Below are 144,179 nucleotides of genomic sequence, written 5' to 3'. Positions count from 1 at the left end.
GAATGGAGCTGGGGTTGTGTTTGGATTGTGAAAGGCAGCCAGGTTCACATGGCTGATAGCCAATTAGGAATTCTGTCCATTCACTTTCTGGTTAAGAATTTCTGGAATGTTTTGTTCCTCATGATACTGTACATGATACATGGTTCTATCCTCATGGTGCATGGGTATGCAAATATGGGAAATTATCGTGTCATTTGTCCTGGTGGTTGTCAGCACGTCGATGCAATTACCAAACGCACTCTAACAATGAGGGTGAAAAGGGAAAGTATCATAAAAATGTCACCAAATGACAATCTCCATTATAAACAGGATAGCAACAACTGCAACTGGAGTAAGATACAAGAAACAAACAATCTTCTGTGTCTAAGCCTTTGGAGTTTTAGCAACATCTAATCGGCTCACTGAGGAAAGATTTATAATTCTTGATAATGTTTAACAATACGACTACATGTTAACGTTCCTCAATAGGAGATTGAGTCAAAAAGCAGATAGTTTAAAAGGTTTGAGAGATCGTTAAATAAAGTTACAGCAAGTTTACAGGGCACTCCAACTTACTGACATTGAAAACAACGCGAAAATATTCCACATCACACAAATTCAGGTAGAAATCAGAGATTACATGCAGTAATAATTAAAACAATTCGATATTGAATCACACTGCATTGAAACATCAGGTTGAGGAAAACTGAGAATTAAAAAGGCAAAGAAAAAGATTTGTAGGATGCGCACTGGAATCAATTATACTCAGTAGATGACTCATTTTCTTGAGTAGATTTGTAACTCGGGTTGTGGATGCTGTGGTTGGTTCGCTCGCCAGGCTAGTTCATTCGTTTGCAGACGTTTCATTACCCTGCTGTGGAGCATCAGTGCAATGTCTGATGAAGCGCAGTTTCGATTTTCCGCCTGGTATATGAAATCTAGGCTCTGTTCGAATTACTTACCTAATTTCCATTTTTTTTCTGAATAGCGGTGTAAATAAAGGTCTAATCATACATGTTTTTTGATGGCCTTCTTGGTGGAGAATGAAGACTCTAGATATTCCCGTATTTCTCGCTGTTTGGTCTGCACGATGATCTGAAATATACCACAATTGAACTGGAGGTTCTCCTTTTACGCATGAATGGAGACGAGTGAGTGCTGGTCATGTCGTTTGTTGTGAGTTGGTTTTCATTTATTCTTGTGGACAGTTACTTTTCTGTCTGTACAGTGCAGTGTTTGTCGCAGTCTTCGCTTGGGATCTTGTATATCATGTTGATTCTGTTCATCGTGCATGCTGGGTCTTTGCTTCCACGTAGAAGTTATTGCAGGGTTGAAATAAATTTGTGTTTCAATCTGATGCCCAATGAACATTTGAGTCTTGTGGACAATTCAGATATGCTCTTGATATGATGAGTGTGTCAGAACTGTGTTATAACTTCCTGTTATTGTTTGTGTTGTCTGCATCTTTGGACCCAGCTTTTCAGGTATCTGTTGTCCTTAAATACTTGGGAGAGATATTCATCTTCACTATGGCGTACTTCCGGGCTGCTGCAGTGTGCTATCACCCATTTAAATAGTGGTTTTACAAAACTCTGTGGGTGTTGGGATGGTTGCTTTCAGGACTTGATCCGTGTGTGCAGCCTTTCTATGTATCTTTGTCAGGAATTCCCCGCTGGCCCTGCGTTCTGCAATGACGATCCAGAATGGGAACTGTTTGTTCTTTTCTTCTTCCTTGATGCCGATGAGAATGTTGTTTATACGTTGGTGTGTCTCCTCCGGTTTAACATAAATGATGACGATGAAAGATCGATAGTTAGGTTGTCTCTGCAGAAGGGCTGTACTTTCAAGTCTCTGTTTCACCACTACCGCTATTATGTGGACATTGGTGACTCCATAGGTGTCTTGTTGAATTGGTCATGGATTCGGCCATTAAAGGTAAAATAGGTCGTGAGACATAGGATCAGTAACTTCAGCATGTTGGCTGTGGAAATGTTGTCACTCGGGTCTGATCCTTTCAGTAGTTTTGTAATGGTTTCTCTTGCCAGTGGTATGCTCATCGATGTGAATAGCGTGGTAACATCCAAGGACACGATGGTTTCGATGTCGTCTATTCTTAAGTCTTTGAGCAAACTGGGGACCTCCTGGACTGAGTGGATTGCATGTGATGGCTTGCTGACGAGGTGCTTTAGATGTATTTCTTTCTCCTTGGCTAACCTGTCTGTTGGTGTGCCTGGGAGGTTGATTATCAGACTGTGATGTACTTTAGGTTTGTGTACTTTTGGGAGGCCTTCGAATCGGGTGTATTTGTGCCATAAGGTTTCACTTTTAGCTGGTTGGCTTTGTTGATTTGTCCGGTCTGTTTGAAACTCGTTAGTGTGTTGATTATTTTATTCCCAGCTATAGTTTCGGATCTATTTGTACCTGCCAGTATGTATTCGTGTCTGCAAGTAGTTTCTGTGGTTTAATGAGGTAGCTTCCTTTGTTTCGTATTACTGCTATGCACCTCGTCCACTGGTCCGATTATGACATTTTTGACTTCATTTCAGTCTAATCGGGCTTTCTTTCTGGATGTATTCAGAGAGTTAAGTTCATTCCCTTTGGTCAGTGCCAGGAACATTGTCCGTCTTATGGCTGGTTGTGTTTCAAAACTGATGCTGGTGGGCTTCAGTGAGGGTAATCTTGTGGCTCGGAGGTCTTGCCCTGTTATCACCTCAGTGATTATAGTGGAGCAAGTATTAGAACAGTTTTCTCAGTGTCTGTGAGAGCCCTGTCTGAGAGGGTTCTTACCCAAGTGACTGGCATCCACTAAGTGCAGAACCAACATGATATAAAGGTTCCCAAGCAAAGACTGCAACAAACATGACAGCGCATTGACAGGAAGAAAACTGGCCACAAGCATATATGAAGACCAATTCGTAACCAAAGGATATGATCAGTACTCACTCCTTTCCATTCACAGGTATGAGGAGATCTGTCAGTTGGAATAGGACAACATTTGGATACGACGACAGGCCAAATAGAGACTAGCACGGGGATTTCTAGATGCTTGTTTATCAACTGAGGTGGCCATCAATAAACACATATGGTTCGACCCAATATATCCACCTCTGTGAAGAAAAAAATGGTAATGTGTTAACCAATTCCAGTGGACTCCAGATTTTAAATTCCAAGCTGGAAAACACAACAGTGCAGAATGGGAGGTCGCACTGATGATGTTACCCAGAAGGGTAATGAAACATTTGCGAACTAATGAACCAGGTCGACCAGGGAACGAGCGACAGCATTCAGTAAATGAGTTTTTAATATATTGAGATGTCACTCAATCTGTTACTTAGTCGTTGTATTTTTTAACGAGGGTTATTTTTTTTTCCTTTAAACTTCAATCTCAAAGCCGGGTGTGGAAGATCGGTGCCATTTTGCAATGTCTAATCCAACACTTATTTTTTGCACTGTGATTGGGAAATGAGCTGAGTGCGGTTATAAATATTGATCCCATTCAAAACTCACACTAAATACAATCTGCACGAGCTGTCTTTTCTGCTCTCTTCTTGTGTGATCTTCTGGTCACAGATTGCTGCCAGTTTTTTTTTAAACCAGGCACAGGGTATAAAATGTATTCTCAGTGTCCATTGGCATCAACGATGCAGATAAAGCAACATTCTGGGAGACTTACTGCAGTGTTAGTCTCCCTGCTCACGACTCCATTAAGAATGAGAGGAGATTCATTTCCAAAAGCTGTTGAGTTGTCCACATGGATAGCATTTCTGGAGCCTAGCTGACTTGCCCTACAGAGGAAAGTCTACGTTGAAGAGAGGAGGTCAGCTTGTAGACACATTGACTGCCACAGACAGCACAAATTAATTCCATTGATATTGAAGAAAATCTGATCCACCAGTGGCCACTTAACCCCTCGGAGGCTGAGGGAGCCTTGTGGGTCAAGATTTTTTTATTCAACCTTTCTGTATCAATTCCCATCGTTTCACTTCTGTCATGTCTTTTTCACTTCACTCTGTCTGCACGAGATGAGCAAAAATGGATGATGATATTCGACAGCTGCACGACATTTAATGTGACCTGTAAACGGTCCTAGAAACGCAGAAGCTCGTGAAATAAGTGAGTTTGTTTGCTGTACTTGTTGTTTGTTACACTGTATAAGAGAGAGAGTTTTGTTCCAATATCTTGGACTTCACCTCAGATGGGGATTGCAAGTGGCACCAGGAATACACCTAAGCCTCCAGATCAGACATCAATCGACAGGACACAGAAGGGTAGATGGGCATTGGACTTATTGCCTTTTTCCACTTTTTATTCTACTTAGTAAACATTCAAAAAAATGCTTTTGTCACGTCTTCACTTAACAACATTTTATCGAAGTCAAAAGAATCACTTGGCTTCCGTCTGTGATGCAAGCCACAGTCTCAGTTGTGTTGTCTCTCTTATTACCTCTCTGCATCTTGTGATATGGTACAATTAACTCAATAGCTCTCCAGCAGTCTATATAGATTGATGCCAGATTTCCCAATGTCCTTCGCCTTCATCCCTTTTACTTTCACTCACTGATTTTGCTCTGTCATTTCCAGAAGTTTAGTTTTTTTCTTTTGGATAAACACTAAAACCAGCGTGTTGATAGGTGATCCTGGTAGTGGGTGCTCACAATATTGAAGTTGGCAAGCGTGGCTCCCGTTTTAGTTGAAGAACGCTCAGAGCTCTGGCTTGACTCCATGGTGTTGAAGGAGAAATGTAATTAGGACTCCTGGAAGGGGGACTAGAGATCTTGTGAAAGGAAGCAGAGCTTCTGAATAATGCATTTATAAGAATGACAGGATCAACTGGATCTGGCCAGGAACTCAGCAGGGATGTTGCTGAGTGTAGGCAGGAAAAAATAGAAGATATCAGAGCCTTTGACAAATATAAAGATTCCGTTTTCACAGAGACCAACTTCAGAACTGTACAAGATCAAGATCGCAAATTGATTGCTTTTCTCAATAAAATATAAAATGTTGTATTGAAAGTTATTTTGCAGCCTGTGTTATTGATGTAAATAATCCCTGACTGTCCTGAACTGTTCACTGATGAAATGAGGTGCAGGTGAATCGCTTGGAAATGTGCCCATGGTCTCAGTTCCTAAGGAAGGAGGTGAGAAATCGGCAAATGTTGAAGCTTTTCTGATTGCATAAGAAGCTGCCATACAGGTGTGAGTGAGTGGAGTGGAACCATTGTAGGCCACGGTGTCACAGAGCAGGTCATCCCTGTGCAAAGCTAACAATGGAAGAATGGAAGGGAATATTGCATCCCATTGGAGGCACTGCAAGTGTTAGCCAGTGGTCATTTGGAAATAAGACCTGAGGAAAGTTAGGTATAAGACACATAGAATTTACATTTTGTTTCTTTTCAATGTAGCCCTGGGATGGATTTTCTATGTTGATGCATAAATGTCCACATAGGACACTGACATTCGGCAACTTTTTGTGCATTAGAATATGGGAGAATTGCGCACATGAACTCAGTTGAACGTGTTCGATCGTTCAATTATGATGGTCTTGATATGTAATGGAAGAACACATTCCTGCCGTTCACCCTATTACCGCAATGCATTTGGCAAGGAGCAATCGATCATTCTCACATTTGAAGTTAAGAATTGATCCAAAATCGTCATCTAGCATTAAATTTGGAGCAAGATTTCGACCTTCATCAGGTTTTTCGGAATATCATTTTTCACTAACTTCACTCTTGAAATGCCTGCCGAGAATTTACAGAATTACAAAATGGTTACATAGTGGGAGCTTTGCCTCAGTTACCCATAGTATTCCAAATCATTTGAGCTTGTGGTTTTAGCACCACAAGCTCAAATGATTTGGAATACTGTGGGTAACTGAGGCAAAGCTCCCACTATGTAGTTATTTTGTAATTCTGTAAATTCTCGGCAGGCATTTCAAGAGTGAAGTTAGTGAAAAAATGATATTCCGAAAAACCTGATGAAGGTCGAAATCTTGCTCCAAATTTAATCCCGAGGTGCCATTGCTTTCTTATCAATTTCTCTTTTTTCAATAACTGCCTGAAGCTCGATCCTTCCAGGATTGGATTTTGCTGCTGCCTCAACGATCACATAGACCTATCAAAGTGGAATGTTAATTGATGTCGCCAAGATGAGCTTTTCCTCATGCCTCAAATTTCGCATTGTCATATCAAGTTGGAATATTGAGCAACTTTTTCCAGACAATAGAACACAGTTGCTGTTGCCTTAGTGCATGCTCAATAAATTTCAAGATATTTTAGTTGGTGGAAAATAACATTACCTATCTCTGGAGATCCATGTTTAATTTCCTCAGTGACATATGCTCAGAGCAGATTTCTTCAACTGTTCATCACTTAATCCACTGCGTTCAAATCCAGAAAGTTCAACTGAATCTGTGCTGGACAACACTCACACTGTTCTTCTTATGTATCCATGACAGTTCTGTGCCTGAGATTTCTGATGAATGAAAAAATTCTTGAGTGTGGAGCTCTTTATAACAGATTAAAAATCACTGAACTGCAAATCCTGCCTTCAGATGTTGACTTTGTTGTCCTTTTTTGGGTTATAGACAGACAACTGTGCAATTGATGATTTCATTGATACTTGGGATTTGTTGCAAATAGTAACGGGATTTGAGATTAGAAATGAGTGCAGCCAAAATTTCACGAACCAGTTTTCCTGCGTTCCACTCATATTTGGGAAATAGCAACAAGAAAGTCATTAGAATTAAAGAAGAATGTTAATTGCAATGCACATTGAACAATCGTGCATGGCACATCGGCCCAAGGAGAGGTTTCCACTGTCTGAATCACCCAAATGTTGCTTCGCATCAGCACTCTCTCTACCAAATGAATCATTTTCCCTCCAATGAGAATAAATTCGACTGCTTCAACTACCCTCCCGAAGCGCTGCCAATTGCTGATGTGTGCCCTACAGAACAGCTCAGCCTCCTTGTTCGCCTTTCCCTGTCACAATCAGCTTAAGGTTCCTAACAGGCAGTGGCAACAAAAGCAAATAATTCAGAAAAAAGCTTAGCCAAAACGATGACATCCCAAAGCTTGACAACACGGATAGTGCACAAATTATTGAGTGCTATACAAAACTCTCCATTGATTTGAATGAGCCCAGGTCCCATAGCAGACAATAAGATCGACACTATCTGCATGACGGGGACTCTGTTGACCACGTTCAACATTCAAATAATTATTCACAAATTCAAAATTAATGTAATGCATGTTTTCTTCAATATGCACAGCAGCAATTTTCCAAAACAGCCCCTTTAAAATCAAGAATTTACCCCCTCAGAAAGATTATAATCTTGAAGCCAATGTTTGGCACAGAACTACAGATCTTCAGAATTTAGAGTTAAAATCGTGTTCCCTTAACTCTTGTTGTGATATAATATTGGAAATACTTTCTTTCCTTACCTGAGGAAAGTTATTTCCCCATTGGGGACAGTTCAAAGAAAGTTCATGGTGATGATTTCTGAAAGGAAACGCTGTCTTCTGAGCAAATGCTAAAGTGTTTGTGACTGTACTCATCGGAGAATAGAAAAATGAGTGATGACCTGATTGAAGTATACAGAGTTATTAAGGAGCTTCACAGGCGCAATAGTAAGATGATGCCACAAAATATTTGCGTTGGCTACAATGTATATAAGCATTTATTATGTGTTGCCAGGATTCAGTTGAGTCTGCCAGTCCTTACACACAGGCAAATTTGATCATGTATAATGCCTCAGGGGAACACAACAATTCATCGTTATTTCAGTCGTCAGTTCTTTGCTAATCTCAGTAAAGCTCATTCTGGAATGTCTTCTTACCAATATGCCACTTTATGTGTTATCTCGATTTCGATAATATTCCTGACAAAACAACTTGTTAATCATGTGAGTCTTCAAGGGATCATGTCATGGGCTCAATATTCCACAAGAATTGCATGTTTCCTAAGATTCCTGTAACTTTTTGGTCCTGTATTACATTTAAGTTGTACTTTCGAACAATCATGCACATAATCTGAGACTTATTTTCACATTGCTTTCCAATGTTTCTTTTTTGAGTAAAGACGCTATTACTGTGTGTCTTTCATCGTGAAATTGATTTTAAAAGGCGTCCTTCTAACTAGGTTGCAGTATATAGTTTGATAATTCATTAATTTTTGAATGTGTTGTTTTAAATATATCGCTTATTGCACTTCAAAGACAATATTTAATTCTGCTTTCCCATCAGTCCAATGAGTCATATTAATTATGCCTTTGTTTTAATTTCTATTTCAATGTTGTCATCATAAACATGTATTTGATGAAACTGGCTTCAACTCGTAATTCACAAATTAAGCTGAATGCTTTGAACTTGTGTGATCATATGAAACAATAATTCTACAATGCCTGCAAGTGTGAATATTTTTTGTTCTCTGATATGTCTACGCACCGACTTTGAAGAAGAAAATTGTGAGCCCATTGGAAATTTGATATCAGCGTGTAGAGTGCTTCCAAAATATTCACTCTCACACAGATCCTGCAGTGCATATCACGTGATTATTTCTATTAATGCGTATTTATATTGTTTTCTGCACCTATGTTGTCTGCACTTATAACTGCAGCTATCATGATCCGAGTGAAGGGAAGGTGTGATTTATCAGAATGCATAAATTACTACCTGGTGGTCAGAGCAACACTGAATGTGGTGGTTGTCATCATTACTGTCATTCTCAATCGAATCATTAATATTTTCTTCCGAGAACATTATTTGCTGTTTACTCCAGCATGCTGCAGAAAAGCTACCTTCTCTGGCGCAACTCTAAGTTATCTGTGTGGTTAACAATCGCATTCACCTTTGACCACATTTTCACCATTTGTTGCCCAAAGCTAAAGACCAAATGTTGCACAAAGGAAATGGCAACAGCAATAATTTGCATGGTCCTTGCTTACAGCTGCCTGAAAACCGACTGCTGGGATTTTGTCTATGAACCCATGTATATAAGGAAGGGATTTACCTGGTGATGTTGGATTTTAAACGGCTTTGGCTGAATGAAACAATCCATTACATATTCTATTGCATCTCAAATACCCCGATTCATGCAGTAGTTACGATGATCCTGTTTATTTATTTCAAGAAGCAGTTTATATATTACATAAAGAATTTCGTTTATGTAGGAAACTAGACTACATTCAGGGAAATGCTTTTAAAAAATCAGTCAATGAAAACTCCAATCAACAGAATTCTTTTTGTCTTTATTGTCAAGTAAAATCTGTAAAACTTTATGGAAAACGACAATACTTTTATTGCGTAAGGAGCAACGGCAGATGCCAACCATGCAAGCAATTCAACGAGCTTTGGCATGCAATACGTTATTGATTTAATAACACTTTTCTTCTTATTTTGTTTCATAATTAATACATTTTCTGTGCATTAGTATCTGTCACATCTCTGGTATAGGATTGTATTTCATTGAGACTTTGACAGACAGCATTACCTGAGAACCCTAGAATATTTCCAGTAAATGTCATGCAGTTGAATACTTACATACAGTATTAGATGATGTTTTGTGACTTTTAGAAATGCAGAAACGTTGTATATAGTTAACACTTTTTATTAAAGCAACATGTGTTATTTTATCCGTTACATTGGTAATTGGGACATATCATTTCTATATCCAGGGTCAGTGTCCCAGTCAAATTCATCTGTCTAGTCCCTTGTTTCAGATATTCAGAATGCCCTATAGCTTAGAAGCAATATATTTCTCATGGCACACACTTTTATGTTGCTACTGCATTTTACCTGCAGGATTACTTGTGGAGGAGTGGCATGCATTCTTGATGCAGCATAAAAGCCATTGCCCCTATTTATTGTGATTTTGAAACTGCACTCAATTCAACTGTGCTACAAGCATGCTTTAAATCACTTAAAATGTGGTGCAGTTGTAGCTCAGCAGTGTGGGTTTCTCACTGATTTAGGCAATGATATTTATGAGAGTTCATTTTGTTATCTCTATTGACATACTGGGAGCAAGGGGGGAGGATTAAATACACATAAAATTGCAGGAACTCTTTTGGGTAGCATGGTGGCTCAGTGGTTCGCACTGCAGCCTCACAGCACCAGGGTCGCAGGTCCGATTCCAGACTTGGGCGACTGTCTGTGCAGAGTTTGCACTTTCTCCCCGTGTCTACGTGGGTGTGCTCCGGGTTCCTCCCACAGTCCAAAGGTGTGCAGGCTAGTTGGATCAGCTATGCTAAATTGCCGACAGTGTTCAAGGGTGTGTGGGTTATAGCGGGGTGGGTTTGGGTGGGATGCTCCAAGGGGTGGTGTGGATTTGTTGGGACGAAGCGCCTGTTTCCACACTGTAGGGAATCTAATATAAACAGGAATGGGAAGTCAACCTTTCAAGCCTGTTCCACCTTTCAATGAAATCATGGTTGATCAGTGACCTAACTTCATATATCTGCCTACGGCTGAAATACTTTAATGTTGATGCACCAGAAAAATTAAATACAACCTCAGACATAATATTAGCAACTGACCCAGCAATCCAGTGTCATTTCTGAAAGAAATGACAATGTGGGTAGATGTGCAATGCAGCACCATTCCTAAATCGTTGAGTTCTCAGGTGATGCCTCTTATTTCTACAATCTCCAACAACAGAAAATGGTTTATCTTCAACCAGACTATCTAATGGCATCCATCAACTCATCCCTGAAGCATCGACATTCTCAAGAAAACAGGCCAAGTTTACTTCAGTCTCTCCCCATAATTTCAAACTAAAGCCCAAGTATCATTCAAATCCTTTCAAGTCCAATAAATTGTCCCTAAGACGAAGTGTTCAGATCCGTTCACATTATTCCTCATGGTGTCCAAACAGGGTTTGGTATGATTGCAGCAGAACTTCCGCATGCTTTTACTTAAGCCCATCTGTAGGAAAGGCCAGAATTCAATTCGCTTTCTTGAATATTTTCTGCACCTGTTTGTTACGTTTTTAACGCCAATGGTCCTGGGCCCCGATTTGGATGTCAATTGGATTTAACTTCATACCATTCATAAATTACCCTGACGTATATTTTTGGCCCAAAATGGCCAATCCCACACTTCCATGCAGTGAACTCTATCAGACACACAGTTTTTTTTTCTTTTTACCTCTAATACATTCATATGCCTGAGCAGTTTTATGCTGACATCTACTTTACCTTCAATGCAATACATTTGGATATGTGACAACCTATGTAAAAATTCAAGACATGAACAGAAAATGAGAATGTTTGAGACGCTAATACAGATCCGTGGGATACCATTGGTCGAATGCTGTTAATGAGCGAACCTACCAATTGTCATTACTTTCTGTTGGCTGCTACTCAACACATTTCCCAGCCGTGTCAGCAATTTGCCCTCAATTGCATCGGTATCTACCTTGGTTAACACTATCTTTTGTGAGACGTTTCATCAAATGCCTTCTTAAAGTCCAGACGAATAACAGCATAGATTTCCCCAGTCCACTAACTCCGTCACCTGGGCAAAACAAAAAAATACATTCCTGAACACAATCGCATAGAAACTGCCAGGTCGTGGCAATTTGCCATCTTAAATTCAATTAATTTCCTCATTACTAAAGGTTAACTTGCATCAATTTTATTCAGTCCCTGCTTCCGAACCACAGTTAATTTTCTCAGGAAATCAGATCAACTATCCCTCCATCACTATGTACATAATGGAGCAAAGCAATCTTTCAACATGTTTGCCATTTCCCCAATGTCATTGATTCAATTCCTATTTTCAACTTATAAGGTGCTGACACTGATCCTGACTATCAACTCCCTTTTCATGTTATGATAAAAGTTATTCTTACTAATTTTAATGTACATAGCAAGAATTCTTTGTAATCACTTTTACAATCATTTACAAGCTAATTTGTATACTCTTCGGATGTCATTGTATCTTTCCCATTTAGTAAAATCTATTATTTGTATCTGCATTTTTTAAGCCCTTACATTTACTTTTATGCTGGTCTTTAACTGTTGAGGTGTCTACTGCTTCTTCCCCCCTTTTGTTTACTGTGGCGTTTTCTATCTCAAGGTTGTTCATTCTGTTCAATGTTTCCTGAATCATTTTCTACTTTTCTTCAGTCTTACTTGAAGCCATCAGCAGGGTTTCCAAGTTCATGTTCGGCAGTGTCTGTTCCATCTGGTAAAAGTCAGTCTAACCTAATTATAAAGCACTCGTCTTTGATTCAAATGCTACACTGAATTTGATCATGTTCCGATCAATTATTTTATCACTTTTGCTTTTACCACGAATGCTACTTCACCTCCTTTGCTATTTTTCAACTTTCCACTAAACTTTATAACTTTTGGTTCCTGTTTCCGAACATCTGTATTATCTATTCTTTCATAATCTCCAATTTGAATATGTGCTTGTAGCTTGTTTAATTTTCTGTCAGCATTCTGTGCACTACAATATGTAAATGGAACTCTTATTCCTGCCTTATGCACTAAGCTGTCCCTTAACACTGATGCTTTATTTACTTCTTAATTCTTTCTCTCACAGCCCAAACAAACACTTCTTGTCATTTTGCCCTTGCCTGCCTTGCCTGAGATCGGATTCATGCTTGTTTCTTATTGGACGATTTTTATTTCATATTGAAACTCCACTGACTTCCCAAGCTCTCCCTCCCACTTACTTGGAACGTAGAACTGTCCAGCACAGAAACATTTCGTTCCATCGACGATGTGGAGCTGAACGTGATGCCGAACGAAACTGATTCCTTTAGACTGCCAGTGGTACATATCTGACCATTACTTGGATATTCATGTGCATCTCCGAAAATATCTGAAATGCCCCAATTGAGTCCTCTTCCAACACCAGCCCGGCACCTCATTCCATAGCCTACCACATATCGTAGAAACAACTTGCACTTCATTCTTCTTTCAACTTTACCATTGGACCAGAAATGCATGTCCCCTAAAATTAAAAGTTTCAACTTTGTGAAAGAGTTCTGTTTGACAACACAGTCTAATATCTCATGATTGTATAGATTTCCACCAAGGCTCCCCTCAGCCTGCCCTGCTCAAGAGAAAAAAAAACCCAAGTGTTTGCATCTTTTCCTTATAGGTCATAATCTGAGCAGCATGCTGGCGAACATCTTCCGCACTCTCTCCAAACTCATCACATTCTGCCTGTAATGTAGCAACCAGAACTGAAAGCAATACTCTAAATGTGGCCAAAGAAATATCATAATGTTGCGGTATGACATACTGAATATTGTACTCAGTTCACCGACAAATAAGGATGAACAGGTCATACATCTTCTCTTCCACATGGTCTACTTGTGTGAGTACTTTCAGGGAGCTATAGTCTCGAAGCCCAAGATCATTCTGAATCTTAATATTGTTCAGAGTCCTGCCATCAACCAAATGCTTTTCCATAACATTTGTTTTCCCAAAGTGGAGCACTTCACACTTACTCGGAATTAAATCTATCTGTCATGTACATGTCCATATCTTCGACTGATCTATATCCCACTGAATGCTTTGACAACTTTCTGCACGATCCACAACTCCAACAATCATTGTGTCGTTTGAAAACTTAGTAGCCCACCTATCTGCATTGTCGTCCAAGTCATTTATTACATGTACACAGTTCCCTGTTGAAAACCAATAGTCATGAGCATAAGCCTGAGAAACGCCTCCCACAAATACCCTTTGTCTTCAATTGGCACACAAATTCTGATTCCACGAAGCGAAGTCCTGTTGGATCCCATTCATCTTAATGTTCTCGCATGATGGACGTTCCTGAACGCCTGACTAAAATCCCTGAAAAAACTTGCACGAGCCTATCTTCATCAATCACCTTTGCCAGCCCCTCGAACAATTCAACCAAATTAGTAATTCATGATCTTCCCTTCACAAAGACATACTGATTGTCTCTGATTAGGCAGTGCCTTCGCAAATATGCATAAATCCTATTCCTAAAAATTCACACTGATAGCTTCCCAACCAAGGATGTGAGGCTCACTGGTCCATATTTTTGTTTTGGAATTATCCTTATTTCCCTTCTTGAACAGAGGAACAACAGTTGATACTCATCAGTCTCCAGGATGTCTGCAGGAGCTCATGAGGACACAAAGATATTGGCCAAGACCCCACAATCTCTTCACTTGCCTCTTTCAACAACTTGGGGAAATTAGCATCAGTTACTGGGTACTGATCCAAATGAGTGGTCTTCAATAGATCCAACACCATTTATTTCTTGTTCTGAAATTGCCCTCGCATATGGACATGCAAATATTATGATCCTCCATATCCTTCCTTTCCTTGCTGAATACTGACGCAAACTACACTTTTACAAACGCCACCACATTTTCGGCCAATGAGCAAACGTTTGTACCTGACAGTGATCCTATTTTCTCCTGAGTGATTATTTTGTTCGGACTTTCTCCAAGCCGTCACACCGATCTCACTTCAAGGCGCCTTTTTGCTCCTGTAATTCCTTCTTCTCCCCAGGGGCCGTGTCAAATTTTGTCTTGTTAAACCTTACACATACTTTTTGTTTTTCTTTTGACGAAGAACATAACCTCTGCCATTATCCAAGGTTCCCTCACCTTGCCATCCTTATCCTTCCTCCTTACTGTAACATTTCGTTCAAGAAATCTCCCCAGCAGATTTATTTTTAAGTAGTCCCCACATGTCAAACATAGAGCTGCCTGATGACAGCTCCTGCCAATTAACACTCCAAATCATTTTTTTTTCTAATACAAATGTAACTTGCCCGAGCCCAGTTAAGAAACTTCCCAAAAGGTCCGAACTAATCCTTGTTCAGTGATGTCCTAAAATTAAACTCACTGTGAGCACTGTTAAAAATTCTTTCCCACTGGAAAGTGAGAAACTGGACCAGGCTCATTAGCCTAAAGAAGATCAAGTATGTTTCCTCCTCCCTTTGTACTATATGCATCATTTTTAGAGAAACCCTCTTGGATGCACATAACAAATCCTGACTCCCATAAGCCTCTTGCTCTTGAGATGTTAATGGGATAACATCCCATTGATTTCTATATTCTCTGTAAATTAATGTTTTTTAACAGTTTACACAGTGGTATGCAGACGCTGCCTTATAAATTCCTGCCTGTTTAGAATTAATTCAAAAACTTTGTAAATCCTTATCTTCCTCCACCTCGGTCGAAAGACACTGCCTTAAGCTTCCTGGCTGATTAGAATTAGGTGTAAAACTTTCTATTTCTTTACCTTCCTGCATAGGGCTCGATGGAAACTGACTCAAATAAGATTAGGTGGGCAGCGTTTGGAAAGGTGTGAGACTTCAGAGATCCTGTAAGGAATGTTACTTCTGTTTCAGCTAAAAGGACCCAGGGCACTGTCTTTTGTTCAAGCCAGACACTTCGGCAGCTTGAAATTACATTCTGTCACTTTGGAAACGTGAAATTGCCTCCTGCCATTAACAGTCACTTCGCAAACAATCGATACTGTATCCTGCTCACTTGATGTTTTCGATGCAGTAATTATTTGTGTTTCATGCCATTGTCCGATGTAGTGAGTGTTACATGTAACAAGCCATTGTTGGACGTAAACTTGTTTTATCCCTTTTGCATTCGATAAGGCAGAAAAAGCAGGGACTGTCCGCTGCTCAGAGAGAATCGCTGACAAGGCTCTGCACTCTGTGTCGGGTTCAGTATAATGATCCTCGACAGCTTCTCAATGCTTTGTAATAAAGGATCTCTGTTGCTCTAAACCAGTCAGCGTCTTCTCATTGCATCAAGTCCGTGAGGATCTTCAAAAACGAACCTAATAGCTCTAAGGGATGTCCAATTAATACCAGCGAAGTTACATTCACCCACATTGACCAAGTTTATATTTTACCTATCCATCATCGGCCACCAAGAGATTGTTCCTAAATATCTCAGAAGTCATTCGGTAGCCTATGGTATAGTAAAATCAGAGTTATTACTCCAATGTTATTTTTAAGTTCTCCCCATATTGCCTCAGTGGACAAGACCTCCAGCAAGTCTGAGTGCAGACATAATATTCTTCACAATTACTAATGAAATTCGTCCACCTCTGACCTTACTCTCTATCTTATCTGAAACAACAAAATCCTGGAAATTTCAGCTAAGTTTCTGTAATTGCGACAAAATCATAGTCCCATGTACCAATCAGGCTTGAAGCACATCTGCCTTATCTCTGATATTTGCTACATTTAAACAACCACAATTCAGCCCATTTGGACGATCATTTTCATTGTTGTGTCTCTACCTGCCGTCTCTTTCTAATTTACTTGTCCCATCCATCTTTCTTCCCCTCAATCCCTCCACTAGCCGACTGGTGCTCTGGTTCCCAGATCCCTGCCACTCCAGTTTAAGTCATCCTGAGTGACACTAACGAACCTCTCTGAGAGGATGGTGCTTCCCCTCCAATTTAGATGCAGCCCGTCCCTCTTGTACAAAGCACCTCTGCTCCAGGCGTGGTCTCAATTATGCAAGATTCTGAAACAGTGCTCCCTGCACCAGATCGTTAGCCACGCTTTCATCTGGCTAATCGTTCTATTACTTTCATCACTGACATGTGGCATGGGTACAATCCTACAGATTGCTACCCTTAAAGTTCTGATTTCAGCATCTTTATTACCTGTAATCACTCTGCAGGACCTCATCCCTCTACCTGTGCCATTGGTACCAATGTGCATCACGACCATTGGCTTCTCACTTTCCCCCTGAAGAATTTTGTCAAAATGCTCAGAGATATCCTTGTCTCAGGTGTGGGCAATCGGTGCGGGGCTTGAGCAATGCAGCATTCAAGCATCACAGACATGGCCACAGACCTGACCGTGCCCAGCAACCAAGACTTTGAAAACTATAGCTCGTCAGGATCTGGTCCGACAATGCTCCAAAACAGAGCCACTTGTTGTGACACAGACCTGTCTGATGCTTTTACATTCTCAAGAGAGGCTATTCCTCGAAAGGTATCCAAAAAGCTAAACCTGTTCGAGAGGGGATTAGTCTTATGAAAGTCCTGCACGACTTGCCTACCATTCCTGGTGGCCACCCATCCACGTGATTGAAACTTGGTTGTGACTGCCTCTGTATAATTATTGTCTGTCACACTCTCGGCCCCCATGACGAAATACAGCACCAACCAAACAATGTGGCTGATGAAGGGCCGCGGCCATTCACACTTACTTTCCTGAATTTGTCAAGGACACTCGACTACCCCCTCATCTTCCATGTATGGAAGGAGGTGTGCGCCACTTCCCTAGCTGCCATCTCTGCCCGTCTACAATAAGAAAGATGAAAGAATTTTACTTTTCCTGCCTTACTCAATGAAGCTCAGTATTCAACTGAGCCCACATTTATACTGACTAGCTGCAGTAATAGTTTCCTGAAAACAAAATGAAATCTTTACAAGTGGACAAAGTACCCGACTGGCTGCAACAAACTTCTTATTCATCTTTCTTAATGTTCTCCTCTTTTGTTTGGTTTGGAGAAAGATTTACGGTTGCATGGAAACACTGTTGTAATCGAATGTTTAGGGTTTACTGTTCCTTGATAACGAGTTCCTCCTCATTCCGCTGATGGTGCCAACTGCTGACTTCTCCGAGAATGTTCAGTGAACTCTCCACTATTGGATGCTGTTCCTGCTACGTATCACGGGTGTCCGGGTGGGGACGTAATCTAATGGACTTATTTAAGTCCTATGCACAGTCTATAAAACGCTTCAGATGCAAAATCGATCTCAGATTGGATCAGGTACGGCCTGTCCCAGAGAGATCATTCTTTCCTGTCCTCATACTAATGCCAGTCTGCCCAAAATGGAATTCTTGTTTTCCATAACACTCCTATAGCGGTGTGTTTACTTCCCAAAGGGTATTATCTCTGTCGGTTTGAATGTGGGTTGGGCAATAATCCACAGATTGAATCCCTCGAGGATATCTTATTCAAATTTGCTCCAACATCCTGATATTCGTCATTCAGGAACATTAAACGACAACCTGTTACACAATGACTGAATCCTCCCTCTTCTGCTCCAATATCTGTTTTATCCAGATCAGGATGTTTCGACCTTGACACTTGGCAGGTAAAACTTCATGTGGAACCCTCGATTCTCCTTACAACTGATGCTATCTAGATTCCTAATTTCAGAATCCACCACAACTTTTCATTTTGTTGACTCTGCTTGAAGAGCCTCCTCTCCCATGGTAGAGTGATTGGTTTGCCCGTATTCCCTATTGTCTTGTCCTCACCTAGATTAGAAGCAAGTGTCTCATAGCTGTTGGACAACGTCAAGAGTTGAAGTTCTTCCAGAGCTAAATTCAGCATTCGACTCATTGCCTCACCTACAGTCTCACCCCACTGTCACTGACCACTGGATACATTTACTTAACATGCAGGGTGTGAATATCACCTGAAATGAAGCATCAAGGTAAATTTGTCTCTCCCTGGTAGGGCATAATGTTCGGACTTCAGATCTCAGTTCATTAATTCGGATCCAGATATCGTTGAACAATCAATATGTTTTATAGATTCTGTCACTCTGAAACATCATGAGATGCAATATTTGCCAAATCATGTAAGTACAACACAAAGACTACATCGACAAATTATTTAACAAGTCAGTCATGTTTATTTTAAAATTTCTTGCTGCCCTTTAGGTTTTTATCTCTAAATTAGTTTAACAACTTGCATTTTTAATGCAGCTTATGATAGATGTTTAACTTAGCAATTACTTATCAAGCAATGAACTTATGTCATTTCTGGCGACGTCAGTCTGTTTTCCGATGAATCATTTCTGATCCCAAAATCTTCCTTCGTGACTGGCTGCTCTCTCTCTTAGTTTCCAGATAAATGTGTGTGCCTTGAACGTCGGCCTCGATCCTTATTTCCTGCCCTGTCTCAGTTTCTTTGTCTGTCGGCTCCTCTTCCACTTGACGCCTGAAATCCCCTCAGGCTTTACTTTGAAAAGAATGAACAAAAGTTCTTGTTAATGACAGTTACGGAGTGGCTGATCAATCCCAATTTCGTTCACGTGCCTTAATGGTTCACTAAACTATGAATAGTTCAATTTAATATCTTACGTTTACTATCTCATGTCCATTCAAAGCCTTACCATCATTGATGTTTCAGTAGGACTACCATAATGTGAGACGGCATACTGACAAGAATATACAGATATGAACAATAGAAAATATGGTTTGTTGGGTATTTGTGTTTGCACAGCACGTTTAGTCGGTTCACTTCGTACATTCGCTGCAATATTCGGAATTTCAAATTGCCAGAAATGATGAACATTTTTGTAAAAACCATTTAATTGTTCAACTGGTAAAGACATCAGTAAAAGTCGTTTTAGATGGTGGCTTTTCATATGATGGGTATTTTGGAACGAATAAAATTCAGTAAGTGCTCTTGTGTTGAGATGTGGACTTGCGTTCCCTTTGAGGTTTTTTTTTTACCTATTGGATTAATGTGAACACAAGACAGGCGTGACCAACTGTGGACAAAATCGACGAAAGTATTTTGAGTCACCAAGGATGGGAGGCAAGTCTCCAATTATTATGTCAGTCATGATATACATTAATTGGATCATAATAATTTTACTGCTGACCCATTAGTTCCTGATTATGGTAAAACATCCAAATTAGTTGCGTGGCCCTTTGATATTTTACTTGTCAACTCTCTGTGCTTCTTTCTCACTTTGCCTGATGAAGGGGTTGCACCGTGACAGCCTGTGTTTTCAAATAAGCCTTCGTGACTGGGTGTCATGCGATTTCTGACCTTGTCCACACCAGCCAAACACCAACAGCTCCAAGACATCACCTGCTTGAGGGGTATAGATAGGGTGGATAGCAAAAAGCTTTTTTTTCCCAGAGTGGGGGACTCAATTACTAGGCGTCATGAGTTCAAAGTGAGAGGAGGAAAGTTTAAGGGAGATATGTGTGGAAAGTTCTTTACACAGAGGTTGGTGGGTGCCTGGAACGCGTTGCCAGCGGAGCTGGTAGACACAGACACGTTAGCGTCTTTTAAGATACCTTTGGACAGGTACATGGATGGCCAGCGAGCAAATGGACGCAGTCCATTAGAAAATAGATGACAGGTTAGACAGAGGATCTTGTTCGTCACGGGCTTGGAGGGCCGAAGGACCTGTTCCTGTGCTGTAGGTTTCTTTGTTTCTTTGTTTGTTTGCTTACAGTATGGAAACTGGTGTCCTCAATGACAATAAAGTAACGCCTCACGTTGCGCAGTGACACTATGCGGCATAGCAGCATTCTTCCACTGGCTCTCACACAGTGATTCAGCAGAGGATCATTACATTAAAGCAACTACAAACACTGAATGATTAACATCATCTGTTAAACAGAATATACGCACTAAACTAAAACAAAAATGCATTTGTTGTATCTTTAAATCGTCCTTGCTGAAATGAATGTTGAAATGACTTCAATACATTTTGCTTCAAGGTGCTAACTTCACTTGCATAGATTCGCAAGTACCATAAACGACCAGTGTGGCTTGACTACAATGAATTCCTTTCCCTGTTGATGTGACAGGAATTCTTTAATCACTGATCATTATCTCAATCATTTGCAAGCCATTCATTAAAGACTGTCTTCTGTAAGTAAAACAGAGTACTCAAAAAAGAAGTTAGATTGAACAGAGGAAATGAGTTGCATTGCATAAAAGACTTCACTTTTTATTATTTTTCCCGCGATGGTCATAACCACCTCAATGCATAATTGACAAAAAATGTGTTAATTACAGATTAATTTGACATTCTATCGTGATCCTGAATACGTCAACAGTTCTGCACATGTGGCTTTGTTAGTTACAGGATAATCATGCTTGGTATAACTTGATTTTGTCTACAATTTGTCTACAAGTATGCGAGCATTATTTGAGTTTGCTCACAGCATCTATCTGCATTTGTATTCCCGTACTTTTATGCCAAAGTAATGGTTACTTGTAGAGGATGCACAATCTCACAATGCCGACAGGCGAGGTGCTATGGGAAAAGTGCAGGAAAGTGGATGTGAAAAATGTGTGATCACCAGAAAGCATATTGAAAGAAGGGCATGGGGCTCATTTCCTATGAAACTACATTTAAAATTATGACTTTTCGCTCAGGGCCCTCAAATGTTTATTGGTTTTGCTCAATACATTAGGTCTGAAATATTTGATCAACGGAGAAAACTTTTTGATAAATAAAGATCATGGACAGTTCATGACACAATGACACAACAGATATATTCTGATTAATTCAGTACATGAGTTAGGGAAGGGATAGGTCAGTACAGGGAGGGCGGACAGGCCAAGAGGGCGTGATGAGGCTGGGAGGTAGGTGATGTGGATGGGTGGTGGAAGGAGGAGATAGCTGGGAGGAAAAAACAGGTTAGGGAGGCCATAAGCTTAGGGTTAACTTGGCCTTCCTCCCACATGTAAAGTCCCTGACTGACAATATTCCATTGTGAACTGTGAAAGGCAAGCATGGAAAGGCGAGTCTAACAGCTGTGCAGAGTGAATGTTTCTTTTGGTGCTGACTACAGAACCTGAAGCTTCTATTTTTTGTGAATCCCCAGTGGCCTCTGATCCTCGGCTGGGATTTGGCCACAGAGACAGTCTGCGATTGTTGACTCCATTCGTGACCCCAGAGGCGGCTGTGAGTGCTCCCCATGGCCCTGGTCCTGCCAGTAAAAATTCTTTGCATTGTTCTTTTCTCTTTGTCAGTGTTCCATCTGTGCAACGTTGGTCACAATCATGCTGATGTGACGTAAGTGCAAGAGCCCCGTTCATTTTGTTTTCACTTGTTTTGTTTTTCTCAAGAATGGTAAAATGATGAAGCAATTCTTCAGAATGGAGAGGTAGCTGCTAGCGTCACTGCAGCTGAGTCTGTGCTTTTTCAAAAAATAAACTGACAATCAATCGAGTGAGATCTTCAAACTTAGTGCTGAATGGCTAAATGTTTCTACAGTGCAGACATTTGTAACAAGCTTGGCTGCTGTTCTGCGAGGCGTGTTTATGCTGTCAAAAAACATGCATCACCAAACCAAGATAAAAGTTTCGTTTTGGAGAGGAAATGAAAAAAAACAATAATGTGGATGATCCATTGATTGTAATTGCAGAGTAACTGCCATTACTGTCTGTTGACAACGTTGTGCTAACATTAATATTGAGAAGAAGAACGTTTAACCAACAGATTCATTAGCCTCCACTTCCACTCGAAACGCTAGAACACTGTGAAATTCTTTACCACAACGGGCTTTGGCGTTTGACTCATTCAGTGTGTTCACCACTGAGACTGACAGATTTTTAATCAGGAGCCAGGCTAGGTTAGAGTAGCAGGAAAGTTGTGTTAATGCAGAGGGGAACTTATTGGAGGTGACAACATAAGTGAGACAAATAAAGCAATAAAAGGGATGAGAGACGAGCAGTTGGCCTGAAAATGATTTTGGCAAATTTCCACACTTACATAAATAGTACAGTGACATCATCATTATCGGGGACAGAGAGGTCAAATGCGTAATTGGGACAATTCAGGGCCAAAATGTGTACTGATTGATTTTGGGAAACAACATATCTGAGGGATGAAGCAAATGTCTTTACTCGAGCAGAATTCTAACCCAGATATGGAAATTCATTTCAATGTGCGAGGCCAAGCTGCATCAGAGGAGGGAAACATACGATAAGCCTAGGCAGCTATAAAATGGTGATGGATGAAGAAATTAACAAGTAACTTAAATGCACAACTTGGAAGGGAAAAGGGGTCATTAAATGTCGTCAGTAACAGAGTCAATGAAGCTCCGAAGGCATTTTACGCGCATTAGGAGAAAGAGGGTAACAAGGGAAAGACTAGGCCCACTCAAGGACAAAGGAGGGAGGTTGTATGCTGAGCCACAGGAAGTGGGGGAGATCCTGTATGAGTGTTTTTTATGGTTTTTCAAAAAGGAGAAGGAAATTCATCAATGGTGAGGTTAGGATGAGTGTGTGAATATTCTCGAGATGTCAACATAGTGAAAGAGGATGTTTACGGAATTTTAAATTGCAATAAGATACACAAGTCCTGAGGATCTTATCAGATCGAGCTATTTTGCTCAGAGAAACATGAGAGGAATTAGTCAAGGCATTGGGAGACGTCTTCAGATCCTTGTTGACCACAGGTGAAGTTCCAGACGAACGGAGATATGTGAATGTTGTTCCACGGTTTAAGAAAGAATGTAGGTACAATCTCGGAAACCATAGACTGGTGATTTTGACTTTTGTGGTGGGGAAGCTCTTGGAAAAGATACTGAGGGGCAACATGTATGCACATTTGGAGGAAAATGGACAAGTTCATGACAGGTAGCATAGTTTTGTTTGGGGAACATCATAACTTAGGAACCTGACTGAAGTTTTTCAAGAGGTAATGAGGAAAATTGATGAGGGAAGGGCATCAGATGCAGTATATTTCCACTTTCATAAGGCATTTAATAAAGTCCCACACGGTAGTTTGGTGAAGCAATAACATTGAAATCATTCGCAATTCTAGCGATGGATAGAAAACTGACTTTGTCATAGAAGACAAAGGGTACCAGCAGAAGGAGATATTTCAGAATGGGATCCAGTATCTAATGGTGTTCCACAGGGGTCAATCTTGGGCCCTTTGTTGTTTGTAGTCTATATACAGGATCTGGAGGCAAATACGGGTGGTCAGATAAGCAAGTTTGCTGATGGCATGAAGATTGCAAAACTTGCTAATAGTGCCAACGATTATGAAAGTATACAACAGGATAGAGATAGATTGGTGACATAGACTCAAAAATGGCAGATGAATTTGGAGACAGACAAATGCAAGGTGATACATTTTCGGGGATCAAACTTAGGTGTAAATTACATTGTAATTGGCAGAACTCTGAGGAACACAATCATTCAAAGGGATCTGGGCGTACAGTTCCACAGACCCCTGAAAGTGGCAACACTGGTAACCATGGTGATTTAGAAAGCATGTGCATACTGGCTTCATTGTATTGGACGTGGAGTGCAAGAGTAAAACATACAGCAGCTACATAAAACTCTTCTTAGGCCGCTTTCACAGTATTGTGTGCAGATTTAGTCAGCACACGACCAGGAGGATGTGGAAGCTTTTCAGGGAGTACACAAAAGGATGTTGCCTGGTCTCCAAGGAGTTGACTTTGAGGTAAGGTTGAAAAGGCTAGAATTCTTTTCATTGGAAAGATGCTGGCTGACAGAAGACCTGACAGATGACCACAGATTTTTGAGAGGCATATATAGGATGGAGAGTAAGAGGCTTATTCCCAGGGTTGAAGTTTCAATTATAAGGGCCCAGGTTCAAGGCCAGAGGGGAAAAGTAGAGAAAAGTTATGGAAGGGAAGTTATTCATGCAGAGAGTGGTAGCAGCCTGAAATGGCCGGCAAGAAGAGGTCATGGAAGTGGGCACATTGAAGAAATTTAAAAGGCACCTGGATTAATACGTAAATGGGGACTGAATAGAGGGATCTGGATCAAAACATGTAGATTTGTTTTGAGGTTAATGACGGTGTGAAGGGTCGAAGAGTCTGTTTGTGTGCTGTATTTTCTCAGTTGTTCGTTTCTTCCACCTTATGAAAATGGCACTTCAGTCCCTAAACATCACAACTGTTCTGTTTTTGTCATTTTATTTTTAAATTTCGTGGCACCTCTGTAATCCTCCCCAATAGCTGCAGTCAACAGCTGCAAGACCATCCACAATTATGCTATGAACAGCTAATACTTGGGATTTTTGAGCTCAGATATTTAAAAAGATGCAGAAGTGGATTTTTATTCGGTGGGTTGAAACATAAAACATCATTTTCTGCAATGGACTTGATTGAACACCGTAACGAATTCAGTATACTTAGAATGCAAACTTGAGTAAAATAGTGATTCACGTCGTCCTGCTTGATGTACTTTCCAATTGCATGGTATTAACATCAGAGCAGTTGAGGAGTCTGGAAACATTCCACACACCAAATAATTGCGCAATATTTCATGAGTGCGTGTATAACTACAAATCTTCCAGCCTGTGACAGTGCTTTGGTAGATTTATGAAATTCATCACACATGTGTGTTTATTCCCATGGAAAACTCCTGTTACTCCTTCAAGTATACTTTGAATTCAGTTTTGAAAATGGAATAACAAAATCTGTGATCCCAAACCCTTCTGGCAATCATTCCAACTCACAAATACTGACGGAATGGAAAGAAACTCTCTGAATGCATTTAAGAAACGATGTCACATCAATACCGCCAACAAAAACATTCGTAATTTGCATTATACAATGTTGTTATACCGTCAACATTCCTTTGTTCTGTTCATTCCTTCAGAATTTCATGATCCGGCAGACATGGCTTCATCTATTTGGATATGTCATGTGCAATTCAGAACTAGGCAATGATGCAGAACTGGAATATTAGTTCCTCCAATCACTTTAAAATTATCATATTTTACATTATTTTACATCTCTCTTTCTGACACATCGATTATTTATTTGAGAGATGCCATTCATCATGTCTCCTCATTTTTTTTTTCTATACTACGTCTATGCCCTGATCAAACCTTGTGAGAGCCATGTAATTATTCTGCAAATTCACAACGTGAGGAGAATGAATCTCTACACTCCCGTTTCATTCTCAGGTGGTCTTTTAATTGAAAACTATTTGCCAGACAGGAACTTCCCCATTTTTCTATGCTTTCCTCATGCATTCTAAACTATCACCTCCAGGGCCAGCCCTCGTTTCTCTCAGGTTGATCTCGAAAAAAATTCACTTTGCCAGAAACACGGTCTTGATAGTATCAGAGATCCTGTTCTTTTGGGGAAATATATTGAGAGCAAATGAGGTTTAGTGACAGTCCTGTAAACAATGGCTTGGTTTTAATACTATCCAACAATATTTCCAGCTCCTTCCAGATCACAGACCCAATACATAAAAATCAAAGCAATGTTTTCAGGACTGTCACTGAAAATGTTTCCCCAAAAGAATTGGATTTCCTAATGGCCCAAGTGGTACACTTATCTCTATAATACTACAAGTATTCAGAAACGTGACTGCCCTGTTCGTGTTATCGATTCAAACTGCTATTATCCCACTGGTATAGATCAGATTTGTGGTGTTTCTGCACTCGTTGTGCTTTTCCCCACCTACAGAGGTATCACTGAAAATCCATCCATCACTTTAATTGAATAGTAACGAAGTAAACCCAACTCACACAAAACTGCAGCAATCAGAATCTTTGATATCACTAAGGACAGCAAAGCGTCTGAAACTCAGTGATGGATGGTTTCTGATCATAAAAGTCAGTTGATGCCTGTGAATACAATGTGAACATTTAAATACTGACAAGAAGCTCGAGATAGTTGAGAAAATGTCGGTGCAGCAACCCTGTTGAGGAACTGCAACCAAGGATTCGGGTCAAAATAAGTGAACATTGGTCGAGATTCTCCGAGCAAGGGAAACACGAATGATCAGCGCCTTAAATGTAAATAAAGTGAAATTCTTCCTCGTTTTATTAGATTTAGTTCCTTGGGAGAAACAAACTGAAACGTTATCCTTCAAACTCATAAACACTCGACATGCTGTTTTTTCGCAACAATTTGAAGAGTGATATATCTACTCATCTCCTTTCAGCATCTTACTTCATAATCTGATTTGAGTATTGCAAAATGCACACAGATATTGTGAGTTTCTTGCTCAGTCAAATTGCAGTCGCTTCTCTTCTGTTATTGCTTGGGCCAATCTTGCAAATTTGTGTCACCATGCACAAAAGACATGCTGTTGATATGGAAAATTGTGCCAGAGAAACAACAGAAACTAGACACAGAAAAGACTGTTTGTGCCACAAAACCCATATCCTTAATTTAATCCTTAAACAGGAGTATCAGGGCAGCCGCATTGTTTCAGACTGTTACTGCCGCAGAGTACTCATCTCTTCCTGCCTTGATTCAGTCTTCTCTCCCATGCCAGCCCCTGCCCACATACATTCATGAAGGTTCACCAAAACCGAAACGTTATCTCTGGTATTTTTTTTTTCACAAATGCTGCCAGATCTGCTGAAATTTTCAGCAACTTCTGTTTTTATTCTGTCATCAAAACCTGTTTCAGATATGAGTTTATTTTTTTAAAAAAGAAAGTATGCAATGCATGACCACTCAAGATTTCTTATTTCCAAGTAAAATTGGATCTGGATGTAAAACATATGCACATGGTGAGAATTTCTCTCTGTAAAAATTGTGTTAGCATTATGGCACCGAATAGCCATTCGAATCACCAAGCCCCAAGCCAAGTTTCGAATGACATTCAATAGAACGTGGAGGAACGCCGTTGTGCATTAACAATTGCAAATGGCCGCACCACATAAGATATTTGTGCTTTATCACTGAAATGAAGGAATTGCTGGCTTTGCTAATACATAAAAATTTCTACTGATGGATGCTAAATTTCTTGTATGTGAACTAAACAAAGTGAGTAGAATTTATGGACTGCCTGGTTAATTATACTTCCATGTGCACATATAGAAAAGCAGGCAGAACATGGGTGGGTAATCAGAGTGGAGATATAAGAAGCGATAAATGAAAAACAGCCTTCTCCAAAGTATTGTAGTATCTGTGTATGCTTCACAGTCAGGTTTAGAGGTCTGCAGACAAGAGAAACCTTTACTTCAATGGGAATGCTTCTCTCCTCATTCAGTCCGACAAGTAAAACTACCATTCTCGATTCTCACGTTGCACATTTCTGCCAATACTTTGTACATGTTTGTCCATCTTGGCATTCTGACAACATTTCCTAGTTACTGCAGATCTACCAAACTAATTTGTTGCCTCTCAAACAAACAAAATAATTATGCATCTGCTGTAAATTCTTCCACCTCCAAAAATATCATCATCCCACAACCTCTCTCAATGATCAATGAAGCTAAAGACCTTGCTTCACACTGACCCTTCCATCATTCATTCGTATTATCCTTTACTGACACAACCAGCTTTTCAGGCAATGAATTCCAATCTCACATCATCATCTGAGTGAAACAAAATTGGACAATGCAGCAGCTCAGTCGTTACCATTGCAGCATCATGGCGCCTGGGGCCTGTGTGTGAATCCAGCCTTGAACGACTGCCTGTGCAGATTTTGCATCTTCCCATAGTTATGTGCTTGGATTTCGTCTAGTTGGTCTGATTACCTCCCATGGTCCAAAGGTCTGCAGTTTAGATGGATGAACTATTGATAATGTGTAATTACGGATAGAGGGTAGGGAGTGACTCTGGGTGGGATAGTCTTGAAATGGAAAGTGTAGACTAATTGGACCGAATGTCTTAATGCCACACTGTAATGATTCTATGAATCTGTTCCGAGAAAATGCATCAATGTTCCTCTTATCCTCAAACTTTGGCTGAAATCTCTGGCCTCTACTGATTAACACCACGAAATCATGGAAAACTGCATTCCCATCAATCTCATCTGTGCCGCTGAAAATGCAATATTTCTCTATGAGGCCTACTTTCAGCATATATTTCCCAAAGCAAAGAAAACTCACCAGGTCCAACTTTTTTCACATAACTAACACTCTGCAAGGGAGGCAATGTACAGATTAATCTTGTCTTCCAGCTTTCCAGCACAACAACATCGTTCATATCATGCAATGAAATGGAATTTGCTCAGCACTACAGTCCAGAAGAAATCAGTATTTCGTACATTATAAGATAACTTGCTGCTTTCGACTATGATTCAGTGCCGAAGAAAGTTAATTATCTTCTCTACGTTCGGAACAATATTATCTTCCTGTCATGCTTCCCAAAGCAATCTCTGGAAATGTACATTTGACCTGCTGTTTTGCATGTCTGCTGAGAGGGTGAGGGACATCTCTGATTGACTAAAAAGAATGTTGTAGCGTGAAGTAAAGTATCCAGTTGTTGCAATCCATGTTGAAACAAACATGGACAATGCAAGGAAGAAACATCTGTTTGGGGTTATAAAGCACAAGGAACAAAATTAAGAGTTAATGGTTATAATCTCCAAATTTCTATCCGAGTCATGTGTAAATTGGCATAGTGGTAGAAAAATTATATAAGTATACATGTGGATATAGGAGTGATGTGGGAAAGAGGGATTCCATTCATGAGGCATTCATATTAGTTTTGGAACAGGAGGAATTTGTACCTTTGGGGCTCTCTCCAACTGAACTGATTTGGTACCAGTCTTACAGTGAAAAGCTGAAATATGTTGGTCACTGGGACTACAAAATAGTGAATTGGGGGAAGGAATGGGCAAAACAACAGGAAGTATAATTGTAAATAACAATGAGAAACAGCAGGTTAACATTTGTGCACTGGGTTCAGCTAAACAGAAGACTCAGAAAGCAGCCAATGGAAACTGTGGAAATATTATTAATGGAGATGTTATCATTCCAAACGATGCTCCAAAAAACAGCATGAAGGCACTTGATCTGAATGCTTGAAGCAAATGAAACAATGTATATGAGCTAACGTGAATTGGTGAGATATCGTCAGCATTATGGTGACGTGGTTGCAGAATGGTCACAACTGGGAATTAAATATCCATACGTATTGGCCTATTCAGCAGGAAAGATAGGAAGTTAAGGGAGGTAATGTAGTGCTGATGTTCAAGGAAGACATCTGGTTGGTAATGAGGGATAGTATGGATTCCATGGAAAAAGGGTGAACCCAGTTGGGTGGAAATTAAAAATTCTCTTTAGAAAGAATCACAGACTCATGTAGTCTGTAGGCCACTGACTAATAACATCATACTGGTCAGGGCAATAAACAAAGTAATAACTAATGTCAGTGAAAATGGCACAGCAATTTACGTGGGGAAATTTTATCTCCATTTTTCTTGGTTGAACTCAGTCAGACAAGGCAGCCATGAGGAGGAGGTCATCATGTATATGTGTGACAGTTTTCTTGAATAATATGTCATGTAACGAATGACGGAGAAAGCGGGTCCTCGATCTGCTTCGTGTACTGAAATGAGAACAATCAAAAATCTCATTGTTAGAGATATTCATAATAGGATTGATCAGAGTAGCTTCTGAATTTTGAATACAGGTGGAAAGATGAGAAGATAAAATTCAATTCCAGCGTCAGATAATTAAACAAACGAGCCCATGATAAGATCAGCGAGGAGATGACTGAAAGAGGCTCAAGGAAAAGGCTTTGAGATGGAACAGTACAGGAAGAGTGGATTTTTTTCAAAGATATCTTCATACCATGTGGCTAAAACCAGTGGGAAACGAGAAGACCGAGAAATCATTAAATGTCAACAAGAAGTCAGAATAAACAAAGTATAATAAAAAGTAAGATATGTGACGAGATTATATTGTTCAGAATATGAAGACTGATCGCAAAATTCTCTACAAATGTGGAAAAATAAAAAAAAGTGGCTAAGATTATCAATGGTCCTTGAGAGAATGAAAAGAGGGATTTCATAATGGGAAATGAGGAAATACATGAGCTAATGAACACGTATTTTGTTGTAGTCTTCACATTGGAGTACACCAATAATATGCCAGGAATTGATGACAAGGAGACTCGGGCAGGTTAGAATATAAGTGTGATCATCATAGTGAAGGAGGTCGTGTTGGACAAGTTAATAGAGTGAATGACAGGCAAGTTTCCTCGTCCTGACGGAATGCATCCCAGTGTACTAAAAGAGATGATGGGAGGAATAGAAAATGCACTCATGGTAATTTTCCAAAAGTTTCTGGATGGTAGGTCAGTTCCTGCAGATGGGAAAACAGACAATGTGACACCCCTATTTAAAACAGAAAGTATACAAAAGATGGGGAATTGCGGACTTGTTTTCTTAACTTCTGAGGTGGGGAAAATGCATGAATCTATCATCAAGGAACAAATCGCAGGACTTCTCGTTGGAAATTGCCCCTTTGAGCAGATGCAGCATTGGTTCATTAAAGGTAGGTCTGAACATGACAAGAATTAAGTCTCCTGCTGAGAGTGTGGGTAGGTGGATTTGAGGCCAAGCAATTATCATCCATTTTCTTATTCAATGGTGAGCAGGCTCAAACAGCCAGATGGCATGCTCCTACTTCTGGCTCCTCAGTTTGTTCAGTGCCTTTCCATGGCCGTATCATTATTATTACTATGTAATCACTTGCAATATTTAGCATTCACACATGTGCACCACCTCACGGTGTTATGTTTTCATTTACAATTAAGATCATTTATCTGGCCCATCCAACATCTCTGTTGATAACCTGTTGCAATTTAGAGCTGTCTTCCTCGCCATGTACCATTCTATATATTTTCCTTATCAGTACCAACCTTCCTGATTATTCCCCTTACATTTCAGCCCTTTACATGGAGAGTGGGATGCATACACAGGATGTTGCCAATAATTGAACTTATTTTAATTTCCTTATGGCGATTAGACGTTCTGTTTGCACCTGCATGCTCCATGTTGCCAGGTTGGCAACATAATCTATTTAGTGGCACATGTTGCCAGGTTGGCAACATGTGCCACTAAATAGATTATCAACATTGACAACAATTTCATCGACGCACTGCATTGACACCAATTCTTTCTCATGATCGAACATGAGAAGATCGCGCCAGTAAAATCTTGCACTCAACCTCTAAGGCTGGAGACTCATTCACTGCTCAATATGGGCCACAGGGTAACAGCTCTAAGATGCACTTAAGAAAGTGAAATGGAAATGTGTAATGCGTGATTTTTTTAAAAAAAAATCAAAACTCCCTTACACAGAGTGTTCTGAAACATTTATCCCTGAGTATAAGCTGAGAAAGACAAATGATTGGCCTCTTTGGCCAAGGGTGCTGTGTGCAGAAAACAGTGTGATGTGCAAAACCAATGCTTATTTCCAATGTTTTAATTTTCCTCATATATCCATTGGATTCCATCTCTTTAAAACACCTTTTTTTGCTTCTACATATCTTTTGTGCTTTTTTTTTCATTGGATGTGGGTGTGCTTGACTTGACCATAACTTACCGCCTGTGTGCATTGGTCCATAGGGTAATTGAGAGTCACACACAAAGCTGTGGGTCTGGTGTCACATGTCGGGACGGACCTAGCAATGAAACTCCATCACTCCGTAAAAGACACCAGTAAGTAAGAGAGATTTTTCTTTTTAACTTTCCTGACAACACTCAAATAATCGATTCACTTCTTAATTTCATTTTTTGTTATTATTATTGAATTCAAATTCCAACATATGCCCCGGTGACAACATTACCCAGATCCCTGGATTAATCGTTCAGCAATAATTTTGGCCATCGGATTCTCAGTTCATTGGCAATTAAGCCTCGACAACAAATGCTATTCAGTGACGCCCACATCCTCACGCTAAATTTTAAAAATGATGTCCAGAATTTTAAATTCAATGTTCCCCTCGTTGCGTTCTGCTTCTTCATGGAAGAAGAAACGAAATAAATTAAGAATAAAGGTGTATGCTGGTTTTAATTTATATGTTAAGGTTCATCCAATTAGCCATTTTGTCTCTTCCTCGATGAGGTTCACACATTTTCAATTTTCAGCAGACTGTTTGTGAAATGTCTGTTCATCACTTTCTTTTACTGAACAGTGGGTAACGTTTGCAACTTTTCGTGGATCTGCATGACAAAAAAATCAAAAGAGGACAGAAAGATGTTGGTTGGGGCCATTGTCATTTCAGCTAGTTCTTTGATTTGCCACACACGCAAACTCCAGTGTGTGTGTGTGTGTGTGTGTCTGTGCACCAAGGTGTATGTGTTTAAATGGTGTTATCTGCAGTTATTTATTTCGTAACTGTAATTGATGGTAATATCCCTCGAGGTTATTTGTGTCTCTGGAGGTTTTGTTGTCTCTTTTTTTAAATGCATCCCTTCAACATATAAAACACAGTCATTGGAAATTTCGCCTCCATACCGAAGAGGAATCAATGGCATTGAGAGAGAAGGAATGTTGATTTCAATGTCGCAGCAATAGTGCAGACTCTGAGGATAGACTGGGACGTTATAACAATGGTTCAGCCACTGAAAGCAATAGATTGGACTGTCACGGAATTTAATGAGAATCCCAAAGAAACAGGTTGGCATGTTGCCACAATGAACAGAAGTCTCAGCGCAGCATTTTACCATCTTTCTACACGCTACGATGAATTGCCCTTAAAATTTCGAATCAAATACGTGCTTCGGGTTATTCAAGCAATTTACTACCCCATACTCGCGATCGTTGGTCTCACTGGTGAGTGCCTGTGTACACCTCTGTAGATTCTAAGCCATTCTTACCCATGTTATAATACTATTCATGTAACAGTTAAAATTCCCAACATTTGTCTTTAGTTCTTCGCAAAAATTCTTTCCCTTCTCTCCATAAAAACTTTAAACATGAAAGAAACCTATCAAAACTTTCGAGGAACTTTTGCATGGAAATGCTTTCCCAAATTCTTTTGCTGACCAATTCGGCCCAATGCGATCATCATTTTAGTTTTCTTTTCCAGCTCAGACCCAACACATCTGCTGCATAAATAAAAGTTATTTCACAGTCAGAATCTCTTTTTCATCGACTTGAAATGTTAAATATGAGGAAATGTATTTGAGACGAGGGGAGGAATTTGAAAGGAATTATGTCTTTTATAATATGCAGACTGGTAGGAGTCGAAAATGCAATGCCAGGAGTGTAGAGGCTGTCAAGGGTCATTTACATGAGCATAAAAGTGTACAAGTGTGGGGAATATGGACGAAGGGCATTAGTTTAGTTTCGTGACATGGGCGACACAACTTCTTTCGTCAAAGGGCCAGATCTTGTGTTGTATAGTTTTGTGTTCTCTGTCCTCCATTGGTTGCATCCTGACTACTTGGTTGCAAATCTGTCTTGGGAACCCTTACAGTTCGAATTCGCCACATACTTCCGCTCATCAAAACATTTGATTCCCACACCCAGTTTACCAATTTAGCATTCTTTGAACCATCAAACTTTGTTTCACAAAATTACTTTCACACTTTTCTGACAACAGCACAATGATATAATGCAATATTATGTGATTCATATCTATGCCCACACTTCCTGAGCCTCTGGTCTCAAAAGGTCACTGTTTCTCTCTCTACAGACGTTGCCAGACTGGTTTTGCTTCTTCAGAGGCTTTTTTTTCTCGGATCTCCAGTGTTCGCACTTTTTTTGTTTTACTGACATGTCAGCTCATTAGATGAAGCTGAGCAGTGAACAAATGAATAGACACTAAAGTGAGTCAAATAGGTTAGAACGGCAAGCTGTCTCTCAACTGTTCCCCTGGCTTTCCAATATGATGCCCCAGCTTTGACTTCAGCCAGAAGCAGGCTGGGGGTTTGAATCCCATTCAGAAGAGAGATTTTCACTGGTTTGTTTCATCACATTGAACGCAAGGTGACACTTTGGCACTGGTTGTGGGCTGTAATGTAATTGACTGCTGACGTTAAAATTTATTTTAAACGAAACACGACAGAAACTGTTCCCCCAGGCAAGAGCTGCCCATCACTTCCTGCAATATTATCCTTCGATATTTGCAATGGCGATGAATGCCAGCAATACCAAGTGGGAGAAACATACTGAGCTCTTCCTCAGCGGGGCAGAGAAGGATGAGAGGCCATGTAACTTTGGAACTCCTTTCCACAGAGAGTCATAGATGAGGTGCAGGGTCGAGAGACTTTCTGTGCATTTTTTTTCGGCTGAGAGAAAAAAGATTGTCATAAGTAGGGGCGTTTATGAATTTGACAAAAGGCTGCAAATTGGAACATGAGGAGTCTGACATCAACTACCATCTTGCCAATTGTTGGAGCAGGATCCAAGGACCCAACAAACTAGTTCAGTTCCGAGACCTAATTGCCATATGGTCTCAAGCGACTTTTGCCAATATTGCAGGAATCCTGTTTAAGTGAGTTTGGCAATATGAATCGATTAATTAGCATTAACTGGGAGCACAAACGTCTCAAATGGTCATATGAATTGAACATGCAGTCTCCCTGATGAGAAGATATAGATTAAGTTGGGATGCTTAAATCGAACTAAATTATAAACAATCACATAAATTCTAATTGTCAATCGCAGTACAACCTTTTTGTGAGTCTGAATAACGTGAGAAATTTGTGGCTAATTTCAGTTCATTCAAATTAAATACCAGAATTTGCTGATTTACTGAACATTTCTCATTTGCTGACGTTGCAGTAGATGATAGCAGGTTACATGCAGGTATTGTTTTCCTATAAAGTGTTATTCTTTTCGTATTCAACCTCTAAAACTTCGATCAGAATGTCAGCTTTTCTGATAACGGATTCACTAACCCATGCGTTCGTTGTAACTCTCTTTCTCTCTCCACAGATGCTGCCAGACACGTTTTGTTTCTACAGAAATGATTTTTATTTTTGTCTTGGCTATCTTGCATTCACAGACGTTTTTCTTAATATAATGATTTGTTTCCTGAAACATTAGCACAATAGCTTAATGCACAAGTTAGTGAACGTCTGCGCAGAGGCTGTCGTCGGGAAAACATGGAGGTCCCACATACTGAGTCTCAACTGCTCACTTCGCTTTCCAACAACATTCCCACACTTTTACGTAACACTGGACCAAATAGGACGTGACTCCCATTCAGGCAGGTTATTTTTCTTGGATTACTTCATCACTGCCAATGTAAGGTGACACCTCGCCGATGCTTCATGATTGCCATGTAATTGGCTGCTGAAGTGATTTTTTTTAATTTATAGGCGTCAGATTATAATTTATTTCCAAGGCAGAATTTCCAAAACTTTCTAGTCTCGTGTACTTTGAAGTATCTGATGGTTATGGAGATGAAATGGGGAAGACAATCTGAGCCCTTCCTCAACAGGGAAAAGAACAATGAGAAAGACTTTGATTTTGGAACTTGCTGGCACGTCAAGCTCTGGACTGATGCATTTGTAGAGAATTCATGTGTATATTTGAGACTGGAGTAAATCAACAGGGGAATGTAGGGTTCCACGAAATTGTAAATGAGTCGGCAATCAGCTAATCATCTGACTGACATTTGGGGAAAGTTAGAGGGGTTCAATAAATGAACCCTGTTCCGTTTTCTTATTGGCTGATGATCTCATGTGAGTTTCCTGGGTATTCTGGGAATCCCAATTTCAAGGCAGCAGTAGTATTAGCATGTTAAATTCTCTTCAGGGGGAGCACAATAGCCCTAATTGTTCGTATTGCGTGAGTGCACAGTCTCCCTGATAAGAAAACAATGGAATTTTTTTTAAAAAAGAGCAGTGTTAAAACGGGTGAAATTGTGGACAACACGCCAGATAGAAATCATTGGCAACAGTGGAACATTTCTGTGTGTATGAATATGATGACAGTATCGTTTACCACTACCGTTGGCATACAACTGCTAAAACTCTGATAACTATATGAGATTTTCAAATAATGGATTCACCCTTATCGTTGTTCTTCAGTTTTGTGATCCTGCTACGTTTTCCAAACAATACAACTGCCAGTTATTGTTTGCGATTTTCCGTTAGGCACTGGTTTCATCTTTCCACAATGTGGGAGTACACCTCAATATTGCTGCCAGCACTACTGTAATACTTACATCGATGCTTTGTTTCTCCTCACTCAAACCCAAACTTTGCATTCTTCAATCAATCTCAGATATCAAATCGTGATGCGGAGTTGTCGGTATTGGAATGTGGTGAACAAAATCAGAAGTCACACAACACCAGGCTATCGTCCATTAGGTTTATTTAAAATCACAAGTTTTTGGGGAGGTGTTCCTTCATTGGTTGAAGCCCATGTACTTCAGCATTCGGGGTGCACTCTTGTTATACAGTGACGTCTGGTGATGGTTCAGCCTGAGTGTCACCATGTCTCAGATTAGGTAAGAGTCGAGAAGGAGAATGCTTCACAGTAACCTCATACAAGTTACTCAGACTATTGGCAGTAAATTGGCATGACAGACCAGCTACCCAAGCAACTCGACTCTCCAAATGCAATATAAGATGCAATTTACTGTTAATTACTCAAGCAATTTCAACCAATTTCTTCATAAAGTGACTGTTTTTCACTTGAAAATAGAAATGGAAATGATGGAAAACATCATCATATCCCATAATGGAGCAATCAACTTCTTACCGTGGGAAGCTGTTATTGCAAACACACGTCATTTTTGATTTTTTTTGTATATGGCGATAAGAATTGTTACTTTTCTAAACCGCAACAGTAGAGCTGCAGCAGTTGAGACAACATTGCTAACATTCAAGTTGTACTCCTGCTGTTGACGCTGCTATTTTAATTGAGACTTGTTGTTATCCCTCTTGTTTAAAACCAGTTTCAATTACGGGATGAGGTCATCGCTGGCTAAGCCAGCATTTCTTGTCTGTCCCTGATTGTGCAGAAATAAGTTTGACACTACCCAAGCGAAACATAGTTAGAATGAGATGAAGAGAACAGCTGAATATTCAAAGTTGAGTTTAAAATAAAATATGCTTCAAGTTGGAAAAAGGCAAATGGCTGACTAAGTTCAGTTTGTTCTATGTATTTGCACTGGCCAGTGTATTACTTTTATTGAAGAGTGCTATTTGCATTATTTGTTAGGTTTTATTTTGCAATGTCATTTTGAACGATGAAATAGCAGGTAACAGCATTGATTCAGCCTCCAGAACGCACATGTAGGTTCAAAGGAAAAGTCATGCTGTTTCAGTTCTCCTGGACAACTCTTCGTGCTGGACATATGATGGCAGCAATGAAGGTCCAGGTGTCGGTCCTTGAATGGATGCTTCAATTGTCTGTCATATCTTTGTTATAAAACCCATGTAGATAGTGAATTTATAGTGATAGTCATTGCCATCGTAATAGTCACGCTGCAGCCTGATATTCTATTGGAATTGCGTGAACACCATGAAAGCAAAATGGAATTGATGGGAAGAACAGGACTCAACGGAGTGCATCCCACTCTCCAAACATTGTCAGGTTCTGAATATGGATATTGGCAGCTAAATCGGGACGTTCAGACAGTAGTAGGTCTCTTGTTTAACAATGTGTTAATATATTAATATATATTTCATTGATTATTTAATGTCTATTTTGATGTAGTTCATTTCCATACTTACCGAAAAGAAAATGAGAGAACCTCAGGTTCGTTCTCACACATAACAGTTGACAAAATATCAATATCTGGATTTACTCATAATCTGATCAAAAAAATCATTGCATTTTCTGGATATCATGCAGTTTCTGTGCAAAGTCAAACCATTTCAATCTTTCATGAAGTTCATCCCTCGTGAAAATTGCAAGTAATATTTTTCCATCTGTTTCTAAAGGCATAGAGTAAAATGATGGGTCGGTGGAACATGCTGAAAAGTCTGCTCAAGCATTTTGTGTTCTCCTCTTTGTCATTAAATTTCATTTGATTTCTCACATATCACAATCAATCGTATGTTTTGTTTCAAGAAAATAAATTCACTCTATCACTCCATGAATTCATAATCTCAGTCCTTTGGTCTGGAGGTGTGTTGTGGAGCAAAGAGAGTTTTGAGTGCCGCTTCTCAATGCTTGAAAGTGGAGTCGCTGGCAGACAGGATATCAAAGATGTTTGGTATGCTTGCACCTATTGGCAGTGAATACAGGATAGTAGTTCTGATGCGATGTTGCTACTGTACTGAACATTGTTTCAGCCACTTTTGGAATATTGCATTCATATCTCGTCTCCCTGCTACAGGAAGCATGTTGTGAACTCTGAAATAGCTCAGAAAGGTTTTACAATTATGTTGCAAAGGTTGAAGTGATTGAGTTATAGGGACGTGACCATTCCACTGAACCACTTTTCCCTGGAGTGTCAAAGGCTGAAGAGTGACCTGACAGAAGTTTATAAAATACTGAGAGGCATGAATAGGGTAAATAGCACACTTGTTTTTATCGCAGGGTGGGTAAGTCCAAAGCTGGGGGCCTTTTTTTTTTATGTGGTGAGAGTGGAAATTTGTCAAAAGGAACTCAGTGGTAACTTTTTATCATGCAGAAGTTATTTCGTGTATGAAAGGAGTTGCAGAAGCAGTGGTGGAGGTTGGTACAATCATTACATTGAAAGGACATGTGAGTCAGTATGTGAATAGGAAAAGTTTAGAAGGTTAAGGGAAAAATGCTGAAAATCAGCAAGATTTATACAGGACATCTGGTTGGCATGTGCAAGTTGCACCAAAGTGTCTGTATCCACGCTAGACATCTCTCAGACACTGTGAGGCATTCCTCAGTCAAAGGGGAAACCTTACTCGCAGGCTGCTGTCTAATTTCGCTGTGTTTTTTCTCTTCTTTACAGCTAACATTGCAACGATTATCATCCTGTCTCAAAGAAAATGTGGTCTCTCCCGATGGATTACACGTTACCTGGTGGCCATGTCAGTGGCAGATTTACTCGTTGTAATCCTAGATCTGATGTTGAGACATATTCCAATTGTTTTTAAGAAGCATTTTATTTTCCTAAAGTCTGTCCCTTTGTGTAATATGCATGCTGTCTTGTTATATACAGCTATTGATTGTTCCGTATGGTTCACTGTTGCTTTCACTTTTGATCGTTTTGTAGTTGTTTGTTGCCACAAGCTGAAAAGCAAATACTGGACTGAGAGAACAGTGGTTGCAATTCTTGTATCACTGACTGTTTTCAGTGGCTTGAAGAATATTTTCTGGTATTTCATGTTTACAGGTTTGTATCGGCTTCATAAAGAACCCTGGTTTTGTGATGTATCAAAAGGTGTTCGGTTCTCATTGTTCTGGGGTTGCATTGAGATTGTCCATTATATATTCACCCCAATTGTCCCATTTTTCATAATTCTGCTATTAAACGCATTCACAGGAAAATATGTTTTAATGAACACCAATGTCCGCAAGAGACTCTGGTCGCAGTGCAAGGTCAGGAAAGTAAAAGATACGGAGTTGGAAAATAGAAGAAGATCCATAATTTTACTCTTCCTCATCTCTGCTAATTTGATCCTATTGTGGTCACCGTTGTTGATTTCTACATTTTGGACACGGATGAATTTATTGGGGTATGCTGTATGGCTTAATCAATTTTGGCGAGATATTGGTTTCATGTTGCAACTTCTGAGCTGTTGCACAAATACTTGTATTTATGTTGTGACACAGAAAATGTTTCGAAAGCAGTTGAAGAATGTTCTATTGTACTTATTTACTGCAAAACTCCAAGTCATCCAATGAAGTAATTCTTCAACCATTTAGCGCATTGAGCAATTTTTGATTTTTCTTCACATTTGGCTGACAGTCAGCTCGAAATTTGTATTCGGTGAAAAGTCAGTTCTGTTCCTTATTGTGGTAGAAGAAATAAAGGAATAACCGTTCGTCATGGTAACAGGAGAGAGGATCTATGACACATGATCATTTCGGTGTAAAACTGTGAACACTATGCAAAATCAGTTTGGATATGATACTGGTACTGGCCCTCTTATTGTGGTCTCTGGAGAAAATTGTTCTCCAAGGGATTTGCTGGGTGCAAATCCCTAGCCAGGATGCTAAAAAGACAATGCTGTTGTGGCTTTTGACCATCACAAAGGTAAGGTAGTGATAGCCTCTTTCCTAAAGTGATTAAAAGTCGTAGGAGAGCTTCTGGCACTCATTCAATACGAGTGACCATTGGGAATAGGATACGTAACTCCAGCACTTGGAGAATTGTGAGATGATCTGATCAAATTTCATTCAGGAATGGAGCTGGGGTTGTGTTTGCTTTTGAAAGGCAATCAGGTACACATGGCTGATAGCTGATCAGGAATTGGGTCCATCGTCTTCCTGGTTAAAAATTTCTGGGATGATTCCTACCTCATGATATTGTAGTTGATACATGGTTCAATCGCATGGTGCATGTGTATGAAATATGGGAAATTATCGTGCCATTGGTCCTGGCCATTGTCAGTCAGTCGATGCCATGACCAAATGTTCTCAACCAATGAGGGTGGAAAGTGAAAATATCATTAAAAACCTAGCCAGCTGACAATCTCCATCATAAACAGGATAACAGCAACTGCAACTGGAATAAGATACAACAAACAAACAACCTTCTGTGTCTGAGCCTTTGGAGATTCAACAACATCCAATGTGCACAGCATGGAAATATTTATAATCCTTGATAATGTTTAACAATCCTACGTATGTGTTTACATTCCTCAACAGGAGATAGAATAAAAAAGCAGACACTTTAAAATGTTCAAGAGATCGTCCAATGAAGGTACAGCAAGATTACAGGGCACTCCAACTTACTTACATTTAAAACAATATCGGTCTAATTCTATATGTTTGTTGATGGCCTTCTTGGTGGAGAATGAAGCCTCTAGATATTCCCGTATTTGTCGCTGTTTGGCGTGACCGATGATCCTGATTATGCCACAAATGAACTGGAGATTCTCCTTTTATGCATGAATGGAGATGACTGAGTGCTTGTCATGTCCTTTTGTTGCTAATTGCTTTTCATTTATCCGAGTGGACAGCTATCTCTCTGTCTGCCCAGTGTGGTGTTTGTTGCAGTCGTCGAATGTGATCTTGAATATCACGTTGATTCTGTTCATCACACATCTTGCATCTTTGCTTCCAATTAGAAGTTGTCATAGGGTTGCCGTAAATTTGTGTTTCAATATGATGCCCAGTGGTCATTGGAGTCTTGTGGGAAATTCAGATTTGCTCTTCATGTGGTGAGCATGTCGGAACTGTGTGTTTTCACTTCCTGTTGTTGTTTGTGTGGTCGGCATCGATGGACCCAGCTTTTCAGGTATCTGTTGTACTTAAATACTTGGGAGAGGTATTCATCTTCATTATGGCGTAGTCCTGGGCTGCTGCAGTGTGTTATCACTCATTTAAATAGTGGTTTTACAAAATTCCGTTTGTCATTGTTGGGATGGTTGCTTTCAGGACTTGATCCAGGCGTGTGGCCTTTCTGTGTACGTTTGTCAGGAATTCCCCGCAGGCCCTGCGTTCTACAATGACGTCCCAGAATGACAGCTGTTTGTTCTTTTCTTCTTCCTTGATGGCAGTGAGAATGTTGTTTGTAAGTTGATGTATCTCCTCTGGTTTAACCTAAATGAGGACGATGAAATGTCAATAGTTAGGTTGTCTCTGCAGAAGGGCTGTGCTTTCAAGTCTCTTTTTCACCACTTCTGCTATTGTGTGGACTTTGGTGACCCCAGAGGTATCTTGTTGCTTTTGTCATGGATTTGGCCATTACAGGTAAACTGGGTTGTGAGACACAGGATCAGTAACTTCAGCATGTTACCTGAGGAGATGGCGTCACTCAAGCCTCATTCTTTCAGACGTTTTGCAATTGATTCTCTTGCCAGTGGTATGTCAATCGATGTGAATAGGCTGGTAACACGAAAGGAAACCCTGGTTTCAAGCTCGTCTATTTTTAAGTCTTTGAGCAAATTGGGGACCGACTGAACTAAGTGAATTGCGTGTGACAACTTGCTGATGAGGTGCTTTAGACTTCTTTTTATCTCCTTGTGTTAAACTGTCTGTTGGTGTGCCTGGGAGGGAGATTATCGGTCTGTGATATACTTTAGGTTTGTGTGCTTTTGGGAGGCCGTAGGATCAGGGGATAGTTGTCCTACAAGGTTTCACTTTTAGGTAGTTGGCTTTGATGATTGGTCCAGTCTGTCTGTGTCTCATTCGTGTGTTGATTTTTTTTCCAGCTGTGGTGTTACATCCATGTGTACCTTCCAGTATGTATTTGTGTCTGCAAGTAGCTTCTGTGGTTTCAATGAGGTAGTCCCGTTTGATCCACATTACTGCCATGCACCCGATCCACTGGTACAATTATGACATTTTTTATCTAATCTGGCTTTCCTTCCTGATGTGTTAAGACTGATAAGTTGGTTTCCTCTTGCCAGTGTCGGGAACACTGTCTGTTTTATGGTTGGTTGTGTTTCATCACTGATGCTGCTGGTCTTCAGTGTGGATTATCGTGAGGCAAGGAGCTGTTGTCCTGGTCTCACCTCTCTGGTTGTAGTGGAGTACACGTACTAGGAGAGTTTTCTCTGTGACTGTTAGAGCCCTGTCTGAGAGGCTTCTTACCCAAGTGACGGACATCCACGACGGGCAGAACCAACATGATATAAAGGATCTCATGCAATGACTGCAGCAAACATGACAGTGCACTGACAGGAAGAAAACTGGCCACGAGCAAACACGAAGGCCAATTCGTAACCGAAGGATATGATCAGTACTCACTCCTTTCCATTCACGTATGAGGAGATCTAACAGTTGGAAGAGGACAACATTAGGATACGACTACAGGTCAAATGGAGAATAGCACGGGGATTTCCAGAGGTCTGTTTTTCGATGAAGGTGGCCATCAATAAACACAGAGAGTTAGACACAATATAGCCACCACTGTGAAGAAGAAAATGGTAATGTGGTAACCAAGTCCAAAAGACCCCAGATTTTAAATAACAAGCAGGAAAACACAACAGTGCTTCTTTGGAGGCCGCACTGATGATATTACCCAGAAATGTAATGAAACATTAGCGAACTAATGAACCAGGACGACCAGGGGACAAGTGACAGCATTCAACAAATGAGTTTTTTTAAAATATTCAGATGTCACTCAATCTGTTACTTGTTTTTTTTTCAATTGTAACTCTCCCTCAAGACAGCAAAGACAGATTAGAATTAACGAGGGTTATAATTTATGTTTTGTTTAAACTTCAATCCCAAAGCCTGGTGGAAGATCACTGCCATTTTCTAACGTCTTATATAACAGTACTTTTTTTGCACTGCGAAAGGGAAATCAGCTGAGTACAGTTGTAAATATTGATTCCATTCCAAACTCACACCAAATACAATCTGCACGAGCTGTCCTTTCTTCTCTGTTCAGTCTGATCCTCTGGTCACAGATTTCTGACAGTTTTGTTTTAGTTTCAAACCAGGCACAGGGTATAATAAATAAGCACAGTGTCCGTTGGCAACAACGATGCAGGTGAAGCAACATTCTGGGGCGACTTATTGCAGTGCTGGTCTCCCTGCTCACGACTCCATTAAGAATGAGAGGAGATTTATTTGCAAAAGCTGTTGGATTGTCCACATGGATAGCATCTCTGGAGCCTAGTTTGCTTGCCCGACAGAGGAAAGTATAGAGTGAAGAGGGTATGTCATCTTGTAGACACATTGACTGCCACGGATAGCACAAATTAATTCCATTGATGTTGTGGAAAAACTAATCCACCAGTATCAGTCTTTGGCCACATAACCCCTCAGAGGCTGAGGGAGCCTTGAGGGTCAAGATTTTTTTTCAACCTTTCTGTGTCAATTCCGGTCATTTCACTTCTGCTCTGTCTTTTTCATTTCACTCTGTCTGCACGAGATGAGCTAAAATTGATGATGATATTCAAGAGCTGCATGACATTAAATGTGACCTGTAAACAGTCCTATAAATGCAGAAACTAGCAAAACAAGTTCATTTATTTTCTGTATTGCTGTTTGCTACACTGTATAAGAGAGAGAGTTTCCATCCAACATCTTGGACTTCACCTCAGGCGGGGATTGCAAGTGGTACCAGGAATACACCTAAGCCTCCAGATCAAACGCCAATCGAGAGGACACAGGAAGGTAGGTGGGTGTTAGACAGTTTGTTTTTTTTTCACTTTTTTTATTACTTTGTAAACATTCAAAGTAAATAATTGCTTTTATCAAGTCTTCACTTCACAATATTTTATATAATCCAAAAGAATCACTCGGCTTCAGTCTGTGATGCAAGACACTGTCTTGGTTGTATTTTCTCTCTTACTGCTTCTCAGCATCTTGTGATATGGTACAATTATCTCTATCGTAATCCAGCAGTCTCTACAGATTGATGACAGATTTCCCAATGTCTTTCCTCTTCCTCCTTTTCACTTTCACTCACTGTTTATTTTATCTGTGTTTTCCAGAAGCTTGATTTTTCTTTTGGATAAACGCTCAGACCAGCGTGTTGATAGGTGATCCTGATGGTGGGTGCTCTCACTTTTGACGTTGGAGAGAGTGTCGCCAGGTTCAGTTGAAGGACACACAGAGCCTTGGCTTGACTCCGTGGTGTTGAAGGATCTGTGTAATTAGGACTCTTGGAAGAGAGACTACATATCTTGTGAAAGGATTCAGAGTTTCAAATTAAAGCGTTTGATGGATGACAAGGATAACAGGATCATGTGGATCTGGCCAGGAACTCAGGAGGGGTGTTGCTGACTGGAGACAGGAATAAGTGGAAGATATCAGAGCCTTTGACAAATTTAACGATTCCATTTTAACAGAGATAATTTTCAAAACTATACAAGATCAAGATCGCAATTGATTGCAGAATTTGAAACTTCTCCGATTGTATAGGAAGCTGCCATACCGTTGTGAGTGAGTGTTTGGAGTGGAACCAATGTTGGCAAGTTGTCACAGAGCAGGTCATCCCCGTGCAAACTAACAATGGAAGAATGGAAGGGATTATGGCATCCCTTTGTCAGCACTGCAAGTGTTGGCCAGTGGTCATTTGGACAGAAGACCTGAGAAAAGGTAGGTTTCAGACAGATAGAACTTGAACTCTGAGATAATGGGAACTGCAGATGCTGGAAAATCCACGATAACAAACTGTGGAGTCAGATGAACACTGCAGGCCAAGCAGCCTCTTGGGAGCACAAAAGCTGACGTTTTGGGCCTAGACCCTTCATCAGATTTTTTTTTTCTGAGAGAAAAAACAGCATCCTGGGAACCCTCTTCTTTACTCTCTCCAAACTCACCTGGGAAACCTCTTTTGCACTCTCTCCAAACTCACCACATTCTTAATGTTATGTCACAACCAGAACTGAATGCAATACTCTAAATGTGGCCAAAGAAATATCAAAATATTGCCGTGTGACATCATGAATCTTATACTCAGTTCCCCAATAAATAAAGGCAAACATGTCAGCGATAATGAGAACTGCAGATGCTGGAGAATCCCAGACAGCAAAGTGTGAAGCAGGATCAACACGGCAGGCCAGTCAGCATCTCAGGAGCATGAGATGCTGCTTGGCCTGCTGTGTTCATCCAGCTTCACACGTTGTTATCAAGGCAAAAATGTCATATGTCTTCTCTTCCAACTGGTCTACATGTGTGGCTATTTTCAGGGAGCTATAGACTTGAAGTTCAAGATCATTCTGAATGTTAATATTGTTCAGAGTCCTGCCATCAACCAAACGCTTTTCCTTCACATTTGTTTTCCCAAAATGCAGCACTTCACACTTACTCGGAATTAAATCTATCTGTCATTTAGCTGCCCATATCTATGACTGATCTATATCCCACTGAATGCTTTGACAACTTTCTGCATGATCCACAACTCCACCAATCATTGTGTCGTTTGAAAACTTAGTAGCCCACCTATCTGCATTTTTGTCTCAGTCATTTATTATATGTATACAGTTCCCTGTTGAAAACCAATAGTCATGGGCATAAGCCTGAGAAACGCCTTCCACAAATACCCTTTGTCTTCAATTGGCATACCAATTCTGATTCCAGGAAGCAAAGTCCTGGTGGATCCCATGCATCTTAATCTTCTCGCATGATGGGCTTTCCCAAAAGCTTGACTAAAATCCATGACAAAAACTTCCACTAGTTTATCATCATCAATCACCTTTGCCACCTCCTCAAATAATTCAACCCAAGTAATCCGTGATCTTCCCTTCACAAAGCCATACTGATTATCTATGATCAGGCAGTGTTTTTACAAATGTACATTTATCCTATCCCTAAAAATTCACACTGATAGCTTCCCAGCCAACAATGCTAGGCTCACTGTCCATTTTTTTGTTTTTGAATTGTCCTTATTTCCCTTCTTGAACAAAGGAACAGCAGTTGATACTAGCCAGTCTCCAGGATGTCTTCAGTAGCTCATGCTGAGACGAAGAATTGGTCAAGACACCACAATCTCTTCACTTGCCTCTTTCAACAACTTGGGGAAAATAGCATCAGTTACTGGGTAGTGATCCAAATGAGTGCTCTTCAATAGATCCAACACCATTTATTTCCTGATATGAAATTGCCCTCACATATTAACACGCAAATATCACGATCCTCCATATCCTTCCTTTCCTTGCTGAATACTGATGCAAAGTAAACTTTTACAAACACCCCAACATTTTCCGCAAATGAGCAAAAGTTTGTACCTGAGAGTGATCCTATTTTCTCCTGACTGATTATTTTATTCGGACTTTCTCCAAGCCTACATACCAGTCTCACTTCAAAACTGCTTCTTACTCCTGTAACTCCTTATTTTCCCCAGGACCCGTGTCAAATTTTGTCTTGTTAAACCTTTCACATGCTTTTTGTTTTCCTTTTAACTCAGAATATAATCTTCATCATTATCCAAGGTTCCCTTACCTTGTCATCCTTATCCTCCCTCCTTACTGCAACATTTCGTTCTAGAAATCTCCCCAGCAGACTTTTTTTTAAGTAGCCCCCACATGTCAAATGTGGACCAGCCTGATGACAGCTCCTGCCAATTAACACTCCAAATCTTCTTTCTAATACGAATGTAACTTGCCTTACCCCAGTTAAGAAACTTCTCAAAAGGTCCTTGTTCACAGCTGCCATACAATTAAACTCACTGTGAGCACTGTTAAAAATTCTTTCTCACAGTTCTTTGAGGATGTGACTGGAAAAGTTGATGAGGGGCGAGCTGTGGATGTGGTGTATATGGACTTCAGCAAGGCATTTGATAAGGTTCCCCATGGTAGGCTCTTTCAGAAGGTCAGGGGAAGGGGATGCAGGGGTCTCCGCTGTCTGGATACAGAATTGGCTGGCCAACAGAAGAAAGAGAGTGATAGTAGAAGGAAAATATTCTGCCTGGAAGTCAGTGGTGAGTGGTGTTCCACGGGTCTCTGTCTTTGGGCATAGATAAAGTTGATAGCCAGAGACTATTTCCCAGGGCAGAAATGGCTAACACGAGGGGTCATAGTTTTAAGCTGGTTGGCGGAAAGTATAGAGGGGATGTCAGAGGCGGGTTCTTTACACAGAGAGTTGTGAGAGCATGGAATGCGTTGCCGGCAGCAGTTATGGAAGCAAGGTCATTGGGGACATTTAAGAGGTCAGTGTCTTGTCTTTGCATCACGTCCGTGAGGGTCTTCAAAAACGAACCTAACAGATCTTTGGGATGTCCAATTAAAACCAGGGAAGTTAAAGTCACTCATGTTGACAATGTTTTTATTTTACTTATCCATCATTGGCCGCCAATAGATTGTTCCTAAATATTTCAGAAGCCAGTCAGTCGCCTAAAGTATAATGAAACCAGAGCGATAACTCCAATGTTATTTTTAGGTTCTGCCCACATTGCCTCAGTGGAAGAGACCTCCAGCAAGTCCACTCTGAGCGCAGACATAACATTCTTCCCAATTACTAATGACATTCCTCCACCTCTGATGTTACTCCATATCTTATCTGAAACAACAATATCCCGGAAATTTCAGCAGCCAATCCTGTCACTTTCTCAGCTAAGTGTCTGTAGTTGCGACAAAATCATAGTCCCGTGTACCAATCAGGCTTGAAGCTCATCTGCCTTACCTCTGATATTTGCTACATTGAAACAACCACACTTCAGTCCATTAGTACTATCATGTTCATTGGCGCGTCTCTACCTGCCCTTTCATTCTAATTTACTGGCCCCATCCATCTTTTTTTCACCTCAATCCCTACACTAGCCGACTTGTGCTCTGGTTCCCAGATCACTGCCACTCCAGTTTAAGTCATCCTGAGTAACACTAACGAACCTCGCTGAGAGGATAATGGTTCCCTTCCAATTTGGATGCAGCACATCCCTCTTGTACAGAGCACCTCTGCTCCAGGTGTAGTCCCAATGATGCAAGATTCTGAAACAGTGCCCCCTGCACCAGATCCTCAGTCACACTTTCATCTGACTAATCGTTCTATTCCTTCCCTCACTGACATGTGGCATGGGTACATTCCTACAGATTACTGCCCTTAAAGTTCTGATTTCAGCATCTTTAAACTCTGTAATCACTCTGCAGGACCTCATCCCTCTACCTGTGTTGTTGGTAGCAATGTGCATCACGACCATTGGCTGCTCACTCTCCCCCGAATAAGAATTTTGTCAAAATGCTCAGAGATATCCTTGTCTCAGATGTGGGGAATCGGTGTGGGGTTTGGGCAGAGCACCATCCAGGCATCGCGGATGTGGCCACAGACTTGACCGTGCCAACGAGCAAGACTGTGAAAACTGTAGCTCGTTGGGATCTTGTCCAACAATGCTCCAAAACAGAGCCAGTTCTCGTGAAACAACCTGTCTGCTGCTTTTACATTCTCAAGGGAGGCTATTCCTCGAAAAGTATCCAAAACGTTAAACCTGTTAGAGAAGGGATTAGCCACATGAAAGTCCTGCACGACCTGCCTGCCATTCCTGGTGGCAACCCGTCCACGTGATTGAAACTTAGCTGTGACTGCCTCTGTATAATTATTATCTGTCACACTCTCGGCCCCGTGTGACGAAGTACAGCACCAACCACACAACGGTGGCTTATGAAGGGCTGTGGCCATCCACACTTCTTTTCATAAATTTGTCCAGGACACTCGACTACTCCCTGATCACCCAAATGTGAAAGGAGGTGTGTGCCACTTCCCGCACTGTCATCTCTGCCCGTCTACAATAAGAAAGATGAAAGAATTTTACTTTCCCTGCCTTAATGAAGCTCAGTATTCAACTGAGCCCACATTTATACTGACTAGCTGCAGTAATAGCTTCCTTCAAACAAAATGCAATCTTTACAAGTGGGCAAAGTACCCGACTGACTGAAACAAACTTCCTATTCATCTTTCTTAATGTTTGACTCTTTTGTTTGGTTTGGAGAAAGATTTATGGTTGTGTGGAAACACTGTAGTAATCGAATGTTTAGGATTGACTGTTCCTTGACACTGCATTCTTCCTCGTTCCACTGATGGTGCCGACTGCTGACTTCTCCGAGAATGCTCAGTGAACGCTCCACTATTTGGATGTTCTTCCTGCTACGTATCACGGGGATTGAATGGGGGGACTGCTAATTGAATGGATTTATTTAAGTCTAATACACAGCCTGTATAACGCTTCAGATGCGAAATCGATCTCAGATTGGATCAGTGCAACCAGTCCCAGAGATAGCGTTCCTTCCTGTCCTCATACTGATGCTAGTCCCCCCAAAATGGAATTCAACTTTTCCATACCACTTCGAAACACGTGTGTTTCCTTGCCTAAGGGTATTATCTCTGTCAGTTTGAATGTGGGTTGGGCAATAATCCAGAGATTGTAACCCTGGAGGTTCTCTTATTCAGTTTGCTCCTACATTCTGCTGTTCCTCATTCAGGAACACTAATCGTCTACTTGTTACACAATGACTGGATCCTCCCTCTTCCACTCCAATATCTATTCAGTCCAGATCAGGATGTTTCGACCTTGACTCTTGGCAGGTAAAACTTGATGTGGAACACTCGATTCTCCTTACAACTGATGCTATCTAGATTCCTAATTTTAGAATCCACCACTACTTTTCATTTTGTTTACTCTGCTTGAAGTGCCTCCTGTCCCACAGTAGAGTGGTCAGTTTGCCTGTCTTCCCTATTGTCTTGTCCTCGCCTAGACAAGAAGCAAGTGCCTCATAGCTGTTGAACAACTTCAAGAGTTGAGGTTCATCCAGTGCTAAATTCAGGATTCATCACATTGCCTCACCTGTCGTCTCACCCCACTATCACTGACCACTGGATAAATTTACTTATCACGCAGGATGTGAATATCATCTGAAATGCAGTATCAAGGTAAATTTCTCTCTCCGTGGTAGGTCGCAATGTTCGAACTTCAGATCTCAGTTCATTAATTCGGATCCAGATACCCTTGAGCAATCAATATCTTTTATATATTCGGTCACTGTGGAACATCATGAAATGCATCATTTGCCAAATCATGTAAGTACAGCACAAAAACTACATCCACAAATTATTTAACAAGTCAGTCATTTTTATTTTAAAATTTCTTGATGCCCTTCAGGTTTTAATCTGGAAAATAGTTTACTAATTTGCCTTTTTAAAAGCAGCTTAAGATAGGTATTTAACTTGGCAATTACTTATAGAGCAATGAACTTATGTCATTTCTTGCGATGTCAGTCTGTTTTCCGGTATATTGTTTCTGATCCCAAGATCTTCCTTCATGACTGGCTGCTCTCTCTCTTAGTTTCCAGATAAATGTGTTTGCCTTGAACGTCGGCCTCGATTCTTATTGCCTGCCCTGTCTCAGTTTCTTCGTCTGTCGGCTCCTCTTCCACTTGATGCCTGAAATCCCCTTAGACTTTACCTTGAAAGGAATGAAAAAAAGTTCTCGTCAATGATAGTTATGGAGGGACTGATCAACCCCACTCTCTTTCACGTGACTTGATGGTTCACTGAACTACGAATCGTCCAATTTAATATCTTATGTTTAGTATCTCATGTCCATTCAAAGCCTTACCAGCAATGATGTTACAGTACGACTAGCATATTGTGAGAGGGCATGCTGACAAGAATACACAGATATGAACGATTGAAAATATGATTTGTTGGGTATTCGTGTTTGCACAGCATGTTCAGTCGTTTCACTTCGTACATTGACCGCAACATTCGGAATTTCAACCTTTCATAAATTACGAACATTTTTTGTAACAAACAATTAATTGTTCACCTTGGTACAGATGTCATTAAATATCGTTTTGGATCGTGGATTTTCACATAAAGGGTGTTCTGGAACTAATAAAATTCAGTAAGTGTGCATGTGGACTTGGATTCCCTTTGATTTGTTTATTTTTTTTCCTGTTGGTTTAATGTGAACACAAGACAAGTTTGACCTGCAGTGGACAAAATCGGTGTAAGTATTTTGAGTAGCCAAGGATGGGATGCATGTCTCCAGTTGTTATCTTACCCATGATAGAGATTAATTGGATGGTAATAACGTTACAACCGACCCATTCGAGGAAATGTATTGCATTGAATAAATGACCACTTTTTTATATTTTTTTCGATGGTCATAACTACCTCAATGCATAATTGAAAAAAGAAATGGGGTAATTGCAGGTTAATTTGACATGTTATTGTGTTGCTGAATGATTTCACAGTTCTGCACATATGGCTTTGTTATTTACAAGATAATCACATTTGGTATCACTTGATAATAATTTGTCTACAAGTATGTGAGTATTATTTGAGTTTGCTCGCAGCATCTATCCGCTTTTGTCTTCCTGTTCTTTTCTGCCAAAGTGATGGTTACTTGCAGTGGATGCACAATCTTACAATGCCGACAGACGAGGTGTTATGGGAAAAGTGCAGGAAAGTGGATGTGAAAAATGTGTGATGAACAATAATCATATTGAATGAAGGGCATGGGGCCTCATTTCTGATGATCCTATATTTAAAATTGTGGCTTTTAGCTCAAGGCCCTCAAATGTTTCTTGGTTTTGCACAATACATTATATCTGAAACATTTGTTCAACGGTGAAATCATTTCGATAAATAAAGATCAATGGACACGTCTTGACCCAATGAGACAATAGACAATATTCTGACGTATTCAGTGCATGGGTTAGGGAAGGGATAGGTCAGTCCAGGGTGGAGGGCCAGCTCAAGGGCGCGGGATGAGGCTGATAGGTGGGAGATGTGGGTGGGAGGTGGAAGGAGGGGGTAGATGAGAGGAAAGACAGGTTAGGGACGTCATACGTTTAGGGTTAACTTGACCTTCCTCCCACCTATCCCATCCGCCCACCTCAAGCCCCACTCTCATCTCCTGCCTACTAGCCTCATCTAGACCCCTTGAATTGTCTGTCCTCCCTGGACTGACCTATCCCTTCCCTAACTCCCCACTTACACTCACTTTTACTGGCTCCATCCTGCCTCTTTGGCCTGCCTGTCTCCTCTTCACCTATCTTCTCCTCTCTACATCTTCTATCCGCCTCCCCCTCTCTCCCTGTGCATTTCAAGACCGCCTTCCCCTCCCTGATTTCTGACTAAGGGTCTAGACTCGAAACGTCAGCTTTCCTGCTTCCCTGATGTGGCTTGGCCTGCTGTGTTCATTCAGCTCTACACCTTGTTATCTCAGATTCTCTAGCGTTTTCAGTTCTTACCATCCCGAATGGATATCATGCCGGCTGCGATAGAATTTCCATGGTAACAAAGTGGGAAGCTGCATGAACACAGCAGGCCAAACAGCATCTTAGGAGCACAAAAGTTGATGTTCCAGGCTTAGACCCTTCTTCAAAGAGGCAGCCTGCAGGTCCCTCCGCTCCAAGCACAACCTTACCATCAAACCTGCAGTCAAGGGAGGCGCAGTTGTAGCATGGCGCACTGACCTCTACATCGCCGAGGCCAACGCCAACTCTGTGATACCTCCTCCTGCCACCTCCTGGATCACGACCCCACCCCTGAGCACCAAACCATAACAAAGCTCTCTGATGAAGAGTCCTTTTCTGCTCCTAAGATGCTGCTTCGCCTGCTGTGTTCATCCAGCTTCACACTTTGTTATCTTGGGTTCTCGAGCATCTGCAGTTCCCATCATCTCTGCGATAAAATTTCCTATTTAATGTAATATTGTGTCCCTTGCTCAATTCATGATGCTGATGTTTGCAATCGGCAAGCGAAAACCAGAAAATGTTCATGCTCAAGCCTGTGATTCGAGATCAGAGACGAAGTTTCAGCTCTCGATATTAAACACAGAAACGTGGGATGATTTGGGAATGGATATAATGGAATTCTCGAAGCTATTGTAAGTCAGAATGCTGGAATTGCTGGAGTCTTTATACCACTTCTGGAATGAAATCCATTGGTTTCTGAAGAGTTTCATATCTACCAGTTCTGCGACAAAGGATTGTTTCCTTCTACAGCTGTTCCCAGGATTCAACTAACGCACACTTCAATCACTTTGAACATAAACAATCACATTCTAAGGTGCTTCAAAACATCAACAATCTGATGACAGCTGCAACGCTCATTTCACATCATCAAGCAGGGATCAGATCGTCAGCAATTTTGGAGCACTTCAGGATATTTCATTGAAATAATCGTGCACACAAATCTAAAATTGGAATTCTCCTGTATTAAGTAATTACGTTTCAATTCAAAATTATGAAAAGCCCCTGATTGACAATATTCCATTGAGGACTGTGCAAGACAAGCATGGGAAGAAGAATCTAACAGCTGTGCAGAGTAAATGTTTCTGTTGGAGCTGAATACAGAACCTGAAACTTATAGTTTTTTGGAATCCCAAGCGGCCTCTTATTCTCGGCAGGGATACGGCCGCAGAGACAGTCTGCAATTGTTGACTCCATTCTTGGCCCCAGAGGCCAGTGTGACTGCTCCCCACGGCCCTGGACCTGCCAGATAAAACTCTTTGCCTTCTTGTTTATCTCTTTCAGGAGGCTGCCAAAAAATATGCCTCACCAAACCAAGATAAAAGTTTCTTTTTGGAGAGGAAATGAAAAAAAACAATAATTTTGATCATCTATTGATTGTAATTGTGGAGTAACAGCAATTACTGTCTGTTGAGAACGTTGTGCTAACATTAATATTGAGAAGGAGAATGTTTAACCAATGGATTCATTAGCCTCCATTTCCACTCGAAACGCTAGAACACTGTGAACTTCTTAAGCACAATGGGCTTTGGCGTTTGACTCATTAAGTGTGTTCAGCACCGAGACTGACATATTTCTAATCAGGAACCAGGCTAGTTTAGAGCAGCAGGAAAGATTTGTTAATGCAGAGGGGTACTTATTGGAGGTGGCAATATAAGTGAGACAAACAAAGCAATGAAAGGGATGAGAGACGAGCAGCTGACCTGAAAGTGATTTTGACAATCTTCCAGAGTTACGTAAATAGCACAGTGACATCATCATTATCGGAGGCAGGGAGGTCAAATGTGGAAATGGGACAATTATGGGCCAAAATGTGTACTTATTGATTTTGGTAAACAACATATCTGAAGCATGAAGCAAATGTCTTTTCTGGAGCAGAATTCTAACCCAGATATGGAAATTCATTTCGATGCGCTGTTTAGATATGACAGGGATGCAACTTTGAGTAGGCTGTCTTCGGCTAAAGTGGGCAAAGCTGCTCGACTCAGATCAGCTACACCCAGAATACTGAGAGAAGTGATAAAATAAATTGCAAACGCACAATGATGTTTTTTTTCTGACGAAGGGTCTCAGCCCGAAACGTCAGATTTTGTGCTCAGCTGGCTTGGCCTACTGTGTTCATTCAGCTCCACACTTGCGATCTCGGATTCTCCAGCATCTGAGAATGATGAAGAAATTAACAAGTAACTTAAATGTGAAATTAAGAAGGGAAAAGGGGCCATTAAATGTCTTCATCAGCAGAGTCAAGGAAACTGTTTAGGCTTTATTATGCACGTTAGGAGAAAGAGGGTAACAAGGGAAAGAGTAGGCCCACTCAAGGACAAAGGAGGGAAGTTGTATGTGGATCACAGGAAGTGGGGTAGATCCCGTATGAGTGCTTTGTTTATGGTTTTCAATAAGGAGAAAGGAATTATTCAATGTTGAGGTCAGGATCAGTGTGTGAATACTCTTGAGATGTCCACATAGTGAAAGAGGATGTTTTGGGAACTCTAAATTGCAGTAAGATACACAAGTCCCCATGACCAGATAGGATCGACCCATTTTGCTCAGAGAAACATGAGAATAATTAACTATGGCATTGGCAGATATCTTCAGATCCTTGTTGAACACAAGTGAAGTTCCAGACAAATGGAGATAAGCGAATGTTGTTTCATGGTTTGAGAAAGCATGCAGGTAGAACCCAGGAATATCTAAACTGGTGATTTTGACATTTGTGGTGGGGAAGCTCTTGGAAAAGATACTGAGGGACAAAATGTATGTACATTTTGCAGGAAAAATGAACTGGTTCATGACAGACAGCATAGTTCTGTATGGGGAATTTCATAACTTATGAACCTGATTGAGGCTTTACAAGAGGTAACACGGAAAATTGATGAGGGAAGGGCATTGGCTGTAGTATATTTACACTTTCAATAGGCATTTGATAAAGTCCCACATGGCAGTTTGGTAAAACAATATTAAAATTATTCGGGATTCCAGTGATCGATAGAAAACTTACTTAGTCAAGGAAGACAAAGAGTATTAATGGAAGGAGGTATTTCAGAGTGGAAGCCAGTACCTAATGGTGTTCCACAGGGGTCAATCTTGGGCCATTTGTTGTTTGTAGTCTATATACATGATCTGGAGGAAATCATGTGTGACCAGAAAATAAAACTTGCTGATGACATGAAGGTTGCTTAAGTCACTGACAGTGCCAAGGATTGTGAAAGTATACCGCAGGATACAGATAGATTGGCGACTTGGACTCAAAAATGGCAGATGAAGTTGGAGACAGACAAATGCAAGGTAATACATTTTGGAGGATCAAACTTAGGTGTAAATTATATTGCAACTGGCAGAACTCTCAGGAACACAATCATTCAAAAGGATCTGGGTGTGCAGGTCCACAGATCCCTGAAAGTGGCAACACAGGTAGCCAGGGTGATTTGGAAGGCAGATGCATACTGGCTTCATTGCATTAGATATGGTGTCAAATAGTAAAACATAGAGCAAATGTATAAAACTCTTGTTAGACTACATTCATAGCATTGTGTGCAGATTTAGTCAGCACACGACCAGAAGGATGTGGAAGCTTTTCAGGGAGTACACAGAAAGTTGACAAGGATGGTGCCTGGTCTCCAGGGTGTTGGCTATGAGGAAAGGTTAAAAAGACGAGGATTGTTTTCATTGGAAAGACGCCGGCTGACAGAAGACCTGATAGTTGTCTGCAAATTTTTGAGAGGCATATATAGGATGGATAGTCAGAGGTTTATTCCAGGGTTGAAGTTTTAATTACAAAGGGGCACAGGTTTAAGGTCGGGGGGAAAAGTAGAAAAAAATTGTGTAAGGGAAGTTATTCACGCAGAGAGCAGGAGCAGCCTGGAATGGACGACCAGAAGAGGTCGTGGAAGTGGGCACATTGAATAAATTTAAGAGGCACCGAGATTAATATGTGAATGGGGACTAAATAGACGGATATGGATAAAAAAAATGCAGAATTGCTTCAAAGTTAATGAGGGTATGAAGGACCGAAGAATCTGTTTGTGAGCTGTACTTTCTCATTTGTTCATTTCTTCCACCTTATAAAAATGGAACTTCAGTCCCTAAACATAACAACTGATCTGTTTTTGTTTTTTTTTATTTCACAGCACAGCTGTAATCCTCCCCAATAAAAATGGTGAGCTCTAATAGCTGCAGACAACGGCTGCAGGACGAAACACAATTACATTCATTACGCTATAAACAGCTCATATTTGGGATGTGTGATTCGAGACATTTCAAAAGGTGCAAAAGTGAAGTGTTATTTGGTGGATTAAAACATAAAAAATCATTTTCTGCCATGGGCTTGTTTGAACACCATAATGAATTCAGTATACTTAGATCGCAAACTTGAGTAAAGTAGTGATTCACGTCATCATGCTTAATTTGCTTTCCAATTGCATGGTATTAACATACCAGCAGTTGAGGAGTCTGAAAAAAATTTCACACACCAAATAAATACGCAATATTTCATGAGTACAGGTTTAACTACAAACATTCCAGCCAGTGTTTTGGTAGATTTATGGAATTCATCACACATGTGTGTTTATTCCCATGGAAAACTCCTGTTACTCCTTCAAGTATACTTTGAATTCAGTTTTGAAAATGGAATAACGATGTCTGCTATCCCAAACCCTTCGGTCAATTCATTACAATTCACAAATATTAACGTAATGAAAAGAAATTTGTCTTATGACAAGTCCAAACTCTCTGAATGCATTTAAGAAACGATGTCACATAAATACTGCCAATAGAAACAGACGTAATTTGCTTTATACAATGTTGTTATACTGTCAACATTCCTTTGTTCTGTCCATTCCTTCAGAATTTCAAAATCCTGCAGACATGGCTTCATCCATTTGGATACATCATGTGTAATTCAGAACTGGGTAATGATGCAGATATGGAATATCAGTTCCTCCAATCACTTTAAAATTATCATATTTTACATTGTTTTACATTTCTCTTTCTGACATATCGATTATTTATTTGAGAGATGCCTTTCATCATGTCTACTCATTTTTTTTTCTACAGTACGTCAATGCCCTGATCAAACCTTGTGAGAGCCAAGCAATTACTCTGCAAATTCACAACTTGAGGAGAATGAATCTCTTCACTCCCGTTTCATTCTCAGGTGGTCGTTTAACTGAAAACTATTTGCCAGACAGGAACTGCCCCATTTTTCTATGTTTTCCGCATTCATTCTAAACTATAACCTTCAGGGCCAGCCCTCATTTCTCTCAGGTTGAACTCGAAGAAAATTCACTTTTCCAGAAACACGGCCTTGATAGTATCAGAGATTCGGTTCTTTTGAGGAAATATAACACGAACAGGGCAGTCACGTTTCTGAATACTTGGAATATTATAGAGATGGGTGTACCACTTGGGCCATTAGGAAATCCAATTCTGTTGAGGAAGCATTTTCAGTGACAGTGCTGTAAATAATGGTTTGGTTTTAATACTATCCAACAATATTTCCAGCGCCTTCTGGATCACAGACCCAATACATAAAAATCAAACCAATGTTTTCAGGACTGCCACTGAAAATTCTTCCCCAACAGAATTGGATGTCCTAATGGCCCAAGTGGTAAACCCATCTCTATAATAATCCAAGTATTCAGAAACGTGACTGCCCTGTTCGTGTAATTGATTCAAACTGTTATTATCCCACTGGTATAGATCGGATTTGTGCTGTTTCTGCACTCGTTGTGCTTTTCCCCACCTGCAGAGGTATCAATTAAAATCTATCCATCACTATAATTGAATGGTAATGAAGTAAACCCGACTCACACAAAACTGCAGCAATCAGAATATTTGATACCACTAAGGACAGCGAAGCATCTGAAACTCTGTGATGGATGGTTTCTGATCATAAAAGTCAGTTGATGCCTGTGAATACAATGTGAACATCTAAATGCTGACAAGAAGCTCTAGATAGTTGACAACTTCACCATAAATTGACGGTGGAGCAACCCTGTTGAGAAACTGCAACCAAGGATTCGAGTCAAAATAAATGAACATTGACCCAGATTCTCCGAGCAAGGGAAACACGAGTTATCAGTGCCTTAAATGTAAATAAAGTGAAATGCTTCCTCATTTTATTAGATTTAGTTACTTGGGAGAAACAAACTGAAAAGTTATCCTTCAAACTCATTAACACTCAACATGTCTGCTTTTTCGCACCAATTTGAAGATTTCTATATCCACTCATCTCTTTTCAGCATCCTACTTCATAATCTGGTTTGAGTATTGCAAAATGCACACAGATATAGTGAGTCTCTTGCTCAGTCAAATTGCAGTCGCTTCTCTTCCGTTATTGTTTGGGCCATTCTTGCAAATTTGTGTCACCATGCACGAAAGACATGCTGTTGATATGGAAAATTGTGCCAGAGAAACAACTGAAGCTAGACTCAGAAAAGACTATTTGAGCCACAAAACCCATATCCTTAATTTAATCCTTAAACAGGAGTATCAGGGCAGCGCCATTGTTTCAGACTGTTACTGCCACACTGGACTCATCTCTTCCTGCCTTGACTCAGTCTTCTCTCCCATGCCAGCCCCTGCCCACATACACTCATGAAGGTTCACCAAAACCGAAACGTTATCTCTGATATTTTTTCTTCACAAATGCTGCCAGATCTGCTGAGATTTCAGCAACTTTTGTTGTTATTCTATAATCGAGACCGGTTTCAGATATGAATTTATATATTTTTTTAAAAGTATGTAATGCACGACCACTCAAGATTTCTTATTTCCAAGTAAAATTGGATCAGGATGTAAAACATATGCACATGGTGAGAATTTCTCTCTGTAAAAATTCCGTTAGCATTATGGCACTGAATAGCCATTCGAATCACCAAGCCACAAGCAAAGTTTCGAATGATATCCAATAGAACGTGGAGGAACACCGTTGTGCATTAACAATTGCAAATAGCCTCACCATACAAGATATTTGTGCTTTATCACTGAAAAGAAGGATTTGCTAGCTTTACTAATACATAAAAATTTCTACTGATGGATGCTAAATTTCTTGTATGTGAAGTAAACAAAATGAGTAGAATTTATGGACTGGCCAGTAAGTTATACATCTATCTGCACATATCGAAAAGCAGGCAGAATTTGGGTGGGTAATCAGAGTGGAGATATAAGAAGTGATAAATTAAAAACAGCCTTCTCTAAAGTATTGTAGTCTCTGTGTATGCTTCAGAGTCAAGTTTGGAGGCCTGTAAACAAGAGAAACATTAACTTCATTGGGAATGCTTCTCTCCTTATGCAGTCCGAAAAGTAAAACTATCATTCTCGATTCTTGCATCGCACATTTCTGCCAGTATTTTGTACATGTTTGTCCATCTTGGCATTCTGACAACATTTCCTAGTTACTGCAGATCTACCAAACTATTCTGATGCCTCTCAAACAAACAAAATAATTACCCCTATGCTACGAATTCTTCCACCTCCAAAAATATCATCATCCCACAACCTCTCTCAATGATCAATGAAGCTCAAGACCTTGCTTCACACTGACTCTTCCATCATTCATTCATATTATACGTTACTAACACAACCAGCTTTTCAGGCAATGAATTCCAATCTCACATCATCATCTGAGTGAAACAAAATTGGACAATACAGTGGCTCAGTGGTTACCATTGCAGCATCATTGCGCCTGGGGACTGTGTGTGAATCCAGCATTGAACGACTGCCTGTGCAGAGTTTGCATATTCTCACAGTGTGTGCATGGATTTTGTCTCGGTGCTCTGATTACCTCCCATGGTCCAAACGTGTGCAGGTTAGATAGATGAACCATTGATAATGTGTAATTACAGATAGAGGGTAGGGAGTGAGTCTAGGTGGGATACTCTTCAAATGGTTAGTGTAGACTCATTGGACCAAAAGTCCTAATGCCACACTGTAATGATTCTATGATTCTGTTCTCAGAAAATATATCAACTTTCCTCCTACACTCAAACCTTTGGTTTAAATCCCTGGCCTCCACTGACTAACACCTCTAAATCATGGAAAACTGCATTCCCATCCATCTTATCTATTCCGCCAAAAATGCAAAACTTCTCTATGTGTCCAACTTTCAGCATATATTTCTCCAAGCAAAGAAAACTCACCTTGTCCAACCTTTAGATATAACTAACACCTTGCATGGGAAGCACTACCCAAATGAATATTGTCTTCCAGCTTTCCAGCACACCAGCATCGTTCCTATCATGCAATGAAATGGAACTTGCTCAGTACCACAGTCCAGAAGTAACCAGTATTTCAACATGACTTCCTGCTTTTGTCTATGATTCAGTGCCAAAGAAAGTTAATTATCTTCTCTACGTTCGGAACAATATTATCTTCCTGTCTAACACCCCAATCTTTGGAAATGTACATTTGACCTGCTGTTTTGCTTGTCTGCTGAGAGGGTGAGGGACATCTCTGATTGACTAAAAAGGATATTGTAGCGTGAGGTAAAGTATCCAGTTGTTGCGATCCATGTTGAAACAAACATGGGCAATGCGAGGAAGAAACATCTGTTTGGGGATTATAAAGCACAAGGAACAAAATTAAGAGACAGGTCCACAATTGTTATAATCTCCAAATTTCTATCCAAGTCATGTGTAAATTGGCATAGTGGTAGAAAAATTATATAAGTTCACATGCGGATAAAGGAGTGATGTGGGAAAGAGGGGTTCCATTCATGAGGCATTCATATTAGTTTTGGAACAGGAGGAATTTGTACCTTTGGGGCTCTCTCCAACTGAACTGATTTGGTACCAGTCTTACAGTGAAAAGCCGAAATAGGTTGGTCACTGGGGCTACAAAATAGTGAATTGGGGGAAGGAATGGGCAAAACAACAGGAAGTATAATGGTAAATAGCAATGAGGAACAGCAGGTTAACATTTGTGCACTGGTTTGGCTAAACAGAAGACTCAGAAAGCAGACAATGGAAACTGTGGAAATATTATTAATGGAGATGCTATCATTCCAAACGATGCCCTAAAAACCAGCATAAAGGCACTTGATCTGAATGCTTGAAGCAAATGAAACAATGTTTATGAGCTAACGTGAATTGGTGAGACGTAGTCGGCATTATGGTGACGTGGTTGCAGGATGGTCACAACTGGGAATTAAATATCCATATGTATTGGCCTATTCAGCAGGAAAGATAGGAAGTTAAGGGAGGTAATGTAGTGCTGATATTCAAGGATGACATCTGGTTGGCAATGAGGGATAGTATGGATTCCATGGAAAAAGGGTGAACCCAGTTGGGTGGAAATTAGAAATTCTCAGAAGAAAGAATCACAGACTCATGTAGTCTGTAGGCCACTGACTAATGACATCATACTGGCCAGGGCAATAAACAAAGTAATAACTAATCTCTGTGAGAATGGCACAGCACTTAACGTGGGGAAATGTTATCTCCATTTTTATTGGTTGAACTCAGTCAGCCAAGGCAGCCTTGACGAGGAGTTCATCATTTCTATCTGTGACAGTTTACTTGAATAATATGTCATGGAACTAATGACGGAGAAAGCGGGTCCTCGATCTGCTTTGTGTACTGAAATGAGAACAATCAAAAATCTCATTGTTAGAGATATTCATGATAGGATTGATTGGAGTACGGTTGAATTTTGAATACAGGTGGAAAGATGAGAAGATAAAATTCAATTCCAGGGTCATAAAATTAAACAAACGAGCCCATGATAAGATCAGGGAGGAGTTTTCTGAAGGAGAGATGATGGGAGGAATAGAAAATGCACTCATGGTAATGTTCCAAAAGTTGCTGGACAGTAGGTCAGTTCCAGCAGATGGGAAAACAGGCAATGTGACACCCCTATTTAAAACAAAAAGTATACAAAAGATGGGGAATTACGGACCTGTTTTCTTAACTTCCGAGGTGGGGAAATTGCATGAATCTATCATCAAGGAAGAAATCGCAGGACTTCTCATTAGAAATTTCCCCTTTAAGCAGATGCAGCATTGGTTCACTTAAGGCAGGTCTGAACATGACAAGAATTAAGTGTTCTGCTGAGAGTGTGGGTAGGTGGATTTGAGGCCAAGCAATGATCAGGCACTATCTTATTCAATGGTGAGCAGGCTCGAAGAGTCAGATGGCATGCTCCTACTTCTGGCTCCCAAGTTTGTTCAGTGCCTTTCCAAGGCCCTATCATTATTATTATTATGTAATTGCTTGCAATATTTAGCATTCACATGTGCACCACCTCACGATGTTATATTTTCATTTCCAATTAAAATCATTTATCTGGCCCATCCAACATCTCTTGTTGATAACCTGCTGCATTGTAGAGCTCTCTTCCTCGATAGGTACCATTCTATATATTTTCCTTATCAATACCAACTTTCTTGGTTATTCCCTTTACCTTTCAGCCCTTTATATGGAGAGTGGGATGCATACACAGGATTTTGACAATAATTTATCTTATTTTAATATCCATACAGTGTTAACGCTTTCTGTTTACGCCTGCATGCTCCACGTTGCCAGGTTGACAACATATGCCACGAAATAGATTATCAACATTGACAACACTTTCATCAATGCACTGTATTGACACCAATTCTTTCTCATGATCGACCATGAGAAGGTCGAGCCAGTAAAATCTTGCACTCAAACTCTGAGGCTGGAGATTCATTCACTGCTCAAAATAGGCCAGAGGGTCACAGCTCCAAGATGCACCTAAGAAAGTGAAATGGAAATGTGAAATGCGTGATTTTTTAAAAAATCAAAAATCCCTTACATTTATCCCTGGGTATAGGCTGAGAAAGACAAATGATTGGCCTCTTTGGAAATCAGAATGCTGTGTGCAGAAACAGTGCGATGTTCCAAACCAATGCCTGTTTCCAATGTTTTAATTTTCCTCATATATCCATTGGATTCCATCTCTTTAAATCACCTTTTTTTGCTTCTACATATCTTTTGTGTTTTTTTTTCATTGCATGTGGTTGTGCTTGACGACCATGATTTACTGCCTATGTGCATTGGTCCATAGGGTAATTGAGAGTCATACACAAAGCTGGAGCCACATGTCAGTAAGGACCTAGCAATGATGACTGCATCACTCCATAAAAGATACCAGTAAGTTAATTTTTTTTCTTTTTTTTTATTTTGTTGACAATACTCAACAGATCGATTCATTTCTTAATTTCATTTTTTTATCATTGAATTCAAATTCCAACATATGCCCTAGTGACAACATTACCCAGATCCCTGGATTAATCGTTCAGCAATAATTTTGGCCATCGGATTCTCAGTCCATTGACAATTAAGTCTCGACAACAAATGCTATTCAGTGACGCCCACATCCTCACGCTGAATTTTAAAAATGATGTCCCGAATTTTAAATTCAATGTGCCCCTCACTACGTTCTGTTACTTCATGGAAGAAGAAACAAAATAAATTAAGAATAAAGGTGCATGCTGGTTTTAATTTATATATTAAGGTTCATCCAATTAGCCATTTTGTCTCTTCTTCGATTAAGTTCACACATTTTCAATTTTCAGCGCTCTGTTTGTAAAATGTCTGTTTTTCACCTTCACTTACTGAACAGTGGGTAACGTTTGCAACTTTTCGTGAATCTGCATGACGGCAAAATCAAAAGAGGTCTGAAAGATGTTGGTTGGAGCCATTGTCATTTCAGCTAGTTCTTTGATTTGCCACTCACGCAAACTCCAGTGTGTGTTTGTGTGTGTGTGTGTGTTTGTCTGTGTGTGCGTGCACCAAGGAGTATGTGTTTAAATGGTGTTATCTGCAGTTATTTATTTCGTCACTGTAATTGATGGTAATATCCCTCGAGGTTATTTGTGTCTCTGGAGGTTTTGTTGTCTCTTTTTTTAAATGCATCCCTTCAACATATAAAACACAGTCATTGGAAATTTCGCCTCCATACCGAAGAGGAATCAATGGCATTGAGAAAGAGGAAATGTTGATTTCAATGTCGCAGCAATAGTGCAGACTCTGAGGATAGATTGGGACGTTATAACAATGGTTCAGCCACTGAAAGCAATAGATTGGACTGTCACGGAATTTAATGAGAATCCCAAAGAAACAGATTGGCATGTTGCCACAATGAACAGAAGTCTCAGCGCAGCATTTTACCATCTTTCTACACGCTATGATGAACTGCCTTTAAAATTTCGAATCAAATACGTGCTTCGGGTTATTCAAGCAATTTACTACCCCATACTCGCGATCGTTGGTCTCACTGGTGAGTGCCTGTGTACACCTCTGTAGATTCTAAGCCATTCTTACCCATGTTATAATACTATTCATGTAACAGTTAAAATTCCCAACATTTGTCTTTAGTTCTTCGCAAAAATTCTTTCCCTTCTCTCCATAAAAACTTTAAACATGAAAGAAACTATCAAAACTTTCGAGGAACTTTTGCATGGAAATGTTTTCCCGAATTCTTTTGCTGACCAATTCGGCCCACTGCCATCATCATTTTAGTTTTCTTTTCCAGCTCAGATCCAACACATCTGCTGCATAAATAAAAGTTATTTCACAGTCAGAATCTCTTTTTCGTTGACTTGAAATGTTAAATACGAGGAAGCGTATATTTGATACGAAGGGAGGAATTTGAAAGGAGTTATGTCTTTTATAATATGCAGACTGGTAGGAGTCGAAAATGCAATGCCAGAGTGTCGGGGCTTTCAAGGGTCATTTACATGAGCATAAGAATGCACAAGTGTGGGGAATATGGATGAAAGGCATTAGTTTAGTTTCATGACATGGGCGACACATCTTTCGTCAAAGGGCGAGATTCTGTGTTGTATAGTTTTGTGTTCTCTGACCTCCGTTTGTTGCATCCTGACTACATGGTTGCAAATCTGTCTTGGGCACTCTTACAGTTCGAATTCGCCACATACTTACGCTCATCAAAACATTTGATTCCCACACCCAACTGACCAAAATAGCATTCTTTGAACCATCAAACTTTGTTTCACGAAATTACTTTCACACTCATCCGACAACAGCACAATGATATCATTCACAATTATGTGATTCACATCTATGTCCATACTTCCTGAGCCTCTGGTCTCAAAAGGTCACTGTTTCTCTCTCTGCAGACGTTGCCAGGCTGGTTTTGCTTCTTCAGAGGCTTTTTTTTCTCGGATCTCCAGTGTTCGCACTTTTTTGTTTTACTGATGTGTCGGCTCAGTAGATGAAGCTGAGCAGTGAACAAATGAATAGACACTAAAGTGAATCAAATAGGTCGGAACGGCAAGCTGTCTCTCAACTGTTCGCCTGGCTTTCCAATATGATGCCCTAGCTTTGACTTCAGCCAGAAGCAGGCTGGGGGGGGTGAATCCCATTCAGCAGAGAGATTTTCAGGTGTTTGTTTCATCACATTGAACGCAAGGTGACACCTCACCACTGGTTTTGGGCTGCAATGTAATTGACTGCTGACGTTAAAATTTATTTTAACTTAAACATTGAGAAACTGTTCCCCCAGGCAAGAGCTGCCCATCACTTCCTGCAATATTATCCTTTGATATACGCAAAGGCGATGAACGCCAGCAATACCAAATGGGAGAAACATACTGAGCTCTTCCTCAGCGGGACAGAGAAGGATGAGAGGCCATTTAACTTTGGAACTCCTTTCCACGGAGAGTCATAGGTGAGATGCAGGATCGAGAGAGTTTCTGTGCATTTTTTTTTCGGCTGAGAGAAAAATAGTTTGTCATAAGTAGGGGCGTATATGAATACGACAAAAGGCTCAAAATTGGAACATGAGGAGTATGGCATCAACTACCATCTCGCCAATTGTTGGAGCAGGATCCAAGGACCCAACAAACTAGTCCAGTTCCGATAACTAATTGCCATACGGTCTCAACCGACTTTTGCCAATATTTCAGGAATCCTGATTAAGTGAGATTGGCAATATGAATCGATTAATTAGCATTAACTGGGAGCACAAACGTCTCAATTGGTCATATGAATTGAACATGCAGTCTCCCTGATGAGAAGATATAGATTAAGTTGGGATGCTTTAAAAAATAGCTAAATTATAAACAATCACATAAATTATAATTGTCAATCGCAGTACAGCCTTTTTGTGAGTGTGAATAATGTGAGACATCTGTGGCTAATTTGATTTCATTCAAATTAAATACCAGAATTTGATGATTTACTGAATATTTCTCGTTTGCTGATGTCGCAGTAGATGATAGCAGGTTACATGCAGGTATTGTTTTCCTATAAAGTGTTATACTTTTCGTATGCAACCTCGAAAGCTTCGATCGGACTGTCAGCTTTTCTAATAACGAATTCACTAACCCTTTACGTTCATTGTAACTCTTTTTCTCGCTCCACAGATGCTGCCAGACTCATTTTGTTTCTACAGAAATGTTTTTTTTGTCTTGGCTACCTAGCATTCAGTTTTTTTTTATTGATATTATAATTTGTTTCCTGAAACATTGGCACAATAGCTTAAAGCATAAGTTAGTGAACGACTGAGCAGAGGCTGTAGTAGGGCAAACACGGAGGTCCCACAGAGAGAATCTCAACAGCTCACTTCGCTTTCCAATAACATTCCCGCACTTTTACGTAACACTGGACCAAATAGGACGTGACTCCCGTTCAGGCAGGTTATTTTCCTTGGATTACTTCGTCACTGCCAACGTCAGGTGACACCTCGCCGATGCTTCATGACTGCAATGTAATTGGCTGCTGAAGTTTTTTTTCATTTACATGCGTCAGATCATAATTTATTTCCTCAGCAAAAACTTCGCAAACTTTCTCGGCTACTGTCCTTTGATGTATCCTATGGTGATGGAGGTGTGCTTACCAAATGGGGAAGACAATCTGAGCCCTTCCTCAACAGGGAAAAGAACGATGAGAAGATCTTTGATTTTAGAACTTGTTGATACGTCAAGCCATGGATTAGTGCGTTTGGAGAGAATTCATGTATGTATTTAAGACTGAAGTAAATCAATAGGGGGATATAGGTTTCCAGTAAACTAGAAATGAGTCGGCCATCAGCTAATCATCTGACTGACTGGTGGGGCAAGTTTGAGGGGCTCGATAAATGAGCCCTGTTCCATTTACTGTAATACTTACATCGATGCTTTGTTTCTCCTTGCTCAAACCCAAACTTTGCATTCTTTAATCAATCTCAGATATCAAATCATGATGCGGTGGTGTCGGTATTGGAATGTGGTGAACAAAATCAGAAGTCACACAACACCAGGCTAAAGTGCATTAGGCTTATTTAAAATCACAAGTTTTTTGGGGGAGGTGATCCTTCATCGGTTGAAGTCCACGTACTTCAGCATTCGGGGTGCACTCTTGTTATACAGTGACGTCTGGTGATGGTTCAGCCTGAATATCACCACGTCTCAGATTAGGTAAGAGTCGAGAAGGAGAGCACATCACAGTAACCTCATACAAGTAACTCAGGCTATTGGCATTCACTTGGCATGACAGACCAGCCATGGCACAGCAACTCAACTGACCAAATGCAATATAAGATGCAATTTACTGTTAATTACTCAAGCCATTTGAACCAATTCCTTCATAAAGTGACTGTTTTTCACTTGAAAATACAAATGGAAATAATGGAAAACATCATCATATCCCATAATGGAGCAACCAACTTCTAACCGTGGGAAGCTGCTATTGCGATCACGCATCAGTTTTAATTTTTTTGTGTATATGGTGATAAGAATTGTTACTTTTCTCAACCACAACAACAGTACAGCTGCAGCAGTTGGGACAACATTGCTAACACTCCAGTTGTACTCTTGCTGTTGACGCAGCTATTTTAATTTAGACTTGTTTTTATCCTTCTTGTTTAAAACCAGTTTCAATTATGGGATGAGGTCATCGATGGCTAAGCCAGCATTTCTTAACCATCCCTAATTGTGCAAAAGTAAGTTCGAAACTACACAAGCGGAACATAGTTAAAATGACATGAAGAGAACAGCTGGGAATTCAAAGCAAAGTTTAAAATTAAATATGCTTCAAATAAGAAAAAGGCAAATGGCTACTAAGTTCAGTTTGTTCTATTTGTTTGCACTGGCCAGTGTATTAACTTTATTGTAGTGTGCTATTTGCATTATTTCTTAGGATTTATTTTGCAATGTCATCTTGAACGACAAACTGGCAGGTAACAGCATTGCTTCAGCCTCCAGAACGCAAGAGCAGTTTCAGAGGGAAAGCCAGGCTGTTTCAGTTCTCCTGGAGAACTCTTCGTGCAGGACATATCGATTGCAGCAATGAAGGCCCAGGTGTCGGTCCTTGAATGCCTGCCTCAATTGCCTGTCATATCTTTGTTTTAAAATCCATGTGTATAGTGAAATTATAGTGATAGTCATTGCCATCGTCATAGTCACTCTGCAGCCTGACATTCTCTTGGAATTGGGTGAACACCATGAAGGCGAAATGGAATAGCTGGGAAGAGTAGAACTCAACCGCGTGCATCCCAATCTCCAAACAGTGTCAGGTTCTGACGCTGTACAGTGGCAGCTAAATCGGGGCGCCCTGACAGAAGTAGGTCTCTTGTTTAACGTTGTGTTAATTACAAATATGATACTTTATCTCATTGATTATTTAATGTCTATTTTCATGTAATTCATTTTCATACTTACTGAAAAAAAGAGAGAACTTTATGTTCGTTGTCACACGTAACAGTTGTCAAAATATCAAATTCTGGATTTGCTGATAATCTGACCAAAAAAAATTGCATTGTCTGGACATCATGCAATTTCTGTGGAAAGGCAAATCCATTTCAATCTTTCCTGAAGATCATCCCTCATGAAAGTTGCAAGTAATATTTCTCCATTTGTTTCTAAAGGCATAGAGTAAAATGATGGGTAGGAAGAACATGCTGAAAAGTTTGCCCAAGCATTTTGTGTTATCCTCTTTGTCATTTAATTTCACTTGATTTCATACATATCACAATCAATCGTATGTGTTGTTTGAAGAAAATAAGTTCACTCTATCACTCCATGACTCCATACTTTTAGTCCTTAGGTCTGGAGGGGTGTTTTGGAGCAAAGAGAGTTTTGAGTGCCGCTTCATGGATGCTTGAAAGAGAAGTCGCTGGTAGACAGGATATCAAAGAAGATGTTTGGATATGCTTGCACCTATTGGCCAGTGAATCCAGGATAGTAGTTCTGATGCGATGTTGCTACTGTACAGAACATTGTTTCAGCCACTTTTGGAATATTTCATTCATATCTCGTCTCCCCGCTACAGGAAGTATGTTGTGAACACTGAAATGGTTCAGAAAGGATTTACAAGTATGTCGCAAAGGTTGCAGTGATTGAGTTATAGGGACGTGACCATTACACTGAGGCATTTTTTATTGGAGTGTCAAAGGCTGAAGATTGACCTGACAGAAGTTTATAAAATAATGAGAGGCATGGATAGGGTGAATACCCGAGATTTATTTTCGTAGGGTGGGTAAGTCCAAACCTGGGGACCATATTTTTCATGGTGAGAGTGTACAGATTTCAAAAGGAACTCAGTGGTAACTTTTTTCATGCAGAAATTCTTTTGCGTCTGAAAGGACCTGCAGAAGCAGTGGTGGAGGTTGGTGCAATCATAACATTAAAAGAACACAGAACATAGAACATTACAGCACAGTACAGTCCCTTCGGCCCTCGACGTTGTACCGACCTGTCATACCGATCTCAAGCCCATCTAACCTACACTATTCCATGTACGTCCATATGCTTATCCAATGACAACTTAAATGTACTTAAAGTTGGCGAATCTACTACGGTTGCAGGCAAAGCGTTCCATTCTCTGAGTAAAGAAACTACCTCTGACATCTGTCCGATATCTTCCACCCCTCAATTTAGAGCTATGTCCCCTCGTGCTCGCTGTCACCATCCTAGGAAAAAGGCTCTCCCAATCCACCCTATCTAACCCTCTGATTATTTTATATGTTTCAATTAAGTCACCTCTCAACCGTCTTCTCTCTAATGAAAACAGCCTCAAGGCCCTCAGCCTTTCTTCGTAAGACCTTCGCTCCATACCAGGCAACATCCTAGTAAATTTCCTCTGCACCCTTTCCAAAGCTTCCACGTCCTTCTTATAATGCGGTGACCAGAACTGTACACAATACTCCAAGAGCGGCCGCACCAGAGTTTTGTACAGCTTCACCATAACCTCTTGGTTCCGGAACTCGATCCCCCTATTAATAAAAGCTAAAACACTGTATGACTTCTTAACCCTGTCAACCTGGGTGGCAACTTTCAAGGATCTGTGTACATGGACACCGAGATCTCTCTGCTCATCTACACTACTAAGAATCTTACCATTAGCCCTGTACTTTGCTTTCTGGTTACTCTTACCAAAGTGCACCACCTCACACTTGTCTGCATTAAACTCCATTTGCCACCACTCAGCCCAGCTCTGCAGCTTATCTATGTCTCTCTGCAACCTACAGCATCCTTCGCCACTATCCACAACTCCACTGACCTTAGTGTCGTCTGCAAATTTACTAACCCATCCTTCTACGCCCTCATCCAGGTCATTCAAAAAAATGACAAACAGCAGTGGATCCACACCGACCCTTGCGGGACACGACTATTAACTGGTCTCCAGGATGAACATTTCCCATCAACTACCACCCTCTGTCTTCTTTCAGCAAGCCAATTTCCGATCCAAACTGCTATATCTCCCACAATTCCATTCCTCTGCATTTTGTACAATAGCCTATTGTGGGGAACCTTATCAAACGCCTTGTTGAAATTGATATACACCACATCAACCGGTTTACTCTCATCTACTTGTTTGGTCGCCTTCTCAAAGAACTCAATAAGGTTTGTGAGGCACGATCTTCCCTTCACAAAACCGTGCTGACTATCCCTAATCAATTTATTCTGTTCTAGATGAATATAAATCCTATCCTTTATAACCTTTTCCAACAATTTACCAACAACTGAGGTCAGGCTCACTGGTCTATAATTAACAGGCGTTGTTGGCCTGTCTCTACTCCCCTTATTGAACAGGGGAACTACATTTGCTATCCACCAGTCGTCTGGCACTATTCCTGTTGACAATGACGAGTTAAAGATCAATGCCAAAGGCTCGGCAATCTCCTCCCTGGCTTCCCAGAGGATCCGAGGATAAATCCCATCCGGCCCAGGGAACTGATCTATCTTCACCCTCTGAAGGATTTCTGATACCTCTTCCTTGTGAACCTCAATCCCACCTAGTCTAGTGGCCTGTATCTCAGTATTCTCCTCGACAACATTGTCGTTTTCTCGAGTGAATACTGTTGAAAAATATTCATTTAACGCTTCTCCGATCTCAGCTGACTCCACACACAATTTACCACTACTATCTTTGATTGGGCCTAATCTTACTTTCATCATTCTTTTATTCCTTAAATACCTATAGAAAGTCTTAGGGTTTACCCTGATCCTATCTGCCAACAACTTCTCATGTCTCCTCCTGGCTCTTCTGAGCTCTCTCTTTAGGTCTTTCCTGGCTACCTCATAGCCCTCAAGTGCCCTAACTGAGCCTTCACATCTCATCCGAACATAAGCCTTCTTCTGCCTCTTGACCAGAGATTCCACCTCCTTCGTAAACCACGGCTCCCGCCCTCTACAGCTTCCTCCCTGCCTGACAGGTACATACTTATCTTGGACACGCAGGAGCTTTTCCTTGAAAAAGCTCCACATTTCTCATGTGCCCTTCCCCTGCAGTTTCCTTCCCCATCCTATGCTCTCCAAATCTTTCCTAATCTCATCGAAATTGCCTTTCTCCCAGCTATAACACTTGCCCAGTGGCATACACCTATCCCTTTCTATCACTAAAGTAAACATAACAGAATTGTGATTGCTATCACCCAAGTTCTCACCTACGTCCAAATCTAACACCTGGCCAGGCTCATTACCCAGTACCAAATCCAGTGTGGCTTTGCCCCTTGTTGGCCTGTACACATACTGTGTCAGGAAGCCCTCCTGCACACACTGGACAAATCTGACCCATCTATAGTACTCGAACAATAGTGTTCCCAGTCAATATTTGGAAAGTTGAAGTCCTCCATGACAACTACCCTGTCTCTCTCACTCCTATCGAGAATCATCTTTGCTATCCTTTCCTCTACATCTCTGGAACTATTCAGAGGCCTATAGAAAACTCCCAACAGGGTGACCTCTCCTTTCCTGTTTCTAACCTCAGCACATACTAGCTCAGTTGACGAGTCCCCAAACATCCTTTCTGCAATTGTAATACTGTCCTGGCCAACAATGCCACACCTCCGCCCCTTTTACCATCTTTTCTGTTCTTACTGAAACATCTAAATCCTGGAACCTGCAACAACCATTCCTGTCCCTGCTCTATCCATGTCTCCGAAATAGCCACAACATCGAATTCCCAGGTACTAACCATGCTGCAAGTTCACCCACCTTATTCCGGACCCTCCTGGCATTGAAGTAGATACACTTCAAACCATCTTCTTGCTTGCCGGTGCCATCTTGCTTCCCTGAAACTTTATTTCGGAACACCCTACTCTCAACCTTTTCTATAGTCAAACTACAATTTTGGTGCCCATCCCCCTGCTGAATTAGTTTAAACCCACCCGAATAGCCTGAGCAAATTTCCCCCCCAGTATATCGGTACCCCTCTGGTTCAGGTGAAGACCACCTTGCTTGTAGAGGTCCCACCTACCCCAGAAAGAGCCCCAATTATCCAAGAATCCAAAACCCTCCCTCCTGTACCATCCCTGTAGCCACGTGTTCAACTCGTCTCTCTCCCTATTCCTTGCCTCACGAGCACGTGGCACGAGCAACAAACCAAAGACAACAATTCTGTTCGTCCTAGCTCTCAGCTTCCATCCTAGCTCCCTGAATTTCTGCCTTAAATCCCCATCTCTCTTCCTACCTATGTCGTTGGCGCCAATGTGGACGACGGCTTGGGGCTGCTCCCCCTCCCCCTTAAGGATTCCAAAAACACGATCAGAGACATCACGCACCCTGGCACCTGGGAGGCAACACACCAACCGTGAGTCTCATCCCCACAGAACCTCCTATCTGTCCCGCTAACTATGGAGTCCCCAATGACTAATACTCTGCTCCTCTTCCCCCTTCCCTTCTGAGCAGGAGGGACAGATTCTGTGCCAGAGACCTGTGCCCCACTGCTTTCCCCTGGTAAGTCATCGCCCCCAACACTATCCAAAACGGTATACTTATTGTTGAGGGGAATGGCCACAGGGGTCCCTGCACTGCCTGCGGTTCCCTTTCAGTCCCCTGACCGTAACCCATCTGCCTTTTTCCTGTACTTGAGGAGTGACTACCTCCCTGTAACTCCTCTCCATAACCCCCTCTGCCTCCCGAATGATCCGAAGTTCATCCAGCTCCAGCTCCAGTTCCCTAATGCGATTTTCAAGGAGCTGGAGTTGGGTGCACTTCCGGCAGATGTAGTCAGCAGCAACAATAGTGGTGACGCTTACCTCCCACATTCTGCAGGAGGAACATTCAACTGTCCTGACCTCCGTTCCCATTATTCTAAATTCCCAAGACTTAAAAAATAAAGAATAAAAAATAAACTTGTTACCTTACCAATCAGGCACACAGAGCCTTTTTTTGGTCAGAGGAGGAGGATGGGTGGGAGACACTACCCGGGTAGTGTTTCAGGTAACACAACCACACAAATATATTACCTCACTCACTCACCAGTACCGTGTCGGCTCCTGCTCGGCATACCTCCATCTATTCACGAGGTAAGCTTTTTAAAGATTCAAAAACAGTGACTCACCAGCTTACCGAAAGGCTCCTGCTCCAAGCTCCCGCTCGCGCTGCTGCAACCAGAAAGAGCATGTGAATCAGCATATGAATAGGAAATGTTTAGAGGGTTGTGGGAAAAATGCTGAAAATGGGCTAAATGTATACAGGATATCTGGTTGGCATGTGTGAGTTGCACCAAAGGGCCTGCTTCCATGCTAGACATCTCTCAGACTCTGTGAGCCATTCCTCAGTCAAAGGCTCAGTCAAAACCTTTCTCGCAGGCTGCTATCTAATTTCGCTGTGTTTTTTCTCTTCTTTACAGTTAATAGTGTCACGATTATCATCCTGTCTCAAGGAAAATGTGGTCTCTCCCGATGGATTACGCATTACCTGGTGGCCATGTCAGTGGCAGATTTACTCGTTATAATCCTAGATCTGATGTTGAGACATATTCCAATTGTTTTTAAGAAGCAGTTTATTTTCCTAAAGTCTGTCCCTTTGTGTAATATGCATGCTGTCTTGTTATATACAGCTATTGATTGTTCTGTATGGTTCACTGTCGCTTTCACCTTCGATCGGTTTGTTGTTCTTTGTCGCAGCAAACTGAAAAGTCAATACTGCACTGAGAGAACAGCGATTGCAATTCTTGTATCAATGACTGTTTTGAGTGGTTTGAAGAATATTTTCTGGTATTTTATGTTTACAGGTTTGTATCGGCTTCATAGAGAACCCTGGTTTTGTGATGTACCAAAAGGTGTTCGGCTCTCTTTGGTCTGGGGTTCCATTGAGTTTGTTCATCACATACTCACCCCAATTGTCCCATTTTTCATAATTCTGCTATTAAACGCATTCACAGGGAAACATGTTTTAATGAACACCAAAGTCCGCAAGAGATTCTGGTCTCACTGCAAGTTCGGGAATGTAAGAGATGCAGAGGTGGAAAATAGAAGAAGATCCATATTTTTACTCTTCCTCATCTCTGCTAATTTGATCCTGTTGTGGTCACCGTTATTGATTTCTACATTTTGGACACGGATGAATTTATTGGGGTATGCTGTATGGCTTAATCAATTTTGGCGAGATATTGGTTTCATGTTGCAACTTCTGAGCTGTTGCACAAAACTTGTATTTATGTTGTGACACAGAAAATGTTTCGAAAGCAGTTGAAGAATGTTCTACTATACTTATTTACTGCAAAACTCCAAGCCATCCAATGAAGTAATTCTTCCACAATTGAACAATCCAGCAATATTTGATTGTACTTCACATTTGGCAGACACTCAGCTTGAAATTTTTATTCAGTAAAAAGTCAGTTCTGATCCTCATTGTAGTTGAAGAAATAAAGGAATAACCGATCGTCATGGTAACAGGAGAGAGGAGCTATGACACATGATCATTTAGGGGTAAAACTGTGCACGCTATGCAAAATCAGTTTGGATACAATAATGGTACGGGCCCTCTTATTGTGGTCTCTGGGGAAAATTGTTCTCCAAGGGATTTGCTGGGTGCAAATCCCTAGCCACCATGCTAAAAAGACAATGCTGTTGTAGCTTTTGACCATCACAAAGGTAAGATAGTGATAGCCTCTTTCCTAAAGTGATTAAAAGTCGTAGGAGAGCTTCTGGCACTCATTCAATAGGAGTGACCATAGGGATTAGGATACGTAACTCCAGCACTTGGAGAAATGTGAGATGATCTGATCAAATTTCATTCAGGAATGGAGCTGGGGTTGTGTTTGCTTTGTGAAAGGCAGCCAGGTACACATGGCTGATAGCTGATCAGGAATTGTGCCCTCCCCTTCATGGTTCAAAATTTCTGGGATGATTCCTACCTCATGATATTGTAGATGATACATGGTTCAATCGCATGGTGCACGTGTATGCAAATATGGGAAATTATCGTGCCATTGGTCCTGGCCGTTGTCAGCGATTCGATGCCATTACCAAACGCACTCTAACAATGAGGGTGAAAGGGGAAAGTATCATAAAAATCTCGCCAACTGACAGTCTCCGTTGTAAACAGGATAACAACAACTGCAACTGGAATAAGATACAAGAAACAAACAACCTTCTGTGTCTCAGTCTTTGGAGTTTCAGCAAGATCTAATCTGCTCAATATGGAAATATTCATAATCCTTGATAATGCTTAACAATCCTCCGGATGTGTTAACATTCCTCAATAGGAGAGTGAGTAAAAAAGCAGATAGTTTAAAAGGTTCAACATATCGTCCAATAAATGTACAGCACGTTTAGGGCACTCCTACTTACTTACATTAAAACAATATCGGTCTAATCCTATACGTTTGTTGATGGCCTTCGTGGTGGAGAATGAAGCCTCCAGATATTCCCGTATTTGTCGCTGTTTGGTGTGACCGATGATCCTAATTATGCCACAAATGAACTGGAGATTCTCCTTTTACGCGTGAATGGAAACGAGTGAGTGCTGGTTACGTCCTTTTGTTGCTAGTTGCTTTTCATTTATCCTAGTGGACAATTATCTCTCTGTCTGTCCAGTGTGGGGTTTGTTGCAGTCTTTGAATGGGATCTTGAATATCACGTTGATTCTGTTCATTGCGCATACTGCGTCTTTGTTTCCACTTAGAAGTTGTCATAGGTTTGCCGTAAATTTGTGTTTCAATCTGATGCCCAGTGGTGATTGGAGTCTTGTGGGTAATTCAGATTTGCTCTTCATGTGGGGAGTGTGTCAGAGCTGTGTGTTATAACTTCCTGTTGTTGTTTGTGTGGTCGGCATTGTTGAACCCAGCTTGTCGGTTATCTGTTTTCCTGAAATACTTGAGAGATATTCATCTTCATTTTGGCATAGTTCTGGGCTGCTGCAGTGTGTTATCACTCATTTAAATAGTGGTTTTACAAAACTCTGTTTGTGGTTGTTGGGATGGTTGTTTTCAGGACTTGATCCGTGCGTGTGGCCTTTCTGTGTACCTTCGTCAGGAATTTCCCGCAGGCCCTGCGTTCTACAATGACGTCCCAGAATGACAGCTGTTTGTTCTTTTCTTCTTCCTTGATGGCAGTGAGAATGTTGTTTATAGGTTGCTGTGTCTCCTCTGGTTTAACCTAAACGATGACGATGAAATGTCGATAGTTAGGTTGTCTCTGCAGAAGGGCTCTCCATGACTCCCTTGTTCGCTCCACACTGCCCTCCAACCCCACCATACCCGGCACCTTCCCCTGCAACCGCAGGAAATGCTACACTTGTCCCCACACCTCCTCCCTCACCCCTATCGCAGGCCCCAAGATGACATTCCACATTAAGCAGAGGTTCACCTGCACATCTGCCAATGTGGTATACTTGCACCCATTGTACCCGGTGCGGCTTCCTCTACATTGGGGAAACCAAGCGGAGGCTTGGGGACCGCTTTGCAGAACACCTCCGCTCAGTTCGCAACAAACAACTGCACCTCCCAGTCGCAAACCATTTCCACTCCCCCTCCCATTCTCTAGATGACATGTCCATCATGGGCCTCCTGCACTGCCACAATGATGCCACCCGAAGGTTGCAGGAACAGCAACACATATTCCGCCTGGGAACCCTGCAGCCATATGGTATCATTGTGGACTTCACCAGTTTCGAAATCTCCCCTTCCCCTACTGCATCCCTCAACCAGCCTAGTTCGTCCCCTCCCCCCACTGCACCACACAACCAGCCCAGCTCTTCCCCCCTCCACCCACTGCATCCCAAAACCAGTCCATCCTGTCTCTGCCTCCCTAACCTGTTCTTCCTCTCACCCATCCCTTCCTCCCACACCAAGCCGCACCCCCAGCTACCTACTAACCTCATCCCACCTCCTTGACCTGTCCGTCTTCCCTGGACTGACCTATCCCTTCCCTACCTCCCCACCTATACTCTCTCCACCTATCTTCTTTACTCTCCATCTTCGGTCCGCCTCCCCCTCTCTCCCTATTTATTCCAGCTCCCTCTCCCCATCCCCCTCTCTGATGAAGGGTCCAGGCCCGAAACGTCAGCTTTTGTGCTCCTGAGATGCTGCTTGGCCTGCTGTGTTCATCCAGCCTCACATTTGATTATCTCCCTGAGAGGATAATGGTTCCCTTCCAATTTGGATGCAGCACATCCCTCTTGTACAGAGCACCCCTACTCCAGGTGTAGTCCCAATGATGCAAGATTCTGAAACAGTGCCCCCTGCACCAGATCCTCAGCCACACTTTCATCTGACTAATCGTTCTATTCCTTTCCTCACTGACATGTGGCATGGGCACAATCCTACAGATTACTACCGTTAAAGTTCTGATTTCAGCATCTTTAAACTCTGTAATCACTCTGCAGGACCTCATCCCTCTACCTGTGTTGTTGGTAGCAATGTGCATCACGACCATTGGCTGCTCACTCTCCCCCGAATAAGAATTTTGTCAAAATGCTCAGAGATATCCTTGTCTCAGACGTGGGGAATCGGTGTGGGGTTTGGGCAGAGCACCATCCAGGCATCGCGGATGTGGCCACAGACTTGACCGTGCCAACGAGCAAGACTGTGAAAACTGTAGCTCGTTGGGATCTTGTCCAACAATGCTCCAAAACAGAGCCAGTTCTCGTGAAACAACCTGTCTGCTGCCTTTACATTCTCAAGGGAGGCTATTCCTCGAAAAGTATCCAAAAAGTTAAACCTGTTAGAGAGGGGATTAGCCACATGAAAGTCCTGCACGACCTGCCTGCCATTCCTGGTGGCCACCCATTCACGCGTTTGAAACTTAGCTGTGACTGCCTCTGTATAATTATTATCTGTCACACTCTCGGCCCCGTGTGACGAAGTACAGCACCAACCACACAACGGTGGCTTATGAAGGGCTGTGGCCATCCACACTTCTTTTCGTGAATTTGTCCAGGACACTCGACTACTCCCTGATCGCCCAAATGTGGATGGAGGTGTGTGCCACTTCCCGCACTGTCATCTCTGCCCGTCTACAATAAGAAAGATGAAAGAATTTTACTTTCCCTGCCTTACTCAATGAAGCTCATTATCCAACTGAGCCCACATTTATACTGACTAGCTGCAGTAATAGTTTCCTTAAAACAAAATGCAATCTTTTCAAGTGGACAAAGTACCCGACTGGCTGCAACAAATTTCTTATTCATCTTTCTTAATGTTTGCCTCTTTGGTTTGGAGAAAGATTTACAGTTGCGTGGAAACACTGTAGTAATCGACCGTTTAGGGTTGACTGTTCCTTGATACCGAATTCTTCCTCATTCCGCAGGTGGTGCCGACTGCTGACTTCTCCGAGAATGCTCAGTGAACTCTCCACTGTTGGATGCCCTTCCTGCTACGTATCACGGGGATTGAATGGGGGGACTGCTAATTGAATGGATTTATTTAAGTCCTATGCACAGCCTATATAACGCTTCAGGTGCGAAATTGATCTCAGATTGGATCAGGTGCAGCCTGTCCCAGAGATATCGTTCCTTCCTGTCCTCATACTGATGACAGTCCCCCCAAAATGGAATTCCTCTTTGCAGACCACTCCTATAGCCGTGTGTTTTCTTGCTTTCGGGTATTAAGTCTCTCAGTTTGAATGTGGGTTGGGCAATAATACAGAGATTGTAACGCTGGAGGTTCTCTTATTCAGTTTGCTCCTACATTCTGCTGTTCCTCATTCAGGAACATGAATCGAAAACTTGATACACAATGACGGGATCATCCCTCTTACACTCCAATATCTATTCAATCCAGACCAGGATGCTTCGACCTTGACACCTGGCAGGTAAAACTTCATGTGGAACCCTCGATTCTCCTTCCAACTGACGCTATCTAGATTCCTAATTATAGAATCCAACACAACTTTTCATTTTGTTGCTTCGTTTTGTTGCTTTCCTTTTGTTGCTCTGCTTGAAGGGCCTCCTGTCCCACAGTAGAGTGGTCGGTTTGCCCGTCTTCCCTATTGTCCCGTCCTCACCGAGACAGAAGCAAGTGTCTCATAGCTGTTGGACAACATCAAGTGTTGACGTTCATCCAGTGCTAAATTCAGGATTCATCACATTGCCTCACCTGTAGTCTCACCCCACTGTCACTGATCACTGGATAAACTTACTTATCATCCGTGGTGTGAATATCATCTGAAATACAGCATCAAGGTAAATTTCTCTCTCCCTGTTAGGACACAATGTTCGAACTTCAGATCTCAGTTCATTTATTCGGATCCAGACACTCTTGAGCAATCAATATCTTTTATAGATTCGGTCACTCTGAAACATCATGAGATGCACCATTTGCCAAATCATGTAAGCACAGCACAAAACCTACATCTACAAATTATTTAACAAGTCGGTCATTTTTATTTTAAACTTTCTTGCTGCCCTTCAGGTTTTAATCTGGAAAATAGTTCTCCAATTTGTTTTTTTAATGCAGCTAAGATAGGAATTTAACTTAACAATTACTTATCAAGCAATGAACTTATGTCATTTCTTGCGTTGTCAGTCTGTTTTCCGGTATATTGTTTCTGATCCCAAGATCCGTCGTGACTGGCTGCTCTCTCTCTTAGTTTCCAGATAATTGTGTGTGCCTTGAACTTCGTCCTCGATTCTTATTTCCTGCCCTGTCTCAGTTTCTTCGTCTGTCGGCTCCTCTTTCACTTGATGCCTGAGATCCCCTAAGACTTTACCTTGAAAGGAATGAAAAAAAGTTCTCGTCAATGACAGTTACGGAGGGACTGATCAATCCCACTCTCTTTCACGTGACTTGATGGTTCACTAAACTACGAATCGTTCAATTTAATATCTTATGCTTAGTATCTCATGTCCATTCAAAGCTTTACCATCATTGATGTTACAGTGCGACTAACATATTGTGAGAGGGCATGCTGACAAGAATACACAGATATGAACGATTGAAAATATGATTTATTGGGTATTCGTGTTTGCACAGCATGTTCAGTCGGTTCACACTTCCTACATTGGCCGCAACATTCGGAATTTCAACCTGTCATAAATTACGAACATTTTTTGTAACAACCAATTAATTGTTCAACTGGTACGAATATTATTAAAAATCGTTTTGGATCGTGGCTTTTCATATAAAGGGTGTTTTGGAACGAATAAAATTCAGTAAGTGTGCATGTGGACTTTGACTCCCTTTGATTTGTTTATTTTTTTACCTGTTGGTTTATTGTGAACACAAGTGTGACCAGCCGGGACAATATCGGTGTAAGTATTTTGAGTAGCCAAGGATGGGATGCACGTCTCCAGTTGTTATCTTACCCATGATAGAGATTGATTGGATGGTAACAACGTTACTATCGACCCATTTGTACCTGATTGTGGTTCATTGTTGATTATTCTTTAAAACATCCAAATTAGTTGTGCGGCCCTTTGATATTTTACTTATAAACTCTCTGTGATTCCTTATCATTTCCCTTATTAAGGGGTTGTGCTGCGACAGCTCGTGTTTTCAAATAAACCTTTGTGACTGGGTGTCATGCGATTTCTGACCTTGTCCACACCAGCCCAACGCCGGCACCTTCACGGCATCACCTGATTACAGTATGGAAGCTGGTGTCCTCAATAAAGTAACGCCTCACGTTGTGCGATGATACTGTACATCACAGCTGCATTCTTCCACCGGCATTCACACGGTAATTTAGCAGAGGATCATTACGTTAAAGTAACTACAAACACTGAATGTTTTACATCATCTGTGAAACAGAATACAAGCACTAAACTAAAACTTCGCAAGCACCATAAACGATCAGTGTGACCTGACTATAATGAATTCCTTTCCCTGTTGATTTTACAGGAATTATTTAATCACTGATTATCTCAGTCATTTGCATGTCATTCATTAAGGACTGTCTTCTCTACGTAAAACTGAGTACTCAAAAAAGAACGTAGGCTGAACCGAGGAAATGAGTTGCATTGAATAAATGGTTTCACTTTATTTTTTTCGACGGTCGTAACTACCTCAATGCATAATTGAAAAAAGAAATGGGGTAATTGCAGGTTAATTTGACATGCTATTGTGTTGCTGAATGCTTCCACAGTTCTGCACATATGGCTTTGTTATTTACAAGATAATCACATTTGGTATCACTTGATAATAATTTGTCTACAAGTATGTGAGTATTATTTGAGTTTGCTCACAGCATCTATCCGCTTTTGTCTTCCTGTTCTTTTCTGCCAAAGTGATGGTTACTTGCAGTGGATGCACAATCTTACAATGCCGACAGACGAGGTGTTATGGGAAAAGTGCAGGAAAGTGGATGTGAAAAATGTGTGATGAACAATAATCATATTGAATGAAGGGCATGGGGCCTCATTTCTGATGATCCTATATTTAAAATTGTGGCTTTTAGCTCAAGGCCCTCAAATGTTTCTTGGTTTGCACAATACATTAGATCTGAAATATTTGTTCAACGGTGAAATCATTTCGATAAATAAAGATCAATGGACACTCCATGACCCAATGAGACAACAGACAATATTCTGACGTATTCAGTACATGAGTTAGGGCAGGAATAGGTCAGTCCAGTGTGGACGGCCTGCTCAAGGGGGCAGGGTGAGGCTGATAGGTAGGATGGGGGTGGGAGGTGGAAGGAGGGGATAGGTGAGAGGAAAGACGAGTTAGGGAGGCCATTAGCTTAGGGTTAACTTGGCCTTCCTCCCACCTATCCCATCCGCCCACCTCATCTAGCCCCCTTGATTTGTTTGTCCTCCCTGGACTGACCTACCCCTTCCCTAACTCCCCACTTACACTCACTTTTACTGGCTCCATCCTGCCTCTTTGACCTGCCTATCTCCTCTTCACCTATCTTCTCCTCTATACATCTTCTATCCGCCTCCCCCTCTCTCCTTGTGCATTTCAAGACCTTCCCCTCCCCGATTTCTGATTAAGGGTCTGGACCCGAAACGTCAGCCTTCCTGCTTCCCTGATGTGGCTTGGCCTGCTGTGTTCATTCAGCTCTACACCTTGTTATCTCAGATTCTCCAGTGTCTGCAGTTCCTATTATCCCGAAAGGATATTATGCCGGCTGCGATAAAATTTCCAAGATAACAAAGTGTGAATCTGGATGAACACAGCAGGCCAAGCAGCATCTCAGGAGCACAAAGGTGACGTTTCAGGCCGAGACCCTTAATCAGAGAGGCACCCCTCCGCTCGCTCCGCTCCAACCCCCAACCTTACCATCAAATCCGCAGACAAGGGAGGCGCAGTTGTAGCATGGCGCACTGACCTCTACATCGCCGAGGCCAAACTAAAACTCTCCGACACCTCCTCCTGCCGCCCCCTGAATCACGACCCTACCCCTGTGCACCAAACCATGAAAAAGCTCTCTGATGAAGGGCCTAGGTCCAAAGCATCAGCTTTTGTGCTCCTCAGATGCTGCTTGGCCATCTGTGTTCACCCAGCTTCACACTTTGTTATCTTGCATTCTCCAGCATCTGCAGTTCCCATCATCTCTGCGATAAAATTTCCTGTGTTTAATGTGATATTGTGTCCCTTGCTCAATTCATGATGCTGATATTTGCAATCATCAACTGAAAATCAGAAAATGCTCATGCTCAAGTCTGTGATTCTTGATCAGAGATGAAGTTTCAGCTCTAGATATTAAACACAGAAACATGGGTTGATTTGGAAATTGATATAAAGGAATTCTCGAAGCTATTGTAAGGCAGAATGCTGGAATTGCTGGAACTTTTCTACCACTTCTGGAATGAACTCCGCTGATTTCTGTGGAATTTCATATCTACCAATTCTACGTCAAATGATTATTTCCATCTGCTGCTGTTCCCAGGATTCAACTAACGCACACTGCAATCACCTTGAACATAAACAATTGCATTCTGAGGTGCTTCAAAACATCAACAATCTGATGACAGCTGCAACGCTCACTTCACATCATCAGGCAGGGATCAGATCTTCAAAGGGGGACTCAATTACTAGGGGTCATGAGCTCAAAGTTCAAAGTGAGAGGAGGAAAGTTTAAGGGAGATATGCGTGGAATGTTCTTTACACAAAGGGTTGTGGGTGCCTGGTACGCGTTGCCAGCGGAGGTGGTAACCCCAGACACGTTAGCGTCTTTTAAGATATATTTGGACAGGTACATGGGTGGGCAGGGAGCAAATGGACACAGACCGTTAGAAAATAGATGACAGGTTAGACAGAGGATCTTAATCGGTGCAGGCTTGGAGGGCCGAAGGGCCTGTTTCTGTGCTGTAATTTTCTTTGTTCTTTGTTGTTCGTCAGCAATTTTGGAGCAGTTCAGGATATTTCATTGAAATAATCGTGCACAAAAATCTAAAATTGGAATTCTCTTGTATTAAATAATTACTTTTCAATTCAAAAACACGCAAAGTCCCTGATGGGCAATATTCCATTGAGGACTGTGGAAAACAAGCATGGGATCGAGAATCTAACAGCTGCGCAGAATGAATGCTTCCGTTGGTGCTGAATACAGAACCTGAAGCTTCTATTTTTTGGAATCCCAAGCGGCCTCTCATTCTCGGCAGGGATTTGGCCACAGAGACAGTCTGCGATTGTTGACTTCATTCTTGGCCCCAGAGGCCGCTGTGACCGCACTAGCTCTGCCAGTAAAAACTCCTTGTATTCTTGTTTTCTCTTTCTCAGAATTCCATCTGCGCAACGTTGTTCGCGACCATGTTGACGTGACGTCAGTGCCAGGGCCCCGTTCATTTTGTTTCCAGTTGTTTCATTTTTCTCAAGAATGGTAAAACGATAAAACGATTCTTCTGAATGGAGAGGGGAGCTGCAAGTCTCATTGCAGCTGAGTCTTAACTTGTTTTCAAAAAGTAAACTGACGATCAACCGAGTGAGATCTTCAAACTTAGTGCTGAATGGCTAAATGTTTCTCCAGTGCAGACATTTGTAACAGGCTTGGTTTCTGTTCTGCAAGAGGCTGCCAAAAAGCATGCATCACCAAACCAAGATAAAAGTTTCTTTTTGAAGAGGAAATGAAAGAAAACAATAATTTGAATGATCTATTGATTGTAATTGGGGAGTAACTGCAATTACTGTCTGTTGAGAACGTTGTGCCAATATTAATATTGAGAAGGAGAATGTTAAACCAATGGATTCATTAGCCTCCACTTCCACTCGAAACGCTAGAACACTGTGAAATTCTTTACCACAACGGGCTTTGGCGTTTGACCCATTAAGTGTGTTCACCACCGAGTCTGACACATTTCTAATCAGGAACCAGGCTAGTTTAGAGCAGCAGGAAAGTTGTGTTAATGCAGAGGGGTACTTATTGGAGGTGGCAATATAAGTGAGACAAACAAAGCAATGAAAGGGATGAGAGACGAGCAGCTGACCTGAAAGTGATTTTGACAATCTTCCAGAGTTACGTAAATAGTACAGTGACATCATCATTATCGGGGGCAGGGAGGTCAAATGTGGAAGTGGGACGATTAAGGGCCAAAATGTGTACTTATTGATTTTGGTAAACAGCATGTCTGAAGCATGAAGCAAATGTCTTTCCTGGAGCAGAATCATAACCCAGATATGGAAATTCATTTCGATGCACTGTTTAGATATGACAGGGATACAACTTTGAGTAGGCTGTCTGCGGCTAAAGTGGACAAAGCTGCCAGACTCAGATCAGCTGCACCCAGGATTCTGAGAGAAGTGACAAAATAAATTGCAAAGACACAATGATATTGTTTTTTTTTCTGATGAAGGGTCTCGGCCCGAAACGTCAGATTTCGTGCTCCTATGATGCTGCTTGGCCTGCTGTGTTCATACAGCTCCACACTTTGCGATCTCGGATTCTCCAGCATCTGAGAATGATGAAGAAATTAACAAGTAACTTAAATGTGTGATTAAGAAGGGCAAAGGGGCCATTAAATGTCTTCATCAGCAGAGTCAATGAAACTGCTCAGGCTTTTTATGCACAATGGGAGAAAGAGGGTAACAAGGGAAAGAGTAGTCCCTCTTCCGCACCTATGCTGGCCCCAAACCCCACCTCTTCCTCTGTGACATTAATGACTGTATCGGCACCACCTCCTGCTCCCAAGAGAAGCTTGAACAGTTCATCCACTTCACCAACACATTCCACCCCAACCTCAAGTTCACCTGGGCCATCTCCAACACTTCCCTCACCTTCCTGGGCCTCTCTGTCTCCATCTCAGGCAACCAGCTAGAAACTGATGTCCATTTCAAGCCCACCGACTCCCACAGCTACCTAGAATACACCTCCTCACACCCACCCTCCTGCAAAAATTCCATCCCCTGTTCCCAACTCCTTCGCCTCCGCCGCATCTGCTCCCAGGATGAGGCATTCCACTCCCGCACATCCCAGATGTCCACGTTCTTCAAGGGCTGCAACTCCCCCCCCCCCCACCCCGCAGTGGTCAAGAACAACCTTGACCGTGTCTCCCACAACACATCCCTCACACCCAGCCCCCGCAATAACCGCCCAAATAGAATCCCCCAGTCCTCATATATCACACCACCACCCTCCGGATACAACATATCATCTTCCAACACTTCCACCATCTACAATCCGACCCCACCACCCAAGACATTTTTCCATCCCCACCCTTGTCTGCCTTCCAGAGAAGCCACTCTCTCCGGGACTCCCTTGTCTGCTCCACACTCCCCTCCAACCCCAACCCACCCGGCACTTTCCCCTGCAACCGCAGGAAGTGCTACACCTGCCCCCACACCACCTCCCTCACCCCCATCCCATGGCCCCAAGATGACTTTCCATATCAAGCAGATGTTCACCTGCACATCTGCCAATGTGATCTACTGTATCCACTGTGGCTTCCTCTACATTGGGGAAACCAAGCGGAGACATGGGGACCACTTTGCAGAACACCTACGCGCAGTTCACAATAAACAACTGCACCTCCCAGTCGCGAACAATTTTCACTCCCCCTCCCATTCCTTAGACAACATGTCCATTCTGGGCCTCCTGCAGTGCCACAATGATGTCACCTGAAGGTTGCAGGAACAGCAACTCATATTCTGCTTCGGAACCCTGCAGCCCAAGGGTATCAATGCAGACTTCACAAGCTTCAAAATCTCCCCTCCCCCCAGTGCATCACCAAACCAGCCTAACTCGTCCCCGCCTCTCTAACCTGTTTTTCCCACCACCTATCCACTCCTCCCACCTCAAGCCGCACCTCCATTTCCCAACTACTAACTTCATCCCGCCTCCTTGACCTGTCCGTCCTCCCCAGACTGACCTATCCCCTCCCTACCGTCCCACCTATACTCTGCTCTCCACCTATCTTCTCCTCTATCCATCTTCGGTCCACCGCCCCCTCGCTCCCTATTTATTTCAGAACGCTCTCCCCATGCCCCTCTCTGATGAAGGGTCTAGGCCAGAACCGTCTGCTTTTGTGCTCCTAAGATGCTGCTTGGCCTCAGTTTCATTTATCCACACTCAGCATAACACTGCATTGCTTTACTGTACAGAAAATTATCTATCTTAACTTTAAAAGCATTCAATGGGGAATCTACTATCTACTACTATTTCACTGGACAGAGAATTTCACAGATTCACAACACTTTTGGTGAAGAAGTTCCCCAACAATACAGCTCATCCAGCTTCACACATTGTTATCTTGGATTCTCCAGCATCTGCAGTTCCCATTATCTCTGATCACATTGGAAATTATAGGTTGATTTTCCTACCTTCAGTAGTGGTAAAAATGCTTGAATCTATCATCAAGAAAGAAATAGCAAGACTTCTGGTTAGAAATTGTCACTTTGGACTGATGCGGCATTGGTTCATGAAAGGCAGGTCATGCTTATTTAATTTACTGGAATTCTATGAAGAGATCAGACCACTGTGGACAATGGTGCCCCAGTAAATGTGGTGTATCTGGATTTCAAAAAAGAAATTCAACAAGGTGCTGCACAAAATGTTGTTGTGTACGATACAGATGCACAGTGCTTAGGGTGATGTATTAGCAAAGATTGAGGATTGGTTCACAAACAGGAAGCAAAGAATGGAGATAAATAAGTGTTTTTCAGAAAGGTGATCAGTATGCTTCAGGGATCAGTGTTGGGGCCTTGATTATTTACAACTTACATAGATGAATTAGAGTTGGAGAAACACGTGTAGTGTGTCAAAGTTCTGTTAGCAGTAAGATGAATGGTAGAAAAAAGTATGCAGAAGACTGAAAGTTTGCAGAATGGTATATACAGTATAATTTAGTGGTCAATCTTCTGGCAGATTCAGCACAATGTTGATAAATGCGAAGTCATTCATTTTGTCTTTACTTAAGAAGGGATGTCCTGACACTGGAGGGGTTGCAGACGAGACTTGTTAAATTGATTCTGGAGTTGCAAGGTTTGGCTTGTGTGAAGAGTTTGAGTAGATTAGGATTATATTCAGTGGAATTTAGAAGTATTAGGAGGGATCTTATTGAAACATATAAAATTATGAAGGGAATAGGTGAGACCAAAGCAGGGATGTTGTTTCCACTGGTGGGTGAAACTAGAATAAGAGGACATATCCTCAAAATTAGGGGGAGCAAATTTATGACTGTATTGATGGGGAACTTCTACACCAGAAGTGTTGTGAATCTGTGAAATTCTCTGTCCAGTGAAATAGTAGTAGATAGTAGATTCCCCATTGAATGTTTTTAAAGCTAAGATAGATAATTTTCTGTACAGGAAAGCAATGCAGTGTTATGCTGAGAGTGTGGATAAATGAAACTGAGGCCACAAGAAGATCGGCCATCATTTTACTGAATGATGAGCAGGCTTGGATGGCCAATGGCCTACTCCTGTTTCTGGTTCTTATGTTTGTTCAGTACCTTTCCTGGTCCCTATCATCATTATGTAATCATTTGCCTTGTTTAGAATTTGCTTGTGCATCACCTCAAAGAGTTACATTTTGATTTCCACTTAAAACTCTTTGTCTGGCCCAGTTGATATCCTCCTGCAATTTGGAGGTATCTTCCTCACTGCATATCATCCTATCAATTTTCGTGTCAATACTAACCTTCTCTATTATTCCCTCTACATTTAAGTCCATTACGTGAAGGGAGGGATGCATCTACAGGATCATGGCAACAATTGCCTGCATTTAATGCCCTTGTGGTGTTCAGACATTCCATTTACACCTGAATATTTCTAAGCTGCCAGGTTGTCCATATGTGCTACTAAATGGTCTGCCAATATTGACAACTGTCTCATTGAAGTACTACATTGAAACAAATTATTTTTCATGTTCAAATATTCGGAGATCAAGCTGGTAAAATGCTCCATTCAAACTCTTAGTTACGCTCACTTTTCAATATAAGCTATAGGATCACAGCTCCAAAAAGCACCTAAGAAAGTAAAATGGAGATAAATAAGCTGTGATTTTTTTTTAAAAAATCAAAAATTCCTTACACAGAGGGTTGTGAAACATTTATCACTGAGTATAGACTGAGAAAGACAAATGACCAGCCCCTTTGGTGATCAGGGGGAGCTGTCTGTGGAAAGGGCTCAAAGAGCCAAGTGATCCAATCCTGTGCCTGTTTAATATGTTATAATTTTCCTAACATATACAGTCAATTTCTTCCTTTTAAATTGTTTTTTTTTGGCTTCTACATACCTTTTCTTTCATGATTCATGGAATGTGGTGTGCCTGGCTTGACCATGAACCTGAGGGCAATTGAGAGTCAACCACAATGCTGTGGATTTGGTGCAACATGCAGGTACAGACCAAGCAAGGATGACAGTACCATTCCCTAAAAGACATCAGTAAGCCAGATGGATTTTTTTGTTTCTTTTTCATGACAATCCACAACAGTTCAATTCGATTCCTAATTTCAATTTTTTATTGAATTCAAATCCCACCATATGCCCTGTTGAGAACATAACCTGCGTCTCTGGATTAATTGTCCAATGATAATATTGGCCATCGCTTTCTCAGTTCAATGACAATTAAGAATGCACAATAAATGCTTTCCAGTGACACCCAGATCCTAAAAATGAACTTTAAAAATTATACTTAGAATTCCAATGTTCCCCTCAGTACTTTCTGCTACTTCATGGAAGAAAAAAACTGCATACATTTGGAATAAGGGTGCATGATAGTTTCAATTTAATACTAAGGTCCATCCAAATAGCCATTTTGAATTTTCTTCTATAAAATTCACATGCTTTCAGTTTTCAGCTGGCTGTTTTGTAAATTGTCTGCTCCTCAAATTCATTTTCTGAACAGAGTGTGAAGTTTGCAAGCATTTGTGTATCTGTTATGACTACAAGATCAAAAGAAGACCAAACGTTTATGTTTCGGGTCATTGTCATTTCTGATAGCCCTTTCATTTGCCACTCACTCAAAAACCAAATGCACTTCATCTGGTGTGTGTGTGTGTGTGTGTGTGTGTGTGTGTGTGTGTGTGTGTGTGTGTGTGTGTCTGTGTGTCTGTGTGTCTGTGTTTGCAACAGGGTGCATGCCCTTAAAAGGTGTTATCTCATCTTATTTATTTCGTGACTGTAATTGATGCTAATAATCCTAGAGACTAATTGTGTCACTGGAGGTTTTGCTGTCTCTATTTATAAATGTCTCCCTTCAATATATATTGGAAATATATATTCATTGGAAATTTTGCCTCCAGGCTTACGAGGAATTAATGGCATTGAGAGAGAGGAAACATTGATTTCAATGTCACCGCAATGGTACAGAGACTGAGCATAGATGGGATGTTATGACAAGGATTCCGCCACGAAAAACAATAGATTGGACTGCCACGGAAGTTAGTCAGAATCTGAAGAAAGTAGATTGGCATGTTGCAACAATGAACAGAAGTCTCAGCTCGGCACTTCACCATCTTACTGCAAGCTACGACGAACTGTCTCTAAAACATCGAATCAAATATGTGCTTCGGGTTATTCAAGCAATTTACTACCCTCTCCTCGCAATTGTTGGTCTCACTGGTGAGTGTTTGTGTCCACCTAGATAGATATTAAGCCATTCTTACCTGTGTTGTAATAGTTTTCAGGTTATATTGAAAATTCCCAACATTTATATCTCATTTTTCGTAAAATAAAAATCCTTCTCTCTTTCCAAGCCTTGAACTTTAAAGAAGCAGTTTAAAACTTTGGAGGAACTTTGGTACTGAAACTGTCTCCCAAATTCTCTCACTGATTAATCCTGTCCACCGCCACTATCATAGTTTTGTTCTTTTCCAGCTCAGACCCATAAGTAAAAGTTATTTCACAGTCATAATCTTTCTTGCATTGAGTTGAAATGTCTAATACTTGAGGGCAAGCATTTGAGGCAGGGGGAGTAACCTCAGTGGAGATACGGGAGAAAGTTTTTTTTTGCAAAGAGGACAGTACGATTCTGGGATGCACATCCAGGCGTGTCAGGTTATTTGAGGGAGTTTTAGGTAAGCACATAAATGCATAATCAGTTGAGGGATATGGGCGAAAGGCAGGCCGAATGGATTAGCTTAGTTTTTTGGCATGTGTGACACAAAATCTTGGGCCAAAGGGGCTGTTGTACAGTTTAATGTTCTATGCTTGTTGCATCCTGACTAGATTGTTGCAAAACTGTTTTGGGCACCCTACTAACTTCCACTCATCAAAACCTTTCATTCCCATACCCGCCTTACCAAAATAGCATTATTTGAAACAGCAAACATTGTTTCACGAAATTACATTGGCACCTGTCCGACAATCACATAATGATACTATTCACATTCGTGTGATTCACATTTATGCCCACAATGCTTCCGGAGCCTCTGATCTCAAAACCGTAACTCTCTATCTCTCTCTACAAATGTTGCCAGACTGGTTTTGTTTCTCCAGAGATGCATGTTTTGTCTCAGATCTCCAAAGTTCACGCTTCTTAGTTTTACTGACATGTGGGCGCAAGTAGATAAAGTGTTGCGCAGTTGTCAAGTGAATAGAGACTGAAGTGAGTCAAATAGGGAGTACAAGGACGCTGTCTGTTAACTGTTCAGCTGGTTATCCAATAAGATTCCCATGCATTTGCTTAAACCAGGAGCAGTGTGGGAGGTGAATCTCATTCAGAAAGGAGATTTTCACTGGGTTATTTCATCACATTCAATGCAACATGACACCACACCACTAATTGCGGACTGCAATGTAATTGGCTGCTGAAGTTAAAATTTCTTTTCAAATATATGCATCAGAAACTTTTCCCCCAGGCAACAGCTAACCATCACTTTCAACTATACATCCTTTGATATATCCAATGGCCGTGAATGCCATCTATACCAAATGTGGAAAGCACACTAAGTTCTTCATCAATAGGGCAGAGAACATAGAACATAGAACATAGAAAAGTACAGCACAGTACAGGCCCTTCGGCCCACCATGTTGTGCCCTGAAATATTCCTATTCCAAAAATAAAATAGCCTAACCTACATACCCCTCAATTCACTGCTGTCCATGTGCATCTCCAGCAGTCGCTTAAATGTCACTAATGACTTCGGTTCCACGACTGGAACGTCAATATTAAAGGGGTAACAGAGGGACTGCACTGAGGGAGTGCAGCTGCTGCGAAGATCACTACAAAGGATATGGCAGACTTTGAGTGGTCCATTTTGTGGGGATTGATGAAATAAGGTTCTGTCCTGTGAGATGGTTCACTGCCACAGGGCCCGCATCGAGGGAGTGGTGCACGAACAAACCAACACTGCCAGACAAAAATATACAAAACAACTGCGGATGCTATAAATCAGGAACAAAAACAAAGTTGCTGGAAAAGAAGAATGAGAGGCCACTTGATTTTGGAACTCCTTGCCACAGAGAGCCATAAATGCGTGTGGTGAGAAGAGAGTTTGGGTGCATTTTATTAGGTTGAGGTAGAAAGATCTGTAGGAGTGTCTAGGAGTATGGGATCAGCTGTAATCTTTCCCAATGGTGGAGCTGGATCCAAGGACCCAACAAACTAGCCTCATTTCTATATCTTATTGATGGTCTTAAAGGAATTTTTTTTTGCCAGTCTTGCAGGAATCCTGGTTAAGTGGGAGCAGTAGATTAATTAGCATTAAGTGGGAGCACAATAGTCCCAATTAGTTGCATTAAGTTAGTCCACAGTCACCCTGATGAGAAGAAATGGATTCAGATGGCATGCTTAAAACGGGTTAAATTACTCATTTAGTGAATATGAATATGAAAAATTTGTGGGTAATCTCAGTTAATTCAAATATATGCCAGGATTTGACGATTTACTGAATATTTCTTGTTTGTTGATGTAGCAGTAGAAGATGGTAAGTTATATGTAAGTACCGTTTTCCTATAAAGTGTTATACCTTCGGTATCAAACCTCTAAAATTTGGATCAGAATGTTAGCTCTTCAGATGATGGATTCACAACCCTCTGGGGTCGCTGCAAATCTCTTTTTCTCTCCACAGGTGCTGCCAGACTCGTTTAATTTCTCCAGAAATGTATGTCTTTGCCTTGGATCTCCAGCATTCTCAGTTTTTTTTTGTTTAACTGATACATAGACACAACAGCTTGAAGAGCAACTTAATTAACAACTGAGCAGAGGCTGTAATAAAACAAATAGGGAGGACAAGCGCACTGTCTCTCAACTGTCCAGCTAGTTTTCCAATAAGATTCCCATACCTTTATGTAACACAGGAGCATAATAGGGGGTGAATCCCATTCCGGTAGGAAGTTTTCATCAGAATATTTCATCACAGGCAATGCAAGGTGACACCTAGCCGATGCTTCAGGATTGCAATGTCACTGGCTGCTAAAGTTAAAATTTCTTTTAATTTATATGCATCATATTTTTATTCATTTCCTAGGCAAAACTATCCATCACTTTCTAGTGTGCTATCTTTTGATGTATCATATGGGAATGGGGGGCATCCATACCAAATGGGGAAAATATCCTGAACTCTTCCTCAACAGGGAAGAAAAACAATGACAGGCCCTTTGATATTGGAACTCCTTGCCGCAGAGATCCATGGAAGTGGTGCAGAATGGAGAGAGTTTGTGTGTATATTTAAGGCCGAAGTAGATTGGGTGGCACGGTGGCTCAGTGGTTAGCACTGCAGCCTCACAGCGCCAGGGACCTGGGTTCGATTCCAGTTTCAGGTGTCTGTCTATGCAGAGATTGCACATTCTCCCCGTGTCTGCGTGGGTTTCCTCTGGGTGCTCCGTTTCCTCCCACAGCCCAAAGATGTGCAGGCTAGGTGGATTGGCTATACTAAATTTGCCCGTAGTGTTCAGGGGTGAGAGGGTTATATGGGGATGGGGTCTGGGTGGGATGCTCCACAGGGCGGTGTGGACTTGTCGGGCCAAAGGGACCGTTTCCACACTGTAGGGAATCTAATCTAATCTAGATCAGTATGGGAATCTAGGGTTAGAGGAAAGGACAGAAAATTAGAGGTGAAAATTAGAGCTTCTCATCTGACTGATGGTTGGAGCAAGTTCAAGGGGCTTAACAAACCAGAAACTCAACCTGAGCTACAAATCTTCTCAAAACTCGCTAAAACCAGCCCTGTTCTTATACCTTACGGGCTGATTATCTCATGTGAGTTTTGCCAGTATTGTGAGAATCTCAGTTACGTGAAAGTAGTTGCATTAGCAGATTAAATACTATTGAGGGGGAGCACAATGGTCCTGATTGATTGCATTACATAAGTGCACACTCTCGCTGATAAGAAGAAATTAGACTTAAAAAGCACTGTTAAAATGGGCTAAATTGTGAACAACATACCAAATAGTAAATATTGGGCAGCAAGGGAACCTTTTTGTGTATGTGAATAATGTAAGGAATCTGTGGCTAATTTCAATTCATTCAAATTGGAAATTGGCTGATTAACTGCACATTTTTTTTTGTTTGTTTGCTGATGTACCACTGGAATATGGAAGGTAGTAGGTAAGTATCATTTATCTATACCTTTGGCATACAACCTCTAAAACCCCGATCACCATGCCAGGTTCTCAGATAATGGATTCTCCCTTATCACTGTTCTTCTGTTCTGTAATTCCTGCCACGCTGTCCAATCAGTACAGTTTGTCAATTGTTGTTTGCCATTTTTCATTAGGCACTGGTCTCATCTTTCCACAAAGAGTGCACCTCCATATTGCTGCTGCCACTCCTGTAATACATGGTTGTATCCTTTGTTCTTCCTTGCTCAAACGCCAATCTTTAAAATTGTTAATCAATCTCAGGTATCAAGTAATGATATGAAAAGTGTGTCGCTATTGGGATAGAGTGGACAAAGTCAGAAGTCACAGCACACCAGGATATAAGCCATCAGGTTTATTTGAAATCACTAAGCTTTTGGAGAGCCGCTCTTTCATCAGGTGAGGCGCATATACTTCAGCGTTCAGGGATATACTCTAATTAAAGAAGGATGAGTGGTAATGCTTTAACCTGACTACCACCACGTCTCAGATGAAAAAAGAGGTTGAGAAGGAGAGTCCTTCACGGTAGCCTCAGACAACGAACCCATGCTATCAGCATTAACTTGACATTACAGACCAACCATCCAGGCAATTGAACTAACCAAACAAAATATAAGGGGCAATTTTCTGTTAATTATTCAAACTACTTTAACCATAATTGTTAAGCAGATTCCTTCATGTAGAGGATGTGTTTCTGACTTAAATTACAAATGAAAAATCATGGAAAACCACACCATGTCCCATAATGAAACAATTGCGTTCTACCTGTGGAATACTGTTTCTGCAATCATGCATCAATTTCAAAGTTTTTTTGTTTTACGTATGGTGATAAGAGTAGGTACTTGGTATATTCAAAGGCAACAATACAGCTGCATCAGTTGAGACAACATTGTGTATATCCACTTTCTAATCATACTGTTGACACTGCAATCTTAATTTCAACTTCTTTTTGTTATCCCTCTTGTTTAAAAACCAATATCATTTACCGGAGGAGATCAACGCTGGCTAAACGAGCATCTATTGTCCATCTCTAATTGTACAGAGGGCAGTTTGAGAGTCAACCACATTGTTAATAGCCTGGAGTCGCATGTAGGCTAGACCAGGTAGGGATGGCAGTTTCCTTCCCTAAGGGACATTTCCAAAGCACATCGTTGTTACTGACAATCAATTCGCAGTCATTGTTTGACTCTTACTAAAATTATTATTGCAGATGATAGATTTCTTCTCATGACAACTCAGTTCCTTTTGCTAGTCACTTTAAGTTTGTTCCCATAGTAGTCAAGCACGCATTCATAAGAAAAAGTATACCCATAATTTCCTTATGGTCTTCAGCATTTGAGTTTCACTATCAAATTTGACATTAGATAACTATTTTCTCATGATGCAATCAAAGCTTCACCAATCTATCCACTTATTTTAAATTCCACAAGGCTAAAACCTTTCTGAAAGGTCTCTTCTTCCCTCTGTAAGGCAATGAGGTTTTTCGGTACTTCTGTCAGAGTATTTGGCATCATACACTGGCTGGGCCAAAATTGTTGCTTTTCTCAGATTTCGCACAGCTTACTCACTATTGCCTTCCATATCACTAGTAATAACGCTGAATATTCCATAAGTTTGAGCAAGTGCTTGGAAAATCTGGCCTGTCACCAAGGAGAAGTGGAAAACACCTGCTCACTGTGTTCCACTGCACTGATGCTAAATCTGTCCCAAGATCTTTTTACAGCTTCAGCTCATTTGCGCTTCAAAACTGAATGTACTCACATGCATACTCTCCAAGATGAATGATGGAAAAACGTGAATCACGTTTCCCAATACTACTCCCCAGTTACAGTTTACAAACTAGGGCATTCCATTTCTGTCACTCACAATTATCTGAGAAAAATCTTTATTCCCCCATCGATAGAACATCTGAACTCCAGCTGCATAACATGACAGATTCTCCCAACACATTACTGGCTGGAATCTTCTTTTAGGCATGTTTTAAAGTTAGTTGTGTGAGACAGGAGACTGGTTGGACACCTGGAAATCACTGCACCCTGGCCGATTAATAGAAATGACTATGTCAATTAAATATCAAGTTTCACTTCATATTAAGTACCTGATTGTGACAATGAATTTTCCAACACATTCTATTGCTTGATAAAACAGGCGTGCTGGCTGGCATTGGAAGTTGTCTGTGAATCACTGAACCAGTTGCTTCAACTGGCATTACCTAATTTAGCTTGTTGCAATGTCAGGGCTCTAGTGGTACAATGGTAATGTGCCTATCCCTGCATTGTAATGTCTAGGTGCAAGCCCCACCTGCTCCAGAGGCATGCTATGACATTCCTGAGTAAGTTAATTAGAAAAATAGATTGTTTTTGTTTTGAAATTAAATAATTTAGCAGGGTTCTTCTAACTGCACTCATGAGTTTCTCTGCCTCTGAGTCTGGTATTCAGAGGCCCAGCTTGAAATCACACCTTTTCCTGAGGTGTGTCATAACCGTCATTGAAAGAATCGATGGGGAGTATATCACTGGAATATTATTAATGCACCATTCAAAAAAGTGAGTTGTTCCTATTAGTATTGTGCCCATTCTACTGCACCAGAAGAGCTGTGTTAAAGTCTATAGTTGTATAACAACAGCACTGAGCAGGTTGATGAGAAAGTATCTCAACATCTGTACTGAGGGCTCTTGTCATTGTGTCCCGACCTCCGAATCAGGTGTAAGTCTTACCCGTTACAGACACTTTTTACATCAGTAGAAGTCATTTTTTTTTTGTTCAACCCTCACATTCATACAGGGAAACGGCTGATTAGGCTCTGCTTAAGTGAAATGTAGCTCAAATGAGATTAAAAGAACCAGTAGGAATTCAAAGCAGAGGGAAAAATTGCGCTTCCTGTCTGAAAAAGGCCAATGACAAAATAAATCATTATTTCTGTTTATTTGCATTTGCCAGTGTATTAGTTTTATTGAAGTGTACTATTTGTACTATTTGTGAGGTTTTATTTTGCAGTGGCATGTTGAACTACGAAGTAGCAGATAACAGCATTACTTCAGCCTCGAGAATGCACATGCTGCCTTGTAGGGAAAGTCCAGGCTGTTTCAGTTCTCCTGGATGACTGTTTGTACTGGACACATCATCATTTGCAGCAACTAAGATCCCAATGAAAGGCTGCTTCAGTCTGCCTGTTCTAGCTATGGGTTGAAAACTATGTGAATAGCACATTTGTAGTTGTGGCCACTGCAACCTGACATTCTGTAGGGTTTTGTGACCACAAGGAGGCGCAGTGGAACAGGAAGGAAGGACACAAATCTACCGTGTTCATCCTATTCTCCAAATAGTGTTAGGTTCTGAATATTAACAGTGGCAATTAATCAGGGGAGTTCAGCCAGAAAGGGGTCATTTGTTTAAAGTTGTGTTAGTGATAATTATGCGAATTGTTTCATTGATTATTTAATTATTATTTTCATATAATTCAATTCCATGCTGATTGTAAAACATGAGAGAATTTTTCATTTATTAGCACACATAACAGTACACAAAAGATCTAAAAGCTGGATACTCAGAAAAACTGAAGCAAAAACTTTTATTGTGTGTACATTGTGCAGTTTCTACGGAATGGGAAATCCATTTTAATCTTTCATGTTGATCATCCCACAGCAGAACTGGAAGTAAAATGGAGAGTCAGAAGCAGAAGGGTGACCTTACAAAACATTAGAAAATCATGAGAAGCATGGATAGGGTGAATATCAAGATATTCTGACCAGGGTAGGAGAGTCCAAAACTGGAGAGCATATTTTTAAGGTGACAGGGGAAAAATTTCAAAAAGACCGAAGGGTCAACTTTTTTCATGCTGAAGTTCGTGCATGTGTGGAAGGAAATGCCAGAAGAAATGGATGCTGATACAACTGTAGCATTTAATAGACATTTGAGTGGGTATATGAATGGAAAGGTTTCAGAGGGATATGGAAAAAATGCTGTAAGTGTGACTAGATTCATGTATGATATCTGATTCACATGGACAAGTTGGACCAAAGCTTTAGCTTCCATGTTGTTCAGCTGTATGACTCTATGAACCATTCCTGAGTCTACGGTGGAACTTTACTCGCAGGCCGCTGTATAATTTCGCTGTACTTTTCTCTTCTTTACAGTAAACATTGTAACGATTGTCATCCTGTCTCGGGGAAAATGTGGTCTCTCTCGATGGATTACGCGTTATCTGGTGGCCATGTCAGCGGCAGATCTACTCGTTGTTATCCTAGATCTGATGTTGAGACATATTCCAATTGTTTTTAAGGAACAGTTTATTTTTCTAAAATCTGTCCCTTTGTGCAATATTCATGCTGTCCTGCTATATACAGCTATTGATTGTTCTGTATGGTTCACTGTCGCTTTTACCTTTGATCGTTTTGTAGTTCTTTGTTGCAGCAAGCTGAAAAGTAGTTACTGCACTGAAAGAACAGCGGCTGTAATTCTGGGAACAATGACTGTTTTGAGTGGTTTGAAGAACATTTTCTGGTATTTTATGCTTACAGGTTTGTATCGGCTTCATAAAGATCCCTGGTTTTGTAATGTATCAACAAGTGTTCAGTTCTCTTTGGTCTGGAGATCCATTGAGTTTGTCCATTACATATTCACTCCAATTATCCCATTTGTCATTATTCTGCTGCTGAACGCATTCACTGCAAAACACGTTTTCATGAACACCAATGTCCGCAAGAGACTTCGCACTCAGAGTATTGTAAGGAATGTCAGAGATGCAGAGATGGAGAATAGAAGAAGATCCATAATTTTACTCTTCTTAATCTCTGCTAATTTTATCCTACTGTGGTCAATATTAGTGATTTCCACATTATGGATGCGAATGACATTATTGGGATATGCTGTATGGATCGATCGATTTTGGCGAGATATTGGCTTCATGCTACAGCTTCTGAGCTGTTGCACAAATACTTGTATTTATGTTGTGACACAGAAAATGTTTAGAAATCAGTTGAAGAATGTTCTACGATGTTTATTTACTCTAAAATTCCAAGCCATCCAATGATGTAATTACTCAATCATTGAGTGCATCGAGCAGCTTTATTATACTTCACACTTGCTGTAGTCAGCTGGAAATTTTTATTTGTTAAGAAGTCAGGAAATGTTTTTCAAAATGGCCATTTAGTGGGCTGTAAGGTTTCATCCTTATAGTAGTTGAAGAAATAAAGTAATGCCCAATCACCACAGTGACAGGAGCAAAGACATGTCACACATAGTTCTTAAGGGGTGAAACAATTATACTGGGCAAAATTAATTAAGATACAAATCTGGTACTGTCATCTCCAGTCATAATTGTTCTCCAAGGTATTTTATGGGTGAGGATCCCTGGATGGCTTGCTAATGCTCAAAATGCTGTTGAGGCCTTTTGCCCAGCACAGAGGTGGGAAGTGATACTCTCTTTCCTAACATGAGTAAAAGTAACAGGTGAGCTTCTGTCACACAGTATGAGCAAACATTGCAGGTAGGACATGTTCCTTCTGTACTTGGAGAGGTGTGAGCAGATCTGATCAAATTTTGTTTAAGCAGCGGAGCTGGGACTGTATTTGCATTGTGATTGTTTGGCCAGATTCAATATGACTGATGGCAGACTAGGAATTGCATCCATCTACTTCCTTGTTGAGAATTTTTGGAATACTTTGTTCCTCATATTGTAGGTGATGCACAGTTCCATCCCCATGGTGCATAGAGATGCATAAGGGGACAATTCTCGATACAGCAGCCATGTCAGTTGATGCCATTCCCAAAAACACTCAATCCAAAAGGGTCAAAAACGAAAGCATCGTAAAGCGTCACCAGCTGACAATCTCCATTATAAACAGAATAACGACAACAATAACTGGAATAAGATAGAATAAGCATGGAAACTTTTGCCTTTAAGCAATCAGAATTTAAGTAACACCTAATCTTCATAGTGTGGAAAGATATATAATCCATGGTAATGTTTAACAATACTACATAGTCGTTAACATTCCTCAATAGGAGGGAGAGAAAAAAAAAAGATAGTTTAAAAGGTTCAAGAGTTGGTTGAGTAAAGTACTCAAGTCTTGCAGAGGACTCCAGCTGAGTTACATTGAAAACAATGCAGAAATATTCCATATCACTCAAATCCTGGGAAGAATCAGAGATAAAAAGCAGTAATGATTAAAAGAGCTAGTTTTGGAGCACATCACGTACAAACATCAGATTGAGGAAAACTTAGAATTGAAGAGGTAAAGTAGAATATGTTTAGCATGAGGCCTGGACTCAATTTCACTCCATAAATGAGTTTTTGAAATGTTCAGATGTCACTCAATCTGTCCCTTGATTGCTTTTCAAGTGAAACATTCCTTCAGACAACAGAAAGATAGATTAGGCTTAACGAGGGGCCTATTTTATTTCTACTTAAAGCTTCAATATCAATCCCTGCCGTTTTGCAATGTCTTATCCAATATTTAGTTTTCACACTGTAACTGGGATATGAGCTGCTTGCAGTTATAAATGTTGATTTCACCCAAAACTCATGCTGAGCACAATCTGCATGAGTTGTCTTTTCTGGTCTTTTCTGATCTGATCCTATTGAAACCAGGCATTGGGTTTAAAATATAATCTCCAGTGTCCAGTAGCAACAATGATTCTGATGAAGCAACATTCTGGGGAGATTATTCTGACACTTCAGTGTCAGATTCCTTGCTCCCTATTGAAGCTCCCAATAGAAGCCTTCAGATCAGACATTGATCAAGAGGGCCCAGAAAGGCAGAAGGGCGTGAGATTTATTGCTTTCCTTCTTTTCCATTTTTGTTTTATTTTTACTTAATAGACATTCATTTCGACACAAATTACTGCTGTCAAGTCTTCACTTAACAACATTTAATCGAATTCAAAAGCAGCACTTTTGTACACTCTGTAATCCAAGACACTATCTTTTTTGTGTTTTCTCCGTTACTACCTATCTGCATCTTTTGCAATAGTATAATTGACTGTCACTCGCTATCCATCAATTTAGGTAGATTGATGTCAGCTTTTCCAAAACCCTTCCTCTTTCTCCTTTTCACATTCACTCACTGTTTTTCGCTGTGATTTCCGTAAGCTTGATGTTTCTCTGGATAGAAGCAAAAACCAGCATGTTGATAGATGATCGTGAGGGAGGGTGAACTCAATATTGGCGTTCGGGAGAGGGGATACCAGGCTCAGTGGAAGTAGTCGCAGAGCCTTGGCTGTGTTCAAGTATAAATGCAACTAGGACTCTGAGAAAGGAGAATTACAGCTCTTGGCAAAGGAAATGGAGTTTCTAAATGATGAGGTTGCATGGTTTGTGAAGAGCACAGGATCATGGAGATCAGGCCAAGAATTCAGGAAGGGTGTTTTTGAGTGCAGATTGGAATGCATGGAGGATATCAGAGCCTTTCACAAATATTGCAATTCTGTTGTCAGTTGGACCAAGTTTAAAACTATACAAGATCAAAATTCCAAGTTGGTTGCTTTTCTAAAGAAAAATAAACTGTTTGGATTGAAAGTTATTTTGCAACCTCATTACGGATGTAAATAATCCCTGAGTGTCCGAAACTGCTCAATTAAACTGATTGAATGAAGTGTAGGTAAGCCGCTGGTTGACTTGGAAATGGGGTGATGGCCTGAGGTACTGAGGAGGGTCATCAGAAGTAGGTAAATGTTGAGCCTTCTCTGATTGCATGGGAAACTGCCATCGCGGTCTGAGCAGGTGTTGAGAGTGAAAAAGGTCTGTGCCACAGTGTCCAAAAGGATGTCATCCCTGCAAAAAAACTATTAAAGGAAGAGTGGAGGGGAATATGACATCCAACTGGAGGTGGTGCAAATGTTAGCCGGCGGTCGTTTGGAGATGAGACCTGGAAAGTTATCAGCCACAATCTTAAAGAATTATGAGGCAAGCTCGTGGTGTTGAATGGCCCACTTGTGCTATGGTTTCTTGTGCTCTTACATTCATGCTTAGAGAAAATTCAACACTGCACAAACATACCTAAAACCTTCATCACAGTAACAGCATCCAATAAGCCATTCCTGAAAATGCCACCTGCACAGCTGTATGTGCACAAAATACCACACACATCATTTCCCAAGCCTTCTCTAGACAGTGCCCTTGTCATATTCACATAGACATCCATCACAGTGTATATGAATGGCAGCCATCAGATTTCATGGCCACCAGCACTCTCCTTCCCTGGAACATTGTGTGCCTGTTTCTCCTGCAGTGGTACAGGGTGAGAATGTGACAAAGATGTTTTTTGTCATGTGAAGAAGCGATTCAATCTATCCAGTTTGAAAAACAATGACCTCTTCAGCAAACCTGGGCACACATCCTGCAATAAGGAGGAACATTGCACAATCAGCATTCTATATAAGTTTTCATACTCAATGTTTGAGGGGTAGTAGCAGGATAGACACACATAGAATCTGGAAGTATGACTCAACTTGTCAAGATGAAGCAGCATACTGAAATAATTGAGTCACTTCAAATATGTGTGCTTGAAATCTACTGTGGTGACAGCACAGCACAAACAACATTCATGATATTGTGCTTGTGAAAAGGGACATTTTGCAGTCAACCCAGGAGTTTATGCCCCTCCTCTCACTGACTACCTCCTCCAGGAATTCGAAAAGTCTGTCCATGCAACTTGGAGTTGGCATGCCCTGGATTTCCTGAATGTTTCACCTTTCAACTGGCCTGGCACCAGATTAGATCAATCACATGTACCATCAGCAGTCAGACTACATTTGTGATGTGTCATTAGATTTGAGGGATGACATTGAGTGAGGCGATGGATCTGTAGTCTGTGTCACAGTGATGGGTCCCTTCATGGTGAAGCATAATGCATCATTGTTGTGTGAGTGTTGAAGGCCATGTGTATACAATATATAGTCATCTTCTAATGTGTAGTAGAACTGGGAGTGGTCATGAAATCGTCCAGTGACAGGGATCTGCTGATATGGTTTGTACAACATGAAAGTGTTGTGGAGCATGAATTTGATGTCTGGGCAAGGAATGTGAACACTGATTTGTATGACTGTTCATGCTTAAGGAGCTGTGTTTGGAGCAGAGCCATGTTAAGTCATCATAGGGAGGCAAGGATCAGGGAAGTAAACATGTGACTGAAAGAGTGGCATAGGAAAGAGGGTTTCCTTTTCATGGGGCATTAGCATCAGTTCTGGGACAGGAGGGACCTATACCGCTGGGATGGACGCTACCTGAACAGGACCGGGCCCAGTGTTCTGGCAAAAATGGTAAATAGACTGGTTAATAGGACTTTGAACTAGTAATTAGGGGGCAAGGGAGAAGTGAGCATAGAGGGAGAACAACAATTAGTGAAAGGCAAATCGGCAGGTTAGCAGGTGATGCGGAAGCTTTAACTCCATGGAAAATCAAGATAAAAAGAAGTTAAAGAGAAGGAGAACTCAAGAGTTGTTAGCAATGGAGGTACTAGACCCAGAAAGAAGGTGCAAAAACTGACATAAGGGCACTTTATCTGAATGCTTGGAGCATTCAAAACAAGGTGGATGAGTTGATGGTGCAAATCATGGCAAATGGGTAGGATTTAGTGGCCATTACAGAGACATGGTTACAGGATGGTTATGGCTGGGAGTTAAATATCCAGGGGTGTCAGACTGTTCGGAAAGACAGACAGGAAGGTAAGGGAGGTGGTGTTGCTCTGATTTTTAAGCTTGATATCAGGGCAGTAGAGAGAGATGATATCGGTTCCACTGAGCAAAACGTTGAATCCATTTGGGTGGAAATTAGGAATTAGCAGGGAGAAGAAGTCACTGATAGGTGTGGTCCATAGACCACCAAATAATGACATCATGGTGGGGCAGGCAATTAACTTGGAAAGAGCTAATGCATGTAAAAATGGTACAGCAATGATCATGGGGGATTTTAATTTCCATATCGATTGGTCAAACCAGGTCGGTCATGGCAGCCTTGAGGAGTGGTGCGTAGAATGCATCCGTGATAATTTCATTGAACAATATGTAATGGAGCCTACAAGGGAGCAAGTTATCCCAGATCTAGTCCTGTGCAGTGAGACAGGAATAATTAATGATCTCACAGTTAAGGATCCTAACCGGAAGGAGCAATCACAGTATGGTTGAATTTAAAACACAGATGGAGCATGAGAAGGTTAAAACCAGTACCTCTGTCCCATGCTTAAACAGAGGAGACTATGAAGGAATGAGGGAGGAGTTAGCTAAGGTAGAATGGGAGCAAAATCTTTATGATGGGCCAATTGAGGAACAGTGAAGGACTTTCAAACAATTTTTCACAGTGCTCAGCTGAAGTATATTCCAGTGATCAGGAAGAACTGTCGGAAAAGACAGAACCAGCCATGGATGTTGAAGGAAATAAAGGAAAGTATCAGATTGAAATAAAAGTACAAAAAAGCAAAGAGTACTGGAAAACTAGTAGACTGGGAAACTTGTAACGGCCAACAGAAAGCCACAAAAAAAGGTATAAAGAAAAGTAAGCTAGATTATGAACGTGAACTAGCTCAGAATATTAAAACAGGCAGCAAAGGTTTCTATAAATATGTAAATTGTAAAAGAGTGGTGAAGGTAAACATTGGTTCTTTAGAAGATGGGAAGGCCAATTTAATAACTGGGAATGAGGAAATAGGCGAGACATTAAACAGTTATTTTGTGTCAGTCTTCACAGTGGAAGACCTAAATAATATGCCGAAAACTAATGGCAAGAAGGTTATAGCAGGTGAGGACCTAGAAACTATCACTATCACTCAGGAGGCAGTGCTGGGCAAGCTAAAGGGGCTACAGTTAGACAAGTCTCCTGGTCCTGATGAAATGCATCCCTGGGTACTAAAAGAGGTGATGGGGAAATAGCAAATGCACCAGTAATTATTTACCAAAATTCACTGGACTCTGGGATGGTTCCCACAGATTGGAAAACAGCCAATGTGATGCCACTGTTTAAAAAAGGAAGTAGACAAAAAGCAGATAACTGTAGGCCAGTGAGCTTTGGTAGTGGGGAAAATATTTGAATCTATCATTATTGAGGAAACAGCAAGACATCTGGATATAAATTGTCCCATTGGAAACACCCAGAATGGGTTCATGAAAGGTAGGTCATGTTTAACTAATTTGATGGAATTCTTTGAGGACATTACTTGAATGGTGGACAATGGTGAACTTGTGGATGTGATGTGAGCGGAGATAATGGGAACTGCAGATGCTGGAGAATCCAAGATAACAAAGTGTGAAGCTGGATGAACACAGCAGGCCAAGCAGCATCTCAGGAGCACAAAAGCTGACGTTTCGGGCCTAGACCCTGATCAGCTTTTCTCCTGAGATGCTGCTTAGCCTGCTGTGTTCATCCAGCTCCACACTTTGTTGTCTGTGGATGTGGTGTATCTGGATTTCCAGAAGGCATTTGACAAGGTGCCACACCAAAGGCTGCTGCATACTATAAAGTTGCATGGTATTACAGATAATGTATTGGCATGGATAGAGGATTGGTTGACCAGTAGAAAACAAAGAGTAGGGGTAAATGGGTTCTTTCCAGTTCACGGTCAGGGGCTAGTGATCTGCCTCAGATATCAGTGTTGGGACCTCAGTCGTTTACAATTTACATAGATAATATGGAGTTGGGGGCTAAGTGTGGTGGGTCAAAATTTGCAGATGACACTCAGGGGAGTGGTAGAGCAAAGCGTGAAGAAGACACTGAAAGTCTGCAGAGGGATATAGATAGTCAAAGTGAGTGGGCAACGGTCTGGCAGCAGGAGTACAATGTTGACAAGTGTGAGGTCATCCATTTTGGTAGGAATAACAGCAAAATGGACCATGTTTTAAATGGTAAAAATAATTGCAGCACACTGCTGTGCAAAGAGACAGGTGTCCTTGTGCATGAATCGCTGAAGGAGGGATTGCAGGTGCAGCAGGTTATTAAAAAGGCAAATGGAATTTTGTCTGCCATTGCTTGCGGAATGGAGTTTAAAAACAGGGAGGCTATGCTGCAGCTGTATAGGGTCCTGGTGAGGCCACACCTGGAGTACTGTGTGCAATTTTGGTCTCCTTAATTAAGAAGAGACGTACTAGCACTGGAAGGGGTGCAGAGGAGATTCACTCGGTTGATTCCAGAGTTGAGAGGGTTGGATTACGAGGGAAGACTGAATAGACTGGGATTATACTCATTGGAATGAGGGGAGATTTGGTAGAAACGTATAAGATTATGAAGGGAATAGATAAGGTGGAAGCAGGGAGGCTGTTTCCACTAGCAGGTGAAACTAGGCTAGAGGGCATAGCCTCAAAACAAAGGGAAGCAGATGTAGGACTGAGGTCAGGAGGAACTTATTCGCCCAAAGGGTTGTGAATCTGTGGAATTCCCTACCCAGTGAAGTGTTTGAAGCTACTGCACTGAATGTTTCTAAGGCAAGGCTAGATAAATTTTTGAAAACTAAAGGAATTAAGGGTTATGGTGAGTGGACAGGTAAGTGGAGCTGAGTGTCAACGATCAGTCATGATCTTCTCAAATGGCGGGGCAGGCTGAAGGGGCCAGATGGCCTACTCCTGCTCCTAGTTCTTCTGTTCTTCAATGCAAAAAATAATGAGGAAATCTGTTCCGGCTCCTCAGAGTTAACTGTTCACAGGCTCAGCCATATTTTCATCCTAAGAACGTTCATTTTGAGACTATTTTTAAAATGGACACAATCTATCAACATCCAGTGACATCAATAATGAGAGGACCCATTCACTGGTGAATGTTCAAACAGATATCCCGACCTGTCTGGACATGTAGTCCAACTACTTACTAAGAAACTGAGATGTTGGTGAATGAGGGACTTTGTGAGGCCATTATAAAGTATGGACAATTCTCCGAGACCCAGGAATCGGCTCCACTCTCATATCTGGCTCCACAGCTTTCTGGCACATAGACCAAAATCATTGAAAATGGACAACTCCACAATAACACTCAACACTGAAGCCTCACAAGGATGCATTCTCAGCCACATATACTGCCTGTGCACTCATGACTGAGCTGCCAATTTCCAAATGAACACCATCTACAAGTTTGCTGATGACAGAGTCATGGTGGAGCCGACATCAAACAACAAAGATGCAGAATACAGAAAGGAGATAGAGGGCTTGGTGACATAATGCAAGGATAACAACCCCGTTGTCAAAATCATCAAAATGAAAGAGCTGAGCATTGTCTTTGGAAAGAAAGGAGGAGAACATGCCCCTGTCTGCATCAATGGTGCAGAGATTGGGAGCGTCAGGTTCATAGGAGTACCCAAAACGAGCAACCTGTCCTGGACTTGCCACATAGTTGCAACGGTCAAGAAGGCACAACAATGTCTCTTCTTCCTTCGGTGTTTCCTGAGGAAATTCAGCATGTCCAAAAGGACCCTCACCAAATTTTACACATGCAGCATAGAAAGCATTCTACCTGAGTGTATAGCAGCCGAGTATGGCAACTGCTTTGCCCAGGACCGTACCTAACTGCACAGCCAGGCCATCATGGTTGCCAACCTTCCATCCATGCATAACAGGGTGCAGAGCTGGATGAACACAGCAGGCCAAGCAGCATCAGAGGAGCAGGAAGGCTGATATTTCAGGCCCAGGCCCTCTCCCATTTACATGGCTCTTAGCTGTGAAAGGCTACGAACATCATCAAAGGCCCATTCGACCTCGCTCCTCTGACTGTTTTCTTTCAGGCAGAAGATACAGAAGCTTGAACATACACTTCAGTTTCTGGAACAGCTTCTTCAATGTTGTTATTAGACTCTGACTTCAAATAAAGCTAATTTTGTTTATTCATACCTGATTTGCAACACTTGCAATTATTCTGGTTATTATTTAGTATTTAAATCATTGCCTCATCTCTCCCAGGCATGCCTACATTGAAAAAGTTCTGTTCCCCTCACTGATGGGACTTCCATTCCAATCATTCCTTTTGTCTGTAGACATTAATTTCACTGTCACTCCTGGCATTTGACCAGGTACTTGCTAAAACTCGGTTCTGAGGAAGGGTCACCAGACCCGAAGCATTTACTCTGATTTTTCTTCACAGATGCTGCCGGTCTGCATAGCTCTTCCAGCAACCTCTGATTTTGTTCTTCATCTTGCTAATGTCCAATTTTCCTACTGCACACCCTGTGCAATGAAGCCTGTATGCCTCACTGATGTTTTGGTATCTCTCTTCCTTGAGGATGTGAATATTTGTTTCGCTCCCTCCAACAGTGAGTTGTTTAATTGTCCTTCATTATTCACCACTGGATACTTTATTGCTACAGAGCTTAGATCTGATCTGTTTATTGGGCAAACTGCATATTTTGTTGTGGCATTATCATGTTGTTTCTAATGGCTCACAGCATCTTTTAGAGCCTAAGCCTTGAATTACTAAACCTGTTAAAAGTCTTTAATATTTAGTTTAGCAGTCATTATACTCATAGAGTCACAGAGACACACAGCATGGAAACAGACTATATGGCCCAACTCTTCATTGTGACCAGTTCTCCCAAACTAAACTAGTACAATTTGCCTGCGTTTGGCTGATATCCCTCTGAAACTTTCCAACTGGTAACTGTACCTGTCACTTCTTTTGGCAGTTCATCCCACTCTCAAAGCTCCCTTTATGTGACAAGGTTGTCCTTCAGGACCCTTTGAAGTCTTTCTCTTTGCCCCTTAAAATTATGTCCTTCAGCTTTGAACTCCACTACCCTAGGCAAAGACCTTTGCTGTTTAAAATGTCTGAGTCTCTCATGATTTTGTAAACCTCTGTAACATCAGCCCTCAAATGCTTACATCCCAGCAAAAGGCGCCCCAGCCTAATGAGAACTCAAGACAATGATGGGAGTCATCACTTTGAACATGCGGTTTTGATTCCACTGTGTTATTGGGTGGACATTCCAAATGGTAATGTCATGGCCAGATGCATCTGAGAGATGCAGTTTGGTGAGAAAGTGAATAAGAACGTTCTGTGTTTTTTTTTTCTCTCTTAATCTCAGTCCTTTTATAAAGTACCAAATACCCATACTGACAATTCTGCACTTTAGAACTTGACTGACTCAGTCAGCAATGCTGCTGCCAAACCTCTCTTGCTGTTGAACTTTGAAGTCCTCCCTAACCACAGTGCATTCTGCCACCCTCAGTACTTGCTATAACTGACTGTCAAGATGGAGGAACACAGAGACATGAGCTTAAGGGCTGTGCTCTGTGGTAATCAGCAGGAGATTTCCTTGCCTATAATTGACAAGGTGCCATGAGACCTTTTGGAGTTCACTGCCAATGTTCAAAAGTCCTGTGACAACTACTTCTCGAGTTTATGCCTAGGTGGCCAACCAATATTAGGTCTGCTCTGAAAGTGACACATGAACGATATGCAAAGGAGATGTTGTTGTCTGGGTTATTTTCTGCGATTAAAGACTCCATAACTGTGGGTGTCCTTATTAATGATAAATGGACTCAATGTGAGTCATAGAGTTATACAGTATAGAGACAGGCACTTTGGCCCAAACTGGACCATGCTGGCCAAACTAACCCCATTTCCCCGCACTTGGCCCATACCCTTCTAAACATTTACTATCCATGTATTCATATAAATGACTTTTCAATGTTGTTAATGTCACTGCCTCAACCACTTCTGCTGGCAATTCATTCCATATGCATACCACCTTCTGTGTAAAAAAGTTCACCCTGAGGTTCACACTTATATATATATGAAACTGCATTTGGCATTTCTCAGCCCACTTCCCATCTGATCAAGATCCTGTTGCAATTTCTAATCACCTTCCTCTCTGTTGATGATACTGCCTATTTGATTGTCATTCGCAAACTCACTAATTGTGCCTTGTACAATCCCTCCCAAAACATTGTTATAGATAACAAAGAGCAATGGCCCCAGTACTGACCCCGACAGGCCTCCAGCCTGACAGTCACCCTTCCATTAACTCCCTGTTTCCTACCATCAAGCCAATTGTGTGTCCAGTTTCCTCCAGATTCTACATGATCTAACCTTCCAGAGCAGCCTGCCATGTGGAATCTTAACAAAGGCTTTACTAAAATTCACACAGACTATGTCTATCACCCTGCCTTCATCAACCTTCCCAAAATTTTCCTCAGAAGCTCCAACAAGTTCGTGAGGCATGCCACCATAAGCCATGCTGACTACTTCCAATCAAGCACATTCATTCCAAATGCATGTGTATCTTATCTCAGAATTTTCTGAAGTAACTCAGCTACCACTGATGTGAGGTTTACTGGTCTGTAATTGCAAGCTTTTTTCTTTGCAGTCCTTCTTGAGAAAGGCCGCAGCATTTGATATCCTTCAGTCTTCTGAGTCCTCAACTGTAGCTGATGATGATGAAAATATATCAGATAGGGCCCCTGCAATTTCTTCTCTCGCCTCTTGTGGGATTCTTAGATGCATTCGGTCAGGACAAGGAGATATATCCACCCTGATACACGTTAATACTTCCAATGCCTTTTCTACTGTGATATGGACTCTTCACAAGATATCATCACTAACATCCCCAAGTCTTCAAGTATTTCTCCATGGTAAATAAAACATTTATTGAGGACCTCACCCATCTCCTTTGATTGTCAACATGTCAGCATTGGACTTTGAGGGGCCTATTCTCTCTCTAGCCATTCATTTTTTCCCTCAACACACTTAAAGAATCACTTTGTATATGCCAAAATCTTCTCAGCCAAAGCCATCTCATGCCCGCTTTTCACCCTTCTGATTTTCTTCTTCAGTAAACTCCTGTATCTCCTTTCTATTGCCAGGGATTCCGTTGATCCTAGCTGCCTGTACCTGGTCATTGGTCCCAAAGCCCTCCGCACTGTCACCTCAGTCACTTGTCCTGCCCTCTTTCCCAAGAATAGGTCATATTTTTGCCCCCTTGCCGAAAAGGACCCTCTTTCTATTGTTTCAGGAAAATTTCCTGAACACTTATCAAATTCCATGCCATCTATGCCCTTAACACTGTGGCAACCCATGTCTATTTTTGGAAAAGTAATCCCCCACTATGGCAACACTATTACTCCTGCAAGTCTCCCCAGTCTCCCGGCATATTTGTTCCTCTAATTCTCGTTAACTATTTGGAGACCTATAGTAAAATCCCAGTATGGTCACCATCACTTCTTTATTCTTTAGCTCCACCCAAAAAGCCTCACTGAATGATCTCCCAGTCATTTCATCTCTGGCCATTGCTGTGGTACTCTCCTGAATCCAAAATGCAACGCCCCTGCCCCTTTTTCCTCCACCTCTGTCCCACCTCAAGCACCTGCACTCTAGCACATTAAGCTGCCAATCCTGTCCCTTCCTTAGCCATGTTTCTTGAATTACTATAATATCCCAGTCCGGCGTACCTATCCACCCCCTGAGTTCATTAGCCTTACCTGTCAGCCATCTTGCATTGAAGTCAGTGCAAATTAATCCAACAGGCATTCCTCACTCCCTGTCATGTTACAGCCGGACCTGTCTCTTCAACTTGCTATTTCTGACTACAGTATCTCCTTCCATCCTCACATTTGCCTCTATGCTCTTGAGGCTTCCACACCCTTCCAACCTATTTAAAGCCCTCCCTTGTAACACTAGAAAATTTGCCCTCCTGTACATTGCTTGCCCTCCAGTTTGGGTGCAACCCTCTTGAACAGGTCACCTCTGCAACAGAAAAGATACCAATGATCATATAATCTGAAACCCTGCTCCTTGCATCAATTCTTGAGCCACAAATTTATCTACCATATATTACTATTTTTACCCTTGATAGCACATGGCACTGGAAGTAATCCAGAGATTACCTTTGTTGAGGTCCTGGTTTTTACATTTTTTTAACCTTACTCTCTATCATCACTCCTGTGTGTTTTTTTTTTAACTTCATGGTTTGCTATTGTGTTTTTTCTATTGAAAGATAAATCACAAACACAGTAAGAGAGCATTTTCAATGGTTATTATTGTTCAGTTGTGTATTTCATTTTACATTGCTCCCCTGGTATCAGAATTCTCACATGTTTTTGTCAAATCACAGTTTCTCTTTATTCACCTGATGAATACCTTGTGGGATTAGGAATAAACAACTTATGTGGAATCCCTTAATTGCATCTGTTTAAAGGAGAATAATTTCACCTTCATCAGCCTCCATGTAAAAATATCTCAATTTTATCGCCTTTTTCTTCCCCTCTGAGTAGACAGATGAGATGTCTATAGCTATGTTGGCATTTCTTGCTGCTAGAGTCATGGATTTTGCTCTGCACTAATGGAGGTCCCTCAAAGCTTTGTACTTGTGATCATTCTTTCGATATGTCAAGGGAATCAATGCCAGACTCCATCTAACCTTCCCTTCCAAATGCCTTCCCTTCAAGTATGTAACTAATTCCTTCCTGAAGATTATTATTGTTATCACTTAGTGAACAGAAGTCCCCCTCACTTGCCGAGTTGATTATCATTATTCCATCTGTTAGCATTCGTATGATGCACTCGTCAGAAAGATACAGCATTGCACATGTCTGTCAAGAATAGCATCATAGTTTGGCATTGAAGCCCCAGAGGAGGGGGTTGGTAACAGAAGCACTCTTAAAGTAATAATCAAAAAATACATACTTTAGGAGCCGTGTTAGGCTTTCTGGTGAATTTTCAGAGCTGTTGAATCTTCCAAAGGCAAATCTGCATGGCTTTTGGTGAGTTCAAGGTCTTTGCGGTTTACTGTCATCTGGGGTCCTGATAGAGTTATATATGTCGAGACAAGCCCATGATCAGTTTGGGAATATGTCAGGGTGTCTGCCATAGGGCTCAAAATTGAATTGCAACCTCGCCTGATGATGTAAGTGCCCTGACTGGTAAGTGAGGCTGGCATATTAGAGTCATGGGAAGTCTGCCAAGTGGGATATTGGATTTGAGATGGTTTCATATCAGGGCCAATGTTGGGTCAGTGTCAGGTTAGCAGTGGTTTAATATTAGATTTGTATCAGAGTTCATGTGCAGTCATGTCAGGGTCACAGTTAGATCATGCCAGGGTCAGAGGGGGTCATGTCAGGGTCACAGATACTTGTTTAGATTATAAAGAGGTCTATTTTGTGTCGGCGTGCAACGCTATTTGATTAATAGACAAAAGAAACTCTTTTGAAACACTCTACACCTACTTATTTGATATACACTAGCTCAAGGTCTCAGACCATTTTTCCACCACCTGCTCACTCAATCATGAATCAATATTTAGTGAGTTTTGCAATGATATGCTCCCCATTGGAAGGTCTGTACTGTTCAACACCTAAAAAGAGAAAAAATAAATAAATGGGTAAATCTGATTTTGGTAGGATTTAACTTCAGCAGAATGGATAATGATTGTTCATGATAGTCTTGCGGGGGTAGAATAGAATGCAACACACATCCACTGGAAAAAATAACATTGGGAAACAGAACATTGCACATTAAAGGGGCAGAGCAACCTGGAATGTCAGTATTGAACAAGTGCTGCACTTCTGGGGTGGATCGATGGCTCAGTGGTCAGCATTGCTACGTCATGGTGCATCATGCTGCATCATTGACCTGGATTCAAGCCCACTCTTGGGCAACTGTCTGTGTGGAGTTTGCACATTCTCCCCATGTCTGTTTCCGTGTCAGTTTCCTCTTGGTGCTCTAGATTTCTCCCCCAATCCAAAGATGTGTAAGTCAGGTGGATTGGTCATGCTAATTTTCCCATAGTGTTCATAGATGTGTTAGCCACGGGACATACATGGTTACAGGGAAGGGACGGGCTTGGGTGGGATGGCTTTGTAAGGGTTGGTGCGGATTTGTTGGGCCGATGTGTCAGTTTCCACTTTGGAGGTTTCATACTCAGGGAGGACTGCAATGTCACAAGGACTATATTGAAGGAGTGTCGTACCCTCAAAACTTCAGCCCTGTGTGAGCACTGCAATATGAAATGGGCAGAATTGAATGAATTGTGTAATAAGAGGATCAATGCACTCTACAAGGATCAGCTGAACGAGCTCTGCAAGGTCAGAAGAGCAGTTCGAAGGAAGAGTTGCACTGTCAAAGTGTGGGTACTGAGGGAGCTTTAGAATTTTAGGGAATCAATGCTGACAGAAGAACTGCATTGTCAGATGATCATGACCGAGAGAGCTCCATACTGTCAGATCAACATTATGGAATTTTTTGTGCTGCTATCTTGCCTATACATGGGGTAGACTGTTCTGTAGGAGTATCCCAGTAGTCAGTGTATGTCAAGTCATTTTCAAAGTGTCCAGACCAATATGCATCCCTCCATCAGCATGAGCAGAAGTATTCATATCTTAATTTATCACATTGATCAGCATGAAATCTGATGTGTACTGAATTGATGGCAATGATTTTGACTTTATTACACCTTAATATTGGGCATTCACATCTTGCAACAGGTGATGTAAAAAAGAGGCGCACAATTTCTTTCTTACCAACAGGAATTGGCTTCATCCCATTCAGAAACTGCCAATAGGTCCATTTTTGAGCTTTGCTTGGAACTCCAGCGATGCTGGTGATGAAGAAGCCCAAGGAAGTCTTTTCATACTCAAATCTGAATCAGGAGAACAATAACAATATATAGGAATGATGGGTCCAGTGGCAAACACAGGGATGCTCACACATCACATAATCTACTGGATACAGGGAACAGATTCCTGAACATGAATTGTCTATGGGCATGGTGTCAGCCAAACACTGCTTCTGCACAGTTACATAGGCAGAGACTGGAAATCGTCTCAATATCAAGATCTTTCATAAACAAAAGTAGATGTTGCTGGAAAAGCTCAGCAGGTCTGGCAGCGTCTGTGAAGAAAAATCAGAGTTAAGGTTTCAGGTCTGGTGACCCTCAGAACAGACCCTTCAGAGGAAAGGTCACCAGACCTGAAACATTTACTCTGATTTTTCTTCACAGATGCTGCCTGACCTGCTGAGCTTTTCCAGCAACTTTTGTTTTTATTCCTGGTTTACAGCATCAGCAGTTCTTTTGGTTTTTATCAAGATTTTTCACTGTTCATTTCTATCTGATTCTGTTGCTATCTCAAATATATGCATTTTCTCTCAGCTTCTCTTTCCTTTCTTTTTCTATTTCTCTTCTGCTTATATTTAAACTGGAATCTGTATCCGGTGTGTCTCTCTTATCCTGCAGTTTTCTTTGTCCATCCTCATCACTGTCTATCTCTCTTTAATAACGTTCTCACATTCTCTTCCAAAGTTTCTGTCTGATTATCTTTCACCCTGCTTTCCTTTTCATCGGTCTTCCTTTTTTCTGTCTTACTTCCTAGCTGACTCTCTGCCACTGTGCCTTGGTCTGTCTCTGTCATTCTGTCTCCCTCACAGTCTCTCTCTGTGAAAGTCAAATAGTGATTCCACAAACCCCTCCACCCCCACCACAGCCAACTCCCCAATACCTGCATAATTCTTCTATCTCTACCACACGAAGTTGTTGAGTGGAAGAAACTAGACATTGGCTGATCATTTGCCATTTCATGGCAACTGGGCTTCCATTGAGAGTAACAGAGTTTCATGTAAATGAAAAGGAATTATATTTGCATGGAGTGAAAATGTGCGTCCATTCAGTATAATGAGTTTCCATGGAGTGTAACTATGTTCCTGTAATTATGTCTATGTTAATTGATTGTGACTGAGACATTCTATTAAGTGAGAGTGAGTTTAATTAGGGCATTGGTGTGGTTACACTCAGCATGAGTGAGTTTTTGTCAATAATGAGTGAGTTACCGCTGAATGTGAGTGCATTTTTTTCATTTACATATGGGTTTCTTTTGAATGTGAGTGGGTTTTCAATGGATTTGCACTTTCATTGAATACCAAAGAGTTCTATAAAGTATGTGTGTTAGTAGTGCGTGTGAGCGAGTTTTCATTCATTGTGATTTTAGTCTCATTGATTTGTCAATGAACTTCCATTGCTTGAGTGAATGATTATTTAGTGTATGTTTACTTTGACATTGAATGAATCTCTATTGAATGCAAGTGAACTTGTACTGTGTGTGAGTGAGTTTTCATTGCGATTAGATTAGTTCATATTGAATGTGGGTGAGTTTCTATCAAGTATCAGTATGTTCCCATTGAGTGTCAGTAAGTTTCTGCCAAGTCTGAGCAAGATGCCATTAAGTATGAAGAAGTTCCCATTGAGTACGAGCAAGTTCCCATTAACCAAAAGTTAGGTTCATTGAGTGAATTTCTGTGCAGAGAAAAACGTGTTTCTTGAGTCCCCATTCCATACAAATGAATTTCCTTTGAGTATGTAAGTTTACACTGAGTGTGAGTTTTCATTGAATGAGAGAGCGTGCCCATTCAGTGGGAGTGATTTTGAACAGCGCAAAAGTAATATTTTGTGAAAGCCATTAGTTTCACTGTGTGAGAGTAAGTTTCCATTGCATATAAATGACTTTCTACTAAATGTGACGGACATTTTATTGAGGATGAGTGAGATTCTGTGGAGTGCAAAGGTGTTTCCACAGAAGGAGTCAGGCTCCAAAGAGAGAAAATGAGCTTGCATCGAGTGTGGGTAAGTCTTCACTGAGTCATGGGAGTTTCCACTGATCATGTATTAGCTTTGATTTTGAATCTGTCCTTAATTCATAAGAATGGAAAGGTTTTCATTGCATGTTGGTGAGTTTCCTTTCAAGAAACGCCATTTTTTTTGTGAAGAATGTCAATTGTCATCAGAGAGAATGAGATTTTCATTGTGAAATGCAGTGCTGATTGGGAAGTATTTGTTCTATTAGGCTGCACATTATGCACTTGCCAAGTGATACCCCACATTGAGGTCATTAATTGTGTTGTATTCATGAATGATTTTCCAATATTTCAAATTCAACAATAGAACCATTTGAACTTGAAAATAGTGACATGGAAAAGGATCACCATGCTGGGGCAACATGATGGCTTAATGATTAGCACTGTTGCCTCACAGTGCTAAGGACCTGAGTTCAATTCCAGCCTTGAGTGACTGTCTGCATGGTGTTTGCACACTGTCTCCGTGCCTGCGTGGGTTTCCTCCCATAGTCCAAAGATATACAAGCCAGGTAGGTTAGCCATGTAAATTGACCATAGTGTTCAGGGACGTGTAGATTAGGTGGGTTATAGGGGGATGTCTGGGTGGGATGCTCTGAGGGTTGGGGAGGATATGGTTTGCCGGAGGGCCTGTTACCACCCTATAGGGATTCTATGATGTCATCACTCAATCCTCCATATCATCTAGAAGCTACCATCCGTTCCCACAAGCAGACTCAATGCCCAGTGCCAAACCATGCATATTTCATTGGACATTTCAACCATTCATTTCCACTTGATTTCCCATTTAAGTTCCATTCCCACTTACAACTTCTCCTCCTTCTCCAATGTATTTAGCAGTCAATTCAGAAAGTTATTAATGTCCTCCTCGCCACCTCTCACTCACCTCATTCCTCAACCTTGAACCCATCTGCCACCATATCCCTCAACCCCACCCAACCTTGTTTACCTCAAGACCTCCCTTCCCTTGTTCCATCCCAAAGCTCATTTTTCTCAACACCATGATTTCCAATAAAGCATCCCATACAATCGTCCACAATGCAATGACATGTTTGTAAAAGTATTTGTAACTACATGGCAATGCTTGACGTTACTCACCGAAAGTAATCTGGATTTTTCTCTTTTGCTTTTTCCATAATTTGGAAAAGGCTTATTCCTTTAGTGACAGTCAGATGAACGGAATGATTACATGAATTTCTACAAAATGTCGCATTAGTTACAGTGTAGACCACAGCAATCATTCTGTCATTGCTCATCTCTGCCTTTGATTGGGTTTCTAAACAAAAGAGGATTCAATATGTTAGAACACTTGCTGCCATTTCATTATGATTTTTGTTTAATTTTTTTGCCATTTGGAGCTGTGAACAGTGAGGTTTGAACTAAAGATGACCTTTAGACTGTGACAGCAGATTCTTTTTGAAAACAACTGTATTTTGTTTATAAGTCCCAGCATAACTATTAATTGCATGTTGCTTCCAGTTAAAAATTTCTCCATTCAACTTTAGCTCCTGAGTGGATTTAAACTGATGAAGATTTTGAATTCTAACTGGGACTTCATGTGGATGCAGCCAGTCTAAAGGGGAAAGATGCGTGTTTGAATTATTTTTGGGATTATGTTTAAATCAAAGGGATTGTGCCTCCGAAAGCTACATCAGTATAGCTTGACTGCTCCCAGCTGTGCTCTAAATTAATAAAAGTTCAGCAAATATAATCTAAGTTGTAAGAATTAAATGACTAATCTCAGAGCCCTCTAGAAGCTGTCTGCATGCATTTGTTGTCATCAGAAACCAAGCAAGAAGCAATCCCGTGCACCCGTGAGATTAAGGATTGTGGCAACAGCTTCAGTGAAGTGTTCGATTACATTTCATTTATTCCGTCCCTCTGATTTAACTGTGTGTGTGTGTGTGTGTGTGTGTGTGTGTGTGTGTGTGTGTGTGTGTGTGTGTGTGTGTTAGTGTGTGTCTGTGTGTGTGTGTGTGTGTGTGTGTGTCTCTGCATGTGCGTGTGTGTGTGCGTGTGTAGAACAAGTTAAAACGGACCCAGACATAAGATATTGAAGAAAGCAATTCTGTAAGGTAAGTAAGTTACCGCACCCAATTTCCAGCTGCAGTTAAGAAATATGAACAGAATGGCATTCCAATGTAGTGAAGACAAGTTAGCGGACTAAGTCATGACAGAAACGTAAAAGGGAGAAGGATTTGCAGAAGCTCAGAGAATTTTACAATTGCTAGCCATGTTTGGGAAAACCATTTGGAATTCAACAAATCGCATAATACCAATATAAAGAACTTGGAATGTCAATTTGGCAGGTCTAAATTGTTGGAAAAGCAGCCCAAGAACCCCTCTATTTTAGCAGTAACTCCAAGCCTAACAACTGTGAAATAATGCCTACATCAGGAGGTGTTGTGATGATACTGTCGTCTCACAGTGTCACAGAATGCCCAAACCGAAGAAACTTTGGTTTAAATCATAAATTGATCAGATTATCTTGTGGCTTAGCTTTGTTCTGTTAAATATGGTATGATTTTAATAAATTGATAAATCTTTTGTTTAGCTATAGCCCTAGTCTCTCATAAGTACCTGTTCACAAAGCCTAATGCTGCTTGGCTTTTCAAAAAGTATCATTGTGAACAACTGAGTCAACTTTGGGGAATGTTAAGTCATACTTCTGAAGAAGGGTCCAGGCCCGAAACGCCAGCCTTCCTGCTCCTCTGATTCTGCTTGGCCTGCTGTGTTCACCCAGCTCTACACCCTGTTATCACTATGTTGTGATGTGATTGGTTGTCTCAGTGTCAGAACAATGTGGACATAAGGTATATGAATCAGGCACTGATTCACACAGTCAAACATCGCCATTAGAAATGGTCTACATCTCTCCACTTCTCTTTAACTAATTTCAACTCCTGTAACATTCCCAAATCTCTGCAGCATCTTTTGATCTGTTTCTATTCATCTGCAACATCCGCTAGCCCGACAACTCTACCCTTTCCACGTGCCTCACCCAGTTGCTAAAACTTTCCATATCTGAGTAACCAATTCCAGTGCCTACAATCATCCTTACTTCTGTGGGTTTTTGTATCCTTAACAAAATTCCATTTCTCTGTAATCTCCGCATGCCCCTCGAGTCCCTAAAAGCCTCCACTTATGTTACTTTGCACACAGAAAGTGTTCTCTTTCTCTGTAACATCCTCCAGCCTCCAACCCTCCACTGATCATTTATAAATAATATAGGTGCCCCACTAAGACTGGAAATGATCAAAATCAATGAGAAAGAAGTAATTCATTTCTTCTTAACAGTCACATGGTGCTGCCAAGACTGAATTATATGGCCTAACATCATGGGATAAACTGCTGTCCAACAACATAACTATTGTTTCTGTCTGTAGAAGATCACACAAACTACAAAGCAGAGCTCATACGGTCCAGCTCCTTTGCCTATCACACTGATATTGCAGAGCTTCTTCATGGCAAAATCCATTGAAGAGCAAAGCATTCTTAGCATGGACATTCTGACAGTAGAGCAATTACTCAGCACTACCCTTCTCATGGTGAAGTGTTCACTCAAACCTAATGCCCAAGTTAGCAGTCTGCCTTTAAAACCCAATCTTACACGGTATGGCATTCCATCAGAGCTAACCCAGCAGCAGAAGACTGTTCCCGTTTTATTGTTCCCTCAGCTCTGTAGATAGTAGTCATTGATGACCGTCTTCAAGAGTGGAGATCTATTAGTGTTGCCCCCATTCGTTCCTCAGAAGTGCAGCTCACTAGCACTGTTGACCATCCAATATTTTTAGACTTACTCAGCTCTAAAAGATCAATGGTGCCACGTTGATTCTGCACTCACCAACTGAGAATGCAGTGTAGCAAGGCCTTTATTCAGAAACAAACACTCTGTGAGCTCTCTGATGTACAACCTTCTCTTACTTCTGCACTTGGCAGTTTCCCTTTATTACTGGCCCTCAGATAATCCAATGTTCCCTCAACAATGCTGCTCTAATTATTCATCATTCTCTTGGTATTCACCAATTAACAATGCAGTTCTTTGTTGTTGAGCTTAGTTCAGTGCTTCATTTTAGCACTGACTCACTGACAGTACTGAACCCTCTGAGAGTTAAGTGTATAATCGATACTAACTCACCAAATGTGCAGTGATCGCTCAATACTGACACTCCAACGGCATAGCATTCTCTTTGCACTTCCATTTACCTCAGCAATGGCTATATAAAGGATGCTCTGATGAAGGGTCTAGGCCCGAAACGTCAGCTTTTGTGCTCCTGAGATGCTGCTTGGCCTGCTGTGTTCATCCAGCCTCACATTTTATTATCTTGGAATCTCCAGCATCTGCAGTTCCCATTATCTCTGCTATATAAAGGATGTCAGGCTGGGATTGAGTCAATGGAGTGTACAGAACGAAAGCTGTGTCTTCTGGCTAATAACCAAATGAGGAACTAATAATCACGAGGATCAAATATTCTGTCTTATCCCTTATTCAAATAGTTCAGACTTAACTTACCCATCACTCCAGCACAGCCCTCTTGACCAGCCTGCAGGTATGTCTTGCCTAGTAGAGGTGGCAAGATCTGTGAAGCCATTTCCGAGTTTGAGAATGCTCCCTTCTGGATTTTTTCCTCAACTTTCTCCTGAGTGTTTGAACAGTTCCACACAGGGAATGGGATGAACTGGCAATTAGCAATTAGAGCCTGTGAATGAAAGAGGAGAGGGACAGAATAAGGAATTGCAATATACTCAATCAGCTACGGACCTCTCATTATGATACGATAACCCTTACTAAGTGAATACTCAACATTTCCTTTATTTGACCTCAACCATGTTTGGAAATAACTTTTCTCACAACAAGTGAAGTATTGATTACTTCACTAGCCACAGCAGCTGAGTAATGGACATCCCAGGATATGACCCAAGGGTATATCAATTTTGAGGATTAAGTAATGACAAGAGATTATAAAATGATACATGGACTTCAATGGTTGTTATGAGGAGACATTACACAAATTAGGCCTGTGTTCTCTGGAATACGGAAGGCTAAATAGTGATCTGATTGAACTCTGCAAGGTATTGACAGGAAAAGGCAGGGCAAGTAAAAAGGAACTATTTGCATGGGGATTCTGGGGGACATAGTGTGACAACTACGGCCAGGCCATTCAGGAGAGATGTTAGTAAGTATTTCTACACACAAAGGACAGTGGCTGTTTGGAACTGTCTTCCTCAAATAGCAGTGGATGCTGAATCAATTGTGAAATTTAAATTGAAGCCCTAAGGTGAATTGAAGGGGTTTGTTTTGTTAAGCATAAGTGTTGAGATAAGAACCAAAAGTTGGTAAACAGAATCAGGCCAAACGTCAATCATTGAACAGTGGAACAGCTTCAAGGTGAAGAATTGCCTACTCCTGTTACGATGCTCCTAAGAAAGGAAGAGATGCTCCGCGCTCTTTTTTTAATGTGAAGATTATAATTTGGATCCAGATTATTTTTTTAAGGATCTGAGAGATGGTCATTTTTTTATTTTGACTGCTGCTAAATATTTTAAAATTATGTGGATTATCTTATGTCTGTTTATGTTGTCACTGCTTCAAATATGCATACAGAGTTTTCAAAGCAATTAATTAGATACAAATGTGCATGATGCCTGTTTAGTGACCTGGAAGGTCCTAATAAATGATCAGTGTTTCAGACTGGCTATTTTGGAACATGAAGCGACTTGGGATAAGTGTCAAAGAAGAACTGTCAAACAGTATTGTTGTTAAGAAACATGGAAGACTTATATGGTTTGACTGAAGAGATTCCTTCACCACATATGGAAAGGTTCTTTAGCTATCCATCATTTTTACTACTCTTAGTTTACGGGAAACAGTTGGCACCAGAATTAGAGGTGTACTGGACAGTGAAGAAGATTACCTCAGAGCACAACAGGATCTTGATCAGATGTACAAATGAGCTGAGGGGTGACAGATGGATTTTAACTTAGATAAATGTGAGGTGCTGCATTTTGGAAACACAAATCAGGGCAGGACTTAAACACTGTACGGTAAAATCGTGGAGACTGTTGATGAACAGAGACTTGGAATGCAGGATCATAGTTCCTACAAAGTTGTATCACTGGTAGATAGGATAATGAAGAAGATGTTTGGAAGACTTGCGTTTATTGGTCAGTGCATCGATTATAAGAGTTGGAAAGCCAAATTGCAGCTGTACAGGACAGTAGTTAGGCCACTTTCTGAATGCTGTATGCAATTCCAGTCTCCCTGCTGTAGGAAGGAAGTTGTGAAACTTGACAGGGTTCAGAAAAGATTCCCAAGGTTGTTGCCAGGGCTGGAAGGTTTGAGTTATTGGGAGAGGTTGAATAGACGGGGGCTATTTTCCCTGGAGCATCGGAGGCTGAAGGGTGACCTTGTAGAGATTTATAAAAATCATAATGGGCATGGATAGGGTAAATAGACAAGGTATTTTCCCTGAGGTGACGGAGTCCAAAACTAGAGGGCATACAGTTAAGATGAGGGGGGAAGATTTAAAAGGGACCCACTGGGCAACATTTTCAGAGGGTTGTGCACAAATGGAGTGAGCTAACAAAAGAAGTGGTGGAGCCATCTGAATAGGAAGGGTTAGGTGGACATGGGCCAAATGATGGAAAATGGGACCAGATTTATTTTGGATATCTGGTCAGCATGGATGAGATGGACCATCAGGTCTTTTCAGTGCTGTATATCTCTATGACCCTATGGCCCTATTTGGGCTACTTTGGCTCAGCCATAGGTTTTGTTCATCCCAGTTGGATCAGATAGATGTTAAGAGCCAACTACTGTGCTGTGGGTCTGGAATCACATGTATGCTATATCCGGTATGGGTGGTAAATCTCATTCTCAAAATGGCACGAGGAAACTAGACAGATTCTAACAACAGTCATTCCATGCTGGCTGTTCAGCAAGTCTTATTTAAGTTTGTTTTCTATTGTTTTTAATGACATAATTCCACCATTTATTATGTTCATGTTGCAAGAATATTTGGCTGGAGTTTTGCATTAATAATCCAATGTCAATACCAGCATGCCACTGCCCACCATTTTGTTGCTAGCGCAACCACATTGTTCATCATTTCCATTTTTACCTCTCACATAAGCAACCCTCAGCGGAACAAAAGACTACCTTCCACAATGTAAAAAATTATTCTTGTTGAGTGTCATCCACACGCTGAAGAATTCTGCTCCAGGTTAAAGGCTCATTGACTTCTTTTTTCTAATAAAGCACAATAATTGCTGAGGTTGATTTAAAATGGAAGATATTTGTTAAATTAAACCATGAATAAACCATTCCCAGGCTGCTATGTACTCACTGGTCTGCTTTGCACTTAGTGAGACCAGACAAGGAGCACTGTACACAGCTTTGGTCTCCATTGACATTGCTGAAACCACATGAGGAATAACTAGATATCTTGACTAGACCACACAATCACTGTGTAGCGATCTCATCTGTATTGACCTTAGTTTGACTATTTTCAAAAGGGTTTTGTTCTTTCACATTTTTGTTTAGAATGGCTAAGCCAGACAGCACACAGTGTATAATGTTGATTTCCATATATAGTTTTGACCAGAACTTGAACTTTTGTCCCTTCCTTGATTTCCCTGATCCTCCCCTGGTGTTCTGTATCTCTTCTGATCTGTCTTTCTCATCCTTTCTCCCTTCCAGGCCCTTTGGGACACTCTTTTTCACGTCACTGTCTTTCCCTTCTTCCTTCTATTTCAAACTATTTCACTTTCTCTACCTCGGTCTCTCACTGTCCCTGTGCAATCATATACCATCAGTTAAATTCTCTTCCTTCTTTCATCATCATCTCTTTAACCATTTCTATCGACATCTCTCTGTCTCTTTTTATCTCTCTCTCTTGCGGTATCTTCCCTATGTCTCTCATTCCTCTAGCTCAGACTGTCATTTTGCTTATTCTGCATAATCTCACACACACACACACGCACACACACACACACACACACACACACACACACACACACACACCTTTCAGCTCTTATCACATTTTCCCTTTCTCTAACAGGCTCCCTCTTTTCCTAATTTTTGACCCATTGCCTTCACTCACCCTTTGTCTCCTCCTTCCCACCCACCCTTCCTCTCCTATCATCTCTTTCTAAGCTCCTGTTACCAATTCTCCGTTGCTTTCTTTCAGCATTTACAATTCTTCTTCCTTACTCCCCTCATGTTTCACTGTGTGCTCACTGCTGTTGCCAATGATTCCAGTATGGATCTTACCTGCATGGCCAGGCCAGTGCTATAGATATTTCCAATTGTTCCGCAATCATGTTTTGCGCAGAAAATCTGCATGGTCAGTTTTTTCAAGGCTATCTCGATGGTGTTAGTTGGCTTGTAGGAATCCTGTAGACAGTTGAAGGCCATGGCAGCCATAGCACCCGTGTCTAGCAGAGAAACAGAAATGTGTCCAGAAAGTTCGTGTCGACAGGAGATAGATTGATTAAAGGGCAACACAATGTCTGTCTAGAGCGGGGAGATACCAATTCAACAGGACACCACAAACCACAAACAGGATAAAGTTACTGCTCTTTTTTTTCCCAGGAAAACCAGTTTTACATGTGGAACAATGCAATTGATAAGAGAAGACAAAGGTTAGTTCAATGGCACTGGGCAGCACATTTCTACTCGGGAAACAGCTGGTTTCAAGGGCTAACGTGACCATGTCTCAAGGAGGGACAGACTGGTTAACTGGAAAACAGAGACCAGGTTTTGAGGTGCTGAAGAGTGTTCTCTTCCTGCACCTACGTCTTTCTGCCCTCCATGAGACTCTTTCTCTCTATACTTCTGTCTTCCCATCTTTCTGCCCCCCCCCCCAGTCTCTTTCTCTCTTCTTTTCTCTAGCTCACTTTCTTCTGGTTCACTCTCTTTCACTGTCTCTTTTTATTTCTCTCTCCAATCCCAATCTTCTCTCTTTCTCCATATATCTATCTCACTCATCATCTCCCAAACTGTCTCTGTCATTCTTTGTCTCTCTGTCTCTCTCCCTTTCTTAGCATCTCGCCCTCTCTCTCTCTCTGTATTGTCTCTTTCACTGTCTCTCTGTATTGTCTCTTCCCCATCTCTTATTTTGTCTCTCTCTGTCCCTGTCTTCCTCTCTATCTTGTTCCCACATCGCTTGCCCTTTCCTTCTATCCTTCCTCTCTCTTTCTTCGTTTCCATGTCAGTTTTTGTCTCTCTTGATCCCTCCATCCATCTCACCACCACTTCTGCGTCTGCCATCTACCTACCCTCTTTGACGTGTTTCACTTACCCACAGAGAATTGTCCTCCATAAGAGAGGTCGTTGTTCATTACAGCTTGTGCAAAAATTTTGATATCACCCTTCTGAATAGCGTAACCTTGTTTGCAAAGTGCAAGTACAGCCAGTGCAACTTGGTAGTAGGTGGTAAGCGGGTGTTTATGCATTTCTAGGAGCAAAGGAAAATAAATGCTAAAACGTTGAAGAATACAAAAGTCCTATTCTCATGTTTAGATTTTTTGTGTGTTATTTAAGCATATATTTATAAATGACACCACACATTGCATCACTCTCTCCCTGATCCCACTTCCATAAAAAATGGTTAAGATTTCTCATGAAATTATGATACAACAAAAGAGGTAACCATCTGGCAATCTTAACTGCCCCTGCTTTTAGAAAGAGCTGCAAAATGAACCACAGTGGTACACTGCAACCACTTCAAAGAAAAACAGAAATTGCTGGAGAAACTTGGCAGGTCTGGGAGCATCTGTGCAGAAAGAAAGCAATAGTAATGTTTCAAGTGTTGTGACCTTTCTACCCAGCTAAAAAGAGCGAGGACTAGTTGGTATATATGCTGATGCCAGCATTGTGGGGGTTGGAGGGTGGTAGGTGGGGGGGGGGGGGTCGATGTGGTGGAAGGTGGCGAGTGAGCGGATCGGTGTAGAAAGGCCACAGAGACAGAGGAAAAGAAAGTCAGCCAAACAAAGTGGTAGTTCTTAGAAAGTCCGGGAGGGAGAATAGTTGATCTTGGTGACCATAGGTAGGTGGAAATGAATTGGCAATGCTGATTACCTCTCCTGCTTTTTCCAATGGACATGCAAATTTCTGTCTGGCATCTAGTCATTTATATCAAGAACAAAATCAAAGTTGCTGGAAAAGCTCAGCAGGTCTGGCAGCATCTTTGAAAGAGAAAGCAGAGTTAATATTTCGAGTCCGGTGACCCTTCCTCAGAACTAATGGTGGCTGGTAAAACGTCAGTTTCTCTGCAGAAAATAGGGAGGTGTGTGGGGGAGGGAGTGAACGATAGGATAGAGCCCAAAGAGAGAGAAAGACAGTTGGACAGACAAAGGAGTTGCTCACTATCAGGCGAGGAGGGTAAATAGATGTTAATGGGAATGTTAGTGATGAACAACGGCGGGTATGCAATGGCAGGCTGTGTGGTAACAAGGTCTGGTGTGTGTGGGGTAGGGGACTGGGACATGGGAGAGTTCAGGCCCTAAAATTATTGAAGTCAATGTTGAGTCCGGAGGGCTGTATGGTCCCCAAGCAGAAAGTGAGGTGTTGTTCCTCCAGCTTGCATTTATTTAGTCATTTATATCATCTTTCCTAAGTGAAATGAACCTAGCATCATCATTCTTTCAGGCATTGCATTCCAGATCACAATGCAATGTGAAAAATAATTTATCCTCATCTCCCCTTTTGTTTCTTTTACAGATTTCCTTTAACCTATTGCCCTCTGGTTAATAACCTTCCTGCCACTGAAAGTAGCTTTTCTTTATTTATTCAATCAACCTCCTCTATGGTTTTACAGAACTCCGTTGAAGTGCTCTTGCCCAACCTTTGCTTTTGAGAGGTCAGTAAATGAAGGATTGAGAATCATATTAACACATATCACACCCTGAAGACAATTAACAGAGTGGATTCTGAGTGAATAATTCCCCTTGTGGGAGGTATGAGAACTTAGGCCACTGTTTAAGGATCAGAAGTATGGTATTTCAGAGAAAGAAGGTAATATTTATTTTTCACAGTGGAACTCCCTTGTCCATTAGTCAAGTTCTCCACTTGAAGTAAAATTCTTCATCCCTGGACCCAATTCATTAAAGCTCATTCATGATTTGTGCCAGGCATTGACATCTTTGCAAGCTAAATGCAAAATCCAAGGATTAGGCTTGTCCAAGTGTCTGAACCATGCTAAGTCTTTAACATCAGGTCAAACGGGATAAATATTTTCCAACAGTTAACTTAATCTAAATTACTCTTTCTTTTGTTTGTATTTTACGTATAGTGTTTAAATAAATTGTGCTTTGATTAGCATTGAGTAGTTTAACCAGTCGCATTACATCTGGAACAGGGGACTTCACTTCTACCTGTAAAATAAGAAAACATTAGGGCCTGGGCTGCCTTCTTAAAATATTTTGAGAGGGTCTATTCAACAATGATAATAGGGTACAATTGATACAAGATCAGTCGTTAACATCAGGTCAATGGGATACAATGACTTCTTTGATCCTGGTAGCCTTTTTAATCAATGTCAATTGTCATTGACTGTTAGCATTTGTTTATTTCTTGACAAAGAAGATAACCACTGTAACAACAATTTCATAACATTTTCTTCTCCTCCAGACTAGAAATGGGTTCGAATTTGGAACAAAAATTGATGCTTTGAAGCTTGAATATGCAATATTTTGTTGCTTTCTGCGCAAGTATTAATTCTCCATTCCTTTTTTTTTGGATATGATGATGGTCCTCCGAGTGTTGAAACACTCATGGTGCAGTCATTCCAGGATTTTGACCCAGACAAAGTAACGGAACTACAAAATAGTTAAGTCAGAGGTGGCGAGCAGCTTGAAAGAAAACCTAACTGTCCTGATGTTTCCATCTATTTGCTGCCCACATATCTCTAGATCATAGTGAGATAACCTAAATTAGGGGTTGCAGGTTTGCACTGTACTGTCAAAGAGCTTTGGTGATTTACGGCAATACATCTTATAGATGGTACGTATTGTTTCCCTTGGTGGAAGGATAGAATGTTGAGCATAATGGGAGAGGTATCAAACAAGCAGGATGCTTCACCCTGGATGACATCAAGAATTTTGAGTCTTTCTTGGAGATGGTCCCATGCTGGACAATGGTGCATATTTCATCAAACTCCTGCCTTGTTCCACCTAGATGGTGGATAGGCACCGCAGAGAAAGGAAGTGAGTTCTTTGAGGTAGAATTCAGAGCCTCCTACTCACTCTTGTTACCGCAATACGTATAGGGCATTAGTTTTTGTACAATAGTAATCCCCAGGATGCTGATTGTGGGGGATTCAGTATGGAGTGCCATGCAACATCAAGAAATGATTTTATATTCTTACTGCTGGAGCTGGTTATTTGCTGACACATGTGTGGTGTGAAGGTTATCCATGTCCCTTTCCAGCTCAAGTCTGGATAATTTTCAGATAATGCTGTATATGGACATGGACTGTTTCAGTATCTGAGGAGCCTTGAATGGAGATGAACATTGTACAATCATCAGCAAATATCTCCATTTTTGATCCTGCGTTGAATGGAGGAACAATAATAAAGTAAGTTGAAGATTTTAGGAGCTCACAGATTTAAAGCAGAAATGGTGGAAATTACTTCTGTCAATAAGCTCCCTACTGTGTTATTTCTGACTCCAGCATCGACAATTCTTATTGTTGCTACTCAGAGGAGTGGTTTTATCGGGTCTACATGTATGTCTCATACTTTAGATGTTGAAGGTGATTTTGTTTGAAGCTTTCAAGATTTTGAGGGATCAGGCAAATGAACCCAAAGCAATTCATTAGATTGAGGTGCACAGGGCTAAAATGAAAATCTAAAATTTAGACCTCATTGTTTCAGGAGTGTCATTAAGAACCATTTTGATACATAAAGTTGTGATAGTAGTTTAAATCTCCTTTCTATAAATAGTAATTGAGAAACCATCAATTTTACAGGCTGTGATTGATAGATTAGCCCGAGTTATTAAGAGACATGGGCCAATCGCATGTAATTGGAGTCACACCTTAGACTACAAGTATGATTTCAATTTCAAAATCTCTAGAATTAAAAGTCTAATGGTGACCATAAACCACTGTCAATTGTTGGGGAAAACCCCACCTACTAATGTCCTTTTGCAAAAGGAAACCACTGCCATTACCTTGTCTGGACCTACAAGTGACCCCAAACCCACAGCAATGTTGTTGGCTCTTAAGTGCATTCTAGAAAATTAAAGATGGACAATAAACAGAAAATATAAAGGCAGATAAATCTCCAGGATCTGCTCAAGAGCATTCCAAGGCTTTGTGGGAAGGTAAGGAGGAAATTGCAAGGCCCTTTGCAGAAATATTCGTATCATTTATAAATACAGGCGACATCCCGAATGACTGGGGAGTGGCTAATGTTGTGCCTCTGTTTAAGAACGGAAGTGAGGAGGAGTCTGGGAACTGTAGACCTATGAGTCTGACTTCTGTGGTGGGTACTTTGTTGGAGCAGATTCTAAAATATAGGATTTGGATGAATTTGGAGGGGCAAGAAACAATTAGGGATAGTCAGCATTGTTTTTGTGAGGGAAATTATATCTCACAAATGTGATTGGGCGTTTATGGGAAGTAAACAAGAAGTTTAATGATGGCAGAGCAGTAAACATTGTTTACTTGGGCTTTAGTAAAGCCTTTGACAAGGTTCCACATGATGGACTAATCATTAAAGCTAGATCACATGGGATTCAGTGTTAGCTTGCCAACTGAATACAAAATTAGCTTAACACTGGAGACAGAGAGTGATGGTGGAGGGCTATTATTCCATCTGGAAGTTTGTGACTAGCATGTTCTACAGGGATCAGTGCTGGGTCCACTTTTGTCTGTCATTTATATAAATGATTTAGATGAGAATATAGAAAGCATGGCTCGTAAATTTATGGCTGACATCAAGATTGGTGATATAGTGGACAGTGAAGAAGGTTATCTAAGATTACAAAGAGATCTCATTCAATTGGGTCAAAGGGCAAATGGTGTTTAAGCTGGATAAATGTGAGATATGCAATTTGGTAAAACAAATAAAGGCAGGACAAATGCAATTAAAGCCAGGCCTTGGGCAGTGTTGTAGAACAGAGGTCTAGGAGTTCAGATACATAATCCTTTGAAATAGATAGGGTGGTTTTAAAAGCATATAGCATGCTTGCCTTCATTGATTAGACTTTTGAGTGTAGGAGTTGGAATGTCATGTTGAGGTTGTACAAGATGTTGGTGAGGCCGGTTCTGGAGCATCGTGTCCAGTTCTGGTCTCCCTGTTTCAGGAAGGTAATTATTAAGCTGCAGACGGTTCAGAAGATATTTACCAGGGTGTTGCCCGGAATGAAAGGCTTGAGTTACAAGGAGAGACTGGATAGCCTGGAGCATAAGAGTTTGAGAGTTGACCTTATAGGCATTTGTAAATTAACAAGTGATTTTGATAAGGTAAATGGAAGGTGTGCTTTTCCTAGAGTGGGGGATTCCAAGACTAAGGGGCATATTTTTAAGATGAGAGGAGAAAGATGTAAGACAGACATGAGGGACATTTCTCTTTACATGAAGGTTGGATCACGTGTGGAATGATCCTCCAGAAGAAGTTGTGGATGTGGTTGCCATGACAATGTTTAAGAGACATGTGTATGAGCACATGAATTAGAAATGCTTGGAGGAATATGAGCCATGCACAGGCAAGAAGGAATAGTTAAGTTTGGGATTATGATCAGCATGGAGTGGTTCGACCAAAGGGTCTGTTTCTATGCTGTTTGACTGCATGGTTCTATGACTCTAAATACTGACCTAGCCAGAAAGATTTGATTAATTAAAGCAAACCAAAGAGACACATAGCTTCACTGTTCTTACACCTTTCCCCTCACCTATCAACAATCCACCTTACCAATGCTTTTAATCTCTCGGCCAAGCTTGCTGGAAAGCAACGTCCCCAGGTTGATGCCTTTGGTTGATCGCTTGTTGCTCATCAGGTTTGTTGTGTCTTCACAACAGGAGATCAAAGCCAACACATACTGGCCCAGCTCCCCACTGGACATATTCACCCCTGTTGAGAAAGGAACATAAGAGGTAAGGCACCAATGCTTCAGCAACGTCTGTGCATGCGAAGTGATCGTCCGATTTCATACAGTCAGGTGTGCCTCCTCAGTGGAAGATACATCTGAATCTTGATGTTCTAGCACATCTGCAGGTCTGGCCTCTAAATATACAGCCTTTACACAGTACCAGCAAGCCACTTCTATAATGCTGTCTCAGATTTGATCATCTTAAAGTATGGCCGTTGCTTAGTATGAATCACAGCACTCCCTCAGCACTGACCCTCAGACAGTGTGGAGTTCCTTCAGTATTAACCCTCCAACAGTGTGGCACTCCTCAAGTATTAACACTCCGACAGTGTGGCGCTCCATCAGTTCGGCACTCGCTCAGCACTGACCCTCAGGCAGTGTGGCGCTCCTTCAGTATTAACCCTCTAACAGTATGGCATTCCTTCAATATTAACACTCCAACAGTGTGGCACTCCATCAGTGCGGCACTCCCTCAGCACTGACCCTCTGACAGCACAGCACTCCCTCAGCACTGGCCCTCTGACAGTATAGCACTCCCTCAGCACTGACCGACCAACAGCGCAGCACTTGGTCAGCACTGACCTACTAACAGTGTGGCACTCCCCCAGTACTGGCCCACCAACAGTGCAGCACTCCCTCAGCACTGACCGACTAACAGTGCAGCACTCCCTCAGCACTGACCTACCGACAGTGCAGCACTCCCTCAGCACTGACCTACCGACAGTGCAGCACTCCCTCAGCACTGACCTACTAACAGTGCAGCACTCCCTCAGCACTGACCAGTTAACAGTGTGGTGCTCCCTCAGTACTGGCCTACCAACAGTGCAGCACTCCATCAGCACTGACCTACCAACAGTGTGGCACTCCATCAGCACTGGCCTACCAACAGTGCAGCACTCCCTCAGCACTGACAATCTGACAGCACAGCACTCCCTCAGCACTGACCCTCTGACAGTGTGGCACTCCCTCAGCACTGACCTACCAACACCGCAGCACTTGGTCAGCACTGACCTACTAACAGTGCGGCACTCCCCCAGTACTGGCCCACCAACAGTGCAGCACTCCCTCAGCACTGACCGACTAACAGTGCAGCACTCCCTCAGCACTGACCTACGAACAGTGCAGAACTCCCTCAACACTGACCAGCTAACAGTGTGGCGCTCCCTCAGTACTGGCCTACCAACAGTGCAGCACTCCCTCAGCACTGGCCTACTAACAGTGCAGCACTCAATCAGCACTGACCCTCCAAAAGTGCAGCACTCCCTCACTCTCCGACAGTGTGACATGACTTCACTACTGACCCTCTGACATTGAAAAACTCCCTCAGTACCAATCCTCCAACACTGCAGTGCTACATCAATACTGACTCTCCAACAGTGTGGTGCTCCCTCAGTACTGGCCTACCAACAGTGCAGCACTGCCTCAGCACTGACCTACCAACAGTGTGGCACTCCATCAGCACTGGCCTACCAACAGTGCAGCACTCCCTCAGCACTGATAAACCAACAGTGCAGCACTCCCTCAGCACTGACCTACTAACAGTGCAGCACAACCTCAGCACTGAGCTACTAACAGTGCAGCACTCCCTCAGCACTAAACTACCAACAGTGCAGCACTCCCTCAGCACTGACAAACCAACAGTGCAGCACTCCCTCAGCAATGACCTACTAACAATGCAGCACACCCTCAGCACTGACCCACTAACAGTGCAGCACTCCCTCAGCACTGACCCACTAACAGTGCGGCACACCCTCATCACTGACCTACTAACAGTGCAGCACTCCCTCAGCACTGACCGACTAACAGTGCAGCACTCCGTCAGCACTGACCTCCCAACAGTGCGGCACTCCATCAGCACTGACCTACCAACAGTGTGGCACTCCCCCAGTACTGGCCCACCAACAGTGCAGCACTCACTCAGCACTGACCTACCACAGTGCAGCACTCACTCAGCACTGACCGACTAACAGTGCAGCACTCCCTCAGCACTGACCTACCAACAGGGCAGCACTCCCTCAGCACTGACCTACCAACAGTGCAGCACTCCCTCAGCACTGGCCGACTAACAGTGCAGCACTCCCTCAGCACTGACCTACAAACAGTGCAGCACTCCCTCAGCACTGACCAACTAACAGTGCAGCACTCCCTCAGCACTGACCAACTAACAGTGCAGCACTCCCACAGCACTGACCTACCAACAGCGTGGCACTCCCCGAGTACTGGCCCACAAACAGTGCAGCACTCCCTCAGCACTGACCGACTAACAGTGCAGCACTCCCTCAGCACTGACCTACCGACAGTGCAGCACTCCCTCAGCACTGACGTACTAACAGTGCAGCACTCACTCAGCACTGACCGACCAACAGTGCGGCACTCCCTCACTCTCCGACAGTGTTGACATGCCTTCACTACTGACCCTCTGACAATGAAAATCTCCCTCAGAACTGATCCTCCAACACTGCAGTGCTACATCAATAGTGACGCTCCAAAAGTGTGGCGCTCCCTCAGTACTGGCCTACCAACAGTGCAGCACTCCCTCAGCACTGACCTACCAACAGTGTGGCACTCCATCAGCACTGGCCTACCAACAGTGCAGCACTCCCTCAGCACTGGCCAACTAACAGTGCAGCACTCCCTCAGCACTGACCTACCGACAGTGTGGCACTCCATCAGCACTGGCCTACCAACAGTGCAGCACTCCCTCAGCACTGACAATCTGACAGCACAGCACTCCCTCAGCACTGACCCTCTGACAGTGTGGCACTCCCTCAGCACTGACCTACCAACACCGCAGCACTTGGTCAGCACTGACCTACTAACAGTGCGGCACTCCCCCAGTACTGGCCCACCAACAGTGCAGCACTCCCTCAGCACTGACCGACTAACAGTGCAGCACTCCCTCAGCACTGACCTACGAACAGTGCAGAACTCCCTCAACACTGACCAGCTAACAGTGTGGCGCTCCCTCAGTACTGGCCTACCAACAGTGCAGCACTCCCTCAGCACTGGCCTACTAACAGTGCAGCACTCAATCAGCACTGACCCTCCAAAAGTGCAGCACTCCCTCACTCTCCGACAGTGTGACATGACTTCACTACTGACCCTCTGACATTGAAAAACTCCCTCAGTACCAATCCTCCAACACTGCAGTGCTACATCAATACTGACTCTCCAACAGTGTGGTGCTCCCTCAGTACTGGCCTACCAACAGTGCAGCACTGCCTCAGCACTGACCTACCAACAGTGTGGCACTCCATCAGCACTGGCCTACCAACAGTGCAGCACTCCCTCAGCACTGATAAACCAACAGTGCAGCACTCCCTCAGCACTGACCTACTAACAGTGCAGCACAACCTCAGCACTGAGCTACTAACAGTGCAGCACTCCCTCAGCACTAAACTACCAACAGTGCAGCACTCCCTCAGCACTGACAAACCAACAGTGCAGCACTCCCTCAGCAATGACCTACTAACAATGCAGCACACCCTCAGCACTGACCTACTAACAGTGCAGCACTCCCTCAGCACTGACCCACTAACAGTGCAGCACTCCCTCAGCACTGACCCACTAACAGTGCGGCACACCCTCATCACTGACCTACTAACAGTGCAGCACTCCCTCAGCACTGACCGACTAACAGTGCAGCACTCCGTCAGCACTGACCTCCCAACAGTGCGGCACTCCATCAGCACTGACCTACCAACAGTGTGGCACTCCCCCAGTACTGGCCCACCAACAGTGCAGCACTCACTCAGCACTGACCTACCACAGTGCAGCACTCACTCAGCACTGACCGACTAACAGTGCAGCACTCCCTCAGCACTGACCTACCAACAGGGCAGCACTCCCTCAGCACTGACCTACCAACAGTGCAGCACTCCCTCAGCACTGGCCGACTAACAGTGCAGCACTCCCTCAGCACTGACCTACAAACAGTGCAGCACTCCCTCAGCACTGACCAACTAACAGTGCAGCACTCCCTCAGCACTGACCAACTAACAGTGCAGCACTCCCACAGCACTGACCTACCAACAGCGTGGCACTCCCCGAGTACTGGCCCACAAACAGTGCAGCACTCCCTCAGCACTGACCGACTAACAGTGCAGCACTCCCTCAGCACTGACCTACCGACAGTGCAGCACTCCCTCAGCACTGACGTACTAACAGTGCAGCACTCACTCAGCACTGACCGACCAACAGTGCGGCACTCCCTCACTCTCCGACAGTGTTGACATGCCTTCACTACTGACCCTCTGACATTGAAAATCTCCCTCAGAACCGATCCTCCAACACTGCAGTGCTACATCAATAGTGACGCTCCAAAAGTGTGGCGCTCCCTCAGTACTGGCCTACCAACAGTGCAGCACTCCCTCAGCACTGACCTACCAACAGTGTGGCACTCCATCAGCACTGGCCTACCAACAGTGCAGCACTCCCTCAGCACTGGCCAACTAACAGTGCAGCACTCCCTCAGCACTGACCTACCGACAGTGTGGCACTCCATCAGCACTGGCCTACCAACAGTGCAGCAGTCCCTCAGCACTGACAATCTGACAGCACAGCACTCCCTCAGCACTGACCCTCTGACAGTGCAGCACTGCCTCAGCACTGACCTACTAACAGTGCAGCACTCACTCAGCACTAAACTACCAACAGTGCAGCACTCCCTCAGCACTGACAAACCAACAGTGCAGCACTCCCTCAGCACTGACCTACTAACAGTGCAGCACTCCCTCAGCACTGACCTACTAACAGTGTGGCACTCCCTCAGCACTGACCTACTAACAGTGCAGCACTCCCTCAGCACTGACCAACTAACAGTGCAGCACTCCCTCAGCACTGACCTACCAACAGTGCGGCACTCCATCAGCACTGACCTACCAACAGTGTGGCACTCCCCGAGTACTGGCCCACCAACAGTGCCGCACTCCCTCAGCACTGACCGACTAACAGTGCAGCACTCCCTCAGCACTAACCTACCGACAGTGCAGCACTCCCTCAGCACTGACATACTAACAGTGCAGCACTCACTCAGCACTGACCAACCAACAGTGCGGCACTCCCTCACTCTCCGACAGTGTGACGTGCCTTCACTACTGACCCTCTGACATGGAAAAACTCCCTCAGTACCGATCCTCCTACATCAATACTGACTCACCAACAGTGTGGCGCTCCCTCAGTACTGGCCTACCAACAGTGCAGCACTCCCTCAGCACTGACCTACCAACAGGTCAGCACTCCCTCAGCACTGGCCGACTAACAGTGCAGCATTGCCTCAGCACTGGCCGACTAACAGTGCAGCACTCCCTCAGCACTGACCTACCAACAGTGCAGCACTCCCTCAGCACTGACAAGCCAACAGTGCAGCACTCCCTCAGCACTGACAAGCCAACAGTGCAGCACTCCCTCAGCACTGACCTACTAACAGTGTGGCACTCCCTCAGCACTGACCTACTAACAGTGCAGCACTCCCTCAGCACTGACCTACTAACAGTGCAGCACTCCCCCAGCACTGACCCACTAACAGTGCGGCACTCCCTCATCACTGACCTACTAACAGTGCAGCGCTCCCTCAGCACTGACCAACTAACAGTGCAGCACTCCGTCAGCACTGACCTCCCAACAGTGCGGCACTCCATCAGCACTGACCTAACAACAGTGTGGCACTCCCCCAGTACTGGCCCACCAACAGTGCAGCACTCACTCAGCACTGGCCGACTAACAGTGTAGCACTCCCTCAGCACTGACCTACCAACAGGGCAGCACTCCATCAGCACTGACCTACCAACAGTGTGGCACTCCCCCAGTACTGGCCCAACAACAGTGCAGCACTCACTCAGCACTGACCGACTAACAGTGCAGCACTCCCTCAGCACTGACCTACCAACAGGGCAGCACTCCCTCGGCACTGGCCGACTAACAGTGCAGCACTCCCTCAGCACTGACCGACAAACAGTGCAGCACTCCCTCAGCACTGACCAACTAACAGTGCAGCACTCCCTCAGCACTGACCTACCAACAGTGCAGCACTCCCTCAGCACTGACCTACTAACAGTGCAGCACTCACTCAGCACTAAACTACCAACAGTGCAGCACTCCCTCAGCACTGGCCAACTAACAGTGCAGCACTCCCTCAGCACTGGCCTACCAACAGTGTGGCACTCCATCAGCACTGGCCTACCAACAGTGCAGCACTCCCTCAGCACTGGCCAACTAACAGTGGAGCACTCCCTCAGCACTGGCCAACTAACAGTGCAGCACTCCCTCAGCACTGACCTACCGTCAGTGCAGCACTCCCTCAGCACTGACCTACCGTCAGTGCAGCACTCCCTCAGCACTGACCTACTAACAGTGCAGCACTCCCTCAGCACTGACCTACTAACAGTGCAGCACTCACACAGCACTGGCCTACCAACAGTGCAGCACTCCCTCAGCACTGGCCAACTAACAGTGGAGCACTCCCTCAGCACTGGCCAACTAACAGTGCAGCACTCCCTCAGCACTGACCTACCGTCAGTGCAGCACTCCCTCAGCACTGACCTACTAACAGTGCAGCACTCACACAGCACTGACCTACCAACAGTGCGGCACTCCATCAGCACTGATCTACCAACAGCGTGGCACTCCCCAAGTACTGGCCCACAAACAGTGCAGCACTCCCTCAGCACTGACCGAGTAACAGTGCAGCACTCCCTCAGCACTGACCTACTGACAGTGCAGCACTCCCTCAGCACTGACCTACTAACAGTGCAGCACTCACTCAGCACTGACCGACCAACAGTGCGGCACTCCCTCACTCTCCGACAGTGTGACGTGCCTTCACTACTGACCCTCTGACATTGAAAATCTCCCTCAGAACCGATCCTCCAACACTGCAGTGCTACATCAATACTGACGCTCCAAAAGTGTGGCGCTCCCTCAGTACTGGCCTACCAACAGTGCAGCACTCCCTCAGCACTGACCTACCAACAGTGTGGCACTCCATCAGCACTGGCCTACCAACAGTGCAGCACTCCCTCAGCACTGGCCAACTAACAGTGCAGCACTCCCTCAGCACTGACAAACCAACAGTGCAGCACTCCCTCAGCACTGACCTACTAACAGTGTGGCACTCCCTCAGCACTGACCAACTAACAGTGCAGCACTCCCTCAGCACTGACCTACTAACAGTGCAGCACTCCCTCAGCACTGACCTACCAACAGTGCGGCACTCCATCAGCACTGACCTACCAACAGTGTGGCACTCCCCGAGTACTGGCCCACCAACAGTGCAGCACTCCCTCAGCACTGACCGACTAACAGTGCAGCACTCCCTCAGCACTAACCTACCGACAGTGCAGCACTCCCTCAGCACTAACCTACTAACAGTGCAGCACTCACTCAGCACTGACCAACCAACAGTGCGGCACTCCCTCACTCTCCGACAGTGTGACGTGCCTTCACTACTGACCCTCTGACATTGAAAAACTTCCTCAGTACCGATCCTCCAACACTGCAGTGCTAAATCAATACTGACTCACCAACAGTGTGGCGCTCCCTCAGTACTGGCCTACCAACAGTGCAGCACTCCCTCAGCACTGACCTACCAACAGGTCAGCACTCCCTCAGCACTGACCTACCAACAGTGCAGCACTCACTCAGCACTGGCCGACTAACAGTGCAGCACTCCCTCAGCACTGACCTACCAACAGTGCAGCACTCCCACAGCACTGACCTACCGACAGTGCAGCACTCCCTCAGCACTGACCTACCAACAGTGCAGCACTCCCTCAGCACTGACTTACCAACAGTGCAGCACTCCCTCAGCACTGGCCGACTAACAGTGCAGCACTCCCTCAGCACTGGCCTACCGACAGTGCAGCACTCCCTCAGCACTAAACTACCAACAGTGCAGCACTCCCTCAGCACTGAAAAACCAACAGTGCAGCACTCCCTCAGCACTGACCTATTAACAGTGCGGTACTCCCTTAGCACTGACCTACCAACAGTGCGGCACTCCATCAGCACTGACCTACCAACAGTGTGGCACTCCCCCAGTACTGGCCCACCAACAGTGCAGCACTCCCTCAGCACTGACCGACTAACAGTGCAGCACTCCCTCAGCACTGACCTACCGACAGTGCAGCACTCCCTCACCACTGAACTACCAACAGTGCAGCACTCCCTCAGCACTGACCTACCGACAGTGCAGCACTCCCTCACCACTGAACTACCAACAGTGCAGCACTCCCTCAGCACTGACCCTCCAACAGTGCAGCACTCCCTCAGCACTGACCTACCAACAGTGCAGCACTTCCTCAGCACTGACCTACTAACAGTGTGGCGCTCCCTCAGTACTGGCCTACCAACAGTGCAGCACTCCCTCAGCACTGACCTACCAACAGTGCAGCACTCCCTCAGCACTGACCTACTAACAGTGTAGCACTCCATCAGCACTGACCTACCAGTGTGGCACTCCCCCAGTACTGGCCCACCAATAGTGCAGCACTCCCTCAGCACTGACCTACTAACAGTGCAGCACTCAATCAGCACTGACCCTCCAACAGTGCAGCACTACCTCACTCTCCGACAGTGTTGACATGCCTTCACTACTGACCCTCTGACATTGAAAAACTCCCTCAGTACCGATCCTCCAACACTGCAGTGCTACATCAATACTGACTCTCCAACAGTGTGGCGCTCCCTCAGTACTGGCCTACCAACAGTGCGGCACTCCATCAGCACTGACCTACCAACAGTGTGCCACTCCCCTAGTACTGGCCCACCAATAGTGCAGCACTCCCTCAGCACTGACCTACTAACAGTGCAGCACTCCCTCAGCACTGACCTACCGGCAGTGCAGCACTCCCTCAGCACTGACCTACTAACAGTGCGGCACTCCCTCAGCACTGACCTACTAACAGTGCAGCACTCCCTCAGCACTGACCAACTAACAGTGCAGCACTCCCTCACCACTAAACTACCAACAGTGCAGCACTCCCTCAGCACTGACCCTCCAACAGTGCAGCACTCCCTCAGCACTGACCTACTAACAGTGCAGCACTCACTCAGCACTGACCGACCAACAGTGCAGCACTCCCTCACTCTCCGACAGTGTGACATTGCCTTCACTACTGACCCTCTGACAGTGAAAAACTCCGTCAGTACCGATCCTCCAACACTGCAGTGCTACATCAATACTGACTCTCCAACAGTGTGGCGCTCCCTCAGTACTGACCCTCCAACAATACAGAACTTCCTCAGAGCAGACACTGTGACCATGCAAACTTCCCTCAGCTCTGACACAGTGACTGCGCAGGATCCCTTAGCAGTGTCCAAAACTTTCTCATCACTGCACCTTTGACAGAGCAGAACTTCAACAGTACTGACTGTCATTCAGTACAGAATTCTATCAGGCACACCTCTGACAATTCAGCATTCCCTCAGTACCAACTGTATGTCAGTGCAACATTCCCTCAGTAGATCTCTCACTTAGTGGTGAAACGTAACCAATGGTATAGGAATGAAAGTGTGTTCAAGACGTACTGACTATGTGTTCCCCCTGTTGTATCCCACAGGGCATGACCTATTTGTACCATTTTCCCTCTCTTACCTTTGCTGATAACATTCTTCTTCAGGCTTTTTACAACGCTTTGATTGACCTTGTGGTTCACCAGTCTCAGAGCAAGTACCACGCTGGGGTTTGGGCTTTGCTGCAGAGACCAATCCAACTGTTTCACCAGCTGGGCTGCAGCTTCATTGCCATCTCCTGGAAAACATTTGAAAGCAAGCAGTGGAAAATTTGCAAATCGAGACAAATTACTCTGCTCACTGAGATGGAACTTACGTCTTATTTCTATTTCCGATCTTTGTCCATGTGGTGTAACCTACAATAACTCTTTTTCACACTCTCCTAAGTCATCTTTTCAGGCTTCTTGTCAAATCAGATTCTACTATCCTTTCCAGTGGAAAATTTCAAGTGACAACAACAGGCTATGTCAAACAGACTTTATCTTGCCCTCCTCTCATTTCTTTGCAGAACTCTTAATGCTCTGTCTTTAAGGAATTGATGCTCCAATCACTGGAAACATTATCCCTCATTTCCTTTATCACCATAATTTTGAATACCTCTATTAAACCATTCCTTGGCATTTTCTTTTGATCGTACAAGAATGCCAGCCATTCCAACTCATCCTTCAGTTCTCTGTTTAATTAGAACATGAGACAGCTGCAGCTTACCACAGCTTTGGAGACCATGAGGAAAGAATACCAAGATCAGGAACAGTGTTGGCAAGGTACCCATCATTGCGCGAGTCTGTTGTTGGTCAAGACCAGATTCAGTTAGTGCAAAGTTGGTAGGAGGGTGATCTCATATAAATAGAGGGAGGAACAAAGGATTACAGGTAAGGCAGTATGGGAATGCTAATTAAACTTCAATTAGGCATCATTTCACAAAGGGGAGCTTATCTTTGATACTGAGTTATTGCATGAGCAAATATTAACCGAACAATTTGCAAGATCGCCTGTAGCAATGACATAGAAAGGGCATTTTATTTTGTTTTCACTGACTGGTACAATCAGCGATCACAACACCAATATAATTGACCTTGAAAGAGTTGTGGTCATCTGCCTTTCATCACCTGCTGCAGTCCAGGGCAGTACCTTTTTAACCAAAGTGTTCGTAATTATACACACACACACACACACACACACACACATATGCTCACTCAGTCTTTCTCACAAACACACACTCACTCAGAGGTAACATATTGTGGAGCTCAAGGAACACAACAGGCCAAGCAGCATCAGAGGTGCAGGAAAGTTGGCGTTTCAGGACGGGACCCTTCTTCAAAAGAGTCAGTCTCTTTCACACTCCGTCTCTCTCGCACGCACACACACACTCACTCAGTCTCTCCCATACACACTCATAAGTCTCTATCTCACACACATTCACTCATTCAGTCTCTCTCTTACACA

At 42.1% G+C, this 144,179-nt stretch overlaps 4 protein-coding genes across 6 annotated transcripts; 3 read left to right on the top strand and 1 right to left on the bottom strand.

The window, feature by feature from the left end:
• Positions 1 to 32,894: 32,894 nt before the first annotated feature.
• LOC125448598 (probable G-protein coupled receptor 139) lies at positions 32,895 to 40,257 on the top strand. The gene is made up of 2 exons (XM_048523986.2): positions 32,895 to 33,200; positions 39,265 to 40,257. The coding sequence occupies exons 1-2, from the start codon at positions 32,978 to 32,980 to the stop codon at positions 40,158 to 40,160; spliced, it is 1,119 nt and encodes a 372-aa protein (XP_048379943.1). The 5' UTR covers positions 32,895 to 32,977; the 3' UTR covers positions 40,161 to 40,257.
• A 24,724-nt stretch (positions 40,258 to 64,981) lies between these two features.
• On the top strand, positions 64,982 to 81,823 carry LOC125448552 (probable G-protein coupled receptor 139). 2 transcript variants are annotated; one of them, XM_048523936.1, is made up of 3 exons: positions 64,982 to 65,308; positions 75,109 to 75,187; positions 81,293 to 81,823. In XM_048523936.1, exons 1-3 carry the CDS (start codon positions 65,086 to 65,088, stop codon positions 81,402 to 81,404), a joined length of 414 nt encoding a protein of 137 aa, XP_048379893.1. In that variant the 5' UTR covers positions 64,982 to 65,085; the 3' UTR covers positions 81,405 to 81,823. The 2 variants fall into 2 exon arrangements, with proteins under 2 accessions (XP_048379893.1, XP_048379892.2); XM_048523935.2 differs by having other exon boundaries at positions 75,109 to 75,835.
• A 9,507-nt stretch (positions 81,824 to 91,330) lies between these two features.
• LOC125448554 (probable G-protein coupled receptor 139) lies at positions 91,331 to 103,057 on the top strand. Its single transcript, XM_048523937.2, has 2 exons — positions 91,331 to 91,644; positions 99,741 to 103,057. The coding sequence occupies exons 1-2, from the start codon at positions 91,416 to 91,418 to the stop codon at positions 100,634 to 100,636; spliced, it is 1,125 nt and encodes a 374-aa protein (XP_048379894.1). The 5' UTR covers positions 91,331 to 91,415; the 3' UTR covers positions 100,637 to 103,057.
• Positions 103,058 to 113,532: 10,475 nt separating this feature from the next.
• LOC125448539 (transcobalamin-1-like) lies at positions 113,533 to 143,551 on the bottom strand. 2 transcript variants are annotated; one of them, XM_048523904.2, is made up of 9 exons: positions 143,442 to 143,551; positions 142,816 to 142,971; positions 133,046 to 133,204; positions 127,429 to 127,584; positions 126,399 to 126,562; positions 122,640 to 122,826; positions 119,225 to 119,402; positions 116,026 to 116,144; positions 113,533 to 114,860 (listed from the first exon to the last, which is right to left on the bottom strand). In XM_048523904.2, the coding sequence occupies exons 1-9, from the start codon at positions 143,506 to 143,508 to the stop codon at positions 114,799 to 114,801; spliced, it is 1,248 nt and encodes a 415-aa protein (XP_048379861.2). In that variant the 5' UTR covers positions 143,509 to 143,551; the 3' UTR covers positions 113,533 to 114,798. The 2 variants fall into 2 exon arrangements, with proteins under 2 accessions (XP_048379861.2, XP_059497282.1); XM_059641299.1 differs by lacking the exon at positions 142,816 to 142,971 and having other exon boundaries at positions 143,442 to 143,533.
• Positions 143,552 to 144,179: the final 628 nt, after the last annotated feature.

Source organism: Stegostoma tigrinum, chromosome 41 (assembly GCF_030684315.1).
Source record: "Stegostoma tigrinum isolate sSteTig4 chromosome 41, sSteTig4.hap1, whole genome shotgun sequence".
Taxonomy (NCBI): Eukaryota; Metazoa; Chordata; class Chondrichthyes; order Orectolobiformes; family Stegostomatidae; genus Stegostoma; species Stegostoma tigrinum.
This window is presented reverse-complemented; position numbering and strand designations above follow the sequence as displayed.

What these genes read in the sequence shown, in the direction of transcription:
- LOC125448539 (XM_048523904.2), bottom strand. Translation starts at nt 143,508, where the DNA reads ATGATGGGTACCTTGCCAACACTGTTCCTGATCTTGGTATTCTTTCCT. An exon ending in GGGCTGTGCTGGAGTGATGG is followed by an intron (nt 119,403 to 122,639) that starts GTAAGTTAAGTC and finishes TCTTTTGTTTAG; the next exon opens with AAACCCAATCAAAGGCAGAG. An exon ending in GATGAAGCCAATTCCTGTTG is followed by an intron (nt 114,861 to 116,025) that starts GTAAGAAAGAAA and finishes TTCTCTTTTTAG; the next exon opens with GTGTTGAACAGTACAGACCT.
- LOC125448598 (XM_048523986.2), top strand. Translation starts at nt 32,978, where the DNA reads ATGGTTCAGCCACTGAAAGCAATAGATTGGACTGTCACGGAATTTAAT. An exon ending in CGCGATCGTTGGTCTCACTG is followed by an intron (nt 33,201 to 39,264) that starts GTGAGTGCCTGT and finishes TCTTCTTTACAG; the next exon opens with CTAACATTGCAACGATTATC.
- LOC125448554 (XM_048523937.2), top strand. Translation starts at nt 91,416, where the DNA reads ATGACAAGGATTCCGCCACGAAAAACAATAGATTGGACTGCCACGGAA. An exon ending in CGCAATTGTTGGTCTCACTG is followed by an intron (nt 91,645 to 99,740) that starts GTGAGTGTTTGT and finishes TCTTCTTTACAG; the next exon opens with TAAACATTGTAACGATTGTC.
- LOC125448552 (XM_048523935.2), top strand. Translation starts at nt 65,086, where the DNA reads ATGGTTCAGCCACTGAAAGCAATAGATTGGACTGTCACGGAATTTAAT. An exon ending in CGCGATCGTTGGTCTCACTG is followed by an intron (nt 65,309 to 75,108) that starts GTGAGTGCCTGT and finishes TCTTCTTTACAG; the next exon opens with TTAATAGTGTCACGATTATC. An exon ending in ACACGGATGAATTTATTGGG is followed by an intron (nt 75,836 to 81,292) that starts GTATGCTGTATG and finishes TCTCTCTCTTAG; the next exon opens with TTTCCAGATAATTGTGTGTG.